Raw genomic sequence first — 125,171 nt, forward strand, 5'->3', positions numbered from 1 at the left:
CAGATTCCAGTGAGCTGGAGTAGAAAGTAAAATCAAAGAGGAAAAGTATCCCCCCCCAAATATAACCTGCATGTGCTCTAACTCAACCCAGTGAGGAGAAAACGGCTAAAGGTGCTTGATAGTCATCGTTGGAAAGCTAAAATACCAAACAGAGCTCAGCAAACCTCGTGTCAGCACAAAAGAGAGCGATTACTCGCTTGGGGACAGAAACAACAAGGAAGGTTTGGCATCGCCGACATCTGAGAGAATCTCAACATGGAGACTCATATCTGCAAAGCTCAGGGCCTCGCAGAGAGGAAATGAAACAGAGCTGGAGTCTCCCGCTAACACAGAAGCAATATGTCCGAGGATGAATACCCTTTTCAGAGTCAATATCAAACTCGGTTGTTGTTGTCTCAGCACTTAAGCCTTTCACTGTCGCTGGATAGAAAACACCTGATATCAACGGCCACGGGCCCAGACGTTAGTACAGCAGCTCATACATGAAGGACGTCTTCAAAGGAGAGAAGCACATTTTAAAAAGTCGCTACTTTAGAGTTATGAAGTCCAATTGCAACTACCAATTCTCTCATGCGTTCTTGCATTTTTTTGTAAATCCTACATTACCAAGTCTCTTTAAAGCTTCCTAATATTCCACTCCTTTAACTATTCTGACACTTTAGTTTCTCTCTATCTGAGCAACCGAGTCTGTGGCTGACTGCCAGGTTGATTTCCTGTTACATGGAATACTTTATTAAAATGCATTGCAGTCGATCGGCGAGGCTGGAAAGCTAATGGCTAACAGCTACACCTCAGACAGTGACCTGTATCCGAGTTCATCCACCTTCAGTAATCTCGCCGCCTTTTTTTAGAAGATTCTTATTGATGACAAAACTATTTCTCGTGTGACAGCCTGCTGTGAGCTATTATGCAAGAAGATTAATTTGGGATTCAGTACGCTCTTGCTGATCTAGTCATGCCTGGAAATGAAGACGGCGAAGGCCAAAAGAGGCCTTCGGGGCAACTTCATCACCTCATTGTGTAATATCGGAACAGCGCGTATGAGTATTCAATGAAGAGCGGCTGCACTTTTAGATTTTGTTTTGCGTCCCCAAAGGGGAGGGAAGTGTTTCTTCCCCGGGATTTTAACACAGAGCTTTGGTGAGTCCTTCATTGTGGCGGAAGGTTTAGTTGTTTCTCCACCCTCGCCTGTCATCTCCTGAGGCGAAAGGAAATCCCTGCCACTAGGTGCTGCTTGTCTGCCTGATCAAGCTGACAGTTCCCTCACTGGAAGGAGTGACTGATGAGTGAATGAGCCCTTGGTCCGTCAGTACCAGTCCAGCCGATTATTTTGCCATAAACACAAGAGTCGAGCTCCCGATTGAAAAGAGTTTGAACCTTCTGACTTTCCATATCTCGCCAGTCTCCAGTGGCCTGCAGCGTCAAACTTGATAGGTAATAACAGAGCGCATCAGAAGACAGAAAGGCCAGTCAAGCTTTCCATAAACTCCCAGACAATCCTCCTGTTATATTGCCTCTTGTTTGTGTGGAGCTAAATGAATTCATCGCCCACGCCGTCCTCCAGCGTCAGGCCCTCAACAAGCCCCAGCGCCAGCATGAGTGATGAAGCCTTACGTCACTTGTTAAGTCTACTGGAGCGTTTATGTTGATTCTGATCACTGGCATCATCCCCACGTTCATTTTCAAGCCTCCCGAGTGACGATCCACTCCATCCCTGCGAGCCAAAGATGATATTGCTAGGCAGGAATTGGAGTATGGAGTCAGAAGCAAAGATTCCACTCTGGTGTGAGCTGAATATGATGGAGAGGTTTAGTGTGGATTAGCTGGAAAGTTTCCACAGTGGGTGCGGATTTGCCTTGAGATGGACCTGCTACTCCCTTTCTATGAGTCATGTAACTCTAGGAACGATTAAGGGTCATCCATGCTGCATCGCCGTAACGTCTGGCACCATCCATCCTTGGACTTTCTGCTGAGGCTGTGTTGCAGGGGCAGCAAAGCGGTCCAGACTTTACATTCTCTCACTATTCAAGGGAATTACAAGGTGTCAAATGATCTCCTGAAAATCCCCTTACCAACCCCTCACTTGGGAAGTGTCAAGATAATATCTCGACAAGATACTCGAGCCACCTGAGCCGGTGTCTCTTGAGCAGCTGTGCTACTTGGAGATTCTCCTGGACGTCCGTGCTTCTCTCTCTAGCTCTGAACAGGTTTTGTTGATAACTGGAATCAGCTGCGATCTTGTTCTATCGGTCGGTCTCACTACCCAAGGCTCGTGACCACTGGTGAAAGCAAGAATGGGTAAATGGATGACTTTCCCTTTTGGCTGAACTCATTCATGATGAAGTCCTCATGACTGATGACTGAAGAGCAGCTAGTTGAATCTTACATTTGTTATGTGTAGGCTCCTCAACATCAGATCCAAAGATCTGTCAGCACCACTGGCCTTCACTGCAGTGAACCTGGTCATCTGCATGCTTCTCCACCATAGTGGCACCACATCGTGGTCATTCTTTTGTTTGTTGCCCCTGAGCCACCACATGAGAAAGGCATGATGGACCCAGCAGTGAAGAACTTCAAACATAGGACTAAACAAGGGGAGGACGTACAGGACATATGGTTGTGTTCCAATGAGCCGAATTAGGTCAGATCTTACCAACATCAGACCACGGTTTGAGGGAAGGTAGCAGCTAAAATTCTCCCATCCAGGTTCCATGCGTTGCTACCTCTTTAGCACTGAAAATTCCCGCACTCAAGTCAACAATTCCGCCTCAAGTCTATTAAGCCACAGAGACAAGCGAGTGTCCAGTGGTTCATGTCATGGATGAGCTACTTTGGTTTATCTGATGGAGGCAGTTGGTCCACTTGCAGTGGCCAACATCGAAGCCTGAAGCTGCCTTCATTATGTCTTTGTGGATGAGAAGGGTGTGAGGGGAAGCGCTGTCGACAGGTCAGTGACAGGCGGTCAGCGTCTGTCAATAATTCCGCCCACAGGAGCTTCTGTAGTTCAGATGAGCTGTTGAGAGAAAAGTTTGTGAAGAACCTGCGGAGATATTAGCGATGTGTCCGGGCAGGTTCAGCTGGTACTAAGTGTTTGCTCCCTTCACCAGGTGTGTCGGCAGGAGGTTCAGTTTCTGCAGCCCCAGTTCTTTGTTAAGACCTTTCAAAGCTTGACTCTGAATGAATTAAGTGAGTTCATCTGAGGGAATCATCTCTGTCCACAGCTGCTTCATAACAACGTCACCTGTGATGTGCACTGCGATGACATCGTAACTCTGGTTCACGCTCTTCTCTTCCATTTGGCGTCCGTCCGTTCCTCCATACATTAAGGACAGCGTGAATATGGGGTCAACCTCCATTAAAAGCTGACAGGATTCATGTGGAGCTTGTGATCCAATCTGCTGAGAATGCTCCCATTTTTTTTCAGGCAATGAACTCATCAGCTGCATCTGTTTTTTGCCAAGCAGACAAATTAAAGGGTAAAGGAAACTGGCAGCAGCCCCAAAATAAAAGGTCAAACTTTGACAGCTTGAGATAAAGACGTTGTGCATCATCTGCTTTTAACTTCAGCAGACTGCTGGTGTACACTGGCCAACTTTCTCCCTGTAAATGTTTGGACCTTTTGCCTATACAATCGTGAATCTTCACATTTGCACTCGGTTTTAATGCCACAGTTTATGTGCTTGAATGCAGGACCAAAAAAACCTGTACAGAATCCATCCCTTGCCTGGGTTTACATCCCAGGTGCAGTTCAAAGACAAAATCTGCTGATGAAACCTGTTTTAAAGATGGTCCTGCTCTGTGTCCTCCTGTTATTACGCAACATAAAAGGACAGAAGATCAGCAAGGACTACAAAGAGTCTCATCCGAGCATATGCCTGAGTGAGGAATTGTTTGGCGGAGGGTTGTCCCAGTTTGGGGAGCTGACATTCTTTAATCCTTTAATCTTTCATCCATTAACATCTGTTAGCCAAGGTTAGTCAGTAGCTGAAGTAGAGCTCCAGACTTCAATGGGTCTGCCCCATGGCCTCCCCCTAGCTGTCCGGCAGACAGGCAGAATAAGTTATAACTGGACCCTGTAAAAGCCTCAGTGAGGATCCTATTAAAGACCCCCTCTGCTCCTCAGTTACCATAGTTGGTGAGTGAAATCCTGCCTTCCTTCAGCTAATCCATCACTGCATAACATACAATTGACCTTTGAAATGTCTATGCGTCTTCCTGGTTGAGCTTTGGAGGGATTTGAGGAGGAATTCCAGCCCAGAGCATTTCTCTGTTACGTTAAGCTGCTACCTGTAGATTTATAGCTCTTATGTAAAAAGGAGAAATCGATCTCCTTCATGGTTCCTAACAGTCAAACCTTCACATTGTGCTGGACTTCAATCATAAACTTGACCTTCACCTCATGCAACACTCAAGTAAAACTATTGTTTGATGATGCCAGTAAGAATACAAAGATGGCATTGGCAAGTTCTTACTCATTTTGCAGCAGCCGTGTCGTCGTCTGAGTTTGTAAAGAAGACAAGGAAGCAAAAGTTCAGTTTCAAATCTTACATAGATCTTTAATGTTCTTTTGATATCATACAGTTTGTGGCAGCAGCAGCTCTTCTCTTTTACATTTCTCTTCCTTTCCACCCACTTTTATTTCATTACCACATACAGAAACCTTTTTTCTTCTTCTCTCCATCCCCTACATACAACATCCATCGTTTCACAGTCTCATGATGTTAACCATCATCCATCTTTTAATACCTGGCATCTCTCAGCCAAAACCAACGTTTCCAAAACCCTTTTTCATCCATCGTTCCTCTTCAAAATCCAAAACAACTTTTTTGTTTTCTCTTCTTAAATAAACCCGGCGGACCGCTGCCTCTACACAACTGAAGCTCCATGCAAGATGCTACACTGAAAACTGACGTTTCGTTCTGAAGACTTGTCAGAAACCAACATGGCTCAGGTGAAAATTTGGATTCAAAACAGAATTCCACATTACTTCTGATTTGTTTTCCTCTCTTTTGATCACTCGCTCCAAAGTGACAGTCTTTTTCTCTGAGAAATCTTACTGATTTAAGTTAATGCCTCTTCAAAAAATAAAATAGTATCTGAGTCATTTGTTGTTCAAGGAATGTACAAAAATAAGACAGCTGATCTGATTACTTTAAAAAAAAAAAGAAAGTAACTGTGTAGATCTTTGAGGGGAATTCCTGTCTACAGATATTAAATAATTCCACCTAAAAGCTAAAACAGTGCTGCTTTATGAAACTAAAACGCCTACGACAAGATTATAAAAATGTAAAACTTTCATTACTCCCCTCAAGTGTCTACAAATAAAAGGCTTAAATATTAAATCAATAGTAAACAGGATTTGGATGCGACGCCTCGAGCTTTTTTGCTCTCTGCTACACGTCTTTAGAGCGGGTGAAGCAGTGCACGCCTCTCCAAAACACTGTGCCTGTCTGACGCACTTTACGAGGAGAGGTGAGGTAAACAGCTGCCAAGAAGGACAGTAACACAGAACACTGTTGTAATGAAACACACACACATAAATAGACTCCATCCTGCGATGGTTTTTATGCACAAAACGTCCGCTCAAGAGTCCGTTCTCTGTACGTCGCGCTGTCACACCATGGTCTCTTTTCTCTTCCCCAAAGACTTCTTATCGCCTTTTTTACTTCGGAGTGGTGCAGGCGAAGGCAGCGAGGCCGCGGATGACACCGAGGAACAGGACGGCGACGATGAGGGACTGGGTGTGGAGTTGCACGGTGAGTTGGGGGCGGACTGGGAAGTCGGCTGCGGGCAGTTCTCGTCTGACTCCTCCATGTGAACAATGGCCGAGATGGACGAAGGGCGGCGCTTGGAGCGCACGTCGAACGTGGGTTGGAGTGGCGTGACGGTCTCCCCGTGGGGCCGGTGGACAGAGATGGCGCTGCGCAGACAATTGAGCCACTGCTGCTTGTGGAAGATGTCGTTGACCTGCAGCGTGTGTGACTGCGCTTGGCTCGGGTCTTGGGAACGTACGCGGAAAATGTTCTTGGCTGCAGAGGGAAGAAACAGGAGTGATGAGAGTCCATTCTTCCTTCCTCTTTATCTAGCTCAGTCTCCTTTTATCTGCAAGCCGCTTATCTTTGTTTCTCTTTCACGCTTTGTGTTTATCCTCATTTCTATTTCAAACCATGTGTTTACGAACTTTCCCTCACACTTCTATTCTTCCTCGCTCCTAACTTCCACATGAGGCACACTTTCAACAGCGAGAACTCACCTTTGTCTGCGTTGCTGAATGCTCCCCTGAAGGATCCGCCCATCCTGACGTCGCCGTCCTGCAGGTCCTCCAACACCAGGTCCTGCACAGGAATTGGCTGACGATACACCTGGTAGCACTGGCGTTCGTTGCGCGTGACTGAGCGGGTCAGAACCAGGATTTCGGTGAACAGGAACACGTGCAGCTTCTGAAACACGGAACACAAACCAGTCAGTTTTGTCATCCCACTTTCCATCCATCCACTTGAATCAAAGCTTTTGTAGCAGCAAGGAAAAGACAGTGATCTGTTTTCGTACCGTCCCGCTCTTGCTGCGAAGCTCGCCATGACACAGCAGGCTCTTGCACTGTTCGATACGAGGGTCCTTCTGCCTGTCGTCCAGATACTCCAGCTTGTGGATGTAGTACTGACATTCGGACTCGCCCTTCTTCACATCGATATCTGCAAGGACTCCCTGGATGATGGTGATCTGTAGGACAGATGTTTGTTGAGTAATGAGGACCAGAAAAAGACTGGAATACTGCTGAGGTGTGAGTGTTTGTTTACCGCTTTCTCCAGGTTGGCGGTGTCTGGGTGCTCGGCTGGAGTGTGTCTCAGAATCTCTTTGAGCAACAGCGGGTATTTGACCAGACGGGAGCGAGGGATGTCCAAGAAGCTCCAAAGATCCAGCTTCCTGCTGAATGGAGACTCCAAACATCGCTGCAGGAAGTCCTGCACGCGCCTGTCTTGTTTCTTCTGGTCCAGCAGAGCTTTCGCAGCGAGCTGGTTGCTACAGTACTCATTGTAAGCGTTCAGGCGGGGAAGCTACAATGAAAAGGCGTTGGTCAATTACTGCTGTGTGCTTGTGCCAGAATCTTCATTTTCATCTGGACACTTACCCAGCTAACAACGATCTGACCGATCTGACCCACAGTCCCGTCTGGTCCTGTGGCTTTGGAGAGCTGTGCCAGCAAGTCTTCGTGCAGCGGGATGTAGGCGTCCAGGTTCCCAAAGATGTGAGAGAGCTCCTCCTCAGACATGATGGAGAGCTTCAGCATCGGGTCATGGTACGCCTGTGGAGGGGAACACATCCAAGAATTGTTCAACAACATCCTCGTAAATCAAGGTGGTTAAAAATAGACGTTCCAGAGTAAGATATCTCTCCTCTTTTTATAGGCACTGGCTGGATGCTGAGGAAAGACTGCCAGATTTTATCTATTTGCTTTAGAAGTACAAACCTTGCGTGCAAGCTGGAGGTCTTCAATCAGGTCCTGTTCCCCACGAGACAGCTCGAATATGGCCTGAAGGGAGAGCAGAGGGAGATCCTTTTTAAGAAAAACACATGAATCAAGAGTGAGATTACACTATCGTAGCCTTGCACCCCTTAAAAGTAAGTCTACAGCTCAACCCGTGCCAAGTGGTTTAAGGTCTCTCTGGCTACCGCCCGTCCTCCTTTCACAGAGTTTATGGTATCTGACAGTTGGCTCAGAAGTCTGACATAAGAGAGGAGCTCTTGTTTGCTGGCTTATCAGGTATATGTGAGCTTACACACAGTGAGACACGAGACGGCTTTCTTCCCTCATTTAGACGATCTGACACAGATACTGCAGGGATATGTGAAACCAGTCTGGAATATCTAGTCTCATTCTCACCTCTTGCCGTTTGATCTCTTTGGTGGAAAAGGTTCCCTTCTGGTGAACGTCTATCGTTTCTGACCACAAGGTGCTGTTCCTCCTTTTCGGCGGTGTTGGGGCCGTGGCCTTGTTGCAAGGCTTCTGGGGCACGCCCGGCGACTTGCCATCGCTCCGGAAGGAGGCCTGCAGGAGACAGAGGAAGCCCAAGGCGTCAGACAGGGTTCTGTTCAGAGCAGCCTTGGGCCGACTTCTCCCAGGCAAGATCTGCTGTGGGGTGCAGACGTGCTTCTTACCTGGATGGTTTGGCCGAAGCGCCGGACGGCCCCATTCCTCACGGGAGAAATGAGGTTAGCTAGCGACGTCACCCTGCCGAGAGGACGGACACGCTTGTTGCTGGGTTCCTGGAAGAGAAAAGAAGAAAAAGGAGTCAGTTATTTCACCAAAACACATGTCAAGGACCTAGAGCGAAGAAAATGGATTGGAAACACCAACTGTGTAACCTTTGCATCAAGCCCAGGTCAACCCTTGTGACTTCCATGTGATAAAGTGCATCAAGTAGTAAATTCCTGTTTTTGACCGCACTCCAGGCTATAAGGTCTGGTAGCAGGCAGGCAGACAGACAGACTGGCGGTACTGTCAGAAGTACTGCGGCGGCTCGACTGTATGTGGAGGAGAAAGCAGCTACAGCAGCTGTTCCCTCCATCAAGTGTCTTGCTTTTGGCCGGCCCACTGAAGCACAAAGACCCTCTCTGACTGCTGGTCTGGAGGGGAAAAGGGCCTGGAGGAATGCCAGGAATCCACGAGACCCAGCACTCAGCTGTTCAACACCCCTCCCTGGAACACGCTCTGCTACTATCTGGCCTGACAACAGCCACTACTTTAGAGTGTCCAATCACCAAAGCAGCGAGAGATAAACGCTTCCTGCTGGCTAACGTTGCGCAGACAGTCACAGTGATCCAGGACACTGTGCCAGTAGGACAGCTCAGTTCAAACCTGCTCAGGAGGCACCCCACTCAGAGTTGTAAGGGGTACAGGGTCCTGGCGGCGAGTTGACACAGGTTCCTTAATAAGCCTTGCGTGAGAGCAACAACACACCTGGGCTAAAGGCAACCCCCCCCCCCTTTACCTGTGGGGAGCAGGAGGAGGGGGGGTCAGTTGCATGGCCTCGCGCCAACAACAACAATGTACGGCTGTGATCAAAGAAATAACAAGGGACTGAACAAAGAAATGATTTCAGCTTTGAAAAACACCGCAGGGAATCGGTGGCTGTAATTAACACGACAGAGGCTTGTGCCTTTAGCAAGACACGTGAGGAAGTCTTCCAGGCTGGAAGCGGCTGGTCTCTTCCCCTGACTCAGGCCAAATTCTGACTTGGCTCAGCGGATCTGGGAAAACAGAGCTGCCATTGAGGCTCAGACACAGCTGTGGAACAGATCCACTCAGTCTGGCTTTTAAGCACTAGGGTCTCAAATGTTGGACCAGAAAAATCCTGGTGGTCATAAAAACCATAGCAAGCCCTCTAGTGGCTGAGCGGCGCCATCTGATTTAAAGTGCAGACTTGACGGACCACAATCTGGGACCTGCTGCTGCCAGTAAACAATGGGAATAAAGTGAGACAACAAGGGGGAGGGCTGGGTGATTTGCAAAGTCAATATTGGACAAGTGAACCCTTCCCGTCTTATAGAGATGAACAATGACAAAAAAGCCTGTTCTTCATGTATCCCTTGTGAAGTCAGACGATGCAAACAAGGGATATTCATGGCGACCCGGGTTCTTTACACAGCCTCAAATTATCTGAGGGGTGAGTGTGTGGTCAGACTCCAGATGTGTCCCCGGTGTTTACAGCTGAGCTGATGCAAGCAAAGGGTCTGGAAAACCAGACCACAAATGAAAGCCTTCAGGTCACAGCAAAGTCAGCAAAAACCTACTACCTTTAGAGTCATCCATGAACTTCCCTTTTCACTCATCAAGGAAACCACATCTTCCCATGAAACATCTACCAAACTGCTTGAAATGGGGAAGAAAAACTGTTTAACTATAGCTTCATTGTGGAAGTTTGAGTTCCGTTTCTAAAAATGCAGAAGTGCGAAGAGATCCAGAGGATGTAGATTTGTTGAATGAGAGCGACCCCCTGCCAACGCATTGTCAGTGGGACTTTTAATGTACTTTCCATATCCTAGCAGGTCTGAGCTGCCTGCTGAGATGCAGATGGCAGCAGACGGCGAATACACAAATGAAAGACTGATAAGTACATAGGTGAAGCAAAGAGAAATCCAATCATTAACCAGTTCAGGTTAGGCTGCATTGTTTTCATTGACCAGGCAACAGTTCAAAGTACAGCAGTGGAGCCCACACACAATGTCCTGATAAAGATGTGGACTCATCCCTTCACATGACTTTATTTAATTAGTAAAATAACTGTAGAATAATGTGTGGCTTCTCTTACCTCTGATTCCTTGTTAGCTTGGTTCTGGTAGTCTATCACTTGCAGAGTCCGTTTGATAGGCACCAAGCTACCCAGTTCATCGTAAGCCACCATAGCTTTCAGTCAAAAACAAAATATCCTTTTTTTGTCTTTAATCCTTGCGAGTCAGCTCCAATTAATCCACGTCAGAGAGAAAAACCCATGAGAGGTGTAACAGTAAAAACTTAAATAAATAAACCCCTTCCCCTTTCAGTTGCCTTCTCCTACTCCCCTAATGGCACAGAGCTCTCTACTTTCACATACTCTGTCTAAACTTTGGTCTGAGGTGCACCAGGGTGGGAGGGCTTTATAGCCTGTGCAGGATGAGGGGTGGAGCGTGAGGCTCGGGACGGGGCGGGACCAGACTTACTTGGAAGCCCGCAGGCTGTGTTGATGCATCAAGAGTGAAAACACTGGGGAGAAATTGCCTTTCTACCCCGAAAGGTTTTGAATAAACAGCTTGCCAAAACACGTGCAACACAGACTTTTGAAGGAGAATGGTGATATTCTTTAGAACTAGAATGATCAATGTTGATTTTAGTAAGGTGACTGCTAATCCATATTCACCCTCCCAGTATTCACTATACTCCTGTTCATGAGGGAATTTAAAGTTTTTCTACAACATGGACAAAACCTTCAAAAACACTAATGTGCAGTGAAAGAAAGCAAAACAAAGCCCCAAACTGCACAGCGTTAACCAGGGTGATCGCATCTGGCACATTTGTAAAGGCCAAAATGCACCAAATGGTGTTCTGCAACACAAAATGCACACACAAATGACTGTGCAGCAGAAGGGAGTGACATGATAACATGCCTATTTTTAAAACAACCCCATCAAACGAACAATTATAGCAGCTTTTAGCAGGTTCATTTAAGGCAACAATTTAAACTCTAACAAAGAGAATTGCAGTAAAAACAAACATATGTAAGACACTAGATGTTATTGGACGTAACTGACAATTGAAAATAATAATTAAATAGAATTTGATCTACACATTATCTACATATTACACAATAGATGTAATAAATCGTAATGACATCTGTTTTAATGCTTTGTGATCAGTGTAGACATTTAATGCTCAGTATCATAAGGAAAAAAGGACATTGGTATCGCTCCTTCACACATTTACAGAAGTATAACTAACTGAAATGCTGTCAAAAGGACTTTATCGTATCATTTACACTTGTCAGCAGTACTGTACAGGAGCCTACAATTAACCTGTTGTTTGCTGATTGTCTGCAAAACTACAGTTGTCATGTCTTTCTCATCATTAGTTTGTACATTTATTTTACATTGGTTTACCAGTTATTCACACAATCAAAAAACGTTTTGCAGTTGATTTATTAGATTCACCGTCAATCGCGATTGTTATTGGATTGTGAAAACAAATTCAAACATAATACTAGAGCTATTATTACATAATTTAGTAAGCAACACCTATAAAACAATGTTTAGTATAGCACGAAAATAGAAAAGACTGAGTTACATATCAGTAACTCCTTCATCAATTTATTTTTTTATTAGGTAACAGAGGTTTAGCAGCTGTAAATGATGGCATGGTTTCTTTTTTTAATCATGAAAGCACCAAAACCATCAAATAAATGTATGTAATGAAGTGCCTCTTGAAGTTAAGCTGTTCAATCGTAACTTCAAATGAGCGTTTGACATCAAACAGGACAAAAACGTCAGTCATGAAAACACCACCAGCTAAGTTAGCGACTAGCTCATGGCAAACTAATCAAAGTTCAGGCTTCGTCCTTCCCTCTGAACAGAGCTGTTATCAGCCTCATCAGTTCACACGGGGGATGTGATCAATTACAATATCAATGGGGAGGGGGGCATATTGAGGTATTCAGCCAGAAGTTACAACTGAAACCTGTGTATTAGAAACTAGTGGGGGCTTCTGTTACTGGTGATTTGTCTACGCTGGTAAAAGGGTTTGACAGTTTCAGTGTAGAATTATGCTTATTGAGATTTAAACTATCGGGGCAAATGTCACCTGTGGGACAAGCTGGTAACATTTTCTCACTGTCAGAGAAAAAAACAAAAAACATAGTCAATAAAGATATTGAGCGATAGGCAAGACTGACTACAAAACCGTCTTTTCCCTCCAAATCTGAATGAAGAACAGCACTAATGTTGAGAATGACTTGGAAGGAGGTTGGAGCTTCTTGAGGTATCAGTCGTTGATGGAAACTGGCATTTAACTGATTTAAATGTTATCAGTCTCCACTGTTGTTAGATCAAAATTCAGATTTCTAGTGATGTGGGAAGAACTTTCAACAATGTTGCTAATCAAGGTAGAAGTGAAGGACTGGTGATGATCACTGAGGTTTTGTTAATTTATTCAAAACAACACTGCTGTAAAACTGTAACAGAAATGAACTGATATGAAGTGTCTTGCAATTCAGAAAGATTAAGACCGTACTTTTATCTTAGACATGTATGTGAATGGACAAAACATCAGAAATGTTTCCAAAAAAATCTAACTAACAATCCAATAGAATACAAAATACAATACAGAATTACAATTCAATGCAGTATGTTTGTTCTTGTCTAACAGCCATTACTTGGCCACACGGCGGCCTAGCAGTCAGCACTCTTGCCTTGCAAGGTTCTGCACAGCGTTTGCATGTTCTATGTATGCGTTGTAGAGCTCGGCAACAAAAGTGTAAACTGTAGACCAACAACAGCAGCATAAGAGGCCAGTTCCTGAACCATCTGTGGAAGGTGGTAATACCAAATTTGGTGCAACAAACCCATTTCTAGCCAAATATCTCATAAGCAATAGTCCCTGGAAAAGTACCATTAACCGGTGTGTATCCCTTTAAAAATACCATCTCATCCAACGCTGATCAAGCGTGAATAGCGGCCACACCTGATGCCACACACCCATTTAACTGCCGCACAAATGCACAGCAGAGGACACGAGGTGTTAAAAATCTGATGGAGTGCTTAAGTGTAGGCGCCACAGATGAGGGTGTCACGCTCGCAGCATGTTCTGGACAAATGGATGCGGGTGTTGTGTCCTCATCCCCTTGGGTCAACGTGAAGGTGTGAACCCAACCCGGGACGTCATGCTGCTGTCTGTGTCCAAACACAAATGCAGAACAGCGGGGGGAAGCGGCAGTTGTCACTTTTTGGCCAGTAGGGTTTGTCTCGGGCAGACAACCTGGTTGATTTTGGGTTTGTGAGCTAATTGAAGGTGGGAGAAGATGTGAGAGTGAAGACAGCGCAGGAGACAACTATGTCTGAATGAGTAGTTCTAATAAAGTAGCAGACTGTCTCTGTGTAGTCTTTGCGTGCTTACACAGAGAACACTCTGGCGTTACTCACTGCATGGGCAGACTTGGGCTGAATCAGCACTGCGTCTAGCCCTGCAAACGCAAAATCCAAACACGGACGTGGCCCAGCCTGCCTGGCCTCCTCGCCTCCAGTCACACTTAGGCTGCAGCTGGAGTACATCCCTGATTTACTCTTCACATCACACACACACACACACACACAGCAGTTTGTGTGTTGCGATGAGTCATGCAAAGAGTGGCGGAGTTTCACCGCGGTCTAACCCATGCCGTGCCAGACACGGACCCAGTCCAAGGCCCGGGGGGCTGAGCTCAACTTAACCTCAGCGGCACAGGACACATAATTACAGCTGTGGGGACGGAATCAAATAGGCAGCTTGGGGCAAAGCAAAACTGGAGACGTTTCTTTGGGCCGCACATTGTGCCTCACTGCTGCCCCCTTGTGTGTAGAAAATGAACACAGGATAAATAAAAAGGAATATCTCTTAATATTGTGGTCTGTGGTATATTCTTGATTGTCCTGGGAGTCAAGAAGAATGTGACATCATCTGTGAGCGTGTTGCGTGACAGGAAAAGCCGTCATTGAGGGAGAGCAGGTGAGCTATGACTAAAGGAGGAGGGTTCCCTGTTCTATCATGATGACATCATCGAATGAGTTAGTATGTTTACATTACTACAGCTTTGATCACTGGTAAAAATAAAATAGCTTGACATATTATTAAGTATAAATATAAGAATCTGGCAACAGCTTTAAAATACATTTTGTTTGACCATTTCTTGTTATATGTTTCTTGTTTATATAAAAATATTACCCAGCTAAGACGGATACGGAAAAGATTTCTCTTTCAGATGTCAGATAAAAGTAGGCTTGCACCTATATAGCACTATAACTGAGGCAATTATTCACCCATTTCCGATTTTTTTCCCACCATTCACCTTTGCCCACATGATTCACAAGGGAGCAATGTGTCAGGCGGATCTTCATAAATGGACAGTAGTGGCATCCCAGGAAGTGCAAATAAGGAATCGCAAAAACAATAATAACAAACTAGATAGAGTTGATTGGTTTGACTCATTTTTCAGCTCTTCAATCTTGTTTTTGTACACCAGGCCAGAGCAGAACAGAAGAAGGAACCCACTAGAAAAACAGCATAGCACCTTTCGAAATGAAGGCGCTGCCCATTGTTACCAACTTGCCAAACGCAAACTTATGAGTCACAATGGTAGATTTTACACATGGACACATCCTAATACCCCATTCTTCTGGCCATATTTATTCATCCTGTGCATATATCCCTCTTGATAAGGAAAGGAGTACTCAATGTCAACAAAAAAATCTGACATTTTAATCTTCCGCAGATTTGACTTGCTTGCTAGCATCAGGGAAATAGCTGTACTCAACACAAAAAAAAACAAATCCTAGAAAAGTTTCACTCTGTAAAGATCCGTAAATTGACTAATTTGTCGACTGCAACTTCATCAACTACACAACCTATTGAGAAAAGGTAAGATGCATAGGGGACACGTTGGAACAACATCCTATGACATACCTTGCCTCACTTGTAAATTAGCAGCTTCATATTAGCATCGTAAAAGTAATGCGACCTAAACACCACACACCCTCTACATTTGTTTTGCCTTTCAGCAATTTTGTTAAAATTCACACCAAGCATGTCCGTCTCCACCGCCATAGGGAAAAGATTGTTACTTAAACAGCAGTATGCCGCATTTGTGCACACAGTGTACCCAATTCCCTAAAAGACTGCAAATGTTCACGACATTAACACTTATTAATAAATAAATACAGGCTGGTGTAACAACATAACTACCCATGAAGTCATGTCAGCTAGAGGCGTATCGAGACAGACTTGGTGTTTCTGCCGAGGATGAATAGTTTTGGCTATGAAAAGAACTCCCTTAAGGAGAGATAAGCAGTTCCAAATCTCAGTCTCCAATAGGGGCGTTTTATAGGGACAACTCCACCCTCAAGTCAGGAACTATAAATAACTCCACTCCTCATTTTTATCTGCAGATACTTAGTAGACAGTGACGTAATCCCAAAGCAGCCTGTAGAAACAATGACAACTTTAACTCTCTGAAGAGAGCAGCATCTTTGAGTTGCTCAATCATGTCGCTTGTTTGGATTCGTCATGCGTTCACGCCCACTACACAACCTGGTTGCTAGCAAACACCTAGTATCTAGGGGTCAGTGAAACTGAGGTGGATGAGGGGCAGACAATTCTTGTGATGTTTTTCCACCAAATTTCAACATTGTGTTTGGGTATGGGCCATGTTTGGGTATGTCAACGTATGTTTTCTTTAATTTTACAAGCTAATCACATTGTCTGATTTTTTGTGTCTAAATTACTGTAATTTATTTTAATTACTTGACCATATTCCAGGATAGAAGTTCATTGACACACCACTAAGTGGGCTGAATTCTTGTTTTTTGTTTCGTTGCTTGGAAAGGAAATTCTGTTGAAATTCACTTCTATCTTGATAGCACTGACTCACTGCTGCTACACTGTCGTTAATGATGCCGTTTACACTTATTTTTAGAGTGTGTCACTCATTTAGAAGCTGTGAAAAGTTACATGTTAGATAATCTCTTCTTAAAAACAAATATTCTCTTCTATTTGATGCTTAAATTTAATATATTATACTTATTTCTGGGCTGTCAAAAGTTCCATTTCAAGTAATATCAATTTAAGTTATGTTATTTATGTTAATTTTACAGCCTCCTGGATACATCTCATTCCTAGATATGCTCTTAATTCAAGAAATGTGAAATTATCTAGCTGCATGGAGAGATAATTCCACTTGTTTCAAGGACATATTTATTCAGAATGAGTGTTTTTAATCATGATTTCAGATGTCCCTTTTTGGAGTGCACAAAAAGCAGACAACGCAAAGTGGTGAAGAATGAATCTGAGTTCTCACTATTATATATTTTTAATATACAGTTGTAGTTACTGAGAATCAGATTGAGAGCTGCTTTTATTATATGGCTCCATGCATCAGCCCGGGTGAGCGCGTGAAGCGATCACCATGTTAAGACACACATTACACCAATAACATCAGCATATTGTCAACATGTAACAAACCTTTGAATAGCAAACGGACTTGCACAACGGCTGCACTTTTCAGTGGAACATAGCGTGTTGGGATCTGACTGCACACAATTAGAAAAGTAAATAAAGCCCGCGTGACAGAACAGAGGGTTGCTCTGATTTCAATCTAGGAGTGGCCCCCAAGACTCTGTATAACACTTTCTCTGCTTTGTTTAACTAAATCGCAGCAACTGATCTGACTGAGTTCGAGCCGTGCGTCTCTGCTAATCCGGCACATGTGGGTACAAGAAAAACAGAGCCCACATGGAAACATAAATGCACATAAATGGGGAGCAGCTGCTCGCTCGGATGAATGACCAAATGTTCTAGCAAACTTAAAGTGACAGAGGCAGTTGCTGAAGAAGGTGGCAAGGACGTTTCTTCCTCCTGCACACCATAATTGGAAAACTTCCTGTCGACTTCAACGGTAAAGTAGTAAAACATGCCCGCAGCTAAAGGGTGTTTCCTTCTTCCAAGCTCATCTGCCCACGCTGCAACAACTACTCTGTGCTCATGGAGGTTTGCTCATCGAACACCCACGCAGAGAAATGGCTCGAGCGTAACCTTGGCCGCCAAATCTTCCAAATCAGTGAACCTGCATCTTCAGGACGAGCACTTTATCTTACAAACACGCCGTTTATCCAAAATCAACTTCACATGCTCATTTTGGATAAATTAAAAACAAAGGTGAATTAAGAGCTCAGAAAATGATCGAAAAACAGCAAATAGCAAAACAAAAGGGACACACTGATTTACATGATACTAGCTTATGGGCTTCTTCTGAACAACTTTCGCAGGACTAATCCAACCACTTTGATCGTATTTCACTTTGGTTCACGCCACAACTGACATGTCGATTCAAATTTCATGCCGACACCTGCATACAATTATTTTTTTCCAAAGGTTTACTTTTCTGTTATAGTCAGTTTTTATGCTGTGTTTCATTTGGTACGTTTTTTTTATCTGCAGCCAACTAGGTTTTTTTTTTTTTTCAAATGATGTGAAGACGTGGATTTGATCCTGGCCTTTCTTGGCAGAAGCACAGCGGGGGTGTGATAGTTTGCCCAAGGCAACTCTGTGATACTGGAAATGATGTGATCACGTAGGCTGAAATATAAAAAAAACATGACAAAACCTACTGTAACGCTATAAGCCACATGAAGGATAATTGGGTTCAATAGAACAGCAGTGTGAGAGAAACATGCAAACCTACCCACAATCTCCAGAGATTGACAAAAAATTGAGGTGCGTTGTTAAGATTGTCTGTTTTGAAAGAATCACGTGCATGTTCATTGTATACTTTTCTGTCACGTGCAGCACAACCACAAAAAGCAGCACTTTAGTGCACTTGTAAAAAAGTTAAGCAGGGTTTTCCATTTAGGTTTTGTATTTCATTTGAATTTAATGATGTATTCAGTGACAGAGAAATGACCAGTGAAGCTGTCTGGACCTCGAGGGTTTCCCGCACAATCTTTTGTTTTGTCTTGTCCCCTTCAGCCAAACTTGAGTTGTATACATTATGGAATGCATTTAGGTTTCTGAACCACATGGTGAAGCGCTTGGCCTGAAGCCACAGCATATTTAAGTCAACATGATAAACTCTTGCAAATATTCAAAGCCACATCTGGCATATGAATGTCAGATGCATCACAGAGGTTGTAAAGACTGCATAACGTGAAAGTTAGTGGAAGATCCAGAGTGATACTAGATAAAGAGAATTAATATGAAATACTATGTTAGTTAATTGGAAGTACTGTGTATACTGCAGCGCTTTATTTTGACAAATAGAATTCTATTTCCATGATTAATATTATTATACAAAGACAATTTAGCAATCTACTCTAGTGCCAAAGCTAGAGTTATGTAGTTACAGCGCTGACAAAAATTAAATCTACGCAAGTGCTTTCACCTTGCACTGCAGATTTTATTAATTAATATAAGTAAATGTTTATCTTTTTACAAATAAAGGTTTCATTACACGTCATCTGTTTGAGAAACAGAATCTTTTCTAGTCATGATTGATGCTTTACTTTACCTTAAAGTCAAAGCTGCAAAGGCTCACGGCATCACTTTCATCCTTCTCTCTGCGCTTTCGTTTCTGTGGAGAGGAACAGACAGGGTGTGATCCAGACCAGGTACGAGAAATGCAGAAACATATCATTAAACACCGATGATGCAGATGGCTTGTCTGGTTTCAGCATGCAGGAAGTAAAACCTCACACACGCTGATTCAGTTTCTTCTTCTGAAACTGGAGTAGTGTTGCCATGTTTCCAGCTGACGACAGTACTGCGTTCCATGCCGAATGCAAGCGTAAAAGACAAATAAATACAGATCAACAAATCAGATAGCATGAGAAGTCTAAGCAGAGCTAGAAAATTAAAAGAAAGTCAGTGAAAGGCTGACGTACAGCATTCAGGCATGACTATTTGCTATATGTCCGAAGACATCTTGCTAAAGTTAGAAATTAAAATATAAAATATAAATTTAAATAGATGACCAGCTACCAAAAAAAGAGTAATGTTCTCTGGCAGCAAAAAAGCCAAACATAAAAACACCTTTTTAATTTCCTCTGCCAGACAAATATAAATAAATATGAATTAGAATAGCAAATGTGGTCTTCGTGATGCTAATGGAGCAGGACAGGATTCCTCCAATGAATCTATGGATTCACAACTACAACATTAAGCAGGTATTGATGGAACTATGCATCTACAGGCAGAAGGAGGGCAAGTGGCTGGACAGTAAGTCTGAAACTTAAAATCATAAAAAAGCAAAACAAAACAAGCAAGTCTCAAAAAAAAAAAAAAAAAAAAATCCAACTATTGGCAATGTTTGAATGTCAGTCTGAATTACGAACCGTCACATAAACCGAAGTAGTTCAAATCCCTCTACATCCCAGTATTAAATAGATTCCCACCAGGACGGGAGACAACATTACAGAAAATTGAAATACACATTCCTGTCTGGGGCAATTGCATGACTGACATACTGAGAAATTTACAACCACTCCATCTTGTGCTTAACCCCGTGTCCCATTATGCTCATTGTCCCTGTAGCCCTATTGTAAAAGCCACAATTGACACTGCTGGAGGTCCTCCAGCTAACAGGAAGGGGTTAATTAAGCAGCGTGATGCTTTAACACCTGCATGCGGACTGTGACGGAGAGCCAGTTAGCAGGTGAGATTTGTGGTTTAGCCAGTCCAGACTACTGGATCGTAAAAGCCCTGTAGGGGCCGTCCAGGACCCCTGGGGCTCTGTCATTGTGGTCCATTAACCGCTGCGATCGGACTGCTTCTGGGTGGACACACAGGATGTCCAGACTTGACTAAGCAGCGAGGTGAGGAGGCCAAAATGGTGAGACCACATGTGACTCGACTGTTGAAAAACAAACACGATTCGTCCCTTGTTTGTTTTCCCCCATAAAGATATTGCAATATTCTTCCCCGAAAAAGCGAGACATGATGTTTTTGTCCATCTCTTTAAAAGGTAGCTGCATCAGTTCAGGAGATTAACAAATGGCTATGTCAGTCTGCTCATCTCACCTGCGTGCTGGGCCACAGCTGAGGCGTTTCACTGCCTCGTAAAAGTAATGCCTTTCCTGTCCTGGTTCTATTTATATGGAGGTTTTCTCAGACAGATCACAAAATTTAGTCTCGTAAGTTGAAAATAGAATAAGTACTGACATAATGAGGAGAGTAATGATTGGTGGGCAAAAAGGACAGTGGGATAAAGGGGACGTTATTATTGCAACACTTAATGCGAGATTTTTAAGTGTGTGCAAGTCATAAAAGACAAAAACATTCACACGGGTGAACCACCACACAGGTATAGCCGGGAGGTTAGCAGGCAAGTCTTGGATAGTGTTAAAAACAAAGGGAGTTAAGTTGTATCTAGATTATATTTTTCAATCCAATTAGACTTTTCAAACACAGCTAGCAAAATTATGGGACACAAAGATTGCATAAGAGACACATACACTGGCAGGTCAGTTTGAGTCAGCATCCCTTTGTCAGGGTGTGTATGCTTTGACTGCTTCCAAGTCTTAATCTAGGGTCTTACACTCTAGATAAAAATGACATAAGCCTTTGGTGTAAAAACACACTGTGAGCAAAATGAGCAGTCTTTCTCCTGCCACGTTTGGAAATCCCACTGTCAGCAGCTCTGCACTAGAACAACACACTCCAAGCAGCGACTTGTTCAGGAGTGGGCTGGGTTGTTATGACTCAACAAACAGAGCCCCTTCCCTCCTCCCCACTTGCTCTCTGATCATTTCGGCTATAGAAACTACAGTGACCTGGGTCTGATTCCTTTTGTTACTCACCCAGGAGATGACGGATCTGTACGGGACCAAAAAAGACGGTGAAGATATTCGCCAGCAATTGAGAGGGTGAATAAAACAAGACATGATGGAGTGCAGCCAAGGCCATACACAAGTTTCAACACTTACAAATGCAGAGAACAAAGCTTTGACGTCTTTAGATTCAAACTTGCCGATGGATATTCGTGCGGGTCCAAACAACATCGGGGTTTTATTTTACCATGACATCATAGTTTGACAGCTCGGAGGAAAGCGCTCCCATTGAATGTTCGACCAACTTGTTCTAACCACAGCCTGAATTCACTGCTTTGAGAAAGTCCAGACACGTTCCTCTGGTGCAGCTTTGGTGTCGGGTGAGGAGAAAGAGGATAAACACTGGTGTGCAGAGAGGATGAGACCGAGAGAGAATTACAAAGGCTAATTTATGTGGCACCAGTGTTGATTTCAGGGTGCTGAAAAATGTTGGCCAGAGAACAACAACCATGTTCTTCTAGTGAGGAGAGACTTCATTAGTCAAAAGTTAGACTTTCAACATTTGACAAAAAATTCACTATTGTTTTGAAAATTATTTTGCTCCCAACAAGGTCAAATGTCTTTTAAAGTAATATTGGACCCCTATTGAACACAGCAGTATTTTGTGTTTGCACAAAACTGAGAGTAAATCGAAACATTCTCATTAGAAAATGTGAATAAACCTCGAAAATGTTTCGTTTAGCTGGAGCTATACTGCCGTTTCCCTCGCCACACCCACTACGATGTCATTGGTCATGAGGAAAACCTTAGGCCCGCCTCTGCCCATACTGACTCTGCGTGCGCCATTGTTTAGTTAGCACAGAACATATGCAGAGCTCATGCAGTGTTGTTCATGTGCACACACAGTACGTGTTAATGTGAAAAGCTGAGCTAACTTGGGCCATGCAATACATCTCTGATCTGTTCCAACAGAGACACTCCAATCCTCCATGGCTCGGTCTAATAAGTTGGTGGGTCGGTTCAAAGCTGCGCTAGAGGCAAACGCAAAGTGATGTTATATTACGCTTGATTCTCGTAATATACCGCTCACCCAGATCTCAGACATTGAAGAACCTTAAGAAGCAAAAAAAACGTCCTAAGACAGTATCATTATGACGAAAGACTTACTGCATCATGGAGAGGAAGACTTCTGAAATATATGCATAAGTCAGGAAAGTAAGTTATGGAAGCCATGTGCTCTTTAAGGTGTTGATATCAACCAGCAATCATCAAAAGTAGATTATATCTGATGACCACTTGACCACCAGCTGTGAATGTTTCATCGCTGTTGAGTTTAAAGGCTACTGCTACATTCCCATTACAAGCTTTAACAGACTTAGTGGTTGAGCTGCAACAGACCAGACAGAGTCAAAGAGCAATTTAAAAAGTGCATATTGTAGAATCATGTCTTGAAGAGTGGGTTAACAGACGCATGCGAAGCATGGATTAGCAGATATAATAAAGCATTGAAAATCCAGACAAGTCAAAGATCTTGATGAACTTGATCTGCTGAATCAACAACGTTTCATATTCTAACAGCAGTGGATTTAAATTTGGGTCATATGTACATTTGTGAGACCTCATTGAAACACATGCTCAACAGCTGGAATGAAACAACATGTCTCACTTTTTAAGTTTATGTAAATGTAACGAATGGAAAAGGACTGTCATTTTGGTTGTTATCAAGTAGAAATATGATGATGATGATGATGATGCATTTTGCACATGCTGGGATGGCAGTTATGAGTCCATAAATATTATCTACATTAAATGTGAGCTGCAGGGCAGAAGATCTATCCCAGAAAGATCTTGTGCATCTGGGAATCCATTTGGTTTGCTTTTTAAAAGCACAAGAGCCCCGTGTATTTACTGTGAAATATACCTTCATGTCACACTGCACTATAAATTGGCCATTAACCAATAGCATTACAGGTATCCGTATCATTCTGTTGTCACTTGAGATGTTGGTATGTAAGAAAATTTGCTTCGATGTGTCCAAAAAGAAGAAGACGTACAATTGATTGGGAGGAATACAATCCACATCCAGTAACTCAGTCTTGGTTCTATCACAGCTAAGTCACATGAAAATGAGCTAATCTGCTAACACACACCCGATGTCACCATCACAGGCCTGAGGGTGCAAAGTGCAACCTTAGATGGTGCGAAAATAAGAATTTCCTTTCATACTGAGGAATTTGGCACTGCCTCCTGGTCCATAAAAAACACATGGCTTGTGAATATAACATGAAATAGTCACGTTCAAGTCATACTATTATGTGAGTCGGGATGTAAATTCACGTTATGGTTGTAGTTAGCAAAAAGATCATGGTTATCATGAATATGGCGTTAGTACTGCAGTTTGCTCAAATGCTCAAAAAAAGTACTTGAATGCACTGAAATCAACAGTCTAACAGTGTTCTCTTTTGTAAAAAAAAAAAAGATATGCAGATCTCTCGAACAACACAAATGAAAACAGATATCACAGATATATGGAACGTCAAGTAAGGGTCATTATTGCTACAGCAGTGATATCTATTGATCACGCTAATCTGAATCATATATTTATAAATATTTATTTTTTAAGTCAGTCATCTCTGCACTAATAATGAGTATCATGGTATGTGGTGATCTCACCACATCGCAGAAAAGGCAGAAATTTGCGCACTGTTAACGCACACACGTTTGGTATCACAAGCCTCCAGATTTATGTCAAGTCTGAGGTTACTTTATTGCAAACAATGCGATCTTGGACTGCAAACAAACTGATTTCCACACATTACGTGTTGGTGCAAAACTTTGCATTTCAAAACGTGCATATTATGCGATGTTAAAAACTGAGTGGACAACATGACTGACAGCAGCATTACAGCATTCATCTACTATTCCCTCAGAAAAGCCTGCAAAAGATCAGAGTGGGCTTTTAAAATCACCAACTAAATTACATTTTAGTGGACATGTGTTATCAGGTATTTCACGAGGCCCGAGTCCAGGTAAGAACAGCTGCAGCATCAAAGCACTGGGTATTTGCAGAGTAATGAGGCAGCTGGCTGTGGACTTGGCATTGATGGAGTTCGACATGCTGGGTTCAGACCAGAACCAACGTAGCGCTTTAACAAGGCGTCTACAAATTTAATTTGTCATAGAGTCTGATTTCAAGTTAGATCTACTCAAGTAGAACAAAAGGAACATTTTTTTTATGGTCAAGCACTGCGGCTGCCTTATATGGTCGTTCCATTTATAGTTCTCAAACACTTCACCGCATCTTTATTTTATGGAGACATCACAATCAATGGTCATGATAAATACTTCCAAGATGAGGATTGTCGAAAACCAAAGTGTGACCATTAACCATAGTCACGTTGCAAAAAGCAAGCTATCAATGTGACTCTGAAAAGGTAATAAACTATTTGCTGATCTGTTTGTTGGAATAGGATTAAACAATAGCGATAACTGGCAAGACTGTAGACAAAAGTCCACAAATGAGATCAAGATGTCATACACACTCTCAGGTCTCATCTAAATGTGTCAACTGGTAGGTATTTTGGCATCTGCCTGTCTTGGTTTAACTTGCTTTATTTTCATGTGACTATGATGCTGATATGTGATTTCACCACTTTAATATCACCATGAAAACGTAGCCCTGATCAGCACGAGATCAGATCTGAAAAGACAAGCACATGTTAAGGTAAGTCAATGATTATTTCCATGAGAATTACCAACAACTTCCCTCAAATGAAGGTTTTTTCGCTTGCTCACAATTATCAAAAATGTTGGCATTGAGGTTTCTCTGCAGCTGAAGTCTATAATTCGATTCAATGTAGATGTTTATCAGATATACCAGCTTATTTCACAATCTTGGAAAATGCGTTTGCATTCCACCAGGTTTAGTTTGATGTGCTTCACCTTGGCATTGGAGTTGAAAGCTGATGCAAAACCTCACCATATCTAAAGACCGCTCAAGGCGTCATGCCTGATGTAGACTGAGAGAACGCACCAAGCACCTGGGGAATGCGGGCCTCGCCTGATTCCAAGGTTCCCCTCGGAGCCAGCTGGCCCCCACCTTTCGATGGCAATAACCCAGTCAGGTGAAACACAATCCTCTCATCCACATCAAAGCAAAAAAGGCCAGGCTAAACATTTTTCTAAGCCTTTCAGAAAACCTTCCCCCTAAGTGGCAGGGGTAGAGATAAGAGAGGCGAAGACACTTGCACGATTCTTTTATCACCGGCCGTTTATATAAAAGAAAGATAAAAGTAAACTGAAATGGTGAGCTAATGAAATCCATGTGTTCATTTAGATGAGCTAATCGTAGCAAACCTTCAAATCAAAGGCAGCACCCTGGCACATGATAAAGAGTTGTTTGACTTCTTTCTCTGTAAAAGTGCTTTTACTTCCTCTCGTCAACCCTTCACATGAGCGGCGGGTTGCGTTCTAGCCAGGCGGCTGTAAACTCAGGAATGCCTGGGCCAACAACAGCCAATAGTCTCTTTTTTTCTGCATCTAATCAGCGCCTCTCATTGAAGGCTGACTGTATACGTCCAGCTAGCCAAACAAAGCCAGTGGTGGATTGTGAACCATTACTGTACTTACTCAAGACCATTTATCCAGAGTTTGGCTCTGTGAACTGGCCTTGACTCAGGCTCGAGTGAACTACTTAGTCACAGACCTTAAGAGAAATTAGAAATACACACCAGTGGTCGGAAGATATAGTTTCATAAACCAGCATGCCAAGAACCTGACACATCTATTCAATATACAATTTGATTTAACCAGTTCCAAAACTAACACGAGTAAGTGTGAAGAATCTAGGCCAGTTCTTTATCACAAGTTGCTTTTGGAGTATGGCAAAACATATTTCAGAGAGCTTGAATCTGAATCACTCTCATACAGGAACACAGGCTATAAAAACTGTGAGGAGGAGGAGGATAAGTCGTTGCGCATGCGAGCCAAAAAAAAAGTGTGTCAGTAAATAAGATAATAAGAGGATTATTTATGAAGCCCTGGAATTGTTTTTTATATTATCCTGCTGACCATTGTTCAGAACACCTTCGATCATTGACTTTTTGTAATTTGCATTATTGTGTTTGGAACTTTTTTTCCCCCATTTGTATGAAACATTTGTTGAGCCATTATCTTCGAACATTGTGACATCCACCAGTTGCATCTCAGGACCTATATGAGCCAACCTTTAACTAGAGTTACCTCCAATGCGGCTTTTCAGCAGTATCACCTGCTTCAGTGGCTCATACTTCATAGACTCTTTGTAGCCATTGTACGGCATATTGAAAATATTTAGTTACACATGCATCAAACTACACACCACCATTAACACATAGCCATTTCAAATTCTTTATTCTGCAATCATTCATGTTATAACGTCCATTAAATATAGTCTACAAAAACGTTATTGACGTATGTTTTCGTGCCAGCATCTCAAATCACCAATGTTTTTGTTTTGTTTCTCATGTCGCCATTGATTGTTAGCATGAACACTCATCATAACCAAAGTACCACATTGGCAAATCCCATTTGCTGAGTCTTTCAAGTGTCCCGGAACATTCCGGAGATGACAACGAAAACAGAACAATTACAGTCACTGAGGTATGTGTGTCATCCAACAAGAATAGTGCATGTAACAATGTGGCTGAAATGTTAGCATATAATTGCAGGAAGGACTGTTTGTGGGCATGTCTCAGGCTTAATGTTTTGGAAAAATGTTTCAAAAGGTTATTAAAAAAAAAAAAAAAAAAGAGTTGTTTTAAAATTACAATAAGAGATTCTTGAGTAGGACTAATACGACTTCTCTGTTCCTCTTTGTGGTGAAGAAGCCAGACTAAATTTAAGAACACAGAAAAAAATTCAGAGGCATTAAGGCATATCCTGATGAAAGACTACTCGGGGACTTGGACATATCACCTTGGCACACAGAGATGCCTATTAAATGAAGGCTTCGACACAAGGCTGCATTTCTGGTCCGTGGTTAACAATACTAACATTGTCCTTCTGTACTCTGGAGTTATTTTGTTGCTCAGCCAAAAAGACAAAAAAAAAGTACCATCCGAAGGACATTAGTTTTTCAGTTGCATTGTGTTTCTGGAAATAAGTCCCAAAAGCCTTTTACATTTGACTGTTTGGTAATCATATCTCTAGAACACTGGAGTACAATAAAGATTTCAACATCTTCTATTTGTCTCTGGGACAAAATTGTGATGCATGGTTAACGGGTTCCGCAGTAACAGGCCAACACAAACGTTCTTCCGTGAAGGCAGTTCTTTTTCTGTTTCCGGATTTGGTAAACTTTGCTTTTCTTTTGTCTTATGACACCTGGAAAACGAGCCACACATCGTATCATCAGTGGTATGTTTCTATCTCCAGATAAAGGTTTTGTAACACTGAGATTTACATTAACTTAGGTCCTGTCCATGCAAAAACGGAGTTGGTCATGTCTGCACGTTCTGTGTCGGAAGTATGCCTTTCGTCCATGCAACATTTTCAGTCAATGGTTCCACCACTTTTGAAACCGGGTCGCAGACGGTGATACAATAATTCGGCGTCACCTGTCTGTAGAGCAAAGCCACAACTTTTTGAATGTTGACGTCCCACATTTAAGACAAAGACAAGAGAGACATTTCTTTCGGCAACAGCTGCAATGCTTAATGGAAATAATGACACAAAATCTTGGGCTGCCTTTTGACTCCAAAGAGCAGCTAGCGGTCCTTGCGAACACAGATTGCTACAACATCCAGCAATTTACAATTCAGGTAGTTGTCTTGACAACAACTCTTCCCCTTGACGGTCCAATTTTGTGCGGTATACTCTAGCATCCTTTTAGGATGTCTTCAATGCTGTCGCCTGGACGCTCATAATGGCTCTATTTTCACGTCAAACCTTTTTGTTAACACCTGCAGAATGATCAGTAACGCAAGAGAAAATGTCTTGGTAGCCTATGTTGCCCACACAGGGCAATTTGTTGTACAGGTAGCAGAAAAAAGAACTTTGCACCACAACATTATGCATTGCCACTAAAGTCCACATTTTCATGATCATTGCTGCTTGTTTAACTATTGGCTTCATGGTCAAACGAGTGTGGTCTTTTTGTGCACACTCGCCTGACTTTGATTTTACAGCAAAACTGTCTCATGTTGTGTTTTCATTGCCTAGTCATATTATAAGCACGCAATAAACAACATTAAACAGACAGTCCCATGGCAAAAACAACAAACCTTTGTGGTGAAATATGTATCAACGCATGTCCTCACAAATAGCAATGCAAAAGCAAAACAGTGTTTTCCCTGCAGCCTGGAAGGTTGTCAGCGGTCGCAGTGGACCTGAGCCAGCCAGGAGCTGCCTTCCACTGTCGTGACAATGAGCAGGACTACTGTTTCCGAGACTTTGTTGTAAACTCTCGAGGCGCAGTTTAAAGCCAAAACATATTGTCGTGACGGGAAGCGGCGCTGGAGTGTGCTTTGAGTCTGCACGACAGGCCGGCAGCCAGCAACAAACCCACCAGGGAGAGAGAGAAGCACTAATCAAAGAAATTATTCACTGTGCTAGTGCTTAAGATGAATTGAATTACTTGTAGTGGATGTCAGGTATGCAAGTGACGTAAATGTAAACTATTCCCTTCCCAACAATTTCGCCAAATAGTCAGACCCAAACTATAAGTGAGTCATACTTTATTGATGCTCGTACTGCACAAATAAAATACCAAACAGTGTTTAGTTGAAGTTCTTGATTTATGACTTGACACGGTTTGGATATTGGCTATACACACCATTTTAAATATCCAGACAACTCCAGAATCTCTTCTTTCGGGTGCTGCCACAGTAAGCCAATCTGTAGTGGCATTGTCTTTGGAACTCAAATCTCACATACTAATATGATAGCTTCACATTTGTTAGTCGCACAAGCACGTATTCACTTGAGGGACAACAAATACAGTGAAAATGGGCGCATAGATTCGGATGGACAGGAAAAAGCTCCATGGTTGAGCATGAAAGTTTTTCTGCAAATCCTCTAATGCAGCTGGTCCTGTCCGCAGTGAAATGCTTGCAGCAATGAATTGCAAATACACATTCAGATCCGGATAAGCAGACAACTAAAACACATATGGATAATTATTAAAACTTCCCGTCCAGCATGTCTGCATGTAGACTGTTGAGACCAGTGTTGGTCAGGAGGGGGCGATGGATGCAATGCACTATAAAAGCCTCTGACAAATCTGAAATTTTGATCGATGGAAAGAAAAACGGTCAAATTAGGATGACAGATAACAAGTGAACCCAAATGGCAGAAGATTCCTCACACTGCATAAACTCTGAATGAATCTTTTCGGAGGAGATGTGGACTCCAGAGCCTTTGTCAGTGAACAGTTCAGAAGTGTTTACTTTTTTTTTTTTTTATTGGACAGTAGATTTACATTTCAGCAGACACAGAGATCAATATACCACATTATCCTCAGACAATTTTCAACACACTCAAAAGCCTTCACAGAAGGTTGAAATTCAATAGTTTCATTGGAAACACAGCGAATGCTTTTTAGTTTGTGTTATGGTGGTGTGAAAAACGTGAGCTGATCTTCAGATTGAAAAACCACACGCTTGAACTCACCAGACTGAAGTCCCATTGTGCTGCTGGGGTGAGGAAGGAGAAGGAGCTTCCTCTCCGCAGTGACCTGTGCAATCAAACAAAAGGAGCATTTAACAACTCATGCTGCATGATGGATACTGATAACTTCACCACGTGGACTCAACAAGCAAAATGGGCTTTTCAACAGGTCACAGTCAGAAAACCTGCTCTGACCTCCGTAAGGCTGTGAGCAAGTCAAGTCCTGAGACTTAATGGCTTCAAAGAGTGATAAGAAGAGAAACTGTGACTCAGTGTGTCCAGAGAAAACATCCACTCCTCTCCAGTTACCTACCACAGCCTCAACATGGTGGAGCTCCCCTCTGCTCTCCCACCCACGGAGACTGATAAGAAAGATCACCCCTGTTCTACTTCCCAAGAAGACTGTTGTCTGAGACCTTATGACCTTAGAAGGAGGAGTTTGACATTGTCCAGAATTATGCAAGTGGGAAGCAAATAAGTGAGACAAAGTTAAAATTTTTCATGTGTGTTTCATGGCAATTTCAGAAGACATTTACACATTTGCTTTACATTTTAAAACTTGGTCATCAGTGGTGTGGTGCCATATGAAACTTAATCAGCCAAACCACCATGATAATAAAACGTTATAACAAGATTACATGAATGACAATGATGAACCAAACATTCAACAAATGAAGACATCAGACACAGTTGTAACTCTCATTTAATTTACTTACTGCTTTAATAATGTCAATGACTAGTGTGGTTGAGGGGAAGCGTTGAAAATTATACATTTAGAAGCCAATTATTGCAAACGTTATTTTTACTTGTCTATAAGGTTTTAGCCTTCTTGGCTTAAACTATTAAATATCAGAGAAACTGGTCCATCAGACCAAATAAAGTATTACGATGCCCAGCATTCTGCTTTCTGAATTAGCGAGATACCATAAGTCAAAATGCCCATGTTGGAGACAGGGATAATGACAAATGGGTTACACCCTCCATAGTCAAAATGCTGAGGCGCTGCTTTACATTACACTACTAAACATACTCAAAATAATCCTTTGGAGACAAGCCCAGGTTCATACAAGTTCAAGCGGAGCTAAAGTTGGAAGACGTTGAAAAGTGTTGCCTATATTCAGAAAACGCTGAATGATTTGTTCCCATCCAACTATCAAGCATGCCACGATTGATAAAGAGGAGACACAGAAGAGGATTACATCAAAGGCATCTGGTAGGTAACAAGACACACACAGCGAAAGTCATGTCAAGTCATGCTTGCACCAAGTTTTTGGGGTAACGGCCATCGACCAACGTTTCAGGTTTAAACCAGTTTTTATTTTCTGATCATACTGGCCAGCTTAAAATGACCATCCAGGAACAGGAACCCACACAAAGTCATGCCTGTGTGAAAAGCCTCCGACAGAGCTAGGGAACACCAATGATGGCAAGGATGTTGTCAGGTGCAGCCTTGTTTCCTTGTTTTCTTCATCAATCAAGCTGATGTAGTAAGACAAAATACTCATCGGAACCGCTGAAAAAAAAAGGGACTTCGAAATGTCGTACTTCACAGATCCATTCAATACAGTAAAATAGCTACATTCAAAGAGACAATCCATAACTAACAGAGAAATGAATGACAGATTACTGTACGTAGCATTTTGACATATTTTTTGATGATATATGCCAACACAACCGCTGGATCACCTGAGGGGGTCACATTTCTAGATTTTCAATTGCTGACATTTCAGAGTTCACTATGACTACAAAAAACACAGATTTTTTTCAGGCTTTTCCATGAAGTCAGATCCTTCAGTCATCAACATTAATAGGACATTGAATAAACCTTAAATGAGACACTGATGTGCAGAGCAATGTGTGATTTATATATTCACCCCATTTTCTAAAAATGATTATTATTTACGACCTCTGTTTCCACCATCAACACAGGCTTACAAAAGCAGCACATCAAACAGTCAGATGTGTTTTCAGCACTCCTAAGCATCCTCTTTGTCCCACTATAGTGGACAAACTCGTAAAGACAAAAGGGAGACGAGATGTTAAGATACAGTTAAGTAGTTGCTCACATTTATGGTAACACCTTTAATCATAACCTACATTTGCTTACACACCATCATAAACGCTGTCCTGACGCTGGGGTACATGGAAGATGGATGTCCTGGGACTTGTGAGGCCTAAAAAGGAATCAGCATCCAGAGAATGCTGAGGGACTAAGAAACACTTGTTCAGCGTGTGTTGGACAAGTGCTGATCATAAGCCTGAGCCATTCCAGGCATTACTGTTCTACTTCTGTTGCTGCAGGTGGCGACTGTCCCCCTGCCTGCCATTCAGTCTAACGGGCAGCTGTGCCACTCTCTGACCCCCGTCTCTGACTGGACGTGACATCATGAACAGTCAAGAAGGGATTTTTGGAACTGATGACTAATAATAATTGCGGTATTCTTGTTGTTGGGGAGGAGTGTCTTTGTGCTAGTGCTCAAGTAGACAAGACAATTGTTAAGTATCACCTCAAGACATAAGAAGAATGAAAAAACAATAAATAATAACAATACTGAATTTATTGTGCTATTGTCAAACTGATGCAAAATAAACAATAATATATATAAACACATTATATATACACACACACACTCTCTCTCTCTCTCTCTCTCTCTCTATATATATATATATGTGTGTGTCTGTGTGTGTGAAATGTGATTCAACTATATATAGTTATATATAGTTATATAGTTGAATCACATAAGGTTGATATTATGTGGACAAGTGGGTCAAATACTGTCCTCATTTGCAGAAGACAGTATTTGACCCACCTGTCCACATAATATCAGACATATCATCTCAATGACCGCTCCAAGAAATGTTCCACTCAACTACGCCACAGTAGAAACTGCGCCACTTATAGCTTGTGACCATGGGTGATGGTAAGAAAGCATGGCATCACCTAGGCCAGACAGTCATGATGACATTGGAGATCTCACTTTCCACATCACACACCACGTATAATGACTGAGGATGCTTCATCAGCAATTACGCTGAGTCAAGATTTTCTATTCCGGCTGGTCAAACTGACCTTTGCGTTCAGCTCTCCTAATTTTGACTGGAACAAGAGAATAGAGATGGAGACATCTCAACTGTCGTTTCAGATAAGACGCTTCAGGGAGGATTCTGGGTGACGCAATATGAGAGATTACAGCTACCAGACACCCTCCTCAGTGGAGATACAGAACAGCAGTAAATCTTGTTTAATACAGGGCCTATTTAACGCAGAACTAACCACTTCACAATCCTGCTCTACAACAGAGGAATAGAGGATTTCAGCTAAATAAAACGACACATGAAACAAACCGTCTCAATTGGCTCAGCTGAGAGCATCAGCCACACTGGCACTCTACGAGCAAATCAACAACACTGTAACTTTCACAGATGCTTGTAAAACAGATGCACCAGACACATGAGAGAAACTAAGATGTTTCAGGTGGAAAATAAAAGCAGACAGGTCCACCAGTGCTCGGCGGGTTAAACTGGCACCAGCTCTCTCTAATTAACTCCCAAGTTCTCGAGCTCTGGCCCAGACCACCCATGCTGACGGTACACGCTGCACTTGTACTGTAATTTGTTCTGAATAAACAGCTCCTGACTGCTACATGTGTTGTGGGACAACAAAGGCCACAGAAAAAGGGCCTTCTTGGGAGTCCAGGGAGGCAAGTTGTGGGTCGAAGGTCATCACATGTGGGGTTGAGATGTGAACTGTCACAGGGACTCAGATTGGTTGGTGAGTTGTTTCCAAATGAAAAAAATTGAGGGAATAATTCCCCTTTTTTTCTTGCACCAGTTTTTGATTATCTCGGATCTATTTATTCGAACTAAAGTAAATGAAGGTACAGATGTGTTTATTCTTATTTGTGGTGCCATTCATTCCTTTTGGTTCTTATTGTTTTATTAACATCAAGCTGTTTGCGATTTTTGATGTTGTTTTTTGTCTCGAGCCTATTTTTTTCCTCCACTGTTGTTGAGTTTTCCCCGTGATTGGCCGTTTTATGTTTGTTTGATAAAAAAAGGAACACTTTTTGAGATTATTATTTTTCTATGATCTTTTCCAAGTCATTTGCCAAGGTCATTGCAAATATCGTCTCTTCCCATCACATCTTTATCTCGCCGCCCCAATAACATTTCAAACATTACACACAAACACTGATGATTGTAAAGAGCGTTTCATATTTAGAATGTAATTACAACAGCCATTAATCCACTGTCAGACTCCTGAGATGCCTCCCGCACATAAGTGTGACAAATTTACCCTTCAACCCCGGTGATGTAACTGTTAGCAGCCAGCTCTAGTGGTCAAGCAACACAATGTCTGTCATTTCTCAGAGAAATTCCACAAGTGCTTGCTGGAAGTTCTAAAGGTTTATCTGAAGCTGCTGGCAAACATGAAGCATCCAACCGACTAAGACATTAGTGAGACATCTTTAGCAACTCAGTCATTTGCTGTATTATATAATGTCTGGTAAGTATGGCTCCAGGGGCTTAAGTGATCAGTAGTTGGAGACATCTTTGGGATGCTGGTATTAATAACAATCATAAACAATTTCACAACTATTAAACAATCAGAGAACACCTTCCCAAACCAACTGACGGAAAACACACATTTTAATCTCTGGAGTCCAAGAGCTTACAAATCCCTGCTATAGGCTAATAAGATAAGTGGTCAGAATTAAAATAGGTATGTTCTATTTCTAGCCCAACCTTGGTAGTCTTTCGAGCAGCACACCAACCATGGAGATCAATTTCTGTTACACAGTAGGTTCCTGACATTACAGAGCACAATTGGAAACATGATTAACAACACTATGGTCAATATTTGCCACCGTCTCCTGTGCAGAGACAAACGTCCTTTCAGTTACTGAAACTGAGCCTGTATTTCTGGAGAAGTTTGGCCAATGAGTCAGTGGATAGCTATCACAGGAAGCCCCACCTTTGTTTGCTGGAGGCAGGTAAGGACTGCAGCAACAACCCAGCCAGCACATGTTCGCATACGTTTTACACAGAATCAAACATTTCAATCAAATTGAATTACTGGGGGCAAATAATGTTCAAATGCCAATGTTTATAAACAAAACATAATGTAAGAAACACAGATGTTTGAAAAGACCTGCAGCAGCAAAGCAGAACTATAAAAGTATTTTCAGTATGATTTAACATATTCCTCCTGCACACTCTTGACTCCACAACCACAAGAGTCCAACTGCAGTATCATCTCTTTAACGTCATTCATTACCTTCTTTGCATCAGGTCTGGTTGAGTGGCTTTGAAAAGCCAGAACCCATTATGCAAGACTGTATCAACTCTAAAGTTTCCGCAGTTCAATCATAGTGAAGCCTATTACCAGTAACACCAGGATTGTTTTACAAAGAAGGTAGGAAATAAGCGAGGACTATATACTCTGCCTCAGGGATGCCCACACTTTCCTGGCTTACAAATCATTTTGAGGGGACAAAGATGCCGTTGTATTTTTGAAACATAATGTTTCAACCGTGCATCATGCATGCAACGCTCTATATAAGTTTTAGTGGTGCAGGGATTCCATTTAAATAACATGCCAGTGTCTATCGGAGGAAGGTCTGAGATCATAGCTGGCCTGTATGCAGTATTGCCAACGGCGGCAAAATGAGATGTTAAAATGGGGACTTTTGAACTTGTGCAATCTATTCCCATCTCCTTTGCTGGCAACAAGTCTGTTTAGCAGGCACGCCTGCTCTAACTTAAAATGTGGAAGTCTTTCAAGCATTTCTCAGCTCTGGTAACACCTCAACCAATAACACTATATGGTAGCGGTGTAACGGTACGAAAAAACCCTTCAGCTAGTTTCAGCTCGCCGTTGTAAAGCTTCAGTTCAGTACGCTTTATATGCAGCAAGGGACACAAATGCAATCCCTTTTATTGTACTTCGAAGCTTAATTGTTACTTTCCTCTAAAGTGCAGCATTAAGATGCTTGGGCCCTTCTTAACGGTCAGCCTTAAACGGTGGTGAGCGTAGGGTGTAAGCTAAAGCACTGGGGAGAACACTGCCGTTACACCCTCTACTATTTGGGTGAGATGAGACATGGTATTTGACAAGAGGGAGTATTACAATAGCGATGTCAATGTGTTTTCAGTGTTATTCAGAATCATTTGTTTTTGAAGGTATGTGATGAAAACAGGGAGACAGAAATATTTGGGGCAAATCACTCCCGAGAACAAGAAGGTGAAGAAGAGAGTGCAGGCAAGACGGACTGTGTGGAGACAACTGACATGGGGGATTTGTGACATCAGAGTATAAGCAAAAGTGAAAAATAGTTTCGTTCATTGGACAATAGTGAGCAGTAGTGACAGTAGTCAATTGCTATTTTCTGGCCTGCATTTAAAAAGTCTTGGATACGCTCAGTGTTTGAATTTTCCTATGGACATAAGTGGTGGTTTGACTTTTGCATTCAGGTTAATAATTACATTTTCTAAGGAAGTTTCATTTGAGTCCTTCAATTTATCTTGCAGGAATGTGGAAAATAAAACAAACGTTAATATAAAAGAGCTGACAGAGCTTTCTTCGCTTCAAAAGAGGGAACATGTTTTTTTGTCTTCAGAGGCCCAGCTGCAGGCCGCACTACTGAAACTGCTGACAGGAATTCAATATTGCAAACAGGTGATTCTAAATTTATTAAGTACGAAAGTTGTTTGTCTAGTTATATTATGTGTTTTATTAAAATGGGATTCCAACCTTTAACCAAGCACGAAACATTCGTACAACACAGACCTCTTCGATAGAAAATACAATTAAAACCAGTTTGGGTAGCAAAATTCCAAAGATGAGTTCACAGTCTTTTAACTTTCCCCGTTTATTTCCTTTGGTTGGGTTCTGCACGTGCAGGGCAGCCGACACACGCAAACCCAGAGATTCCACTGCTGGGCATGTAGCAAATACCAATGTCACATGGGAAATCAAGAATTTTTTTCCCTCTCGTGGCGTTTGATGTTTTTTTTCCATAAACCATGTTGTGGAGGTCACATATTGGGTGATGTTTTTCCATGTTTGTCGGCTCCGTCCGCCGGGCCGTGGGCAGGGCCAGGGCACAGAAGTGGCATGTGATGTGGAAAAGACTTTTCAAATAAATCCAATGTAAACACTCTGTGATTGTCATTTTGTGTGCTGCCAACCTCCAAAATTAAATTATAATGTCATCTTTTTATAAGTTAGTCCTGGGACCCTGACTGATCTCACAAAATTAAGAGGACTTCAGAGCATGAGATGAAGATTGGAGTTTGGTTTGCCTAGTTTCAGAATAATTAAACCCAAACACACAGTTCCACAAAAGACATGATAAACTAGGCCAAGGACAACAACAAGCTTTTGGAATTTAAACTGATGGCATGAAGATAACAAGGAGTTCAGATGAGCACATTGTTAGCAGTAGTGTGTGAGTGAGTTCACACAAACCACAGAAAAACACAGTATGTATAAGTAGATACAGATATGACAGAATATTATACTCTCTTCGGATGCTTTCAAAGATCCTACTCATTCACTAATATAGCTTCATTTATTAATATACAATATGATGCGTAAATCCAAACAGAAAAAAACAAACGTAAATCTAAACAGAAAACCAGAAAAAAATCTGTGCATCTCAAACGAAGTTTCACAGCCACTGGTAAGTCAGGTCCTTGATGAAACATTCTTTTGTGACAAAGAGAGAGTGAAAACACATTAAATCAAGAAAGGTGTGGAAGGGGTTTCAGGGATGAACGGGTGGAAGATGACTGTGATGCATTGGAGTATCAGCCAAAGTGGGAAAGGCAACCGTTGTTAGACAGTGGCAGCTGCCAGGTTTCGAGTCTGGCATCCACCTCTTTTAAGACATACTCCATCGACCCCATGAGCACTGAGTGAACTGCTACTACGACTTTGATGCACACTTCACAAATAAATAATCATTTGAATGGTTTACCTGTAGGAATATGTTATAGTGAATGACAAAGAAATGTATTATGTTCTTGGTTCGTCACACTTTTCACTGATTTAACAACACTTGAAAAACAACAACAAAGCATGACACGCCATACTTTTAGAAGTGGCCTGGCGGCAACTCTCTTGGTCCACCACGTTGGTGGAGACCGGTGGTAACAAAAAGACACAATGGGACTGAGATTCAGATGTGGCGGAAGAAACAGCACAAAAAGCAGGGCAGTACTGACAGGGAATTAATAAAACTTCGACTTTGCTGGCATCTAGTGGACATAATTGTAAACAGTAAAACTTTAATTCCGATCGAACACATACAAACAGTTAGAGTAATATTAAAAGTCATTTTCAAAGACATCATCATCATTTAACGAAAATCATTCGTTAAATAATATCAAAACGGGCAAAGGAACAAATGTTAAAATAAGATAATGGTGGTGACTATGTGTGAGTTTTCATAACACCTATGAACGCCTACGATCTCTCTCTCTCTCTCTCTCTCTATATATATATATATATATATATATAGATATATAGATAGATAGATGATGATAGATAGATAGATAGATAGATAGATCGAGAGACATGTATTTTTCGCGCATGCGCATTGGTAGCTATTCGACATGACAGACAACAAACATGAAGTATATTCATGAGCATGAAGTCTCCCCCGCTGTGTTACTTTATTGTGAGATCATACTATGGTACAGTTGGAGAAGCTGACAAAATACATAACACTGAACTCACCGTCTGAAAGTGCTGTTTTCCACATGAGGGTATTCTTCAGAGGAAACTTTCCTCTTCACGTCCCCGAGGCTCGGTCGTCTTCTGTCGGTCAACGTCTTTGGGGAATCGTCACCACAGCCTCCCATCGGAACAAGGGATTATTTTAGTGGCCACTTGCTTTTAGACGGGCAAAGAGACGTTGTAAATAAATCAAATGTTAGCATACAATAGCTAAGGGACCATGACTGCTTTTTGAAAATGGCGGAGGTGAACAACTGACCAACCAGAGGACAGACGGATCTGACGTCACACAGGAGTCATGCAAGAAGGCGGTGCCAGTATGACGTCTTCGTCAGGTTAGCGAACGCAAACACGCAATTTACATCGCTATCATAGATCAAAATCGATTTCTTTGTGATGAATAAGATGACATTTTTGTGAAATCAAAACACTTTCAACGAACAGTTTATTAATGCCACATAAAATAACGGACACTAGCAGTTTGTAAACTACATTCCCTTATTTAAACTGGAATAATTGACACCAATAAATATCAAAACATGTTGCACCTTTTAATGTTTTAATGCATCTTAAAATCAATTTTGAATCAATTTTTTTAAAATCTGTGCACATATCAGAACACATTTTCATTCACTTTAAAGGTCTGTGTAACTTCACAGTCAGTGGAGGAGACATAATGCATTCAACACAGATGAAATAATGCCAAAAGGCTTATTGACAAAACAATTGCACAAACATATGAGATGTCGTAATGAAACGCAAACAGACGGTGATTTCGAAATGAGCAAAGGGAATTTCTAAAGTAAACTCAGCAGGTCAAGCACAGTCAGAGGGAGACACCAGTTCTGAAAGAAATCAGAAAACAATTAAAAAAAACAACATAGTATGTCCACGAGACCAAGACGGAGACCATAATAGTATCTCACTTCTTGATTTATTTTGAAAAAAAACTGTGTGTTTCAGTATTTGGCGTTCAGCTTGGTCTCAGTCTTGGTCTTGGGCTCAACACCCATCATTAGTCTCAGGCCCTCAAAATCTTGGTCTTGACCTTGGTCTCTGCATGTTCGGTCCCGGATCAATCTGGAGTTAGGTGGACTGGACTCCAACACTACTCAGCGCAGCAGGCAGTTGAAGTAGCGATGTTAGCTGCAGTTGCATCCTGCTTCAGTAGCACACATGAATGCGCAGGACTCATTTGTTTCTTAAGAATTTATTTAGTAGTCATGTCATGTGGAGTAAAAGACATATATGCGTGAAGCATTTTCATTATTACACATAAGCAAGTGTCTCCTTCCATCTTTTCTTAAGGCTCAAACACATAAAACCTTGATGCTAAGATATGTATTTCCTAATTGTCAACATGTTTCCATTGATACAAAACAAAAATTCACTTGTACTTTCAACACAAAAAAGAAATGTTCTCCAGGACGCATTGTTCCACGGTTCTATAACCGATTTCAAATGGTGCTAGAAGGCAGCAGTGGACTCTACGCACCAGAGGAAATCAGTTATCTTGTAGTGGAGGAAAATGAGGAGAAGGAAAGATATGATTTCAGTCGTCTTGATGAGTACGAAGACAGTCCGTCCCCAAGAACACTGATTTCATATGGTGCTAGACAACAAGGAAACAAATCTAAACCACCACAGGAAACCAGCTTCTGGAGGAAGGGGTCGCTTTTTCAGAAATGTCTTTTCATGAGCAGATTTATTTATGTATTCATTCTTAATGCGTATAATCAGAGAGTTTTTGGTCATAAAATACATAATAAATTCACAAGATTGAAAAAAAGTCTTCCTATGGAGTCTTGTATCGAAAGTGAACTTGACCCACTCCATCCAGGACACGCTGACACTGAGCAGCACCAGCAGTCGCAGGCTGATCCACCCTTGCTGCACGAAGGAGCAATTTTGTTGTTCTTCCGTCAGGTAGCACTCGTTGTTAAACTTGTGGTTCAATGTTTATTTTTTACGGCATTAGTTTATGTTTATTTCGTAGCTCAGCTTTGTGTATTATGCAGTACACTGTATATTATACAGTATACTGTTGCTTTGTGTGCATCTTTGATGTTTAAAATGTGTCATTTCTGCCTTTAATGTTTTTACCTTTGCCCCACTGCAGGACTAATAAAGGGCATCTACCCTGTAATCGAACTCATTTCGGTTCATTAATTTGTTGAATTATGCAATATGCAGCTGTGTATGCTGTTACTTTATGTAATCTTTAATGTCCAGTGTTTGCCTTTAATTTTTTTGCAGCTAATCTACTCTAAATGATCTATTTTTTTCTTGTGTTCTTGTTCAATATTTTGATTGCATATTTGATTAATTCATCATTTTATTTATCCATCTTTTTATAGTTATTCATTTCTATTATGTACAGTATGTACCTTTTAACAAACGTTCTCAAAGTTCTCACTGACTCTTTCGTTAACCTAATCATATTGACCTTGTTGTTTTGAAGTTTTCATCCTCAAATTGAGGCTTAAACTTGTGGGGGCCGGCAAAAGGGCCTCACAAACGCCTTTGCTTTAATACACACACACACACACACACACACACACACACACACACACACACACACACACACACACACACACACACACACACACACACACACACACACACAAACTGACCTCTCTCTGGGAAAAAGACTTCCTTGAGGGGGTGAGACAGCGCAGGGTGCTGACTGACACACTGGCTTTCTGTTTCATTCTCTACCAGGATGTGACACACACACACGGCCTTGGCTTCCACTGCTGATGTTGGTCTTTCTGTTTGGTTGGTGTTTCACTGCAAGAGTAAAAATAAAAAGGTGACGATTTTGAGGTTATTTCACATTTTCACGAGTTATCGTTGGCGTAATGGAATCACTCATCACAGAGTCGAGTGAGGGTCTTCAGTGAATCACAGGGTTGCCATGGAAATGTAATGACAAAGAGTTGCTGAAGGAGACAGAAGAGATCGTTGACTGGATGTTTGGGTCATTTACCAGAGATATTAGTCACACAGACATCGGATTACGGTAGTTAGGTCCAGATTGCAAGAGTAAAAAAGAACATTATCAACAGTCATGAAAAGATCACTATATTAAAAACTATAATAAACACGGGAAATGTGAATCACAAATTTCCCCACAGAGGCAAGAAAGTACTGCCACAACCAAACCGGGACAATAGCTAAAGCGGTGTCCTCATTTTTATGGCCCACTAGATGGCACTGTTTGCTACATAAGCTTAGGCTTTGAATAACTAGTTTCATACAACCTCTCATTTTCAAGCAGAGAAGACCTACTGAGCTCTGACACAGTGACAGTGCGTCATGAAGCCTCATCAGCCCTGAAACCTTAAGGGTTTCAATGCAAATCTCTTTTCCCACGATCCACCAAGGACTGGCTTTTATGACGCTTCAGCAGTTGCAGAGTTGGTGGTATTAAATGACACTGAGCATCACTGAGCAATGAGGGCTTGTCAGATATTCCCCACCCCAGGCTCGAAGCTGATACCCCAAACTGATACTTCCTCTTGTCCCATCGTGTCTTAGTTTTATAATACGCAAAACTGACAAGCTTGGTGACTCATCGCACAAGTACCGTAGCACACGAGAGTGATTGTTTCTGGACCAGATGAGTCATTGTTGACATTTAAAGAATGAAAACAACATCATCATCATGAATAGATCATTAATGTAGTCAAGTAATGTGTGGTATGACAGTGTAGTATAGTACAATATAATAGGGAATCACAGTGTAAAGTGTTGTGGAATATACCGTGTCAAATAGAATATGAACTATAGAATAGGACAGTACTGTACAGTATAGTAGTATAAAGAAGTCAACCATTTCCCTTGACAACACTGGTGTCACTGCTCTTTCAGTCACAAATCAGTCCATTGCCCGCAGTAAGGGAAGGAAGGAACCTGATCCCAAAAGGAAAGCTTTGACTTTTAGCTGTTTAACCATCACTACAGTTGGGAAAACCCAAATCCAGCGTCAGGAGTTTCAAACCCAAATCACTGCAGACAGGTGAATGCACTGACTGGACTCACCCACTAGATAAATGAATGTGATGAAAAGGAAATAGTGACGTTACTGCAGTGATTGTGTCCCATAGCCGAGGGTGAATGTCGGCGTTGTCAAGTGAGCGTCTCCCGGTGCTCACACATGCGTCAGTAGCGCAGTTCATGGCAAGGTCGTGCAGACGCTCATACAACAGAGAAAAACACGGCCGAGGCTGCCAGCAGAGGGCGTCGCTCTTTCAGCTGGATTTATTTATTTAAATTACCATCGTTTTTGTAAAAAATGTCTACTTTTTCTAGGGTTCATTTTATTCAAAGGTTATATTCAGTTCCAATTATTTATTTATGTATTTTGACAATATATATTTTACAATAGACAGCGTTTTTTACTGTTTGATTTTTCCTTTCACTTGTCAATTCGGTTTCTGTTTTGTTGGTTCTATTGTGTGGATCAAGCTTATTATTTGTGGCTGTCTGTAGAATACTTTTTATCACTACCTTTTGTTTTCCTTTTTTGGCTGCTATCAAGAAGGTTCAATTCCAACCTGAGGACTATTCTAGGTCAGGGTGACCTCCCTAGAGACACCAGCAAGTCCGTGACTGGGAGTAAGCTGGAGCAAAGGAAATGAAAAAAAAAAAAAAAAAAAAAAAGTAAATAAAAAACATTGATGACTGATGAAGTTGACTCCTCTTGTGTGAGCAGTTGCCTCAGTTTTTCCTTATCACCATGATTAAGAAAAAGACTGCGATGGCCGGGAATCGAACCCGGGTCAACTGCTTGGAAGGCAGCTATGCTCACCACTATACCACCATCGCTGTGCTGACTTGCTCTGCAGAGTAGAGCTTTTCTCCTAGAGCAAACAGAAGCCTTCACTTTTAAACTCCGCCTCCTCATCCAAGAGTAAGCCTGCTCACAAGAACAATTCTCTTCTCCACAGAGAAAAAGGCAAAATTCAATCAAAGAATTTCAAACATCTGGCTCTGCTTATGTGGAGTTCCTGGAATGGGACAACTCAGTGGCAGTGGGACGTCCAGGCAGGGACTTCTTCCAACCCGGGCGCAGATTTTAACAGGGCGATTAGAGCCGAGATAAAAATAGAAGTCTGTTGATCCTCCTGGATCTGAAATTGACTGAAAAACAGGCCTTGAGAGGGAAGTGGTGGGAGGAGGGGGGTCCTCACCTATTACTCAACTGGAAAGCACGCTGCCTGTAAAAAGAAGAAGGTGTGTATGTGTGAACGCACAGAGAGAGAGAGAGAGAGAGAGAGAGAGAGAGAAAGTGAGAAAGAGAGGGAGAGAGAAAGAGATGGAGATCAAACCATGACATAATCTTGACATTCTGACCTTTTACGGTAAAACATATTTAGTCATGTAAGTACCAATAATAAGAGTAGATACGCATCAACTTCCTCCTGCCTTCCTGGCCACGGGCCAGCTGAGTTTCCCAAAAATGACCCAGACACAACTGTAATTGCAGGATAATTCCTGGAATTTTCTGTTTTTTAACAATACACTACGATGACTCAACAACGTCCTCTCATGTGGAGCCAAACTCTTTCCCAATAGTCGAGCAGGAACACTCAGTTCCAGAGCCGCTGATGGATCCACATCAGGCTACAACATCTTATGTGTGAAAACAAACCAGTGGGAGGAGGCTCATTCATAAATAATGCTCAGCTGGGTTACATTTCAAGGCTCAGATGATCCAATATTCCAACTGGACCAAAGTTGTAAACACATTTTTGAATGTTTGTCACATCCAGAGACGGACTGTGAGTTAGCCAATGAGGTAAACACTGTGGAGTAGGTCTTCCGTCCACAGGAGAAACAACACCAGCTAAAACATTTTAGAAGTATGAGCTACGCATTTGTAGTGCTGAGACTGTTGACATGAAATAATAACACTGTTCATGAATTGCTGCAAATGATGTCTGCAAGTCGGTGTCGACAAAAGGGCCGCCACAACCCGTTTTTAGTGGTGACAATTGGAACAAGTTCAACCCACAAGTGGTGACGTCAATGGATGTCACATCATATTGTCCGTCACTTAACGATCAATGCCGTGACACTCTTGACAGCACGCCTTGACACTGCTAAAGATAGCACTGAGGTAGAGAGAACACTTCTTAAGAGCCACGATCTACTCAAGAGTCCTGAGCTTAAGGTGACCTTGAGGTAGAACAATATACTCTACATTCTATTTCAATGGAACTCGACAGGAGAGATGGATTGTCATGAAAAGATGTATGTGAACGCTATAATATCAGCAAACACAACGTCAGTGCCACACAGAACAAGAGCTCATAGACAGCAGCTCAGACTTGTGACCTCATCAAAGTGTTCAAATCAATTGTCCTGGATCACTGACCACTTAACTCCCCGATGAACAGATGTACTGTAGTCGCAGCCAAAAAGAGCACAGCGGTGACACAGCTTCCTCTGGTTTAGCCCAAAAGTGAGTGAATTTGGGAGAGCAGGATGTTATCTTAAAAGCAGTGAGCAGAACAAAAAAGACATCCCCTGCTCTCTCATTACACACAACCAGGAAAAATGTGTTCATCTGAAACCAAAGTGTTTTGAAAATTTTTGCTAGCAGGTAAAAGACAAATATCATTAAAGGGATTTTACAATGAGTTACATAAATGACAAAATGTTTTATAATATTAAAATAATGTTATTACTATTATTATGAGTGTGAAAAATAATACAGACACACACACACACATATATATATATATATATATATATATATATATATATACTGAGATGGAAGCAATGGCGCTTAACCGACCCTGACAACAGTGACTTTATCGGTGACTCGACTTTCTGATAATCCATAAGAAACCACAACAACTGACTCACTTACAGGAAATTGGCAGTAGTGATGGGATGTTCCTGTACAGGCATCTATCATTCCCATCAGATGAGCTGGGAACACTGAGAGAGACATCTGACCATCAGTGGACCTGCAGAGCCACAAGGAAACATGTCCAGATCTGTTTGATATCCTCTAACATCCAATACACATCTTCTGGATTTTCCACGGGAGTTTTACCTCTTTCATTTGATATCCAGATTCTGAAGAACATAGAGGTAGAAAGGGAGATGTGGATTTTTTTTATCTGCTATTCAAAGCAAGGACTTTCATATCATGAGGAACAATGATGGAGTGAGGTGAATAAATACTGAAAACATGTCCGGTAAGGTTTAAGAAGTACCTAGAAATGAAGAAGACTGAGTTGAGTTTTTTTCTAGCACAATCCTCTTGAAAGCAGACGTCAAACTCTAACAAAACAAACACATGAGCAGATCCCCGCTGCAACCTAAATCTGGTTATACACTTTCAGCATCAGGTGCTACTTGACTGTGGACCAACAGGACAGCTCAGTTAACCCACTTTGTCAAGAGATATGTACTTTAGCATTAAGCTGCACAGCATGAATGATGACATTCAAGAATTGTGTATTTATAGGAGATGACTGACAGGTCTATGACAGGAGAATATCAGTGAAGTGCCATGTACGAGTTTGGTACAGAGAGTCTATCAGTCACCTATCAGTCCTCTGCTACAGAGATATTTCCCCTTCAATGTTTTTTTCTGAAGATGAAACTGCAGGAACTGTGCAGCATTCAATGGTGACAGCCTCTCTTGGCAACTTCCTGAAATCCGGCGTGTTTGACATAGCTATTTAACAATGTAGAAGACCTTGAATCTGCTGGAATCCACCTATCAAATCTAGGCCAATGTCAGACATATAAGTGAATGTATGTACTATAAATTTCCTCTGTAAGGTAGTAAATGTATCATGCTTCATATTTGCAGCTTAGCTTGTTTAAATGCCACAATGTTGGCAGCTGCAATAAACCTATAGGGTTAAACCTCTAGGGTTAAATGATGTTATTTAATTACACATATCCACATGTATTGGTGAAGTGGTGACTATCTTGGGAACAGAGCTCTGGATGAAAACAAATAAATTGATCTTTATTTCTTTATTTTGAGGGCTGAAATACAAAGCATCACTTGTTAGAAGGATGGAATTCAGAATGAAAAAAGAAAGACAGAAGATAAGAAACGTCTAAAACAAAACGACTAATGAGTTTTATTGAGGGTTTTTACTTAAGCTCAAATTTCACGAGCGCTGCATGACAAGGGCGGCATGTGGTCCAGCCGAGCAGCACTTGACCCACCTCTGATCTTTTTTTTGCAACGAGTTAGCTTCTAGTCAACGTTAATCCTTCTCAGTAATAGATTGAAACAACAGTATTCTTAACAAAGATACAACGCAATATTCCTCCGAGAAATTGACGCTTGGAAAAGAAAATAAAAGGAAAAAAGGTACGCTTTGAATGAAGCAAGACCCCCAAACTTGTCCTGTCACACCTACATAAGATTGCTGGCAGATCCACTTCTTAAAGTAGTTCAGCTTTTTAGTTCACAAGACTGAAGGCTGTGACGCTGAAGCCACACAAGAATTCTACTCATAGTTTTGTTCTGAAGACCCAAGATGAGTGATGATGATAATAAATCGCAATCAGTGGGGGAACATTTGAGGGTGTGCGTTCCCACAGTCACACACAGTCAGCATGAAACTCGCACGACTAGTCATGCGATCATGTTGGAGGAAGTACGTGCAAATACTTTAACATCTTGGTTAGTCTCATTTTTACAAATCGATGACAGTGCAAATATAAACCCAAGCTATTTTCGGTACAAGGAAACAGGAAGTATGGATTTATTCATCCACATCACTCGGACGGATGACAATGGTTGTGATGACAGAGCGAACGCCTCGGAGAGCAAATGTTTCAGTTACAGACAAGCTTCTCTCTCAGTCAACAGTGTCGCTGAGAAACTGAACAAAGCTTCATTTTCAATGGTACAGAAGTGAACAAGAAAATAGAGACAAGCTTCTTTGTCTTCACCGGTCCTTCAAACCAGCCTTGCGTTTATTTGGAGCTCATTGTGAAGCAGTTTCGGAAGCAGAAAACACATGGTTAAAGCGATCCAAAACACATTTCAACCTTTTATTCAGGGTAATAGTCTCACTTGAGGTCAGATTATATTATGTAGACAAACACTGGTTTCTTCATCATCCAGTTATACTGGCCTTTTCATGATTCCAGCTAAAGATGCAGGAACCACAAACTGGATTAATTATGGACACACCTTCTCTGGCTCTTTCTTCGACCAGATCGCCTATAGCTGACAAACTCATGAGTTTTCAATCGAGCCATACAAACGTATCTCAGTGCACCAGTCAACTCCTCTGACACAGTTATCACAAATCACAACTCTGGTAGAGAGAGAGAATTTGCAGAACTAGCCAGGATTGGTGAAAACTTGTCCTCACTGCGGGCATGTTGGCAGGACAGGTGAGGAATGAGGGTTGGGCGAGTGGACAAAAACACAGAACTGGATACAGTTCCATTGGAAATTCCCTGGATGGTTGGTCAAAGAAACAGAAAGATAAGACTAAAACAAAAGCCCTTTATGAAGGTCAATAGGGGGCTACTGCTCGTAAATAATAATGGTTGTCTTCCCAGTAATATCCAACATAGTTCATAAATAGTATTGTAAATAATTGTGTGAATCAGTATTATTCTCGCAGTGCAGATTGGCAATGAGATTTAATTCTTGCATTGCAGATGGGCAGTGGCTCAAATTTGAGCCTCTCCTTATCTATAAAGACAGCACAGCTTCCTGGTGATTTCTTTTCTTTAGGTCCATACTGGAGACATGACCTTTCTCTTTTGGTTCAGGTCCCTCTTAGTCAGATATCAAGGTTCTTAGTGAGAAAATGGTGAAATGTTTAGGTTGGAGATGAGCTGACAAGGCTTACAGTAACTCTCTTAAAATACTGAAGTGGCCTATGAGCCTCCAAAAAACAGGCTTTAAGAATTAGTCATCCAGAAGAGAACAAGAACCATAAATCAAAAATCATTTAAAGTCACAATAAATCTATATATATTTCGCTTAGAAAAAGAAATTAAATCATTTCTGCTTGGTCAGCATACTCATTATCATAGTGCATTTTAGGTTGGGGCATGTTGACCTGAGAAGAAGGTGTGCCGTGCTTCTATAACAGTCAGTCATTGTGAGCTGATTATCTGCGCTCCGCTGTGTCTCCACCCAGAAGCTGTGTGGCCGAGAGAACATTGGTATCTACTTGACTGTGAACAGACAAGTCTGATTTGCAAGTCGCTCTTGTGGCTGATGTCAATTATGACACTATGCTGAGTCATGCTTTTTTTTAAATCGTGAGTTAAAACCACAAAATATACACAACTACGTTTGTAAATGAAAATGATCATAAAATGAGAGGCGTGCGGCTCATCCCCTAAGGTGCACTATTTCGACCAGTGGGGAGCGAGCTCAATGTCTCCTCTTTATTTTATGATCAACAAAACAGAGACCTATGTGATCAACGCAAACAGTTACCGCTTACCATTGTAATTACACACCAAACATTGCTGTGAATGAATTAAATCCAATAATAGCCTTAAAACAAAACCTGCGTTTAACTTATTTATTTATTTAGCACAAATGTTCTTCGAAACAAGGCGTTCTAACTTAACTTACCGGTAAGCGTCTTTGCATTGTGCAACATAGTGTCATTGTAGCAAGGCAAATAATAATAATAAAAAAACCAAACATCAAGAACAGCTGTACTCATTTAATTTCAAGAATTTAAAAAACTAAGACCAGGATAAAGAGTGGCCACACAAGCAAAATACTGCAACACCATATATAGTCAAAATCTGAAGTAAAGTATGTGCTTGAATCATTTATAGTACATAGCAGTGAATAGAAACCTGCCCAGTTTAGAACGTAATGGCCATGATCTGGATGGCAACTTGGGTAGGCAAATACTGTGGAAGCGTTAAATGTCATGTTGATTGAAATGGGTGTAATGAGGGCACACAAAGCAACTGCTGAGCATTGGCATCTATGTAAAAACATTGGGAGCACTAGACTCTCCTTATGTAGTTTTACCACTTCAATTGCAACTGTTTAGCTATCCCAAACAGTGGTAGTGGCCACTGCAAATTTGTAGCCGCCTAAGTTTCAACAAGAGAGAGAATTGCGCAGCATAAGACAGGTTGTAATCACTAGACCGGTTGTTTTACCCTGCAAACACCACCTGACAACGTCGATTAAGCTGTGGATTCTAGGATGATGAATGAATCTCACAGTGTTCCCGTCCTTCCCTCTAACTTCACCTCCGTAATGGTATTTGGCAGCTCTCAGGACTTTAAGCTTCACCTCTTCTCAACCTCCACGTCCAAACACGAACCTTCACCTACCTCTAGCTCCCTCTCTCTCCCCAACTATCAATGTGTGCGCCTATTTTTAGATCACAGCCCGGCGGATCCTTTTACCTACCACCGGTTCAAGTTCACGAGGGGAAGCATGCGCGGCAGGTAAACACTTCCACCCAGGGACACACACTAGCAACTGTGGATTACACAAATGTGTTTATTTACTCACCTTCATGGATGTGTTGACTGAAGAACAATCCCAATAATCTACCTCCTCCTCCATCTATTTTCCCAACAGTAACAGATCTTCTTACTCCTCTCGTCTTCTCTCACTCGCTCCCGTGTCCTACAAAACAAGGTGGGTGTGTCTGTTAGAAACAAGCCAAAAAATGTGAGTAAAGAGGAGGAAGCACACGCCCACGTCTTGGCCGACTGCAGTCCTGCCCTGTTCCACGTGTAGGTGTGACTCAAAAAAAGGGGACAGTTTGACCGTAAAGCCCAAACATGGTTTAAGAAGTTAAGTTATGACAACTTCAGGGAAACCATGTGTCATTCTGAGAGTGTGTGTGTGAGGTGTTTTTCCCGCCTCAACAGCATGACTAAAACACAAATTCTGCACCTAGAGGCAAATTAATTTGTCTCGAAGTTAAGAGTGCCAATTTTTCAGGCAGTGGGAAAAGATCCAGGAACGTCTGTTAGGTTTTGTTCAGACCACTCCAGCAATCCCTGATCACGTTTGGACCAAGATAGTTCTGATCTCGACTTTTGAAGATTAACATCGCTTGTTTATCTCATTTATTTAAAAATTTCTGCAAAGGGTGTCAAACATGATGCTGAATTTGGCCCACTTTAACTTCTGATATCTCTCCAATCTGTCATCTACACCACCCTCTGATAATGAGAATGAAAGCAAATAAATGAGTGAGCAAAATCATTTTTATCTTGATCACATAGCTCATAACCCACTTCCACCAGAGCTCCTCCTGCGTACTCATCTGACATCATTCTGAAAATAGATTTCTCAGCTACTGTCCATGCTTTAAGTGCCTCAGATTAGTGCCTATTGACAGCAATGTCTGGCATGTGGTCATGATGTTGTGACTCCCATCATCCAATCTCCCTTTCAAATGCTCTTCTTTTAATCTCCAGCGACCGGAAACTACACAATGACGTAGGTGGTCATAATGTAATGGTCAGTATGGAACTGCAATCTTGGTTTTGTCTTCACCTGTTCATACAGAAAAACAAACAGCTAACTCACCAGTCTTTATTCATATTTACAGCTTCCACATGCATTCCATGACATAGAATCATCCATCATAATGAAGGTTTATAATCCAAATTTAAACCTTCACAACCCAACCACAGTCACTTGGTCAAGCTCCAGCTTTAAAACCAAAACCCTGCCATCACCAAGACGCACCTTCTATTCTTCAGTACTGAACTTTTGGATTCAATGTTTAGCTTCCCTGGCTTGCTAATTTATTTTTTTTAGGGTTTTTGTATCTAAACCTTCACATTGATGGTTCCACTCCACCAAGGAAGAACTAAGACTGTAGTGGATACATTCATGTGACTCAGTCAGAGTCAACAATTCCACAGATGTCATTCCATGGGGCATTTACTCTAGGGATACAACGACTAGTCTATATAGTTGACTGTAATTGACCAATCGCAGCTGGGACTATCAGGACAACAAACTATTCAAACTCCATCATCACTGCGTATAAGAATGAACAATGAACTGTGTGAACTGTGTGTATGTGTGTGTGTAGAAATGAGAATACTTATTCGAACATTGGAAAAAAAAATAACAATGCAGAATATGTTTTTATTTCTCTCAATGACAAAGAAAGCAATAACTTGTCAGGTCATTGTATGCAAGTCAAATTCAAATCTCAAATCATGAATAGCAAGTCAAAGTCAAGTCGAGTCATTTACCACTGTTTGTCAAGCAAGTCACAAGTCCTGGCGACTTAAGTCAGACTCAAGTGCTCCATCTCTGGTATGAACTATCTGTGTACTTGTTTCCTGAGCTTGTCGGAAGCTGTACAAGTATTAATTCTGCCTTTATTTTCTCTGTCTACTTCTGTTTTCTATCTATCTCTCCATGGGTTTCACCACTGGCACACAGCTGGAACCTTTCTGCAATGCATCCCTGCGGCTATATGAACCGCCAGATTCCAGACCTGTGTGGCAGACTGTCCGTGTTTCCAGGCTTGGTCATTTCGATAATCGAGCTTGTATATCCCACATGCCTACTATTGCCGCGTACATTGTTCATTTAGATTTTTGAATTTCAACTCAGTTCTTGAGTGTTTTTGGGATCATGGTGCGAGTTAATACCTTGTTCTGCTTTTGTTTTCACATCTTCCAGCCCCCTTGGTTGTTCTCATTTATTTATGGTTGTTGCTTACTGTTTGGAACATGACTGTTCTCCATTTACTCTCGCATGTCATTTGACTATAATCACCTGGACTTGGGTTCCGCCCAGCCCGGCACCATGACATTCACAGCTGGCTTGACTGCTGCACTGATTTGCTGGAGGAGTTTGTATGAGTCTTGAGCTTCGAGCATGCCGTGCCTGAACTCCATTGTCTTCCACATATAGTACCAGCCTAAGCTCAGGCAGGTTTTCAGATGTTCCATTTTCAACATTTTGTGATATTCAAATTTGTTTTTTTGATTTGGCTTTCAGACCACTATTTTTGGAATTAAAATGTTTAGTTGCTTGTGTGACTGGTCCCCCACAAAATCATCATCACGTTCCTCCGTTCAAAATTCCAGTCACCTTCCAGACAACACTAACTGTGAAGTGGTTAGATCACATAGTGTAAGCAATGTCGATGGTGTATCTGGCACTCAAATTATTAATCGCAGTGAATACATGAATTGAGAATCGCTCAAGAATGCGCAGATTACTGCCAAGTTAGGAGACAGGTGGTCTTTGTTATAAGACCGCTATCTCAAAAATGCAGTTTTTATGCTCAATATCAATATTTCCTGAAAATGTCATTGAAATCCATTGAGAACTTTCCCAGTCATTTGGCTAGCAGGCAAATGGGACTCAGCTGATCACATGACCTCCAGGCAGAGGTGGTTATGCAAAAGCTCAGGAACGTGGCTGGACAGGAAACTCTTGATGAAACCTGGGAAACGATTCAAGTAATTATTGCATTTAAAATAAATAAAAGATATTAGACAAAAGATGAAATAAAGATATTTGTTATAGATTACATATTTGAAAAAAAAACACGTTGGTCTAAATCCTCAAAAATAGTTTGAATTTACAGAAACATTATTGGGATTTTGATGCCTTTGAGCACAACATTAAAAACCGAAAAATAGGGCCAAAAGACATACAAATATAGGAGAGTGCAAAGGTTTCAGAGAATCTCCCATCTGTCTCCAGTAAGTGAACTAACTGGGTCGCTGCACTAAACACAAAACCAGCTGCTTCAGAGAAGCCTCCAATTAGATCTTACAATCTATGGCCACAAAACACAAACACACACAGCGAAGCAAAGTGTGTCATAGTAGGAGAAAAAACAGAGTTCTCCCAAATGAAGCCGCTGGCTGACACACCTACTTACGTCAGGTGAACTTCAGTGATGCTACCTGCAGTTGAGGGTGTGAATCGGTGTGTTTGTATTGTGCGTGGGATCACTTTTTTTTTTTTTTTTTTTTTTTTAAGAAATGTAGCGTTGCAACACAAAGGTTGTGACACACCCTCATCATTGCATCCCGGTAAAGCGACAATGCTCCCAAGCTACATACTTTAGATGGATGTGTTGGGGCATAGTCAGTAAATGCCATTTGAAGCGTGTGCTTAATAATCAAAACATAATCATCATGAGGCTTTTCAAAAATTGATTCTGACAGAGAAACTTCAACATGACTGGAGAAGAGAATTCAAAATTCAACTAACTGTAACACAACTGACTGACAGTGAGACAGAGCTTACATACAACCACTGTTGGGAATAAGGACCAGAAATTATGAAAAACCGATGTTCACTTTGCTCCTTGGCAATCTCTGCAATGTGAGGAAATGTCGACTGAACTGTATGTATTGTAACAATTATGAAGCTATGTTATTTCATTGTTCAGTTTGTCATGTAAGGTATTTACAATGTGTTAGAGGAAATTGAAAGGTTCATCGTTGCAGTGGTGAATATGAGTACAAGACAGAATTGAATGAGAAAAGTAGGTCTCATGACACCATGGGGAGGTGTGCTCACGTTGTCTATTAATTCATGAATCGCTTGTGTCTCATTGAAAATGCCAAACAAGAGGCACTAACATTACTGGACCCACACACACATGCCTTGGGCACATCTTGGTCTATAATTTTTGCAAAAACTTTTGCATGCTTTTGGTACTCTGGATTCTTCTCACAGGAGCAGGGTTGACAGATGACTGTAAACTGACCAGTGACAGTGTGTGAGTGAGTGGTCCTCTGTCTATATGTGGCTTGTGACGGCCAAGAATCCTGGGAGTCCGCTGCCTCTTGCTCTACGTGAATGAAATTTCGGTTGGTTAAGCTTATCACTTTTAGTGCTGTCTGGACTTAAAGTGACTTATTTTATCGCTACACCCTGATTCATTCACTTTATTCATGCACAGACTGAATCAGACGATCAAATTAATGACAGTCAGACGTCCAGTTGGCGAGGAGATCTGTCCAAATTCTGATGTTTCCAAGTAACACAACTCGAGACAAATCGAGACGCGAACGACTGACTGGAAACTGAAAGAGCTTCTGAGATGAAGTGTTCGGTGGAGGTTTAAAGAAACAGACAGGAAGAGGGAGCGGGAGCAGATCCACTTCACTCTTGTACCAAAACCACAGAATTGGTCATAAACAACAAAGCATGCCTTCCAGTTACTGTCACACACTGTGGCTTCTGTGTGCCTGTGTTTGCGTGTGTGTGAGTGAGAGTGTTTGACAGGTGCGGTGTACAACAGGAAGTGAGTGCGTGATAAGGAATTCCAAACGCCTTCAGTTATGATGGAGGGAAACCACAGAAGACAGTTTATATCAGTACCCCCCCCCTCCCACACACACACACACACACATTCATATTTCTATCCTTGTTAGGACTTTTGGAGGTTTCTCATTGCCATAATGCTTTCCCCAGCCTCTCACCCTCAACTAAACCATCCAAAACAAATGGCTAAACTTAACCAGGACTCAGGAACAAACTTAACCCAATGACCAATGACCTGGTTATTTTGAACTTTTGAACTCTCAAATTTAGGCTTAACCTTGTTGGGACCGGCCAAATGGCCCTAACCCCCCCAAATGTCCTCACAAGAAGGTCATTTTCCCAGAATTGCACCCCCCGCACCCCACACACACACATACAGAAAACACATCAGCATGAATCACAACCAGCTCTCCCTGTGTGTGTGCGTCCCTCTGCTCATCATGAACCTTCACCTAATTCCGTATTGTTGCCTTCTCATCCTGGGCCACCTGATACTCGTGTGGTTTGGACTTCTTACCCACAATGCAGAGCGTTACATTTCACGTTTAGAACTGGGAAACGTCTCTTCTTGCTGAAACTTCAAGGCCTGGAAATAATGATGTATATACTGCGGGAGGTTCTCAGCAACTGTAAATCAAATCAGCATAGGATAGTCGTCTTCCCACTACACCACTGTGCCACAACCACTTTAGCTAATACGAAACAGAATTTATGCAGTGGCATTTCACATCCGCTTTTGCTAGCAAAGCACATGTCCAAGCAGATTTAATACAGCTAGAATTCAACATGGACACAGAAATCTGAGGAAAATTCCTAGGCTTTTCCTTGGACCACGATATTTAATCATTAAGAAATTATAGCAAATTCGTATTCGTAAAATAACGGAAGATGACAGCATCACTAACCACAGTTTCACTGCTTAAGACCAAAGCTCCTGGCCGAGCATACATCGCATATCTCCATATGGTATATCTGATTAGCCTTCAGTGTCAATTATATCCTGCCATATAAACTCCATGCATTTAGAATAATAATAATACATGGACTTTATAAACCCACACCTGGCTTTATAAACCATGTTACAAAACAGTGAAACACAGTGTGACATAAATATGATGAATTGATACGACTGGAATTAATGTGAGTGAATACAGTACAGATGTAAGGAAGAAAAAAAATCCTATCACACTTATGCTTTACTCATATGAGTGAGAGGAAAGACATGTCCAAATACTTAAATAATTGAGGAAAATACATGTACATGCAAAATGAAGGAAAACGTAAAATTAAAATGATAAGTTTGCATATTAGGAGGCAATGAAACCCCAAATGTAATAAACACACACACACACACACACACACACACACACACACACACACACACACACACACACACATATATATATATATATATAAATTATCATTAATATAATGTGATATAGTGAATAATTAAATGAGACCTCCAAAATGACAAGAAAATGTATTCTAAAAATCTATACATATCCTAGCATTTTTTTGTATTTTTAAAATTTCAATTTCATTTATAAGCACTTTATTCGTTTACTTTTACCTTTTACATTTTACATAATATATTGTCATATTTCTTCCACTTTTGCGTATCTTTACACCAAGTAGTTTTGTGTAATGCCAACAAATGAAAATAGTCATTATGGGATGTATAGAGTTGGCACGCTGACGATGAACACTAAGGCCTTCCAATGACACTTTGGGTAGGACTTCATTTTAAAAAAGTTGGTTTTCACATTGATTGATCTTATTTAAATATTCAACACCAGAATGATCAAATCTAAGTTGAATCTGTACACGTAAGTTTAACCATCAGGGTAGAAGTGCCAGAGTGGACAGCGACTCTTTGCATGAAGTGCTCGGAGCAATGTTTTCGGTGCTTCGATCCTCAAGTCTCTGTCCATCAACACTATGTCTTTTACCCTCCTTCATAATGGATATCTTGGTTTCTAACATCATGTGGTGCACATGGAATTGGTGCATGCACTGCAATGTTCCCATTGAAGAAAATACTAATCTGTGTTGTTTGGAGTGATTTTTTTTTGTCTGTAATGAATTCATCACAATGGACCTAGTCCCAGCCCAAGATGACACACAATCTGACAATCACAGCTAATGTCATACAGATGCAATAATTATTTCCTGCATCAATGAGGTTGAACAGAAAAACAAAATTTATAACACATATGTGACAGAAAAAACATCTCCACCGCAATTTTGTTCATCACGGCCCTTCTTAAAAATGAGTGAAGATTATTTATTCATTAGATCAATACTTTTTTCTCGTTTTTACCTTTTGCAAGTGGTCACGCTCCAGCAACTCTGACAACAATCCGGTCTCGGGAAAACAACACACACGTCCACACACACCTACGTGGTGTTGTCGTGGTGGCAGAGGCAAAGTTCACCATGAGAAGGAGTGGCCAGAGAACACACACACACACACACAAACACTCAGGTAGGATCATGTTATTCGCCCACACACACATATCTCCTGCCATTCCACCACTCTGAAAGATGAGAGACAACATGAAACACTTACCAGCTGGTGTGCAGTCCAGTTGTGGGTCATTTTGGTTTGCTAATTCGAGCATCTGCAATATATATTGACCTCAAGTGAAGCCTGAAATAGAAGGAGAGAGAGGGAGCCGTGTTATATAAGAAGGGCAGCATCTCTTAACGGCCTGCCATTTATTATCAACGACGAGGCCTCCACTCAACATCCCAGAGGGGGAGAACAGGCGGTTACATAAACGGCGCTCATCATAAACAGACATTTGAAGTCATAAAAAGATTAGCATCTGTCCATCGCCGATTGAGGTTGTGTGAAATATATGTTCCAGTAGTGCGAGTAAAGTACTGGGAAATTGTTCGCTTGTTTCTTGATGGAAATGTTTCTGGTGATGGAAATGAATTATTTCCATCACCAAAGGTGACTCCTTGTATAATGAGTCTATATGAGTGTATTTCAAATAAAATTATCCTGGCATTTCATCAAACCAATAATTAATTATTAATATTATTAAATAATAAATGCATCTTGCTATAATAAATGCACCGTTAACCATGCAAACTCCACCCAGAAAGGATCCAGAACTGGATTTATTATTATTAATAATAATAATCAGAGGTATATATATTGTAGCAAGCAGTGGTCAGAGATGACACAATGGGTTGTCTTTCTGCATCCGCAGGAACTCACAGATGCTCTTTATTGAAAGCAACCGAACTGCAGAAAACAGTGAACACAGCGAAGGCATAAAACGCAACAGCCACTTGAATTATGGTGCCCCAACATCTGAAAACTACCAATTGCATCATGGGTAGTCCACATCACTTCTGAATACAGCAGTCCACCTCTCAGTTGCTACATAATATATATATATATATATATAATAATATATAAATACAACAACTAAAGAATATATAATTGGTTTTCTAACAAAAATCTTAAATGCTAATTAAGAATATTATGTTGATTTTGTCAGTATACATCACAAGTATGTAGAAACAAACAAGCAGAGGAGTAGATCACTTTTTTGGGGGAATCATCACAATTTTCTGCAAAACAAAAAATTCTATTAGCCATTCATAAACCGACGCATTACACAATCTAAGCAATATTATAATATTGCGTCAAGAAAAATAACTTTTTTCAGATTTTGAAAAGTCTGGAAATTTAGAATACTTCATTTGATCAAGAAAAAATAATAAATATAAAGAAAGATGCATTAGTCACAGTTAAGCTATTGTGTGGTTCGATTGAAACTCGTCGTGATGATGGCTCATATCACAAACTCCACCTGAGTCATTTCTGTTTGGACACACTTGTGTCACTGCGGCAGTAGCAGCTTTGCAGAGCAGCAACGGAAAGTGTCCAAGTCGGCAGTTGAAATGCAGACATGCAGAGTCATGTCTCCTTTGTGACTTCCTGCAGATTGCGCTAACTCAACACCTCTGTATGTTAAATTAGATTTTTCCAGCTTTCTGCTAAAAAGTCAAGATGTTGAGACGGAATCTCAAATAGCAGGAGATTTGTCTCCTTCATTCTTAGTTTCTTAGTAGCTGCAGGTACTGAAATACTGAGGCAGTATGGTGCCCAAATGAGCGCTAGTTGAGAGTAGAAATATTGTAAAAGTCGGAGTAATTTTAGGCATGAATGCAATGATGTCACTGATACTGAGCATAACAGTATAGTGCAAACACTATTAGCATCATGGCTATTCATTAAAAAGTCAAAAAATGTGACCTTCCCGCTGCTGTGTTGGCTAAACACTGCTGACAGAAATTTCAAAAGCATCCAGTGACGTTAGCGCTGCTCTCAAACCTCTTTTTTTTAAATGTTGACATCACTGCTGCTGACATCACGGTGCTCCTCCTGCCACATGGGATCATGAACGAAACAAAGACCATGAATCACTGACCGTGTGAGCTCGACTTCACATTCAGAGAGAAGAGGAACATAAACATGTCAAGTCAGAGAAGCGGAGGAGACAGAGATACAAAAGCAGGTTGAGTCATCCTCAAGTGAATCAGACTAAATTAAATCACTCATTCATTTTTAAGGCTCATCTTCAGTCTGTGGGGGAAATAGTTCTTTCAGAGGTCTGCAGTATTTTTTTTGGTCTTTCTCAAGAAACATGGCACATCACCAGATGTTTTGTCAACTAGGTTGTGACCGCTCACCCCCATGTTGCAAACATGGAACTCATCTGTGCCGCCATCCTTCCATTTAATGGCGTAGTCTGGTCATTTTTGCAAAATAATACTTAGTGTGAAAATTTTTGAAGCATGAAGTCAAGCAGCCAACCAAACAGGTGCCACAAGAAACATGAAATCCAGATAGATCCAAACCACAGAACACAGGAAGTGATTATTCAGAAACAGATTTCTAAGAAACTGAGACTCTGAAACTGAGAAAGTGAGCAAACACAATTTGCCCGCTCTTTAAGAAGCTGCTACTTACTAAGACCAAACATCAGTTTCTGACTCACCCTGAAAGTTCAGAAGAAACCAACGTCAGCTCACCAACCACAACCTGACCACACTGTTGTGTAACTTGTGATTCACTATCTATAGACTCTGAACACAATGTATGCATGTGTAGGTTCGGTATATGCGTAAATGAAACCGAAGACAAGACGTTGAACTGCCCCTGTGCTGTATATGTATATGTGGTGTCCACTAGAGGGCTTCCTCAGGTTCTCTGATAACCACAGTTGTACTGTGATGCAGAAGCCTCTGTGGGGCCAGTCAGAGAGAAAATAAGGAAAACTTTGGGAAAGACATCTTTTGAATAATGTGTCCTGGACCCTCCCTAACTCTCCCACATGAAGTGTACAGACAGGCAGTGTTCAGGCAGATCTGGGATGCCCTGGAGAGATTATGCCTCTCACTCAATCAGGGAATGACTTTGTATTCTGCCCGACGGGCTGGCAGAAGATTTTGAGGGCCACTTTGCTTCAAATGCTGCCCTTGCAACCTCACCACAGAGGAGAAGAGAAATCAAGCTGCTTGCATTGAAAGTTAAGGCAGATGGCATAAACAATTTCAACAGAAGCGAATCTAAGTGTGAAGCCATCAATTTTCCGCTTCTTCTCAAGCGATCCTTGTTTTCTTATCAGAGCTGGATCGAGTTACTCTACTTATTATCAGTTTCCCGTGACCAGGGGAGGAGAATGAAGTGTTTTCATACGTCATTTAAGCTGGGAGTTCAAAGGCAAATATGGCACACACAAAACCACCACTGAACCAATACCATCTTTCTGAAATTATTATATTTAAAGATATTTATTTCAAGATTTTTAAATGATCTTCCACTGAGCAGCTTAAATTTTCTAATCACAAAAAGTAATTGATAACCAGTGCTGTGTGATATCACAAGACTTCAGACGTTATTTGGGAGTAAATGAGCTTGGTGCATTGGGTAAGGGAAAATTAAGTCAGAAATTCTTTTGGGGAGGCAACCGGGTGCATATTGGTGAAGTGGAGTACAACAAGCAGTCGGCCCTCAACTACAGGTCACAGTAACAGCCCATAAGTGCTCAGTATTTATAGACTTTAGCTAGGTCTCTAATACATCCATATGTTTCACCAATATTTTCAAGTGTTCACAGCAAGACTTTGTGACTCAATGATCCTGGCATGTGACTGGCTCTGAATTTGACTCCTGTCACTGGTGGTTGTCTCCAACTGGTACAACTGCAGTTCCTTCAGTCCACACATAAAGCCTAAAACCCCTGCTTTCCAATGCTGTGTTTCCATGGCAACCGGTTGTCAGGAAGTGAGGACAGGTGCTGATGAGACGTGCAAAACAGTTTCCCTTAATAAGCTAATATCTGCTTAAGCGCATATGAACTGTAAACATGGCAAAAGTGAAGAGAAGCACAGTGATTCATCACGAAAGGAAGAGAGACTTCCCATCACATATGCGCCGTTCATTATCTCGGATTTAATGAGCATTCCTCGCTCTCCTCCTGACCCCCGGACATCAACGAGCAGGGGAAGAGATCACGTTTGAAGTTCGTGGACAGCTATGTGGACAATAATGCACCCACCTCTTGCCCTTTGAGGGTGGTGTAGACTCTGACTCCAGGTCTCTGAGCCAATGTTAATGACTGAATCAGACAACTGCTCGTGCTATACAAGTGAGCCATTCCAGAATCGTACCAGAAAATGAAAGATGTGAGGAATTTATACTCTGCACAAAAACGTCAACACAATAAGGTCATGCTAGTCTTTTACAGCACTTCACAAAATGAAACCCCATCAGGATAAAATGGCGCTCATTGTATATGGAGTGGCAGGAGGGCCAAAATCCCAAATCATGTATAAAATTTTAAATTTAATATAAAAGAAAAAATTATGGAAAGAAATGTGGAAATGTTGAGTACCGCTGAGCAGAACTGAAGGCTTTACTCTGAAAGTTAAAAAATATTGTAGGAAAAAATGTTGAATTTGCTGAGAAAAAAAATTATTAGTGAATAATAAATTATATCATCTTTCTCGCACTATAAGCCACAAAAAAAACTTCAAAATATGAGACAAGGTGGTCAACTTGTGAGTAAAAATAGTAATTATGAACAGGTAAACCAGCTGACTGATCTACATTCCTACAGTCACCTGTGTTCATGACCTTTGAGTAGTGAACAAAAGATCAAGCGGTCAAATTGGATTGTAATGCAGGCTGTCTCAACTCTCTCTAAGAGAAAACATAGTCACCCAGAAGGGACTCGAGGTAGGTGGCTAGGGTATCTTGTCATGATGTCTCTCAGATGCCTCATAAATAGGGTGTTATAGAGATTTCCTGATCTTGGTTTTATGGAGGATGATGTAGAGAAGGGTAACGCTGAACTGAGATGTAAAAAATATTACATATTTTGTATGTTGTTATTGTTGTGATAATATTGTTATTCTTAAAAAAATGACATTTAATTTTAAGAGCTAAAGAATGAGATAAAATCCATTTCAACTGTCTGAAAAAAAACAATGACCTTAAAAAACATTTTTCCGATTTTTGAGAGCCAACTAAAACTGATGAGACGCCTTCTTATAGCTTTTAGTTGTGATGGTTATAAGTTCCTTTTTAATCATGTTTTCAAAACCAACAGACCATTGAGCTAATACATAATTGTTGTCAGTCTTAATTATACGATTAACATCTAAGTTATTACTGTGTTGTGCCTGACAGACCCAAGGGTGAGAAGACAAGAGGTGACACTGTCCAGAAGTCACAAGCACTTCCTCAACATCACTGAGTCTTTTTCAGTGGTGAGTCACTGTATTCAGCAGCAGGTCGCCTCCACCTCCAACTCAATGCAGAATAATGAAGGAAAATACACATCCGAGAAACATGGTGTTGTGACAAATGTAAAACATATCTTATCAGATTGCAATTCAGGTCACCTCCTATCTCATCTGAGATTGGATATGTTCTTAGAAACACACGAGCAGATGTGACCACAATACCAGAGCAAAACCCGGCGCTTCCTGATAACACCGGCGTCCAAACACGTGACTTCAGCAGAGGCAGAGGTGTTTGTGTTGTGCAAGCGTTTTCATTAATATCAAATGAGGTCAACAACGCACCCGCTGGTATGGCCTCCTGAGACTCAAACACTTCCTGCCCCCTGGTCACAAAGTCATGCCCAATCCACCACAAGGTGTCACCGAATACTTAAAGAGGCAGTACAGAATTTGTTTGACGCTGTTTCTGGGGTCCTTCTACAGTTGTCAGGGGTCAGCTGTCAGCCTCTTCCACTTGCTCTGACAGTGACAAGAAGCAGTGTTAAAATTGTCTTGAGGATGCTAAGGTTTTTAATTGGGAGCGAGTCAGACGGACAAGATTGCAATGTGACAGAAGTTCAGACTCAGATGGTTAGGACTGGGGAGAATATGGACATGATGGACAAACAATAATAGAAATGAAAAGGAGTGAAAGGAGATTGCTACAACATTTGGCAAAATGTTTGAAGAAGGCAAAAGAGTAAACCCATTTGATTGTAATCTTCAGGTTGAAAATGAAATGGAAAACTTGGGCCTAAATTACAGTTCCAGGTTTATGGGAAAGAAACACTGCAGATATGACGAAACACGCACGCACACAGACGAGCACACCAGGATGTATTTAAGCTCTGTGCTTCAATCAGTGTTAACTCTGTCAATACAGCACTTGCATGAGCCTGAAGGATAATAAGACCTGAAAAGCTGCGTGTTTGATTTCCCAAGCTCAGGGACAGCTTCATGGACGGAGGGACACACACACAGACACACACATGCCTCAAGCACAAATGTTACGCAACCCATAGCCACGTGTTGCCGTGGGAACAGGGAAGGAGCTGAGGTGGTGGGAGGTGGAGAGACAGAGACCAGACAGAGAAAGAAAGAGAATGACTAAGCAGAGATGAAGAGGATCGATACGATATAACAGTTTTAAAGACATTACACGCACTCGACTACATTGCCCGCAGCTTGTACAAATAGAAACACATGTACATATATATATATATATATATATATATATATATATATATATATATATATATATATATATATATATATATATATATATGACTTGGTGGGCATATATATATATATATATATATATATATATATATATATATATATATATATATATATATATATATTAGTCTCCCGTTAGTCTCTTAATCTTACGGGAGACTAAGATACTTTCGTTGTATGTATTTATTTATTTCAGTTATTTTAGTAAAGAGTGGATTAAATCTCTTGATTTCAGTTCCACTCAGCTGTGGTTAGGCTTTCAGGTTGTTGTGTTTCACGTTCAAGTTTTGAGACATTTGACATAATTCCTCCCACTTAATCCCTTGACAGTACATAAAACCCAAGGCTCAGGGCAAGAACCTGCCCACCAAGTCATTTCAATGGCTTGCAAGTTGCTCGAAATGTGTATCATTGGTTCAATCTCAGTGGGTAGCGAAGTATGACATCTTCTAATTTTGGCTCAATGCAGTGCAATGCAATGATCAGAATGCTAAATTTAGCCTAAACAAAGACACAAACCGTTCACTTTTGTTGCATTCTGACAGATATCAATTTTGTTCTATTATTTTGACAATCCCTTGACAGGGTTGCAAGGGAATGAAGCCATCCTGGGTAAGTTACTAGTCCCATCGCAGTATCTATAGATGTTTTATAATTATCAATTAATCTCAACATGTTTCATAAATGTGGGAGGAAAGCAAACTAGGAAACAAGCAGATTCGGACCAGAAACCAAGCTGGTAGGTTGTGGCCATTAACTCAATTTCTATTTATTATGATACTAAATGAAGGATATAATACAGCTGCATACACAGTACAACACATTAGATTTGCGCCACATAAAGTAATGATGTAGAAACGTAACAATTTTAGTTGACATATTTGAAAGGATGTTTACACTTTGGATTGAGAACACATATTAGCTATTAATAATCAAATTACCTGCTTATTAACTGTTAATAATGAGTAATTATGTTGCTGTTTAAAGTGAGCTTTCAGTGACTATTCTAGAGTAAAATATAGTCAGGCTTAACAAGACACTTATCAGTACTTTATATAGAGTAATAGCAGGCTAATATGCTGGTAATAGACATATAAATAAGTGGTTTATTTATGGTGATATATGCTCCCTAATCTAAAGTTTAACCAAAAGGACGAAAGACTGTGCCCCTGTATTTGTTTGTGTTCCACCGGCTGCAGGACGCGCTTATTCTTTTATGCAAAACAAAGGATCACCGATTCCGTACTTCACAACGACATAATGGACACAATTTAACCACAGCATTGTGCTTTAACTGTAATTTAGTTGAAGTCGTTTAATGTTATTGACTTGAATTCAACAAAACAGTTCTGATCTGTTCTGATAGTTGCCTCCTCTCTCGTCGTCTTGTACATTTCACCCCGACCCAAAACTGACAGAGAAACACAGCATGAGTAAAATATGGTACGAAGAACATCGGCGAAAGAAACAGCAGCATGAGTCTTGTGCAGAGTTCCAGTGAAAGTGCTGTGTGACATCAGGAGATAAAGAGGAAATGCTATAAACAGCAAGTGTTCCGGGTTCATTTTCCAGAATCTAGGCCAGCCATGATGACGTAAAAGCATCCGAGCAGAGGGAGGAAGGTGTTGCATTGGCGACGTGTTTGATGAGAGATTAGCAAGTATCAGCGCGTTTGTGTGGGAAATAACTGACAGATCAGAGTCGGACCAGAGCTTCAGTCAGAACTCAGATTCTCTGAGGTTATTTGAAAAAGAGGATCATGAAAACAGAAGCTGCTTCCATTATTTGTTTGCCCACACATGTATGATACTGAGTAATGAAAATGCTATCAAGGCTTGGTGTTTTAAAAGCACAGCAAGGACCTTATAGTGACCACGGTCCTAAAAACTGCAATCCACTCTGCAGGTGCCCCTGAAGGATAGACTGCTTTTAAATATCCAGCAAACCTGCTTCCAGTTAAATATTTGTGTGTTCCATGAGAATAAGTTCAATCGGTCGAGTCTTTGGTCACTCTGGTGACCGGTACCGGTCCAGGACAAACACAGACGACAGTCCAAGAGAAACACTTCAAAAAACAGCTGTATAAACAAACAGGCAAAGTTACCGGATCAAATAGTTTCTGGGAGCAAAAAGACAATTTATTGACTTTCTTGTTTACACGCTTCAACAATTTGCCCTCACATGTTTCCGTTGACCCCTCAAACCTCAATGCATACTTACACAGTCACTGTCACGCCTGAGGGACGAGGTCATTGTCCCTTGTCTCAAGTTCTCTAAAGTGGGTGATCGCTGTGGGAGAGCCAGGTCAGGTGGCTCGCAGATGACACAACATTGCCACACGAGAGAACAGTCTGAACTTCCGCTGATAACAGCGGACCACAATTGGTCTGCTCATCCTGGCACCTTCCCCAGCCTCCGCTGACCTTTGGTTAAAGTGGTCTGCGGGCCAGTGAAACGAGAACTTCCCTCTTTTTTAGAGTTGTGGTTTGGAGCAGAGGCAGCGAGGAAAGATGACGCACACTCCGCACTTTCCCATCTGTGGTCGAATAAGAAGTGAATGTCCAGAGGAGGGACAGTTCATGTGACACGACTCTGGATCTTTGACCTACTTAGCTCCTGTGACAACATTTCTTCTGCCAAAGTCAAAGTTTGTCTTGACTTGAATACCTGAAGAGTTCCTTAACCACTCCTACTATTTAGTCTGCTAAGGCATCAAGAAACACACCTTTTATCAGTCAACGTCCACATGACCGATTATTACAAATAACTTCAACTATCAACCAGAATGACAAGGACTTACTCAGACACCCAATGATACCATGAGACAAACTATCTTCAGTCTCGCGTATGCGTGAGTATTTTTAAGAGTACTTTAAGTTGTTAACTGTTATCAAAGTTGATGGGAAATTAGATTTGTGACTCATGTTCATCTTCATCTCCAAGTTTGATCATCCTCCAGCAAAGTAGACCCAAACAGACGTTACGGCAGCATCAGCCATTTTCAGCTCCTCAGAGTCCACTTCACCGTCTCCTTAGCGCATCCCAATTTCTCCACAGTCGAATAGGAGGAGCGCAGATGTTAAACAGACATTGAAAACCGCACCTGAACCAACATATTTATTTTACTCATTGTACTCGATGACTTGCCCATTTCCTACCACAGAATGCTTTCATGGTTATCATCTGCGAATAAATGCAAAGCAGGCTTTTGTTTGCTAACATTTTAACATCTCTCTCCTCATTTCTCCTCTCGCCCAATTCCTTCTTCACTAATGAAGACAGCTTTCTCCTCCATTACCCTGCTGAGGTTTCATTTTACGTTCCCAGCAGCTATAGCGGGTCGCTGCCAACTTGGACTTTCCCTGCCAAGTCACCCTCCGTCCTGCTCAGCAATTCAATCTCTCACCTCTGACCAGACCTATTCCTTTCACAGCTCCGTCGCTTCAGCTCCACAGCAGCGCGGTGAGAAGTCTGAAAGAATTTGACAAAAATGGTGAACTTCCCTCTGCTTTCAACGTGAGGTCATTCCGCTAATTTTACAGTGCTGTAACTCGAGAGTCATCATGACTTGCTACGGTAAATTCCATGGTTGGACTGCATCCGTTTCCTCATGAAATATTTGTAAATGAAGAACTTGAAATTCTTCCTTGAGAAATTTGTGACATTGTAGTGACTTATTTCTACAATGCATTCAAAATTTAATTCATTATTATTATTATTATTGTTATTATTACTATGACAGTTGTTTTACTCATTTTCTAAAATGAGTTAAATGGCGACAAAGCTACAAATTGAGGGCTTCCTACTTTGACTATTATGTTTATTAGTTTTGTTGTGTTCACTTGCATTTTACTATTCATTGTCCATCCATTTAGCAGTCTTTATCATATATCACCATAAATAAACTACTTATCTTATCGACAGAATTCATTCAATTCAGAGCCATTGTGGGAGGAGCCCATGTCCATGCCATCAGGCTAAAGCAGGTTGGTCATGTTAGAGAGGCCACCAAGTTAAAAAACTGTAGATGCATCAGTTAAATTGGGAGGAAAAAATAGAGTGCTTCAAGGAATCCCACACAAGTGCTGGGACAACATACTAACTCTATGTATGTGGAAAGAACCCAGGCTTAACTTTCAAAGTTTGTCTCAATCTGGACTTGAAGTGGAGGCAATCTCATTGGAAGATCTACTCTACTAACCATGAAATCTGTTTTTTGCAGTTCATGTCGTCATTTTAAGTTATGGTAAGAGTTAGGTAATGTTTCATTGTATGCAGCGTTAATAATTTGTTGTTGAGCTTGGTCAATAATTGTTTATCATTTTTCAGTTGTGCTTAGTAATGAATCTGTATTTCTTTATTCTTGTTGTATAGTCATATTTAATATTTTTTGAACAGCCATAATTTCTGGAATTGTTATTTTGTTTAGAGATTTTTTTTTGCAGTCTTTGTTGAGTTAACTGTTTGCTTTGAGCATTTTCTTTTTGTAGGTTGTTCATTGTTGTGTTCAGTAAAATAATATCCATTAGCTGGAACGCATTTAAAGACTAAGAAATTGGAAGCTCAAATCTGGCTGATGTGTTTCTCCTAAATCTGGGAGACGGTAAAACCAACAATTAGTTTTGTCCACAGAAACAAACTTCCTCAGTGTAATTAAATATTCTCTCACACAGCTCATTGGTTGCTTCATAATCTGCTGCGATGCTTTCAGGCCCACCACCCCATGTCCGCTCTCTGTCGCCTAGGAAGCTCGGCAATTGCTGTAGAAATATTTGACCAGTGTCAATTACCCAACTTGTCATGATCTTTTTGACTGCCGTCTGTGTGTGTGTGTGTGTGTGTGTGTGTGTGTGTGTGTGTGTGTGTGTGTGTGTGTACAGAGTGAGAACGAGATTTTGGCTATGGAGATGATGAGGTCACAGTGAATAGCAACCACGGAGGTTTGGCTCTGAGCTGGAACAAGCAAATCTCTGAACAAACAAAAGCCTGTGTCACTACTTTTACAGCGAGTGCAGGATAAACATGTTTCATAATCAAAGGAGCCCACGCGGACACTGACTCAGCTCTACAGCCGGCTGGTGTATTTGGGGATGTGGCAGGAGAGACCGCAAACGCACCATTCACTGCCGTTTCATCATGCCTCCACTATTAATTATCATTCAAGATGGAGGAGGTTGCCGGCAAGAAAGAGCCATTCCATTTTCCTCACAAATAGTGACGATCGTCACTAAAACAATTTGACTTAGCAGACAATAAGCAGCTATACCCAAAGTGTCATTACCTCACCTCCTATTACATCCGCAAGGTTGCATTTTCTACGAACAAAACCGCAAAAAAAAAAACGTCACAGAATGAACACAAACACCCATCTATGCCTGCAGACAGACCATCGAGTGACCGCACCGGGAGGGGAAAAGCATAAGAGAAAAGTTGGACTCCAACTGAACTGGAAGGCTGGAAGTGTCATCCAAGCCACATCAATCATATCCCTGACACAAACATTGGAAGGATTGTCATGGCAAATAAACCACAAACAATTGCCATTGGCTGGCTTCAGCTGTCAATCGATAGCAAGCAGGAAATGATGTTGGTTGGTTGATGTTTGCTGTACAAAGCATAGCTTTATATGCAAAACAACCGGGGGAAATCGAGGTCCCTAACTTAGTGATATTAACATCTTGAATGTTTATTGCTGATTTTGCCAGATTTTTCCTTTATTTGTCCCACGGTGGGGAAATTCAATGTGTCACAGCAGCAACAGTCAATGATAACAAAGATACAAAGATGCCCAAAACATTTAAGATACACAACAAACATTAAAGATGTCCTCAACATACATAAAAAAAATAATATCTTGAAGCTTTATATCTAGATTAGATGAGATTATATGACCTTTATTAGTGTGATAACAATATATCTTCATCACTACAATCCACAGCCAAAAACATTTGCTGCACCTCTCCACATAGATGAGCACAGCCGTGGAGGATTGTCTTCAAGAAGAAACCCACCACTCACTGTAACTGCGACTCATTTGTTTTCGAAAGTGAGTGGCGCCATCATATAGAACCACAAATCAATGTCAAAGGATGCCAAGATGGTATGAACACTTATTTGAATAAGTGTTAAATCTGTTTTTGGGTTACATGATGGGTTTGCCGATGAGATACTCGCAGCAACTGTGTGAGTTTGCATTTGTTAACTTGTATCTGAGGTCAAATTGTTTTTGTTGTGGGTGTGAATAGATTGAACACCCTCTGGCAGATACACAAAGTGGCACCAACAGAAGGAAAGCAATCGTTCAATTGCTTCTTTGTGGTTTATCTAGCCGTGGTTTTCCTGTCCCCAGCTCATCCGCCTCGCTCTGTCACTCGCACTTTCTTCTTCTTTGACTGCATCACTTCCCTTCATACTTGTGTAAACACAATCGCACACATGTCCATAAACGTGTCTCTCTGCACACGAGCCCTGACATACACACACCCTGTCACATGGTCGCAGCTAATTATGACCGCAGAGGAACTGCAACTTTCACAGCAGGTTTTAGTCCTGCAAGGCTAATTTGGCAAATAAAAGCAGAACATTACCAATATATTCAGGGAAAATAAATAACAGCAGTTATGTGCGGAATACTCTCACCAACCATACGATACTGTAGCAATATGTGACATTATTTTAGTGTGTAAATCATACTACTTCTGCTAGTCTTCATTTTCTATGAGCACAATGAGAATACGTGCAAATGATAAATTTATCCAGGAGATACTTGCATTTATCGCTACGTCAAGACATCAGTAATATGATGAGCTTTACAAAGTTGTGTATACTTAACAACTGAATAAATGATAAGCCAATATGACCACTTTTAGTGTGACTAAAGTGTTTGTTTCGTGACTGCCGATGTTTGCTGGATGAGAACATGGGTTAATCATTATCTTATTTTTTGAGGCATGTGTTATCTATATACAACACAGTCATTACTTCAAATAGTCACAATCACATTTGTAGAGGGTGCAAAGGCATGTATATTATGAGCTACTACAGCCCGTTAATAGGAAATACATGCATGATTTTGAAACAATAATAATAAATATTAAATAGTAATAACTGGAATTGCATCCGTGCCAAACTACATTTTTTGACAGACTACAATTATGTCCTCCACCATGCACTTCACCTTATAGCATATCTGTCTTCACATCTTTTATGAAATGGACTTTCATCAAAGTTTTTTTATTTTTTTGATTCGGAGGTTTCTGGATTTATATCTGATGTTCATGATCTCTGCTTGCAAAAAATAATTTGAAAATGATGTAATGAATTCATTAATCAATTTAAGTCACCAACCCTGCTGGTTATGGAGGGCCTTTTTTAATTTTTATTATTTTTATTTTTAAAATAATATCTTCAGCAGTGGTCTCCAAATAACGGTGTAGAAGTAGCCATAAATGCTGAAGATCTTTGGCAGAGCTTTATTGCCATATTCATCAGACTGAAAAATTTAACTGTCTTGATGTGAGTCTGAAATCAGAGAGAGATTCTATGTTTTAAAAACAAAATATTACAAAATTCAAGATTGGGTATTAATGGTATAAATAAATAAATATTTATAAATAAACATTACAAATGTGGCACACCTAAATATGTTGAAATAACATTATTTAAGATAATTATATATAAGATTGAATTTCAAAAACAAAAAGTCATAATCATGATAAAATACATCACTAAAATGGTAAAAGTATATCATTAGAAGAAGGTGTAAGATAAATAAGATTAGAGGCCAAATTGCGAGAAAAATTGCAGTCAAGAAATAATAATAAATAATGAGTACAGCAATGTTATCTGATAGGGTCAGTTAGTTCCAGATCAAACCCCAACAAAAGGAAAAAGGCTTATTTACCAAAGTGAGTGAAGCCAGACATCAGCCGCTGACGCAGATGGAAAAGTCTTCCCTGACCGCACACATGCAAACACAACAAATGATGGAACCGGACAACACACATGTAAAGGTCATGTTGTCTCACTTGCCAGTTAGTCTAACCATGTCAGTAATGTGACGACAATTCTCGCACGTGGAATTCTGTGCCGGCAGTTCAACTGAGTAATGGTCTCAAGGATCGGAAACAACAGCTTACAGCTCTCCTCAAGAGGGTGATAGATTGTTTCCCTGTTGAAAAAAGCCCAACACTGAAGGATTAACACCGGGTAATGGTTTGTGCTGCTGGATTATTGCATGTTGCCTTTTCAACACCCCTTTTGTCTCATTTGCCAAGATGGAGGTGAAAATTATTTGCTGTCTGAAAACACAATGTTCCGCTGAGAACAGAGCAGAGAGAGAACGGGAGCAAATAAAGAGCATTCCCACAAGATCGGAGGCCGCTTCCACCTTTGTCCTATTTTCCTCTCGCCAGTATATTTTAAAAGTCACTGTCGTCAATTAACCGCCGCTTAGTCCAATAAAACAAATCTCGTTTCTTTTGTTATTTCTTCAAAATAGAGAAAAATTGGACAATCGAGTGAAGTGCTTTCAGAATGTGGTCAGATAATGGTTTTCTCTGTTCTTTGAGTTTTCTTTTTCTTGAATCTCTTTGGACAATGAGGAAACTTGGACATCATCGATTGCTTGTCTCATCTGTCTTGCTGTATTAGCTTGTCATATTTATTAGTCACAAAAGAAATTTGAAGTACATCAGCCAAAGATTTATTTTTTTGCATTCATCAATTAATTATGCAGAGCTAAAATCTTAACAGTTATTAGAAGTGAAATTCCATAAAAGCTCATCTACAGTATATCGAATTAAAAATAGGTTCTATGCCAGTGTGATGTGAGCCGCAATGAAAGGTTAACTTAAAAGCCAACATGAATCAGCAGGATGAGAATAGTGTGTGAGGTCAGACCGGGTGAAATGCTGACGCAGATACATTTCAATAAACAAATATGGCTGATGTTAATGGGTGCAGCTAATGAAATGTTTCAACAATCACAGCAGAATCAGTTGACGCAGAAGCAAACCTACATAATAAGCAATTTAAAGAAGTTAATGTGGGGCTGGCAGATATTAGCAAAAAAAATTGCAATTTTTTTATCGTATCATTTGATCTAAGTTGGTTTTATGATTACTTTTTTGAAGCTTCCTTTGGCAAGCTATTGAAACAACAATTATTTAAACATTTCACAAACAATAAAGCAAAGTAAAATTTAAAATTATGGGAACAATACATGACATTTCATCTCATGGGAACAGTAAAGGTAATCTAAGCACCTAATCTAACCATTGCTAGGAGTAGCAATTGTAGATAAACATAACTGCACTCAAAGCAAACAAGGAATGGAAAAGCATCTCCACTCACCACACTGATCGAGTCATAACGGACATCATGCTGCGTCAGAACTCATTGGGTTGATGGCTCAACGAAAGTTGCCAAAAACACCAACAGTCATTTAATACGTTGAATAAATCATTCTATGACAGGTCACTCCAGCAATGAGAGAATGCACATGCTGTATTTCGGACTGGCATCAGTCAGATTCAGAACAGTTGGCGACCAAGGATCAAGGAAGAGAGTTGCATCCAAGTCACCTGCAAGTCTATGTCTACTTGAGAAACAGGGTGACAGCCAGATCGTCCAGACACTTTCCTCGATTAATTGAGGTCAATTATTCGCCCAGCCCTATTTGTTGTGTGTATGTCAGGTGTGTTCAACTGAAATTTTTATTTTTTTAATGAAGTCACTTAAACTGTTGAAAAAAAAGTTGAAAAAAAAACATCAATATTAGCACAATACATGACGTCTATGTTTGCAGTCAGCGACTAAGCAGTGAACTGAGCAACCGAGTAACTTTTCCATTATAATCTGTGTAGCTTTTCAAATAGAATTGGTAATGTCAATGTCATGAATGACAACAGCGTCAAGGAACATTTCTAAAATTTTAATCTGGTTAAAAAATCCTGAAATTTTCAGGCCTTTTGTGTGATCTTCTTTTAAGGCCTAGTCCGATTTCTAACCCCTCAGATCATCCATTTGGCTTTAAGTGGCCTCCACAGTTAGCTTCCTTGCCGAGGGGAAATATTTCCCTATGAAATGACACCACTAATCACAAATTACCGTTGTGTATGAAGGAAACATTTTGATGTAAATCAGTCCAGCGAACAACTATTTTCATTCAGGAAAAATGCCGGCTAATGACGTTGTGTTGCCTGCTGCGTTTGCTCTGTTTGTTTACCGTCGGCTCAGGAGGTAGAACAGAGAGAGCATAAGGCGTATTCGCTGCTTACTTTTGCCTCGCAGCCCTGTTTCAGCGATGTTGATTTGTTTAAATGTTTTGACATGATGTTCACCTTAGTAGTGGGCGGTCTAGTGTTAGCATTAAAGAAAGTAGAAGTAGTGAAAGCAACCTGTCATTGTGTCTGTCAGTTTCATTTTCCACTTTATTTGAGTCCACATCCAACCTCACTACATTTTTGAGTGTTCATCTTATGGGCAAATTCGTACTCACCCACGCCCCCTTGAGTAATTGGACACACTACCGCTAAATATGAACGCATGAAATCAAGGGTTTGGGAGTTAGATAAATTTGATTTCAGTTTCTTGTAACCTCCTTGAAAAAATGTTTCAGTTCAAAGGTGCCATGCACCTGAGGTCTTTAAAATGGGAAGAATAATGGTAATCTAAACTTCTCTGCAAGCGTACGAATCAGAAACTACCCTCCCGTAGGTGCGTGCCCCGAGGCTCTGTGTTGGAACCAATTGTGCCCCCCCTCCGTTACCCTTGGGGTCGATATTAAATAAATACAATATGTCCTTTCACTAGCAATGGCCTTCAGATTTTTCTGCCCTGAGAACTAGACAAAGAACCTGACCATGTCCTCCTAGAGTGTCTGACATTCGAGAGTAGATGTCAGTCGAGGGGTTAAAATTAAATGACACAAGAATATCTTCGGAAATCACTCTCTTTAGGGCAGTGTCAACAGCGTCGCCTCCAGAATGCAGCTACACGCCTGCAGACAGTCACGAAGCAGCGTGATGGTATCACCCCTGTGTTGGCCTCACTCCACTAGCTTCCTGTCACTTTCAGGACCCAAAGATTTGATTGGTTTTTTTTTATATCTCTTAATGGGCTGCCTCCATCTAACCACTCTGGGATGCTTCAGCCAGACTCACACGGTCTTCTTCACAGCTGCTCCTAAGCTGTCCCAGGACCAGGCTAAAGACCCAGGAGGCCAAACCTTTTTCTTCTGTGGCTGCTCTCTAAACAGCACTTTAAATCCTGGTTATAGATGAAACGTTTTGCACCAGCTTTTTATAATAACTGACCACCAATACATATTACTTTAATTTTTCTTCTATCTATCTATTTATTCTATCATTGTGTGTTTTATATGATTTCAGCAGGCCAGGTTATTGTTTCTAGATGTTAATTCACATTGCTATGTCCACTTTCATCACAATTTTGGAGATTGATTATTTATCATGCCATTCTTGCTCAGTCAACTTTTATGTAATATAAAGCACCTCGGTCAGCAGTCAGTAGAAATTTGCTATGTAAATAAATTTGACCATGACCTCTTGAAAGTATGGTTCTTTTATCACATCTCGCAACCTGAGCTACTGTCGTGATCTACCAACAGAGGGTATCTATACAATGTAAATGTTGGAATTTCAAACAAAAACCAAAGCAATTGTGCTCAGTAGACTCAGAGTAAATGTTCAAAAGGACAATGTTCATATATGTACTCTTGCATATATGTGCCTGATCATAACCTCGTAAACAAACCATAAGATACTTTCAAAAATCACTTAACTAAATGAAAAGGAAGACGAATATTGATCATACTGAGAGGTTAAATCTACAGGCAAAGCTACGGATGCTCTAGAGCGGCCACACAGACAACTCAAATCTATCTGAGTTACAATGAAAAGCTCAAGAAATAAGCTAAGAAGAAGCTAACATGAGTCAGCAAAATTCAAATAAACAAATGTTAAGCTGCACTTCATAAATAAGTATAATACACTAAACTAAATGGGTTCACGAGAGTCCATACGTCCACACACCAGTCGAGAAAGGAAAAGCCATCTGCTTTTACGGAAGCAAACGTTTTGCATAATTGCCATCCAACATCTGTCAACATCTGCACTTGTTGTTGGCAGCTTGCTGCCGAGTTGGCGCTTCTTAAGTGGGCGGGGTGTGTCCCAGAAAGCCTGGGGGACCCCGCCGAGGGTCACAACAGCCCAAAAACAGTGTCCACCGATTCCACCGAGACCTTCCGATTCCCAGTTGTTTACTTCAACTTCTATTTCTATGTGCGCAACAGCACCTGGAATGCGGACACTGGCCACCAAACTGACGCACGCACCGTCTATTCTCACTGTCGGAATCCAGCTTTTCCGGTCCGAAATCCGCTCACATTTGTCAGACTAACCCGTCCGAGGTCCACAACGGAGCGCAAACGCACCTGCAGCAGATCTGCTCCAGCATCAGCTGTTCGAAACTCTGACAGCCTCTTCCTCTGCTCCGGGACATTTTCCTTCATCCGATATACAGATATCTGCGGCAGGTGCAGCCGCGGTTCGGCTCCGTCTACCGCAGACGACTGCGTGTATTTTGTCCGGGTCCAGCGGAGGAGTCAAGATATCACGTCCATGTGACGCGCTCCGGTCGCTGTCAATGGAAACTTAAAGGGACGAGTCACGTGACGCCGCTGCCCTGCGCGCTCACGCTGCCCAGCGCGCGGAAGTGAAGTTTTAAAGGAGAACGAGGCCTGACTGGGACATGTAGCTCGATCTTACAGGAACGATGACGCAGGGGATGAGTGTGTTATTGTCGGCTCGAGTTGTGACGTCATCGCTGCGCTTCACAATTAACTGTCAGTGGTGGACATTTTGGGCTGGTGTTTATCTTCATATTTGATGAAGTTTGCCTTTATTCTTCCATTCTTATTCTTCTTTATTCTGTCGGCTTTTCATTTGGACACACACACGGCCAAATGGGGTCAAAAACAAGTGATGCGCTTGCCTCCATCATGGGAAAAATTCATCTCAACCCAAGCCCCAAACAGAGCTTGTGACATACAACATCGCTCCACCCTGCAAAAACGCACCACAGAAAATAAACTTGCCAGCGACTGCAACAACATACAGCTTCACACATGACACACGTTATACTTATCCACATAAACACACACATATTACATGCCCCACCCACATCAAACCAGTCAGACACAAACAAAACAAAAGCTTCCAGCACTAAAAGTAGTGTCATAACTGCACAGGATTTGGAGAGCAGCAGGTACAGCCGCTTGGATCGGTGGTGTGTGTGTTCCACTGCACTGGCTGTCAGGAGCGTGTGAACTCAGCAAAGGTCCTGCTGCTATGGACGCCGGACCCCCTGCGGTTTGAATTAAAGAGGATTACAACTTTCGCCAACAAAAGCCAAGTCTGCAGTCCAACTTTTTTCCTCCAAGTGCTTCCCTTGACTGGACGATCAAGTGTCTCTGCCTGCTTGCGGTGGCTCCTCCTTCACGCCGCTAGTTTTTGGAGATTCATTCCCAACAAAAGATAAAACAGAAAGGCAGACAACAAGAAACAATTTTAACTGAGGAAATTGACCTTGATTTTACAACAAAGTTGATGAGATGGGCTCAGTTCCAGCAGATGCGACGAAAATTAACTGAAACAAGAGGAAACGTTAAAGATGTTTTGACTAAAGGAGACAAGGATGACATCACTCTCTGCACAGCAGTAATGTATTTTAAGGGACGTCCAGTTAACTGGAATATCATCTCATGTTACTCATCGGATGATTCACGCAGACTGTAAGAGTGTAGTGATGACTGCATCTGAGATCACAGTCACAACACAAGACAAAGGATTTCAACTTTCATTGTAAGTCCTGTATGTCTATCTGTAATGATATATAATTCAATCTCAACAAACAAAGTCTAGTTGCCATGACCATATAAACGGACTTAGGCGACCTTTAGAGTAGTCAATCCTGATCATCCTCCCAAGTCACACCTATCCTCTTCATGGTCTTGCTTACCACAACCATGAATCCATCCTCATCTTTATCTTGACATCGCCCCCAACCATCTGAGCCTCCCTCACTCCTCTCCACACCAGGTCTTACTCTGATATTTTCATTTCTTATCTTTCCAGTCGCTCCCAAAATACAACCTAAGACACATGTAACTTGTTTTCCTCAGTCTCTAATCCATACATTATAGAAGCCCTCACTACTGTTCTATAATGCCACCCTTTCACTTCTTTCACGGATCACCCTGGTCTGTCTCCACCTGTATCACCAAGCCTGCACTCTCTTCTTCTTCACCTGCACCCATCCCTGCTCTAGATGACTGATCCCATAATTTACCCCCCACCAAACAGTGAGAGAGATGAGATCACAAAGAAATACCAGTCTTTTGAATAAAGGCAGTGATTGAATATATGTATATATAGGCATGCGTAAACGAATTACATGCCGTTGCAGAAAAATATTGTCATGAATAATTGATAATAATTAATAATAATTGAAAACGTGAAATTCCAGTGCAACAATGACTCATAATTTTCAGTCAACTCATGCCTGAACACAACCCTCCTGCTTTAAAAACCTCTTTGGTATCTCATAAAAAAAAATCATCATCTAGCATCAGGCAATACAATTCAGAATATTACAGTAAGAAAACAATTTAAATAAACCAAGCGGCGTATTTGTGTGGACTTGTTTATTTCCAGCGTCAACAAAACAACGGTGTACTGTGTCTTTAAGGGCGAGCTCCGCTATCTAACCGCCCTCTGCTTGTTATTTTCAGCTTCAAGATGGCAGTCGTTCCAGAGAGCAGAGTTCTTACTTTCAGCGTTTTTAAATGGAGCTCTTATTCCTCTACATATTTACCTGAGTGAGTACCTATCCCCTCTGCTTGTGCCGCACACATATCCGGTCCCATAGCGCCCGGTGTCCTCTCTGTTGCCGTGATCCAGGCTGGCCTAGCGCATCTGCGAGCTACTTAGCAAGTGTTAGCTTTTTGGTAGGGGACAGGGGACGTTTGATTTATTTATCCTCGCAGCTAGGTAGCGCTAACGTAGACAGTATTTTAGTCCTAAAATGGATTTTCTCATATGTAAATTTGACTTGCATATCTTAATGCACTTTCAGTGCTGCTGTTTTTAGTATACGTTAAAGCACTCTTTAATTGTTGTGAAATTCAACCTAACATTTATATGTAACTGTCAGCTATAAGAAAGTGCACCTTTAGCAATCGTTTTGAAAAAAAAATTGTAAAAAAAAAATGTAATGTTGATTTCTAACATAGCTAATCCAAAACAGTGTGTTGTACATATATGCAATTTCCTGTAGTGTTAATTTTACCGTTTTTAGTTTGGCAGCCGCTGAATGCAGGCACTGGTGGGTGTGCTAAACAAACGTCCACTTTAGCTTAACCTCTGTTAACCGAAAGCTTGTTTTGTTTTCCTGCTAATACTGTTCAGAGGCGTTTTTGAAAACCCAAATAAACGGGCCATTTCTGAACGTTGTTGCATCTGCTATACCATAAAACTCTAATACTCGCAATCTAATCACTTCATATTAGTCGTCATTCAAATCTGTAAACAAAAATCTCTTCAGATTTCAGTTAGTCAAGTGGCTTGACATGTAATGATTGTAATATAATTATGATTGTAATATAATATAATAACATTTAGGTCTGTTTTCTACGCCACAGCTTGGTTTCTGCTCTATTTGTGTCTGTGTAATATTAACCTACATTCGCTCTCTTTCAGAAATATTTTGGTGGACAAACCTAATGATCAGTCTTCTAGGTGGTCTTCAGAGAGCAACTATCCCCCACAGGTAAAGTCATGTTCTCACTGTGTCTGGAATATGATCAGCATTTCATTCACATTGTAAACACCTGCTGGTGTTTTTCTGCTACCATCAGATGTTCAATTTGGATTGAGCTGATCAAATACTAGTCAAAAAGCAGTTGCCGTATAACATTTCACCGTTGACTGGTTTCATTGTAGCAGTCAAAGGGAGGATGTTTTGAAACTATGGCGCCCTCATTGTCTAGCAATAAATGGCCAGAAACGGTTGCCAGGCAACCAGCGCTGAGCTGATGTATACCTCTTTGAAACTAGGAGGTATTTAATGAGAGTTAGCAAACAAATGTAAAAATCCTCCCTTTCATAGAGTAGTTCCAAACAATGTAGGTTTGGATAAAAGTAGAAAATTGTTGGCTTGTGGCTCATCCTTCCACTTATTATCACGCAGCTACTGTTTATTATGGTTTCTTACTCATCCAATAAGGAGGCTCCTATCTTTTGGTGGCCAGTGACTGAGGAACAGACGTAATTCAACTATAAACAAATGAGGACAGACTTGTAAATGTCGGCATGGATCCAAAATGACCGAAAAAAGGACTTTTTTTTTTCAATCAAATGTAAAACAGTACTCAAGTGCAGCCTAAAGCACACTTAAAAAGTTATTTAATAGAATAAAATTAGTCAAGTATTGTAATCACATTTGCACTAGAACTCTACAATCCAAATCAAATTTTTCAGAGTGCGACTGAGATTTTTTTCAACAATTGAGACTGTAGTTCGCCAGATCATGGCTGGTAACAGTGCATTTGTGAGTGAATCAACAAGCTTCCAAATTGAGACATTTGAATAAGTTCAACAAATCCAAAAAGCATGGCATTAAGAGAAACATTTCTTCACATTGCGTTCTTGTTTAACAGTCACATGCAATCATTAGATAGTGGTAAAACGTTGACTCAATTGCATTAAAGCTGATATGTTGAGGCATTTAAAGAAAACACATTAGACACACTAGAACAACTAAAACAAAAAGTTAAGTCTGGAGCCCTACTCTAGGATCAAACCGCTCAAATGGAAGCATCCCCACTCTGACCTAAGATCTAAGATCAGACTTTCAAAATGCATATAAACAGCTTAGTCCAATTATGGGAGAGAAATAACTGAATAACGTGTTTAATACCTCGAACATCACTCACCTTTTACCTGGGACCATGAGAAACATATCTCTGGAAGATCTGTGTTGTAGCAAGAAGTGACTGGATTAATTTTGCTCAACAATATCCTCTAGTCTCTTGCAGCAAGACAATACGAAAACTGAATTAAGGGTTGAATAGATATTTGATGTGTAAATAACAATGTTTATGTCATGTAGCATACTGTTTTGAAAATGTTAAAACACAATTGAATGAATTGCACATCTAAATCCTGAATATAAAGTGCGCTGTGACAGTAGAATCGGTGCGTAGCTGTAGTGTGTCATTCCTGAAAGTCAAACCCATTATGGTATCATTGCTGCACTCTAAATCTTTATCTGAACATTAGTGTCATTTGCATTCTACGGCGTTCTCCTCTGGAGTGACTAAACGTTGCTTTTGAAGCTGTATTAGAGTGACCCTGAGTTGACGTCAGTGAAAATCCTACGCATCAAACATCACTTGGATTGAACAAGTGGATTAAACGACCTGTGGCTTTTCAATCAGGCAAATAACCGAGAGTGCATGCTGTGCTTCTATAATTCTTGTCCTTGAAAAGGTAGTGTCCTACTGGTTATTTCTCAAATCGAAGGCGAGAACATACAGCGCATCACATTGATTGTTCAATGGTAGTTCTAGTAATTGCTTATTGAATAACCGTTGCAGACGGTGGTTTGAACCGGACCACTTAATTGAAGCAGACTTGTTAAAGCATCACTGACGTCTGCTATGTCTCATCTCAGCGAAACATATTCATTGGCGTATTCCTTCCATGTGTTTTGTGGCAGTTTCTCATCCTGAAGCTGGAGCGGCCCACCATCGTTCAGAGCATCACCTTTGGGAAGTATGAGAAAACTCATGTCTGCAACCTAAAGAAGTTCAAAGTGTTTGGAGGCATGAGTGAACAGAACATGACAGAGCTCTTGTCGAGGTGAGAAATTACTCTACACGCTTCTCACACTCTCATTTTTAATATCAGGCTGCTATTCTTTCAGTCTCATTTTGTGTAATTTGCGTAATAGCTTTATTGATGACTTAATGAAAACATGGAGCCATTCTGCTTGAAAAAAGACACTTAAAAACAAGGTAGTTTGACTCAACAAAATAATGTCTAAAGAGAACAATGACTCCCTTCAGTAGCGAAGGGAGTCATTGAAGCTTCAGTATTGTCATTGCAGAGGGTTATGATATATTAATGTAAGTTATCTTAAGATGCATATTAAAGAATCTTGTTTATATTGTGATTTGCTGTTTCTTTAATCGGCACACTCTTAAGGACTTCATGTGTTTGCGGGTGTAAATCACTGAGTCTTCTATACACATGCCTTTGACATCTAACGGAATCTTCCTCAGCGGCCTTAAAAACGACTACAACAAGGAAACATTCACCTTAAAGCACAAGATCGATGAGCAGATGTTTCCCTGCCGGTTTGTCAAGATAGGTGAGTTTGAGCTTTGTGTTAAATAAAGCTTTTCAAAAATGTGAACTCATTTTCCTGTTCTTGTTTGCAGTTCCCCTGATGTCTTGGGGTCCTAGTTTTAACTTTAGCATCTGGTACATTGAGCTCCATGGGGTAGAAGACCCTAGTGTGGTGCAGCCTTGCCTTAACTGGTACAGCAAGGTGAGTTCATGACAACATGGAGCGCCAGTTGTTTCAAATAGATGCAGATACCTCTGCTAATCAAGGTGTGGTGGAGATTGTCTAGGACTGTTGTGTTTGATTGTTTCGCAAGTATGAAAAAACATCAGAACCAACATTTCTATGGAACTTTCAGGATTGGTTCGAAGTGGGCACTTGGCTACTGTGCTACCTCTTTGAAATGCTTCCAGTGTGTGTGTTGTAGGAGCTCTGTAATGCTGCTGTCACCTGTCGCCCAAATTTAGGTCATTGCAGTCAAATGCATATTATGTACATGATATTCACTAAAAAAGGGGCCGGTGTCGTGGCCACACTCTGGTTAAGCAGCCCCATCAAACAGACCTGCTTTCAACAACTCAGGCCAGCTGTGAAGATTGGCTCTTTCCATCCCAAATCTTTAAACTGAAACTGTGTCAAAATGCACAGGACTGCTGACCAAAAGTAACAGGAATCCTGCACGTTGCTCAAAATCCTGGAACGGGCTTCGTTGTTGGTTGCCTCCACTCCGAGGCTCAGGCGCATGGCGGGGCTAATGTTGGAGCTAATCCGTTTTGCTGGCTATATCTGCACTATACTGTGATAAACACAATAAAATGACTTGCGGATACTTCCACGTTTGAAAGCATCTCAAAAGTCTATTCCCCACATTTGATTACACACCTAAGACTCGCGGTAAACACAAAGAATGACTTGACTCTTGACTTGACTGCAAACTCTTGCCTCCCTTCATCAGAATGAACGATCGCTGCTGAGTTACATAGCATAGGTGCCATAAAATGAATTGGTAGTCACATGGCGGGGCTGTGATAATCTCATTCTCAGGACACGCCCCTTGTCGGGAGAGTTCTTATACTGAGAGATAGGGAGACAGACTTGGTGATATCTGTCTGTTCAATATGAAACCTGCCATCACAGAAACTGTGATAATATATTTATGTATAAATGTCACCTCTTTAAGAACTACATCCGTTAGTCAAAATTGCTGCATTGGGGCAAGCTTTCACTTTGGGTGTCAAAGGATTATGTTACCGTCAAACTCTCTCCAGTACTGTCAAGGACTGCAGCGAATGACTTTTGATGTCGACTAGTTGGCGCGTTTGATTGCAGTGTTGCAAATAGCGATCAAAGATGTGCGGTACATTTTGAAATTGTTAAATGGTTGTTTGAACTCACCATGGAAGTACAATTAAGGTTTATTTTTGTAAGAGTGGAATTGGTCCATATTATCATGTATCTTTGGAAAGAGCAATTCAGGCAATCTACGAATCAATTTGTCCAAAATCTCCATCATAAAGTGAGTGTTATGCTTCAATTGTGGTCTCTGAGAGCTTGTAAATCACTAAGAAACATTCCAAATTGAAGCTAACTCATGATTATATTGGTTTGTAAACTGGAATATAGTTGAGATTTTGCCTCAAGTTGGTTGTACAAATGGTTATAGAGACATGCAGAATTGTGTTTGGGGGGGTCAAAATCAATCTGTGTGGTATTGAGTTGGTACTGAGTTGTAAACACGGTGTCTGTGTGTGTTGTTACAGTACAGAGAACAGGAAGCCATCCGCCTTTGCCTCAAGCACTTCCGGCAACACAACTACACCGAAGCCTTCGAGTCGCTGCAGAAGAAGACTCGGATAGCACTTGAACACCCCATGCTCACCCACCTGCACGACTGCCTGGTGCTCCAAGGCGACTTCGACGCCTGCGAGGAACTCATCGACAAAGCAGTGAGAGGTATTTCCCCCGCCTCCGTCCTCCGCCGCGTCTCATCTGTCTATGTAGTTATTGATGCTTCCTTTGTGGCTGCAGACGGTCTGTTCAACCAGTACATCAGCCAGCAGGAGTACAAGCCATGCTGGAGCCAGATCATCCCAAAATGTAACAAAGGTACAAGCGCCCAAGAAATCAACCGAGACGACATGAACAGTGAGACAAACTATTGATGCGGGGCGCCCCGCCTAAATTAGTCAACGACACTGTGTGGCTCTGTTTCTAAAACTGCTCTCCCTCCCTCTCTTATCATCCTCTCCTTCTCCGCCTGCGTCATCGTCCATCTCTCACGCACCATTGTCCCCTTCTTCCTCTCCTCCCGTGCAGGTGACGGTGACGACAACAGGCCAGGCATGAGAGGAGGCCATCAAATGGTTATTGACGTCCAGACGGGTGAGACCGTGTTATGACTTGGCAGTTTAAGCAAGAGCGCTGACTCATATCCTCCCTCGCAGCTCCATTTCTGTTTAAACAAATTAAGCTTCCCGACTGTCCCGCCCGCCTCTGGCCGACTTCTCTGAGCCGGACGCATTTATATTTAAAAGGTGGAAGAGTTATGACTTAACAGCGACCCCACCGCTTGTTTCCATTTCTTTGTCTGTACTTTCCCACCAGTCCCACTATCTGAGACACATACAGTAGGTGGTTGCGTGTGCTGCTTCCAGTTGTCAGTGGTGCAGAGTCTGGCTCAACCCCATGGCTGTCACATATTCAAACATGCTGTTTTCACCAGGATTTAAACACGTTTGTGTACAAGAATTGGACTTGTCTTATTAGCAGCCAGAAGCTAGATGAGTTATCTCAGCGGTGATGAAAGGCTTTGTAAAACTGTGAGATACACTCAAAGCATTTAGCCTCAGGAGGTGTGTTGCGGTCTGAACGTCATGTTTCAGCAAAGTCAAATCAGAATATGGTTTTAAGTTTTCTTTACGTGAATGATGAGTGTCTTTGTTTCCTGCAGAGACTGTGTATGTTTTCGGCGGCTGGGACGGCACCCAGGACCTGGCTGACTTTTGGGCATACAGTGTTCAGGAGAACCAGTGGGCCTGCATCTCTAGAGACACAGAGAAAGAGGTGAGGTCTAATAGCATTGAAGTATTCTAGTGGTATTGCAACCCTTCAATATTTGGTTGGCTGCTTATTAAATACTTGGCCCAAACCTCGCCCCGTCATTCCTCCAGAATGGTCCGAGTCCTCGATCCTGCCACAAAATGTGCATCGACTCACAGCGGCGTCAGATCTATACGCTCGGCCGCTACCTGGACTCCAGCGTCCGGAACAGCAAGACCCTGAAGAGTGACTTCTACCGCTACGACATCGACGCCAACACCTGGACACTGCTCAGCGAGGACACGGCGACAGACGGTGGTCCAAAGCTTGTCTTTGACCATCAGGTATGACTTCTGTAAATGGACCAAATATCTAAACATATGAAGCACGACTGACATCTTCCATGTTCATTGCATTTCACTTTACCAACAAATTGCAGTCTGACATATGTACGTCAATGGAACTGCATGTGTATTCGATAAATCATAATCATGCAAACCATGCAGAAATTGCTGGGATAAGTGCGTCAACCAGGTCACTTTGTGCTGAATGATTGGGTCGTCATGCTGTCTGGCTGCAGATGTAAAAACTGATCCAGTTATCGGACCCCTGCGATGTGAAAGCTCGTCCCTCTCTCACCGGTTAATGTCCCTGACGTCAGTGTTGTTGTCCGCACGTGTCCTGTTGTGATTTTGTCAGACAGATTCACTTTGTTCTGTTTGGTCGACACGCTCATCTCATGTGGCTTGAATCTGTGAATATATACCTGAACTTCTCTTGCGTTCTGAGTCAGCTGGAACCCAAAACATGCGATTAAATGATTTACTGGTTTCATAAAGCATCTTGGACCAGCCAGACATCGGAACGGAAGTTTTTCCTTCTCAAAAGCTAGTGTTGTTGTCATTAAATCGGTCAAGCATGAGTTGTGGAAACCACACAAGCAGCACCTGTGGGGTGTGTAGGCTCCACTGACTGGCATTGAACAAGTCAGTCTAACTTGGTGATTGTGTCCTGTCATTGGGTATTCACCACGCATGCAACGTGATCGGAGCACCAGGAGACTTTCTATTATTTTCTTGTCTTTCCTGTCTCGTACACCGCGGTGCTGAGGAAAGAGTGAGTGAGGGATGATGTGCATCATTTTTATTCAATACCAGCTATCGCTATTTTCTGGAGGAAAGAAGGTATTACTCCTTTACATAGTGTTTCAAATGTGTCTACAGATGTGTATGGACTCAGAGAAGCACATGATCTATACATTCGGCGGTCGTATTCTGACGTGTAACGGCAACGTGGAGGACAGCAGGGCATCAGAGCCCCAGTTCAGCGGCCTGTACGCCTACCACTGCCAAGGTGGCACATGGAGCCTCCTGAGGGAAGACTCATGTAACGCTGGGCCCGAAGACATTCAGTCCCGCATCGGACACTGCATGCTCTTCCACACGGTGAGTCTGGCCGGCCTCATAGTCACCAGGATTAATGCGGTCGCTCACACCTTCATGTTTCCTCCAGAGAAATCGCTGCCTGTATGTGTTTGGGGGTCAGAGGTCGAAAACCTACCTCAATGACTTCTTCAGCTACGATGTGGATGGGGACCACGTGGAGATCATCTCAGACGGCACCAAAAAAGACTCGGGGATGGGTGAGGTCCTCTTCTCACATTTGTGTCTGGTGTTCATCTATCTTAATTCCGAGTCACACCTTCTTCATGTCCTCATTTACCCCATTCATGAACCTCATTGGCTGCTCTTCTTCTACTGTCTCTTCACCTCAGGTGTCCAAACCTTCTGGCCTTCTTAACTTTGTCTACAAACTTTTCTTCATGACTCGCCCCCTACTAATGTGATCCTTTCTAGTCACTCTCAATGACCTATGCTCTGCTTCCTGTCTTAAATCGTACATCATGGCAGCTCTCCCTCTGCCCTATAAAGACCTTTAAGAGTAGAGGAAACTGACTGGTGGTGGATGGTTAGAGTGACTCTTGAGCTGCTCACTGACCAGCCAGCAGCCACAGTGTGTGTCTGTGTCCCTTCACTTTTTCTGCTAAATTAAAATGCTGCTCACACCATCTCAGCTCTTGTTGCCATGGCAGCGTGCTTCTATTTTATAAACTATTATCCTCTGCTATCCTTTGGGTTGCTTTAATATCACTGTTTTTATCACATTGGCAGTCAGTGGAGCGTTTCAGAGCTGCGACCTGAGATGTTATTTATGTCCGGCAGATAGTTAATGCTGCCTGGTTTTGACCGTCTCTGCTGGTTGTTGGCCCACAGTTCCGATGACGGGCTTCACGCAGCGAGCCACCATCGACCCAGAGCTGAACGAGATTCATGTGCTGTCGGGCCTGAGCAGAGACAAAGACAAGCGCGAGGAGAACGTCCGGAACTCCTTTTGGATCTACGACATTGCACGCAACAACTGGTAGGAGAACAAAACGCACATTTCCTCCCCTCTCTGATGTTCCCGCGATTATTGTGACAAATGCACGACAATGGTTGTGAGGCAATGAAAAAGACTCACAAAGTCTTCACACTTCACTTAGTCTGTGTGTGTGTCTGTGTCTGTGTGTGTGTCTGTGTCTGTCATGTTTTTAATCAGTGACTGGAAAAGGACAGGCCGTCCTACTGCTGCCTGCTCTGTTCCAGCACACTGCCGTTCCTGTTCTGAGCCAGACACACACTTGTGATATCGTTTGCTTGTTTTGTTGAGTGCATCTAAGTGTGAGGTCCACGTACGCGCAAGTTAGGCTTTTTTTTTTTTTTCCTTTAATGAACATATTTTGCTATTTCCATCCAGGTCGTGTGTGTACAAGAACGACCAGGCAGTGAAGGAGAACCCCAGCAAGGCTCTGCAGGAGGAGGAGCCGTGCCCGCGCTTCGCACACCAGCTGGTCTACGATGAGATGCACAAGGTAACACACTCTCAAGCTGGTGTGACACTAGTAAACTTAGACACTTGTTTGTTTTGTTTTGTGCTGCTGAAAGGACACGCCTGTGTTGTTCACACTGAGAAGGAATTGATCGACTCCACCGCCATTATATGTCAGATGCAGTGTTTGTTTATATGGTGTTTATATTGGCTCGACAACTTTGGATAATGGGGTCCTGTATGAGAACTTTGTTGTCACTATGTTAACGCTTCACCACCACTTGGCTGTATACCGTGCCTCCCGTGCTGGTGCAGCAATAATCCTCTTGTTTTTTTTTTGTTTTTGTTTTTGTTTTTTTTCGTTAAATAATAATAACCTGATCGACTTGAAATCCCCTGCATAATATTCAAGTTTGAGATGCTTAGATACCAGGTGGTCATCTACACTCATCTACCCTCTCAGGAAGTTCTGTATCTGTAAAACTGAATAATTTTCATCATGTCCTGGGTGAAGATCTGACCATATCTTGCTATGGTTTGCTATGGTTCCCTGGCTGTTGGTGGTTCACTGCAATCTCCAGGAGAAAGTAGTAGTCAGAAGAAAAGCACTGCGACGGCACATGCCGCTGCCAAGCAGCTCATTTGACTGTCTAAAAACACAGCTTCAGTCAAGTTGATTAAATAACTCGACCACTGAGCCACTGTCAGTGAGATTCGCTGTGCTCCATTCTGTTGACTTGTAGGATGAAACACAACACGTTTTATCACCAAGGTCACACAAAGGTTCATATAGTGTGTCCATAGTCATAAGTCTCATTACAGTTTTAAAATTTCCCACGTAGTCAGTTGATTAGATAACTTTGTTCTTGTGTATTCAGTGTTTTTCAAAGCCACATCCTCACAACATAGCTAAATGACCTATAACCAAGACATCAGTTTCAAACAATGCACACCACATTGGGTTTGTCAGTTCCTTTCATCATTCTATCCAGACTGGTGGATATGAAGGAATGGGGCCAGCTCCTGGGTCACCACGTTTACCAGATATCGCTGCATTCGACTTCTTTCACTGGGGTTATGTTAAAGACATCATGTATGGAACAGACATTACTGACTTGAAGCCAAAGAATTTTTGATACTGTTACTGCCATGTTGAGCTTATACTACAGCAAACCTGGCAAGAAATCCAATACCATCTGGATGTGCCACTAGTGGTGCCCACATAGCAGTATATTATGTAAGGTTGAAAAAATATATATATTATCCATTGTTTACAGCTGAACAAATCTGGTAAAATGTTATTTTAACTGGGAAATTTCCACTGACTTTGCAGTTAATTGTTCTCATTGTAAAGAGTCTTACTGGACATAAACTGTATTTTAGTGATTCCATTGTATGGTATGGTATTTTTCATGTCAAGCTTTCTGTTTTTTTTTTCCTGTGAATGACAAACCCTTCGTAAATCTGCTTGGAACCACACAACTCCGCCAAAGTCTAATCACTTTTAAGTTTGCCCATTTTATCTAATGCTGTGAGTATTCAGAAATTTATAAATGCATTCACTGTTTTCTCTTCGTGATGGTGTTTACAAACAAACACCATGGAAAAATGTCCTAACACACCCGGTCAACTGCATGACCGAACCTCCATGACTTTGCTCTAACATAATGGAGGGAGCATGTTCCGGGGTGAGTTGTCAGTAGCGGCCTCAGGGGGGCAGTCAAGAGTGGCTGCTGGGAAACCCCTCGAAATGAAAGAAGGCCACAAACCCACAGGCCGAACTAGAATGGGAAAATGAGTCTTCCAGATTCCAGTTCGTGTGGCTTCTGACCGTCTTCAGGGCGCAGTTCATTTGATGGAACTGAGGCTCGATTGTGTTGTTGCTGCAGGAAGTGAAATAATGAGTCTGTTCAATGAATTATACACATTGAAAACCGTGTCACAGCCGAGACCTTGTGGACAGCTCTGAGGGGTTTAGTGGGAGGGAGGTGTTTGAAACTGCTCCTGTCAATTCAGGTATTACAGTTGGTCGAGTATTGCAGTGTTTTATTCACAAACCACTACAACTCCTGTGTGTGTGTGTTGCCAAGGTGCACTACTTATTCGGTGGAAACCCAGGGAAGTCCTGCTCTCCCAAGATGCGCCTTGACGACTTCTGGTCCCTCAAACTCTGTCGGCCCTCGAAGGAATACCTGCTGCGACACTGCAGATACCTCATCAGGAAGTACAGGTCAGGAGTGCTAGAGTTCCTTGTTGCTCCAATGTCGCCATCGAGTGGTTGAAGCGCGCAGTCGCAGCAGGTTCATTCTGCCTTCCATCTGTGCAGGTTCGAAGAGAAAGCGCTGTCAGAACCACTAAGTGCTCTCAAGTATCTGCAGGACGACCTGTCTCTCACAGTGGATCACACTAACCCCGATGAGACCAAAGAGGTAGGGGACTGTGGCTGACCAAACATGTCAGGGCGACGGCCGACTCACGCTTTGTGTTGCGCTGCAGTTTCAGCTCCTGCCATTGGCTCTGTTCAAGTCCAGCTCCGACTTCATCCCACTTGGTAAGAAGGTCGAGATGTTGGCTCGTGATGGACTGGCAGAGGGCGCTGGTTGACCGTCTCCTTGTGTCTCAGGTTTCTCTGACGTGGACCAGACCTACGCTCAGAGGACGCAGCTCTTCGACACACTGGTCCACTTCTTCCCAGACAGCATGACTCCACCCAAGGGCAACCTGGTAGACCTCATCACCCTCTAGCCCCCTCCCCCACGCTACTGATGGGACACACCGAGGGATGTAAACAAGCGACACCACGTGTGTTTTCTCTTCCCCTCCGACAGTAACCGAGCACATAGTTTTCATCCTGTTGTACCAGCAGGACATGAGTGAGGATCCACTTCATCCCCTCACGGTCGCCCGCTCTCCCCCAGACCTCAGTCAGTCGCTCTAATACGGACGGGGTTTTCACAGACGAAGGATGTGTCAGCATATTTCACTTCCATCTGCTGCCTCTTGATCACTAGTGTTTCTCATCAGCACCAGGGAAGAGTGAAGTGCTGAGTCGACCTTTCGCTCCAAAACACGCCATTACGTGTTCAGGATTCACACGTTTGTACAGACTGTTTGATGCCACCATTCACTGCCAAGACGTCTGATGTTAGCTTCGCAGCTAACCTGCTGTACCGAACTTTCTATTCCAATTAAAGTTGCAGAAATGACTTTTAAAGATTGAGTTGCCACGATCACGGAAGAGACGTGAAAACGCTTGCTGCAGTCTGAGCAAGCTAGCATGCTCAAACGAAGATTCCCACCTGATGTCCGTATTTACAACCAATTTAGCTTCAGCTATCAAAGCATCGATGAGGCAGACTTTGTTTTACTCTTTCTCAAGGTGCTACACTCTTCTTTAGCTGTTCCTCCATCGTAGCGTCTTTGTCAAATGTAACAGGTGACGTGACACTCACTCGTCTCAGGAAACATGCGCGACACCTAATGTCTCTTCACATCCCCAACCTAAACACGCTTTAAAATGGCAAAACTTTCATGCAAACTCATATGCTGTGTTAACCACGGCGCTAATATATTTACCGTGACACCTTCGTCTCTCGTCTAAAACATCCGTCATTCGTTGTCTATGTCGATGGCTAGCGTTGTGGCTGGAAACGACACACGCTAATGGTTGGCATTGCAAATCGAAAACATTATCCAAATGACTGTTATATAACAGAAATGTGTCGTCAAAGTTAGCTGAACAGAGAAACAACAAAGCACTGAGAGTCTGGATCGCGTGCGAGAGTCGAAAAGGAGTTTCATGTATATGCGCTTACAATACATTAATGCTGACTCATGCCAAGCAAAAACTTGAACTGGTGTTAATAATGGTTGTGCTCACTCATGCTAGCTATGCAGCGATCACACAGCTTAAACGTAGCACGATGCCGCTATGATCGTCAATACACGTCCGATCCTGCATGCTGGCTTGCTGAATTCTTTTAAATATTATTATATATAATTATAACATTTTCCTTGTTTGTTCATGCAGAAAAATGTTCTGAGGGCCATTTGAAGTACCTCGCCAGGTGACTAAGTGGAATTAATAAGGAGTTAAATTAAAAAAAAAAATGCACTAAACTGTTTTTGCCGACTCATGCTTATTAGCTTTCAACATGCTAAAGTGTTAAATATGAAACAGAAGCAAACTGTTAAGTAGTCGATAGATCCACGTATGTGAAATCAGAGTGCTGACTTATGCTAAGCCATGGCTACTTTTGGTACCAAATCAAAACAGCGCAAGACGTCGAATGACAGCAAGCAGACAAACTCAAGTGCTACAATGACTCATGCCAAGCTGTTGGACTCTGTTTTTGCTTGGTAATGCTACTGCAGACGGCAGAACACCAACCGAATTATCTAAGTGAATATTGAGGCTGAGCCAGCTACGTTTGGTTTGGCTCTGGGTGCCACTTTCATTTTGTTAAGTGTAAAAGACCTTCTCTGCTTTCTGTCTTTGGGTGAAGACAAATGTGCTGACTCATGTTTTGTGTGTGAAGCCGAGAGAAAAAAAAAAAGCCAAATGAATTTGTCATTGATATTGTCACTTCCGAGTAATGACAGATTAGATTTCTTTAACTTGGTGGTCAGCCCGGGTGGAGCTAAGGAGCGGGAAGGAGCTGGTACTGTCCGTGAATGTGTAGAAAACAAACGTTGCCATGTGTGTAATAATGTACATAAGAAATAAAGATTGTATTTTGTTCAACAGCGGTTCTGTGACTTTGATTTGAAAGTCTTTATTAGCAAAATATGGATTGACAATAAACAGTTCCAGTGTTTCAGACCCCTGTTGTCCGCACGCTCACACGAGCAGACCATAAATACACAACAAACATGGCTAACACACTTTGGTGAAGATAACAACCGTCGGATGGTTCACACGTGGATATACAGTGGATACATGAGTATATTAACTGGGAGACGGTTCAAATCCCTCCTTGTGTCTGCTGTTATTAATGTTGTCGGGGTCTTTGTCCACATCAGCATCTCCTTGATCTTTTAGTCTTACATCATTTGCAGTTCTATTGCAACATATTTTCAGTGTTTCTCTGATGGTTTCCATTATGGTTATAAGATCTTCCTTTTTTTCCTGCTATACACGTGGTTCAGATATTTTCCTTGCTGATAAAATTGTGATTTGTTTTTTTTTTAAATCAATTTTTCAAATATAATTTTTCTGTTTTTTTCCAATTGCTTCAATTTTTGAATATCACCTAGTTGATTCTCTTTTATTATATATGTACTTTTTGTTGCTGGAGAAATTGAATATATTGCTATTATTTCATTTTTCTACACTTTTTAAGTAAGAAATTCTCATAATTTTAAGAACAATTTTAATTTTACTTTGTCCTATAGTTTGTATTTATAAATTCTACTTAATTATTCTCTGAGGGTAACATTTCTGAACACGTAATTCTTCTTTTGCTCACTGCTGCAGAAGTTGTTCCAAATCTATAAATTCAGTCAGACTTTCGTTCAGCATTTTCCACCCAAGGCTACATTCTCTAAACCTGGATAAATATCATCCAGACGTCAGATGGTGGACAAAGACCCAGATTCTCCCAAAGTGTTGACAAAAACAGCCCAGACTGAAAAAAAAACAAAAACACACAATCTACGCTTCACAACTTCGTGGCATCATTTATCTACAAAAAACCCGAGTCATGACTCGAATGTCTGTCGCAGTCCACAGAGCTGAGTCGTGTCAACACGCCATCGCCTGGACTCTCAGACTTCTCCGTTTCTACGTCAGTTAATCCAGCAGATTATTCGACTCCTCCACATCTGAGCTATAACATGATCAGTGACCTCAGCTCTGAATTCAATCATCTACAGAAGTGCCGCACTTTCACCTGAGGGCGGCGCTGTTTTGATTCATTTCCAATTCCTGTGTCAGGAGAAGCTCCTCCAGATGATCCGCCCAGTGGTGTCGCCTCATCCAAACGCAACAATCTTGCAGAATCAAACATTTTTCAATTGTTTGAGGCAAAAAAAAAGTCAAATAAATTATTTTACAAACTCTAATAAAGGTGATTCAATAAAAAATATGTTTTATTAATGTCTTCTTTGATGATAACATTAGCAGTTTAAGATCAAAGTCCAGTGGTGAAAGTGAGACACTTCTGTAGTTGTCATTATTATTATCATCATTTCAAAATGACGTCATACATTTCATTCACAGGAGGATATAAAGTGTGCTAAATAAGCTCAGGTCGTCCTCAGTTCCAGTGAGACTCAACTCTCCAAAAGTCTTGGAAAAAGTAGCGGGTGGGAGGGGTGGAGCGTCGCCATGGCAGCAGGAGTGTGAGTGTCCTACAGGTGTGTGTCCTCCTCGTCGGGCAGGTCCTCCTTCAACAGGTTGTCGATGGGGACGATCCAATTGTCGTTGAACTCGCCGTTGAGCGCCAGCTTCTTCTCCTGCATCTCCGGCTGCACCTCCATCACCTCCAGCGTGGGGTTGTCATGGTAACCGTTCTCCACCACGTGCAGCTCCTCCGTCAGGTGTTGCTGTGAACGGCGGCGAGAGTTGCGTGACTCCAGAGGCGGCGCTCTCTGACGTGGCGCCACGCACACCCCGACTCACCTGCGTCTCACTGTAGGGTTTACGATGGTGCGAGGCACACACCGCCAGGATGACGATCATGATGAGCAGAGCGCCGCAGGACGCCAGGATGGCGATCAGAGTCCTGTTGTCGTTCGGCTTCTGTGAGAGCAAAAGAGGAGTCAGCACGCTCCTGGCGTTCAGAAAAGTGGCACGTGACCTCTCACCCTGGTGACGTCCTCGTAGTGCTCAGATGCCACAGATGTCTTCACTGCAACACAGTCACACAGTTTAATACATATATTGTATATATATAGTCAGTTAAAAAGTCAGACATCATGCAGGCTTGGTACCGTTCCCATTTACGGAGACGCTGTCAAACACCACTTTGTCTTGGTGGCGGCTCAACCTCAGGGTGCACGTCCCCTTCTCAAAGTTCTCCATCAGCCTCCTACAGACCTTCACCAACTCCTTCTCCTTCTCTGTCTCCTGCACACACACGGCATTCAGCATGGAAGATCAACGGCATGTGAGGAAGGGGAGCGATCAGGGTGGAAGTCTTCCTCCAGCCCAAGTCTCACCTCTTGGCCGCTGTGGAGCTCGTACTATGGAGCAGAGGAACAGAGTTAGACTTCACTCTTGCCCTGGCGATCGCTCTCCAGCTCGCTGACTTACTTTGAACGTCACAGGCTTTGCCGCTGCTGTGCTTAGGGGAGGGGTCTGAGTGTCTGCGGTGCTCTGTGGGGGACTGGAGGTCTGCGGTCCTGCAGGCCTGGTCTCGGTCCGTGTCACGGGCTTGTTGGTGGACGCAGTGCTCACAGCCGGTGTTGGCGTCACTTGACTGACTTGTGTTCTTAGAGTGGTTTTGTGTAAGGTACCGGATCCAGTCGTGGAGGCGACCAGTGCCGTTGCCGTTGCTATGACAACAAAGAGACTTGAGTCAAAAATCTATTGCGTATTCTGATTTACTCTGGCATTAAGCCTTCTATATGTAATGATGCTGGTGTCCAGCAGAGGGAAGCCTAGAGCAGACCACAGAAAACAGCATAACAGCGTGGACAGGTTTTTAAGTCATGACTTGCTCCTACCTCCCTTCTTGGCGGCCGGCGGCGTGATGGGCTCTGTAGTCGGACCTAGCTTCAGCGGATCAGTAGAGACTGTAGTCGGCTTGGTAGTTCCTGCCATCGGAGCGTAGATGGATGTTGCTGCCTTAACAGACGCTGGAGGAGGCGGCGCTACTGTGGTCTGACTGGGCGTCACCGCGACATTGATCGTGCTGGCCCTTGATGGCGGCGCAGCCGGCGTCACCCTCGGAGCGTCAGTGACGGACGTCACCACTGTCACAGGTTTTGTCGCTGAGGCAGCAGGGGTTTTGACAGAAGCGTCGATCTTTGCAGGGGTGACGGCATCAGCCTTGATAGGAGGCTTGGAAGTAGCATCAACTTTCACATCAGATCCAGCTGATGAATTCGCAGCTATGGGCATCACAGTTGTGGGTTCAGTTTTCCGAGCCGTTGTGGCTGCTGCAGCTACCAGTGTCGTCGCTGTCGTCGGTTCGTCCATGACCTTGGCCCCCGTCGTCACTGCAGTCGGGACACTGTCGCTCTTAGCTGTCGGATGGTCCTTCGTCACAGTGGCGCCTGTTGGATCGGCGTCATCTGACCAGACGTGGTGACATAAGACACCTGTCGACACAGATAGACAAGAGCATTCATTCACTTGAAAACTACAAGGCAGCATAGGGAATCAACCCCACAACCTTCAGTCCTGAGTAGTAGAAGAAATACAAAAATGGAACTCGTCTGTCCTCAAAAACTGGTGATGAAAAAGAGAGAATGAAAGCAAAATAATATCTTTTCCAACCAATAGTCGACCTTGTTGACCCCTTGAATCTTGAGTCTTATGAGACTCTAAAAGACGTTCCAGGTTCAGTTGGACCACAGTTGACCCAAAACAATCTTGCTTAGCTCTCGGCAGCAGCAGGTTTTTAACTTATTTTACCTGACACTCATTCTCCAAATACTGTCAAGACCTTGAAGACTGTGACCTCGTGACCCTGGCTGTCACTCCGGGGTCTGTTTCTTTGCAGAAGACAGAAACACTGATCCTCCTGCTATCAGAGCTCCTCTCACCTCACTCACACACACATTCCACACATCCAAACTGTGTGCAACAAAAAAGCCCTTTGTTGAGCCAACCATGTCTTCAATACATCTTCAGTTTTGATCCAACTCCTCCTCCTCAAGGTGACCTCCCATCTGACCTGTCTTTCCATCCATGCTCACAATCCCCATCCATCCATCCATCCATCCATTTATCCATCCATCCATCCATCCATCCATCCATTCATCCATCCATTCATCCATCCATCCATTCATCCATCCATCCATCCACGCATCCATCCATCCATCCATCCATCCATCCATCCATCCATCCATTCATCCATCCATCCATCCATTCATCCATCCATCCATCCATCCATCCATCCATTCATCCATCCATCCATCCATCCCAGTTGTCACATATGTATTATGTATACATTTTATTTGAAGGATGAGAAAAGAACCGACTAGAAGTCATGAGGAACACTTGAACCGAGCATGACCACTGTCTTCCCTGGACCCAGTCATGCTGGTGTCACCGTGTCCGGACCAGTGTGAGAACCGGAATGCAGCTTGTTCCCTGGATCTTCTTCCCGGGCTGGGCTCTCTTTAGTCACAGGAAACAGCTTTGTTGACCTGAACTCCAGTGTCTCAAGTGCCACGCTCTGGAGTGAATAAGTCTTATAAGAGAAGTGACATTTGATCATTTATCCAACACTGAATGCTGATGCACATACTTCCACTCTGGACACAACCATTCACGTCGCATGTTACAACGCTGAGCAGAACCGCAGTAATTCTCACGCTGGTTGTACCATTTCTGGGTCTACATTTTCTTTTGATTATTAGGCGCTATGTTTAGAGAACCACCACTTGGGGACCATGTGAGTGTGAATGTGTTTCAACAGTTAGTGTTACACTAAAAGTAGCAAAATCTGAACTAGCAAGGCAGTACACAATTCTAGAGTAGAAGGATTTACACGACTTCCAAGCATTCTTCTTCTACCTGAAGCTATTTTGAGCTTCCTCCAACACCCTTCTGCCCTGGTACCTCCATGTCTAACACGCTTTGTCCAACCTGTCAACTGTCTCTCCTCTCCACCAGTTGAAACCACAGGGCCTCCTAAATGCTGCCTCTACACTTCTCCACACAAGCTGTTCCTATGATGTATTCATTTCTGATATTGTTCTTTATTGTGTTTATGTTTCAACTACCTCAACTTCCTGCATGTTCAGCCATGCCTCAGGCACATTCACACACATCCTGCCTTTCTTCTGGTTTGCTCATCTCTCCAGTTTGTTCCTCCACTCTTCTTTAGTCCCAATAAAAAAATAAGTGCAGCATCAGCCGAACAGTTCCTCCATCGGTTTATCAATTTAACACCTAAAATGATGACACATGCATAAGCAGTAAATCAAAGTAATGGACGCTAAACAGAATCCTCAGAGTAAACTATAAGCTGAGGTCTGCAACAGGAGCCTGGTCAGCGTCCACATCATCCCTGTTCCACTCAAAAGCAGCTTTGACTCCATTAACTAACCCTGCAGGGTCTGAAAGTGTTTGCTCTCTAGAGGTCAGAAGAGGTCACAGAGTGCACAGCCTCCCCGCCTCCCTCCCTGCTGGGGGTCCCCTCTGTTGGCTTCCAGAGGGCGTCCCTGGTTCCTCTCGAGTGTGAGAACCCGGGTCCAGACCCATTAAAGCCGAGTGACAGCGGGCGGAGACCTGTTTGATTGTTCGTCCTCGAATGTCGTGTTGTTCTTGAGAGACGCCCCCAATAAACAGGCCCCACACAGACAGGAACAAGGGGATGAGTGGGCTAACTGATCGCAGGAGACGATTGCAGAAGAGTTTCTTCAATTCGATGAGCTCACGTGGGTTCACTTTAGCATAGCAACTAGTTAGCAATGCATCTTCCATCCGCTCACTCTTCTAACCTTAAATGTATCCACTGATCCATCCATTCATCGACACTTTTGTCTCCGTGTCCTTTCATCCACATATCAAAGGAGCCTCTACACAGTCTCCCACATGCATCTTAATGCTGATTTGAACGTTTCATTTGATCAACCAACGTTAACCGTTTAATCCATTCAACAAACTAGACAGCAAACTCATCCATCCATCTTTCCGTACACAAGCAATGTTTGAGTTTTCAGCTACCTGACCATTGGTTTAACATAGATAACTTCCACCCTGCCTTGGCAGTTTCAACCATCCTTTTGTCCATCATCAGTCAATTGCTTCTCTTTATTGATCCATTCATCTTGGAACTTTGGAAGCCTTTACATCTTATAAATCCCAATCCCTCCATTACTAAGAGAGTCATCCCTTCCACTGACCAACAACTTGTACAAATGTTAGATTTTCCAATCATTTTTCCACTTATCACTAGATGGTGCTATAGAATTACCGCTAAACTAAAACAGTGCCATCTATTTGACTCTTTCCCATCACTTCTTTTCTCGAGTCAGCTGCACTCCCTGCCTAAGTCCCCCATCAGAATAAGGACGAGGATGGGGCACCGCTACAGTTTGCCCCGGTGCTGATGTCCAGACTCTCCTTCTCCCTCACATGCACCGTGAGCCAACTGAGAGATTAAACAAACAAGAGCTGCCTTCAGTCGGCGGTGCCAGTGGGACCAGCATCCCCTTAAGTTGGTGACAGCTCAAACAAAAGACCCTCCGTTTCCTCGTGTGGCCAAGCGACAGAGGGTCTTCCCCTTTATTGCAACGCTCTGATACAGAGTTCCAGCAGCTTCAAACTCCCTGAGCCAATTTTGGGGGGACGACCTGGGTTAGGGGAGGTGAGAAGAGCGGGGCGGGGCCTTCACTTAACTATGTGGAGGGTGGTGAATGTAAAAAACCCACAGGGATAAAGGGTGGACAAGTGAGAAGGAGGAGCACAGGCGAGAGGAACGACGGTCCGGGACATCGTAAATCTAACAGGCCAATGTAAATGGCTGACCACACACACACACTGGCTCGGATTCACTCACACACCCCACACAAACACACTCCCGTCCTTGGAAACCAGACTGGTATGTGTGTTTACACCAGCTGAAGAGGAGGATCCTGATAAAAGTTCAATGTTGGACTGCACCAACACTCACACACACGCTGAGGTCAATGAAGCAACACGGCAGACGTCAGACACTCCTGCGCTAATGGGATGGAAACATCACCATCATGATAACCAGCTGCGGAATATACCTGAACAACAGCAATAAAACGTTATTCATCATAATAGATAGAAATATTAGATTTAAACAATTTCATTTTAGATATTCAACTATTTAAAAAACATTTTTAAATTTTTTTTAAAAAGATCACAATTCAGAACATGTAACAGAATATTTTGAGCATCAATTGCACGAAAAAAACAAGGACATTTAAATAAAACCTCTTATGGACGTGCTACATTCCCCAATTGATTAGATTTTCTCTGCCGATTATTTTTGTGGCAGCATAAAGCATCATCATTTTCATTCAGTTCTGCGGGTGAAATGAAGGACTCTCTTTTGAATGGATCCCAGATCGGCTTGTTTTGGCTCATTTGTTCATTAATTTGGGAACTATGCGCACGTCGTCGCCTCCTCCACTGCCACAACAAGAGCTGCTCTGTTTTCCTAGTATGTGATGAAGCTGGTGAAGGAAAAAAGCTGAGGCTGTCAGAAGGAGGAAAAACAGAGCGGGGAGGTGATGTGATGTGAGGAATGAGGAGGTGCTGGTTCTGGAGCTCAGGTCCATGACAGTACCAGCCACAGAGCTGATTTACGGACACCTGCAAGTGCGGCGTGGCATGTGGGAGTGCGAGGTGAGGGCTAAATCTAAATCAACAAGAGTGGACAGTGATGAAGCGCTGAGCTTAGGCTGCCAGAGCTGCTTGCAATACGCAAGTCCACAGGCCAGATCCAGACCCATAGAGACCAATACTTTGCTAATAACACACTTGTAGCAAAGCAATGTGGATAAACAGTGTAACTATACTTCACTGCCACTTCAGTGATGTACTTATGTACATCCCTTTTATAGCCAGACAATGTTCACGATTTGTGGAGCCATTTTCATAACCGTTTCAGGAAGGGTCAGCGCAATGCCTCAAACTGACTCCCGTCCCATCAATTTTTGGCATGAAGCGATGATAAAACTAATATGACGTTGAGAAATAATCATTGTGCAAGTTCCCTTTAATAATCCAGCGTACTTCTTTCACAAGACCAATGTGATTCTGGCCTGCTTGGGTGTTTACAGGTAGGAAAACATATCCTGGCAAAACAACTTTACTTTTGATGTTGGGGGTCATTCAAGCTAACAGCCACTCATTTAGCTAAACAGCTGCTCATTTCATCATCCATCACGTATGGATGATACTTTGCATTGTTATTATAGAGCAGGAACAAGTCAAAAACTAAACGCTTCCAGAAGATCAAACACTTAGTTGATGGAGTTTCACATGTAACCCAGCAGGGTTGTATTTATCCTACTGACTCTTCCTGCATATCCGCGTATATCTAGCGGCTATGCTGAAGTATTGAATTAGAAAAGAAAAAAAAAAAACGGCTACAGTTAGCTTAGCTTCGAGCTATGTTACGGTCATGTCATTTGTGCAGTAGCAGGCCAACTACATAAAAATGAAAAGCATTGTTTAACACCAACCTCAACATGTTTCCTCCCCAGCAGAGGTGGTGGCTCAAAGCCATCTCCTGCCGCCACACCCTCCTTGGGAACCGGGATGTTGATAAAGTCCCCTCCAACATCTATTGTTCTCACTTCTCTCTCATGCTAGCTGAACAGCGGTGCAAAGCCAGACAGCCTTGCCAAGCAGGCAGTGACCCTCCGCCCTCATACTCTGACCAGTGGCGTCCGGACAGACCAGGGACGACGAGTGACCGCTATCTTGTAGGAAGCGAGGAGTCAGGAACCCAGGAAACCCTGGATCTGAGATGAGGAAGTCTTGGAGACAACTGATAAATCATGACACAACCTCTTCCTGTTTCCAGGCCTTCGATGTGTTTTGGAATTATTTATAGTGTTGGGTAAAATTCAGGACATGGGGCAACCTCAGAGTTTAGCCAGGCGGACAGGGAAAAACATCCTTACCACAGAGCCAAGTTATGAAATACAGCAAAAGAAATGATCTTGCTAACACCTGCTAAACACATTGCCTTCAATTCCTTTACACAGATCGACTCACTACTCTGTACCACAAATTACAGTGATATTGTATTACGATATTGTAGTGATACTATTTACACAACACACAAGATCATGCTATTATTGTCGACGGCTAGTTTAGCAATGTAGCCCCATGAGCCAGGTCCGACAGGTGCCTCGCTTCTTGACATCTTCCAAAGATCACAACACACATTTAAAAATTCCAAACAAGTGAACAAATTTCAACCACACCGTCGCCTTCAGGAAGTTGAACAAACTCTTTGCTTTTGCTTTCCACCTTTGAAAAGTGCGAGCCAGCGCAGATGATGAAGCTTATTAATTGAACATCTCACTGGTTACACAACCACAAGATACCATTAGCTTGCAAAGTTGTGTAGTATTTCAACCCCCACACATTGTTACATTTCACCAAATATAACTGAATACACAAAGAGTTCACCACTAAGCCAGTGCCTGCAAGAAACACTGGCTATTTAATGTGCTGGATCAGCAGAAATAAATAGAGAGCAAATGTGACAATCTTGGGAAGAAAGGAGTTTTCACTGAAGCAGCACAACAAGGCTTTCGTCTCCATAGAGACTTTGTCAAACACTTTTTGACTAAATAAGCAGCTTAAATGTACGTGCGCGAACTCTCCAACCAGTCCGACTCACTTTTCCACCACAAGAAATTCTTGAAAAAAGCGAGACGTTGCACGTGTCGAAGGTTTCATGTGATAACAGCCGTCCGGACACACGCACAGATGCACTTTTGCACCCTCAACAGGCGCTATTTTTAGGTGAGCACAGCGATGGAAGTGTGTCACACTTTTAATGGTTCCCACGGCAATGGTAAATAATCCTCCCGTGAGAGGTGTCTCAGCGTCGCAGGCCAGGGAGCGACAGGTGTGTAATTAAAGGAAAACACTTCATTATTCTGTCTGCTGACTGAGCGAGGGGCTTCAGGGGGAGGAGGAGAGGGAGGGCGGGGGCAGGTGGTTCAGTTGTACTCTGCTACTGGACATGAATATACACTGATTAATCACCAGAGGGACAAAAGTGGAAGAAATGTGGGCTTCCAGAGTGAAAAGACGGGGAGAAAAGGGGCTGTTAAAGAAAGAAGTGTGAGGAATTAAACAGCGAAATGAAGAAAAACAGACTTGGGGTTTGTGTTTTTACAAGTACAGCTCTTCTTTTTCAGGGAATTTATCGTCTTTTAAAACCCATAATGCTCCTCTTCATCCTACAGTTAAATTACTACTCTTTTCCCAGGAGCTTCATATTTGTTCAAGAGACAAGTTTTAAACTTGCAAATGCAAACCCCAGTGAAATACTGCAGGGAAGCATTGTGACTCCACAACTACATGAAATGAGACGCACCACATTATTAATGTTACACAGTCAAAGCCATGTGACAGCTTGTCTCCATATTAACTGGGGAAATACGCGTTTGACTGATGAATTTTTAAGATCATTATTTGTCAAACGGAACACAAACCTAAGTGCCTCAGCCACACCCCTGGTCATCTTTAAAGTCATGCACCTCATGCAACCTCTTGGCCACTGTGATGGTTGAACATTGCTGAATTACTATTACATGTATTCAAACAAATTGAAGATTGTGAGGTTGTCAGTGGGAGTGAGTGGATCAGTAGAAGAGCTCATGTGGAGGAGATTGGAGTTTGAGAGGAAAAAGATGCAGAATGTTGGAGATGGGACGACTAAGGGAAATGGCAAAGAATGACAAGCAATGAGGTTCATGGATGTGGTCCATGAGGACACAAAGAAGATAGAATGATCAGGATGGGTTGAGGGGGTCTCCATTCCATAGCAGGCCACACACACAAGCACACACATGTTAAACAAGCCCAAGTGCACATGCACACATACACACATACTTGCCATGTTTTTATGTTTTTTTTATGTTTTGTGGGGACATTGACTGTCGTGCTTTCCCTCCAACCCTAAACCGAACCATCTAAAACAAATGGCTAACCTTAAGAAGGACCTACACCAAACTTAAATTCAATAATAATGAGCCAGGTATTTTAATGTTTTAATCCTCAAATAGAGGCTTAGACTTGTGGGGACCGGAAAAAGGTCCCCACAAGTAGCAAAAGGTCCCCACCAGGAGGTGCGTTTCCAAGAATTGGTCCCCACAGGTATAGCTATGTAAGTACGCAATTACATGCACATTCAGAAAGACACATTTATATTTCATCATCTTATGTACTGGTCTGCTCCAAAACGTGGAGCCATGATGCAACCCAAGAAAACCCAGGTGAGCGGACGACAACTTCCTGACTCATAAGACAGAGATGAAGGGTTTGGACGCTGTGACGCATTCATAAATTCACGTTCCATTGTCAGTGCTGCTTTCGTACCACAGAACAGGAAAATCCTCGACGCTCACTGAACTGCTCAAAAACAAAAAATGTGTTTCCTTAATATTGACATTCACATGCAGGAATATTTTTTATAAATCTTGGTAAGAGGCAGTAAGAAACTGTCAAACTGTCCCAAAAATCAACAAGAAAGTTTTCTACATGTAGATTTACTAAATATTTTTTAACCAAACAAAATGATTTATCATATTAATATAGTAATTGTTAGAAGACTCAATATTCATAAACGTGAACTAGAACCACAATACCTCATTTAAAGGACTTGGACTTGGCATTTTATCCAATTCACTTTTGATTATCACCCGCTCCCCTCTGTGTGAATCTGAAACAGTTGAGTTCAGTCACAGTCAGTGAAAGTCTCCTGTGTAAACATATCTGTAAGCACCTGTTGCTGCATCTCTGTTGTTCTGTTTCCCACACAGGGACAAGCTGCAAATCCATGCTGTTTCCCAGATGGATGAAAACGTGTAAAAAGAAAAGACGCCTCCTGTTCAGGAAACTTACTGAGTGAAAGGAGCAGCCATGTGATCCTGATTGTCGCTCTCATCCTGTCGTCTTCCAGATGTATCGGTCATTCACTTTGCCACTTTAGTGATGTCGGGATGGATGAAGTTCTGCGTCCTGTCACGGCGTCGCCTCAAATCTGTCTCTAGAGAAAATGATCTGGCCGATCTTTTGTACCTTTTTTCCCTTAAACTGAAAGCCAAGAATGCTTTTGTTTGTGCCTGCTGCTGCTGCTTCTTTCTCTAGGGGCAGAGTTGGAGGATTTGGGGGAAGAGTTTTTCTGGTCTCCTTGGCTGCAGTTGTGGCCCCCCTCTTGCTCCCTCTCTCCCTCCTTGGCTGGTATTGTGCTCTCTAGTCCAGCAAAGTGTTTGCTGTTAGCAGCCAGTGGAGCTCTCACTGCCCATCCCTCCCCAAAAACTGTCCCAGCCTCCCTTATCATGAGAACGCAGCCAGGTCCAATCCCAGAGCTGGGACTCGTGGCTGCCGGGACATTTTGAATAACAAAGGAAGCGGTGAGACAATGTGTTCCCCCGGTTTTTGATCCACTCCAAAAATGGACTCAAGGACGGCGGGTGAGGTCAGTGTCTTTGATGGTGGAAAGACTGCTGAGAGTCTCCATCGTCAGCATCACGAACATCTGTCACTCTCTCAGGAAGGACCCCTCACAGAGCCCAAGACCCATCTGAGCTACTATGATTCTAGTTACAAGACTGCAAGAATGAATTTAAAACATCACACCAATATTGAAACTGTTCACAAAATTGAGGCCCAAGACTGTCAAAGCAACGGAATGTTTCATCCAACAAATCCTGTTACTGTAGCTTATTCACACACAGGACATACAAGGACAGTATCAATGGATTTTGTTTGCAGGAGAGATGGATGTTTCAGGACGTGTTCACTGATGTGTCAGCATGTTTTAGGCGTGCCATTCTTAGATCGTGCCATGCACATGACTGCCAAACAGCAATGCATGATTATTCTCCTCTTATGTCATATGTAATGATGAAACTTTTTTTTTTCTGTCCCGTTTTTTATCAAAGATTTTTGTAAATTGTATTTGATAATATTTTGCAGGAATGATAATCTATGGCACAGAAAATGATCGTGTCTTTTTTTCCTATTTTTACATGTCCATAGAAATATTCTCATACATTTTTAGCCCTTTTTCATTTTTGAAATAAATTTTCTGATTCCAATCATACACATTTATCCCGGAACAACAAAAGCATTTTGCACTTACGAGTATAAACTTGTAATATTACGACATTAATGTTGTAGTAGCAGTACGTGAGAAAAGTTGTAATAATATGAGCTTAAACTCATAGTATTACTACTTTAATCACATTTTTTTTCATGTGTGACCCTAATCCTCTGTTGTATGTTCCATTAACATTTCATGTGTTTATAATTTCTTCCATTTTCAAATGACATCTTTCTTGAAATATTATTTTTTATGATATACAATTATGCTTCTTTTGTTTCGTCAGCAACAGCAATACAAGTGAGAACTGCTCACACCATCCAAAACATTTCAGTACACCAACACGCAATGTGCTAAAAACCACAAGAAGAGAAGAATTAAGTTTTCACACCGGAAATGATTCACCAAAGATGAGCTGATCTTGTCGACATTCTGTAGCTAGACCATTATTTCTTTGAATGGAGCAATCTTGGGTCTGAATTCAGGCCATGGATCTATTTTTAAGGCTGTGTTTGTAATATTTCACCTGCGCTGGAGCCACCTCCCAGACAGAAATGCTAGGAACGTTTCAGTTGGGAGGCAGAATCCAGAGCCACCTCACCTCGCTCACCTCTCCGTGATGAGACGCAGGTTCTACTTGGAGCGACCCAATCCATGGAACTAAATCAACTTGTACAGCACCATAGATTGAAAGTTGAAAGCCTATGTGCTTAGCTTGCTTCACCTTGACAGAACGTACTGTTGGGATTTCAAAAGACTCAGGATTTCATTTAGTTTGGATGGCGCAGCAAGCAAAACAGATACAAGGCGAGCTTCAGTAGCCCACCTGACTTAACAGCAGGCTCAATGAAAGGTGTTCATTCGACTGCTGGAGTGGTTGCACCCTGCCGCGGCACAATTATTCACACACTCCCATGGACCATTTAGAGTCACCTCTGTGTGTTTTTGTGTGGACTGCGAGAGGAAACCAGAGTCCCTAGAGAAAACCTATGCAAGCAAAAGGAGAACATACTAACTGTACAAACTCCGCACAGGCTCACTCCAACCTATGAGTCGCCTCAAGTTGTAGTCGAGCCAATGAAATGCTGCCAGGCTGCAGCACAAACCTCTCCACCACCGTGCTGCCTTCAACCAAAAGTAAGTTCTAAACATGATAAAAAGATAAGAGATGCATCCAGATATGAAATCCGCTGAGATGAGAGTAGTACTGTCCAATTACGAGTATGGTACCGTACAAGAATCTCAGGGTGGCAAAACTTAATTTCTCCATCCTTCCTGAACCCTTGGAACTTGTGTTTATCAAAAGTGATCATTTTTCCGAGGGTTGAAGTGGAACGAGCGATAAATCTGCGATGAACTTTAGGAAAAATGCACAAAAGCTCGGGGAGGGTTTGGAGCTTATCTCCCAGAGATTGGTACCATCTCAAGAGCTCCGTGAGTGGGACGGGACGAGATGTGGAGGAGTGGCGGTCTTGGAAGTTCAGAGGGGGTGTTGGAGTGGACTCAAAAGGTGCTGGTGGGGAGTTTGAAGGGTACGTAGAAGAATGCACCCTCACATTCCACGCATGCCCGCGTCATTGTGGCAGGGTAATGAGGCAGGGGAGGGGGCGAGTGCTGCCCTCCACCCAGCTAGAGGACGAAAACTACCGGAGTCCAGGTCCACATGGAGCGGCTGAGCTCACGATGGAGGAATTCCCCACTCCGGACATGAGAGGAGTTTTCTAGCAACACGCACGTCCACGCTGCAGTGGGTGTCACTCAAGTACGAGACACACAGCAGCTGGCAACTGATCAAACATTGGCAAAAAGGTTCAAAGCAGCCCCTGTTTGAGCTCTTCTAGCCTTCAAATGAGTCAGCAGGAGGTCCATCGTGAGATCAACCGCTCTTGACTCACAAATAAAAAGTGCAGAAACTAAAATAAATAGAAAGTCGAGGGCGTCGTTTTCTGCACTGGATGTACTCAGTCAGTAGTCTAGCATAGCAAGAACGTCATTGATAAAGTTTGAACCAGACCTCACACTGAGCAGTTGGGATCCAGAACTTTTTTAAAAAGCTATTTTTTAAATCTAAGGTAATAATGAAATTGGTTTTTTTTTCATCATAGATTTTAGCAAATTGTATTTTATAATTTTTGCAGTATGGGTGATGACCTATGTATTTATTTCCCTATTTTTACACCATAGAAATATACTCATATATTTTTTTAAATTTAAAATCAATTTGCTGATTCCGATCATACACATTCATCCCAATACAAAAAATGCATTTTGCACTTTCCATGTAATATGCCATTAACAATTCATGTGTTTATAATTTCGTCCACTTTCAAATGACGTCTTTCTTGAAATATTTTTTTTCAATTTTCTTCAATTATTTTTTATTATATACAATTTCGCTTCTTTTGTTTCGTCAAGTAGTGTAAAAAAAAGTGTCTTACTGGTTCATTCTCCATAAATATTTTTTCCTCTGATATAAGTTAAACATTATGTTTATGTTTTGCTATTTCTCATGGCACAATTAAAAATACGCTATACCAGGTTTTGTATTATACATCAAGACAATAAGCACTTTAAACAGAAACCTTTAGAGCTTCTGATCGGGCAAGAGACTTGTGAATCACAATGATAGAATGCATATTGTAAATTAATATTTAGAATTTGTGACTGAATAGAACTCTGAGGAGTAGAAAACCTCACAGTAAATGTTTAAGTTGAGTCAAGAACACCCCAGGAATGTCGCGCATCTGTCTTCCATCACAGAAAATGAAGACGGCCAAACCAAATAAGGCCTTCGAAAAATATTTGCCTCAAACCAGATCATAAAAAAAAAATGCGATCAAATGAATTAGCTGTCTGAATCAATCTATCTAGGCCAAGAGTTGACTTTCCTGAAAACCCCACCGAGAGCTAAAGCTGACTTAAAAGAAAGCACATCCTTCCTGCGTGGTTGACATGCAGACTTCATCACGACAGTGTGCCACATACTTCCACAGCTTCTTCCTTCCATCTGTCGCCTTTTCTTTTTTGACTGGCACCGCCGGTGTGCTGATTCTAAAATTCACCATCACGCAAGAGAACCGGCAACACTCTGTCTGTGAGTTGCGGATGAGTGCATGTTATCGGACCGCAGCCAGGTCTTCACCAAGTCACTGACTCTCACACTCTGGTGACATGGACTCAAGTGGCATGAACACAAGCACGACAAAGCTCTACTGATACACGGAGGCGCACTTTGTCAAGAGGTTAGAACTAAATAGCTTAGGGATTCACAGTCGTGTTCTTGTCCCAAATATCTTCATGCACCAACCTACACAAATGTGAGTTCTTCTCCAGTTTGCTGTTTAGCTTGGCACTGTGATTTGGAAAACTTTTAAACATCAGCACTTCTGCAAATTCCAGGATTCCCCTTCCTCCAGCTTCCTCGGTTCGGACAAATGGATCGCCAAAACACTCAGAGACACTGGAGATATCACACTTGAAATGCAACTGTCACCTCAGAATATAACCAAGCAAGTGAGGTGATTCATTTCTGAACATGCGACAAAACCCGCTGCGCCAACATATCTCTGCATGAATGGTTGATGAACAGACTCAGATGAAGGCACAAATGGCGCACAAGACATTCACAGCAGTTGCAGAATACATGAAACCTAATCTGAAACCTCTGAGTTGCCATTTTTTCCACATCAAAAAGACTTTGACATTTCCAAGTTGAATGGTGCCTCATTTGCCCTGGAAGTCAGAGAGGAAGAGATTGTCCAAGGGCTTTACCAGTGTGTGACACATGTCATGGATCCAAAGGCAGGAATCCTCTCTGAATCTAAAATATGAATCTACGGGCGTGTCATTAAAAGGAAATTCCATTCCAGCCCACGAACACGAGCATTACATCATTAACAATTCACCTATTCTGATGCAGGCAGACAACAGACGGCAAACATCTACTGTTGACTGCAGGATGTCGAAGTGTGTGTGTGTGAGTTAGGTTTGCTGTTCAACCCGCTGGTGTGGGAGATGTATGACATGAGTGCAGTGATACGGAGCAGAACCCTCTACACCTTCTTATCAGCTGCCGGTACCAAGCGGAGCCACATCTGGAGCTGTAAGTGCCCTTTTCTGGCAGAGAAGCAAAACCGGAGCAATGCCGTGGGCGATCTAGGGGAATGGGTTCCACATCTGGGTGTTCCGATCCAAGTCGTTGCTCCAGCACTTTGATATGCAGGAGATGTGTCTTTCGTTCCCTTTCACAGAGAGAACGGGGGGTCAGAGGTCACAAGGAGGTGATGTAAGATAACCCCAAGGAAGGAGTGGAAGGATGGGGTGTTGAGGGAGGGAGGGGGGACATTCCCCAGATACAGGGAGAGGAAGCTATCGGACCAAGAAGCCTCAGAGGAATCTGTGACCAGCTGATACTTGTATCTGACACAGATAGGACACACACACGTTTCTCTTAAAGTGAAACGTTAAAAGGTTTAACAGCAGAATCATCAAAAGAGAGAACAAGGTTGAAAAACAAAGGTTTCAGTCTCATAGAGAAAGTCAACATAGGGGATAGCATAAAAGGAAATAAAAGTAATTCATTATTTGGTAAGAAAGAGTAGATAAAATAATCTGATGAATTGAAAAGTCATTAGTAAACAAAAATGGGGAAAAGAGTTAACAATAAACAATATAAGAAACTTGAAAATTTTAAAAATATATGTAAATACTAACCTCCTAGGATAAAAAATATATAATATTAACAAAACTAAACACATTTAAAACACACCAGAGAAAATTACAAATAATAAAAAGTTTATAGCAAGTAATTTATTAAGTGGCAAAAATATAAAATTGTTATGATAATAAATAAAGTTTAAAAACTGGTCATCAAAAACATTCAAGAAAGAAAAAATGTCAATATTTATTATAACTATTACGATAACTATTACCATTATTATTATAGGTTTTCCTCTCCATGAAAACAGGTGTTATTTATGACCCGTCGTATCACAAAGTTCAAATCTGACAGTATTGCAGACACGGACAGCATATGATTGTGAACTAACAATGGTGCTGGGTGGAGCAGGGAGCAACACTTGAGAGGGTGATACTTCAATGTCACATGTTACGCAAGTGCAGCGCGGTGCTGCACACATGCATGTGTAAAGCAGGTCACCAGACTGAATGTGGCAGACGTAAGGACTCGGACCTTACATGAGATGAAATGACTGAATAAGGAAACGAGAGTGACTGAAGTCAAGTTTGATTTGTTCAATTGAATAAAATAATAAAACACCAGTCAGTCATTGTATGCGTTGTGTCCTAAATGCTGTCTGACTTGTGTATGACTTGTCATCTGGTGGAATGATGTAGCAACACAAACTATTGGCAGTGTCACACGTCAATGACTTTTTTTTTAACTTTCATGAATATAAAACACTGACTATACAGAGGGCAGTTAAGTAGGTTATATGAAATAAACACACGATAAAAGGGAGACAAGAGGAAGACACTAGCAAGGGGAGTGGAGGAAAATGTCACCTGGAGAAATGGACATAGGTGGATGAGGGAGGAGACGGTTTAGACACAGCGGAACTGTTGGATGGAGAATGAGAAGAGGAAGACAACAATGAGGTACACGGCTGTGGTAACTGAGGAGCGGTGTGACTAGGGAGGATGGTCAAGATAGGATTATGTGGGGGCGGCTGACGTGCTGATCCGGAAAAGACACACACATCATGCCATCCCTGAGCAGCACTGGCTACTGAAGGTTATATCAACATGCAGCCTGAGATCGCAGTAAATATGATAACTTCAAATGTTTTGCCACCTACTGAGAAGATACCGAGTCAGTCAAGGGAAGACACGTTCAAACACATCAGAAGTCAAGTCATAACTGTTGTTAATGTAGTGGCAATTCTGTGTCTAAGACAAATGAAAGCAGTCACCCAAAATAAATTGTAAATAAGGCGATGTGTAAGTTTTAACCTGAGGAACATCATGCTCAGTAAATGATGTCAACGTAAACTTGGACTTGAGCACTCATCCTGCTGCTGTTCCTAATATAGAACCCAAGTGAACAAAGGGATGCGAGGAGGGGAGGATGACCACATGGGACATGGCTAGATCCACAGAAAAGGAGGAAAGGGAAAAGGGAGGGGTGGTCGTTGGAATCAGCTACTTGGACTGGAGATGGACGTTGGAGCAGTTTAATGTATTTGCCTGCCCATCAGAAGTTTGTGTGTATTCATAGTGTGGGCGCAGCGCAGGAAGTGTCCAGCAGGGGCTTCCTGGAAGTGAAAAGAGTCTTGGGCGAAGTGCGCAGTTCTATAGGAGGAAATGAGCCAGGTGGGCGTGGACCAAAGGGGGGCCCCTGAATGAAGTTGGGTGTGGGGGGGCTTGGGTGTGTTAGTCTTCAGAAAATATGACATTTACATTCGGCGAACAAGAGTGATGTCACACCTGTACAATGTGAGATCGGGAATAACGGAAGTAGACAAAAATCACATTCCTGCCAGTCTACAGTTTATGACTTCAACCATTGTCAGTCAGAAAAACTCCAGACTTTTCTGAGACACTCAACTCACATATTCGACATACATTCCACTTCCTTACAGCTGCCTTTCTTTGCGATGGTTCGCTTGCCTCAACCTTCAGCTCCAATTCACGGTAGCATTGTTTCAACAACTGTATGCAAAACCACAATATTTATTTATGTATGATCTTTCATCAAGATTGACAATGAAGCTAAATCATCTTGAGCACTTTCTAAAGATTTGTAACGGGGTTATGGGCTGATGAAATAAAACTCAGCCTCCAGCCTCGGTGGATCAGATCCCCCGATTTGAGTTTAAATAAGTAAGACAGCATCCCGAACAAGTGAAGGACCCGACACACACACTCCCCGAATCGCTGTACTGTGCTGTGTTTTTGGTGCGACCGTCCCACAAAATCACACTTGCCGGCAGCTGAGCACAGAGAAAGTTGTTGATTAACCGCGGATCGAAACTGGTCCAGGATAAATCCACCCAGCTGGCAGCTGAGTAAATACACCAATGCTACACTTCGGCCTCTTTCATTGTACTTGGCCTAGAGAACCAAGCACAAGAACCTCAGCCTCAACAAGACAATGAAGACACAGCAGGTGACGAAGCAAAACTAACATGAATACCACGACAACTTTGATAACAATTCATAAATGAATGTAAACGTTAAAACAGCTAGACAGAAAAGGTGTGTGTAATTTAGTGAAAAGCATAGAAGCAAATGTAACTGAACAAACCTGGACATGACTATGGCCAGACTCACAGGCAGGTGCTCACCAGTTTGGATCAAGCCTCCCACTGTGGTGAGGGGAACTTGCCTCCTCTCTCCTCACATGCAGTGGGCCTCCTGTATGTTTACAAGCATACATGGATATTTTAAATAAAAACTGAAGTAAATTCAACACACGCATGATAAATGAGTTTACAATTGTTTCTTTTTCTTGGTCACTCACATTTATGGAGACGGCATGACTTTTCAATGTCATTGTGCTATAAAAAAAAACGTTCTTGTGAAGTAATTCTACGGTGTAATGTCAGCTAAAAGTCGATAAAAGTACTAAACTATACTTCAGTTTTCTTTAGCCGTTGAGTGTTGAAGAGGAAGTAATTCTTCTCGCATCCGGTCACTTCAAAATAAAAGCCCGGCAATCTCAAACGTAGAATTCCGAAAAAGCGTTGGTTGTTCTCGAATTGCCCTTAAATTGAACTATAGATACATTTCAAATGTATTTAAAAATGAAGCGTTAACAGTAGGGGTTCTGATTATTTGTATAGCAATCACAGAATATTAACTGGCTCCCAAATGAACTCTTCCTCTCCTATTTGCACGCAAGCAGAACATTACCCATAAAAAACATTACTACTGACAGCAAACTGCTGACAAAACAACCACCACTAGCAACTCTCTCACTCACTTATTCTCCTCTGGAGTCACCTGACTGTCTAAAGCAAGTCTTAACAAGTCAGGAATATTATTTCATATTTGTCAATCATTATTGAGCCCGTCTACAGCAAGTTAAATTTAGTTGTAAATGATAGATACACTTCAGAACAGTTTTGTCTTCTATTTTAAGCCACACTGCAACATAATAAATAATAAAACAGATTTTAAAAAACGATTTACTATACATAAGAGTCAAAGAAAGACAACATCAACTTCCCATTTGAATTTTTATTCAAAGGACATACATCACTTTTATCATACATTATGTGAAATTACAAAAAAAGAGCTGCAGGACCTGGTAGCATCATTTCTCTTGTCCGCGCACTCCTACAATTCCAGGGTCCTCTTCACACAGTTGGCCCTAGATCGCCACCACCCTCCTTGCAGACCCTGGCCCTCTTTATTAACAAAATTTAAAAATAAAATCACTAACACTCACAAAAACGGTTCCTCTCCAAACTTCACACATCTAGAAACGACACGTTCTACTGGACAGCGAGTGAGTTTGTTCTGTACATGAGGGTTCAACCTTTCCCCTCCTCAACCTGTTTCCTTCTTCCTACTTGCCAAAAGAACCTGTGGGCGGAGTCGAAGGTTGCGGCGCAGGTCAATGATCAAGTGTTCTGCAACAGGCTCGTCATGAAAAGTGGATCTGCTGTACACCGGGAATCTGGAACAGTTCACAGAGAGTTTTCTCAATTCAATATGACACAGAAACAGTAAAAATATGCAACACATTCATAACAGGGCAGAAAAATTTGAGAACTCTAGCAATTTTTTTTAATTCTTGTTTTTATTTCACACTCAACAGAGTTACTACATCAGTTCCCTCCCTGGCACAAAACATTTCAGTCTCATAAAACTGTGCATCAACTAAACCCTAATCTGCTCATTATTTACATTTTGGATGAGTGAATGCATCGTGTTTACAATTTCACACAACCAGCATGGTGAGCCAACTAAAGAACTTGCTCCCTCCCAGATGTGTTTCCATGTTAACGGTCCACAGTAGAAGTTGATCCCTTCATAACTTAATACCACTTTAATCAGATTTGAACACTTGAAAGGAGTTTAATAACGCAGTGTTATTGCCATGACGACCACAGTCTGCAGCTGTTACCTGTTGATATGAGGTTGTGTAGACCATCACGTTGGACTGCTGACCGTCCGCTGTGATGATCCCGGCTGGAAGCTGAGTTGCTGATGCAGGAGGAGAAATGAGTAATTAGTAAGGACAAATGTAATTGGCAAAAACACTGAATAAGAGACGGCACTCACTGAAGCTGTCGTCTGTTAGCTCCTCGCCCAAACTGCCTTCCACCGTCACTCCAGTCATGCCCTTCTCTCCCTTCATCGCCTGCCAACGTAAGATTTGGATTTAAGGGCTGCTCCAGTCACATTCACAGCCACTCCTCAGAACAATGAGGCTAAACAAGAAACAAGCCCACCTCTCGGAACTTCTGCAGGTAGAGCTTCAGCGGCTCCACGTACATATCGAAGCCCAGCGTGGACATGGCGAAGAGGATGTCTTCACCGTTGATGGTCTTCCTCTTCTCCTGGTGGCAGCGCTCGCTGGCCTCTGATGTGATGAAACTGATGAACTCGCTCACACACTCCTGCACGCACTCCTTGGCGTCTTTGGCAATCTGGGTTCCAGAAACAAAGTGGGGTTAGTTTCCCCAGAACCAATTCTTCAGAAAATTGCAGCTCAATCCTGTATGAAGTGGTGGTTAGCATAATACTAGCTATGTTTGACACAAAAAAGGCATATTCCTCTAAAACTCATTTTCACCCTTGGTCCAAAAACAACATCACATCCATCACAGTCGGTTCTTACCAAACTAAACGTGATGTGTTGCCATGTAATGCTATCATCCTGACAGACGACTTGAAACTGAGCTTGTCTTGGGGTTGGCGCCCCCTAGTGCTCATGTAGACACACATCAGCCATCAGTGAACACACTTGCAGTATTGCATTCTCATTGATTGGAAGCCAGAGGTTTTCAGGTAAACACAGGTCTCCACTAAGCAGACAGATGCTATATTACATCACATTTAGTCCTTAGCAGCCACCCAGTTGAGGGTTTTTCTCCACCAAAAATGTCCAGTCTCAGTTGCTGATACCTGGAGAGCACAACTGTCCCCAGCCAAGACATCCATATGAAGATAGAAACTAGGGATGAGCGGTATGGACAAGAAAAATCATGACAAATGATGCCATTTCAGCGATAATGACAATTATCTCGATCGATAAATACATTTTCATTCTATACCATATGTTATACACACAAATGTTTCTCTTGAAACTGTTTTATGATGACAATTATCACTCCAACATCCTCATTTGTTTATGTTTAGGTATAATAGTTTAGCATAACAGTGTTGAGATGAGAAACTCAATGTTTCATGTCTCTGGTAGAACCCACGCGTGTCTGACAGACTGCTCTGCCAGCTTTATTTAGGGTTAAATTGAGCTACATTGAGTCTTCTGCTGTAAACTGTGGGCCCATCTGGACACATTTCCTAGATGCTATTGAAGAGATATTAGAAAAAATGTGAATAGATGATCATTTAGTCATTTTCTATTCTTGAAATCATTATACAAACTGCAGTCATTTATCCAGCATGATGAAAAATCTTATCAGAATCGCATGATGAAAAATCTTATCACAATCCATTCTCCTAAAACAATTTTTCTTTTTCAATGGCAAAAATAAATAAATAAATAAAAAAACAACTCAACAACGGTGCAGAATATCCAACCAGTTTAACCACGGTGTTTCGCCGATGAGCCACAGCAGTGGAAAACTTGCATGTGATGATATGTACCAAGGCACACAACCACATCAGAAAACCTACCAGGACCACTCCATATAATAAAACAAGCACCAATCCAGATACTCAGAGTCGACCAATGCCATTATCAAAAGTTTCCTGTCTGTAAAATAAGTTTAAATCTATGGATCAAAGTCCACCACCAATGTCAAACACCGCAGAGCTGGAGAGCACGGCACGCCACCATGGTCTCCTTGTATTCATGTATGCAAGTCCAATGCAGCGATTGTGCCGTGTGTTCATCTCTCAAAATTCTCATTGCGGGTAATGCTTTAGGTGGTATATTGTGTACGATAAGTTATTGCCCATTTCTAGTAGAAACCATCTTTGAATGGCCACATACCAGAGAGTCTTCTCGAAGGTAGCACCCCTACTTTCAAGGAAAAAGGTCCTTCTTCACTCAAGACTCAAATGCTGTGGTCGTAATCTAGAGGACAGCGACCATCCTCTCTGAGAAAGCTGTTATAGACATCCAGAGCAGGGACTACCACTGTCAAGGGCTGAGCCCAGTAACCTACGCCATGTTCAGCAACACTTAACTTTATTTGCCAAACCTGATATCGTGAGCTCCAATTTTTGAAGTCTGATTTTTGGAAACATTTATGTTCAACCAAAGTTCAACCATAACAATCTGAGCTGTGGGATTGCGTGAAGTCTGGCAAGATTAAAAAAAAAACAACAACATATGAACCAATTTCAATGGCTTGCATCATTTTGCTAGCTCTTCATGGTAGTATTCCAGTCTTGAAACGGTAGAGAACCTTTGCATTGCTCGCACACTGGTTCTTTTATTGGGATTCAACCTAAACACACTAAGTTGTCACCAACAGAGCTCAGAAAGCACATGACCAACATAGCCCAGCTCACACACCTTTCCTGTCTGTGGGACAGCGTTCTTCATGATACGAGCCACATTGGCGATGGGAAGGTAGATGTCCTGTTCTCTGTAGTTCTCCTTCACGCCGCTGTCATCATGATCGTTCAGACTGTCTTCAGCGTCATCTGCGGTCAGAAGCGATGAAGAGGAAATTAACCAATGAGAAGTGAAACGCAGAAGGCGGCTGGTTTTTAGTTTGCCTCACCGTCTTGAGACTGGAGGACGTAGTGGCTGGAAGCCATGTACTCTCCAGTGATACCGAGCTGTGAGGCATCGGTGGTTGAGCTGTCTCCATCCATCTGAAGGTGAAATAAAATAAATGATTTGATAAGGTGCACAAGATTCGGGAGGTGAAACAAGGTCCCACTAAAGTTCTGTTTTGGAAGACACATGGCCCTTTATGTGATCATATCAGAACACAGAAGGTCAACATGAACCAGAAAATCTCAAATGTACACGTATTTCAGGGTCACTTAATCAAATGAAGGTACGGAGGGATGTGAAGAGAGTGTAGGCCAGGTGGAACAGTGAGTGGCACCTGGTGCGCACTCGGGTTAGCTCGGGTTTAGAGACAAATACACTTTCAAGGGTCAGAAATGCAACTGAGGTTGCCATCTTGAAGATTTGCATGAGCCTGAACTAGAATATTGTGTAAACATATAAAGACTGATATCAGAGATGGAGAAAATTATGAAAAAAAATTGTGTGTTCAGAGTACAATGTAGCTAGAATTGGACTAGAAATGTCATTAAAAGAACGAAGAGCTGAGTAAATATTAAAGTCCTTTTTTGTGTGTCAATATGTTCCCTTGGTTAATGATCACTTAATTCAGGTCCAATTTCAGGTCATTCGGTGTGTATGCAGGTTAAATTTAAAAGGTTAAATTTCAATCCTTGTGAGTGGTTCAATCATGATTTGAGAAAGATGTGGTCTGGCATTTAAGGGCAGCTGAAACAACAGGTGCATATCAATGGCATGCAGACACACTGACACTATAAAAAGAAGCTTTTCGAGGTTCTGTCTCTGGAGGTGCAAAAGGATTGCCCGACTATTTAGAAAAGCCCTATCAAGGGTCCTCCTGCCACACAAACAAATGAGCTGCGATAGCTCAAGTGGCTCAAACCCCTTGTGCGTCTATTTGGGGAATAAGCAGACAAAAGATGCGGAAATTTGTAAGCATACCAGCGGGTGATATTTTCCAACACGGGACAGGATGACCCGGATGGGACGCCAGTGTCTCGGTTCCTACCGACGGTCTTGGACCAGCTGCCAGTCAGCCAGTTTTAAGAGCGAGTCGACGGGTTGCGTTGTGAGCTAACGGAGCTATTTCCATCAACAACCGAAGTCAGAAAATGTTTAATTCTGTTGTGTTTATTTACTGGAAATGACACAACAGTTTTTTCTTTTATTCTAGATTCGGAGGCATTGTCTGGTGAATTACAACTGTGATGTGGTCCCGCTCTTAAACTGTCTTTGTGACTGTGATCAGACATGTTCATTTTAAGGGTAAAGTGTGATTATTCTATCCTTACCAAATGCTGAGAACTGTTGTATACATTGTTTCAAATACACTTGATACAACTGCATTTGTAAAATTGTCAGTGTGCTTTGTATTAAAACGAAATGTGTTTAATGTACTTACAATGATCTTTAATTGCTCTTACTTGAGTTCTATGTATACTTCATGTGTCATGTTTTGTTTTTGCTGCTGTTCAATACTTCTTTTCATAATAAACTTGCATCTTGGAATTGTTTATTTGTATAGTTGAGAAACAATGGTTGACGGGGGTGTACTCTCATATAACAGGCATAATGTCCAGGTGGGTGACGGTAATGCACCAGGAAGGTTACAACAGGGTTGTTTAGCCCAGGTCTGACTGGGTGATAGACCTCCTAGCTGAATCTTTCTAGAAAAAGTAAATCATTGTTAAGTCAGACACCAGTGGGTTGAGAATTAAACATAAGAACTTGACACTCAAAATATAGTGGAGTCACAATTTAAGTCATGATTGCAGCGAATGAAAATAGTAAAATTGCACTTACTATATTTGCAGTAAAATATTTGGTAGCTAATCCTGAATGCATTCCTAACTAGTAACACCACATGGCGACAGAACTTCACACACTCATTTCTGTAACTCCACTTCAACTGTCTCACCTGAGCCCCCCTCTACTTCTCCCGCTTTGCATATTGGCCCTGTTTAAATGGAAAACCAAAAAGGGGCCTGGCCAGGCCGAGATCTAGAACCTGTAATGGGAAAAGGCCATTATTATCGATATATGATCGTCCTAGCTTACTTTATGCTTGTATTACTTGAGGCAATAACCAGCTAATGCACTGTAAACGAACAGCACTTCAAACTTGGAGATCAAAATGTCTCCAACAAACCACTTTCATTGCTTATCCAAGATAGGGTCACTGAGTAAAGAGGCTCTGACTCTCTCTTTCCAGGAACCTCTTCTCAGGTCAACTGCGAGACATGATCTCTTCAGTGTGTCACGGGTTTACCCCAGGGAATCTGACTAGGAGGCATCCAGACAATGATGCTTGAGTCACCACAACTGGCTTGTCTTCAGCGCAGGGTAGGGATTCCACTAGAGTCACTCCCAGATGGTCGAGCTCATCTCCATGGGAACGACTAACCGAGTTTCTCACCGTATCTCCCATGGATTTCAGCCAGAATGAGGAGAATGTGGATTTAGTCTGCTTGCATCTTGTACCCAGTCACTGCAAAAGTGGGTGACCATCGGTCAACCGGAAAGTCCGGAGCCGCCAGTTGAGCTCTTTCTTCCTCACGAAAGACGATAAAGTGTGCACCAAAACGTGGACGAACATTACAAGACCCAACCTACGCTACATATTTTTCAACTCCGCACAATTAAGAACGATAGTTTTCAAACGCACGCGAGCAACTATTAAGGCGCGCATTTAACGCTTTCACTGCTTTCCAGTCACGACTTGTGCGCTCAGCAGGACAAAAATAGGTCACATTAGCAGAAAAAGAGCGACATCAAGCAACAATTCTATATCAGTTTTGCACGTCTGTCCAGCTCGAGAGGCGCCGATGACGACGTAATTCACCAGTGTGTTGCAAAACAAAGCGGCTTCATTAAAACTAGCAGCAACAAAGAGCAACAGCGCGGGTCGAGCCGATCCAGCATCTTGAAGGAATGAAATAGATTTTTGACCTCGTTTAGAGAACACTAGCGCTCACTTAACAAATGTATTTCACACGATTGTTTCGTTTCGCGGTGCTTAATTGGCACTTGGGACCCTAAACTAGCAAAACAGCGAGAGCCGCGGAGGTTGACAAAAGCACCGGCGGCACGCTGCTACTTCGGCCTGTCCTTTGTGCTTCTCAACCGGGGTGGACGCGTGGATGAGCAGCCGCCGATTCACTCCGTCAACAAATAAAATCAAGACAGGGACGGACATTTCCATTCGAGCTAACGAGAAATCGGTTAGCAATCATTGGCCGGAGCCAAACACAGACCTGCGGTGAAGCCCTGGTTGGTTCCCTTCCTCAGACGGCTGTGTGGTTGGACAGAAAATGGCTGCGAAAGAACCAGTCCCAGCGCGGGGCCGGAGCAGACACGGTGCCGAGACGCATTCACGTACCGTTTGTGAGCTCCGACATTACGGGCTAGTCCTATAGCGCTTCATCCATTTTATTCAGTTCTAAAAAAGATAAAATGCTGCTTACTTTACCGTTAAAACATATACTGTATCCCCCTTTCTGTAATTACGACCCATAAATACTGACTATTATTTGATAATATACATTTAATTTACTTTTAATTGGAATTGAAGTAGCCTGATATATATGATTCCTACCCTGAGAAAGGTACTTGAACGCATCGCACTGAAACTTAAAATGTTCAACTTAAAATGTCAACTGTGAAAAAAAATCTATTGGTAAATCTTCACAGAAAAACTTTCTAAAATAATTGTCATATAATTAATTTATATAATTTATATAATTTTATGCAATACTTCTGATCCATTTTGTGACCCAGTCCTTCGTGACAAAAGTAGCGCCTCTCTGTGGCTGCAATACGTTACTGTACAAGGGGAAGAACAAATGACAACGGTGTTGAAATACCTTCAAGAAGCTAAATAGAAATGACAATACACTACACACTTTTAAATGTGTTAGTTTAAGCAAATATCGCCGACTGATGCCGAATATTTAGTATAACTGAAAACAACGCTATTAAAATGACGATAAATATTTTGACGATTTTAAGTGGACTGTTCTTGAATTTTCAGTCATGATATTAGTACAACAAGTTAGTGTTGGAGTGATTAAGGCAGATAGAAAACAAATTCAAAAATGTATCTTTATTCATACTATTAAGACAGCAATTATTATTTTGTTATTTTTGAATTATGTCAATTATGCCAATGCCATGCTGACTACATACTTTCCAGTACTTCAAAAATAATTGTTATCATTTTGTGATCTTGGTTTGGATAATGTATTCTCTATTACAGTGGTCATCAGTGGTAATATGTTATATATATATATATATATATATATATATATATATATATATATATATATATATATATATATATATATATATATATATATATATATATATATATATATATATATATTACAATGTCAATAAAAGTGACACATGTATAAGCGTCTACCATCTTTCTTGTAGTCTACTACAGTCCAATGAAGGCAGAAATTCAATAGCATGTTTAACAGTCCTGTTCCATATCTTCGTCTTGACGTGGTTAGCGACGACTCAGCCTTTCTCACTGCTAATCTGCTCTCTAGAACCTCCCGGACTGAACAGCAGCTCTCCTAATTATCATTTTAATGGAGCTTATGTTAATGGAATGATCAGAGTGCAGCTCTGTGTTAAAGATGACGGACCGTGAAGAACAGATGCCTCACTTGTAGAAATATTTAATTGAACTTCTCCATCCACTTTGCTTCCAGTTCGCTTGTTTTCATTCCTTTTTTACAGGCAAAGCAGTGGTCAACACAACACAGCAACACTACAGACCCAGGCATCAAGGAACAGTGGTTATGTGAAAATTATCCTTCATGATGTACTGCAGCCCCTTTAAAATCAATAGAAAATATGGAATGCAAAAGTCAATGAATTGTCCTTGAGAAATGAAGACAGGTCAAGCGTACAAGAGCACAGAAGAGTTGTGTCATCTCATAGCATGGGGAAATGCATCTTCATTTGAACATCCAGGAAGAAACAGATTCAGGTTTCTTCCTTTTTTAATATTGAACTCTTAATGTCGAACATTTCCTGGTCAACTGAGCCAAATGTAGCCCTTTCATTTCCTTGTCCTGCACTAGATAATTCAAACTGGGATATGGCGCTGGACATTGGATTCATACTGTTTTACGTTTCTATTTCATACTCAACAAAACAAGAAAAATAAACGAGTGAAGCCATGCCGATGAGGACTCAACTGCGCATCATGTTGCAGTGCCTCAACTCTTCCTCTTCAAGGCCCACTTTTTCAGGTAATACCTCAGCATGTCCTTGAAAACGAAATTTCTACCGCAGATTAAGGGTCAGAGCCCAGGACGAGGATTTAAATGAGTTTCCGACAACACCGGCTTGGTGAATTATTCATGGATTATATTTGACTCTTGCTACATTACTGGGTTAACACTTTGACATTCTCCAAATGTAATTAATACGACTTTCAATTGGATTTTAAACGGAGGTCAGCGGAGTCGTCCAGGAAGGAATTTGTGCACGGATGGCGAGTCTACAGTGAAGAAGATTGATTGCTCCGAGGGAGGCAGGGACTCTTATTATGCAGGCTGTTTGTGAAATGACAGTCAGAGGTCGGATATTTAAATTTAACACTTGCGCAAAAGGTTGTCACTCGCATCCATATACATAACACATAAATTAGCTGAGATAGCACAGAATGAAACTGACTTCTGGTAAACAAAGTTTTTTTTTCTTTCTTAAACTTGATAAACATGATACACTACAATACAAAAAAAATTCTCATGTCGTCTCCACTCCTTCCACTCAGCCTGCAATCTCTTCTTTGACTCCCTTGAGCTCTGCCCATGTATGTACTAGATAGGTTTGTGAGTAACATTTTCTTTAGAATATCCATTAAATCCTCCTTTTTACTTCCCATTATTTAATATTGTTCTCAATTTACCTTTGACTTCGTGAATTTGACTATCAATCACAGAAAATGACCTCATTCTCTGAGACTATTTTGTCATGACTCTGCTCTTATTTTGTCACGTTAGTCCTGTTTTTGTTTTCTCCCTCCGTTTCTTCCTGTTCCTGTGGGACACGACTGGAGCCAATCAATCCCTGATAACCCATGTACAAGAACACCTGGACTCCAGCAACGTGGGCCAGCTCAACTTCTATTGCTCCCTGTGATCGGCTCCTCTAGTTCCTGTGTTCGACTCCATTGTTTCCTGTGTTTTAAGTCCGTTTGATTCTCCCGGTTCGGTGGTCCTTTGTTCCTTGTGGTAACTCCTGGTTCTTGTGGCTCTCCTTGTTCGTTCTCTTGTTCTGTGCGCTAGCTAGCTTATTTTGGATTACTCCGTGTTAAAACCTGATGCCTGAGTTAGTGTTTTGTGCCTTCCTGTTTCCGTGTGCTTCCTGGTTTCTTTAGTCACTATCTCTGTTCATTGTGCTTTTGTCTACCTGTTTCCAGATTTGAGTTTGTTTGTTTCTCCCGGTTCGGTGACGCTTTCTGTTGGACTCTTTTTCATGTTTATTGGACTTCTGTTAGTTTGGTTACTCTGTTTGTCCATTCAGAGTTTGCTTTGTTTCTCCCGGTTCGGGGACGCTTTCTGTTGTGCTTCTGTTTTAATTATTAAAATATTATTTTTAACTCTCTCCTGCCTCCTGTGACTTTCACCACTGCGCTTGGGTCCCGCTCCATGTCCTTGACCCGTGACATATTTAAACTTTTACACAAGTGTTATTTCCCCCCTCCTACTTAAACATGCAATCCTTTTTCAATTTCTGTGAGATAACTGATTTTTAAATCGTTTTTACTTTCACCTAAATGCTTGGTAAACGTTTAAAAAAAAATCTCCCTTATTATTCCATATCATGACATATTCATTCCATTCTTATGTCTTTTTTCCTGTAGACATCGTCCAGGTGGAACCTTCTCTCCTTCTCAGATTGGAATCTAAGTCAGAATCTCTTCCAGCTACTGACTATGGCTCGTGACTGTATCGTGAGGTGTTTTCGATGGACGCAGGCGCGCGATCCAAGAGGAGAACACGTGTCACCTGATCACATTTTCCCGCGTCCTAGTGACCGTCCAACATGTTCGTCCAACCGGGACTGCTCCGTTTTATTCCCCACGTGCCCACATTTTCTCTTACATTGCATGTATACGTCGGTACCCGGGTTGCGGCATCAAACGGTGAATAGGTTCCAGCTCTATCCTCGGGACCATCCTCCCTCCTGACAGATGGGCCCTCG

General features: G+C 41.9%; 4 protein-coding genes and 1 non-coding gene across 15 annotated transcripts; 1 reads left to right on the forward strand and 4 right to left on the reverse strand.

The window, feature by feature from the left end:
- Nucleotides 1–4,542: 4,542 nt before the first annotated feature.
- On the reverse strand, nt 4,543–76,404 carry net1 (neuroepithelial cell transforming 1). 4 transcript variants are annotated; one of them, XM_053861289.1, is made up of 15 exons: nt 76,195–76,404; nt 57,259–57,339; nt 49,929–50,045; nt 45,303–45,402; nt 38,423–41,212; nt 29,683–29,746; nt 18,777–18,839; nt 8,158–8,265; nt 7,883–8,047; nt 7,469–7,531; nt 7,130–7,303; nt 6,798–7,055; nt 6,550–6,720; nt 6,254–6,440; nt 4,543–6,029 (listed from the first exon to the last, which is right to left on the reverse strand). In XM_053861289.1, the coding sequence occupies exons 5-15, from the start codon at nt 38,545–38,547 to the stop codon at nt 5,614–5,616; spliced, it is 1,794 nt and encodes a 597-aa protein (XP_053717264.1). In that variant the 5' UTR covers nt 38,548–41,212; nt 45,303–45,402; nt 49,929–50,045; nt 57,259–57,339; nt 76,195–76,404; the 3' UTR covers nt 4,543–5,613. The 4 variants fall into 4 exon arrangements, with proteins under 4 accessions (XP_053717264.1, XP_053717263.1, XP_053717265.1 ...); XM_053861288.1 differs by lacking the exon at nt 45,303–45,402; XM_053861290.1 differs by lacking the exons at nt 29,683–29,746; nt 38,423–41,212; nt 45,303–45,402; ... (1 more) ...; nt 57,259–57,339; nt 76,195–76,404 and adding an exon at nt 18,910–18,957.
- Nucleotides 43,181–43,252, reverse strand: trnag-ucc (transfer RNA glycine (anticodon UCC)). The gene has a single exon. It is a non-coding gene; the product is annotated as a tRNA-Gly (tRNA).
- Nucleotides 76,405–77,389: 985 nt separating the features above from the next.
- mkln1 (muskelin 1, intracellular mediator containing kelch motifs) lies at nt 77,390–92,825 on the forward strand. Of its 5 annotated transcripts, none has more exons than XM_053862714.1 (19): nt 77,390–77,623; nt 78,553–78,639; nt 79,520–79,589; nt 81,540–81,682; nt 82,105–82,193; nt 82,264–82,373; nt 83,930–84,122; nt 84,198–84,275; nt 84,486–84,551; nt 85,120–85,232; nt 85,340–85,552; nt 86,432–86,653; nt 86,721–86,850; nt 87,482–87,629; nt 88,005–88,119; nt 90,167–90,306; nt 90,403–90,505; nt 90,573–90,627; nt 90,700–92,825. In XM_053862714.1, exons 1-19 carry the CDS (start codon nt 77,538–77,540, stop codon nt 90,819–90,821), a joined length of 2,283 nt encoding a protein of 760 aa, XP_053718689.1. In that variant the 5' UTR covers nt 77,390–77,537; the 3' UTR covers nt 90,822–92,825. The 5 variants fall into 5 exon arrangements, with proteins under 5 accessions (XP_053718689.1, XP_053718688.1, XP_053718693.1 ...); XM_053862713.1 differs by having other exon boundaries at nt 77,401–77,623; nt 84,198–84,314; XM_053862718.1 differs by lacking the exon at nt 77,390–77,623 and adding an exon at nt 77,755–77,860 and having other exon boundaries at nt 84,198–84,314.
- A 10-nt stretch (nt 92,826–92,835) lies between these two features.
- Nucleotides 92,836–113,647, reverse strand: podxl (podocalyxin-like). Of its 3 annotated transcripts, XM_053862720.1 has the most exons (9): nt 113,505–113,647; nt 113,289–113,398; nt 95,745–96,341; nt 95,332–95,573; nt 95,238–95,261; nt 95,010–95,145; nt 94,884–94,927; nt 94,699–94,818; nt 92,836–94,622 (listed from the first exon to the last, which is right to left on the reverse strand). In XM_053862720.1, the coding sequence occupies exons 3-9, from the start codon at nt 96,217–96,219 to the stop codon at nt 94,428–94,430; spliced, it is 1,236 nt and encodes a 411-aa protein (XP_053718695.1). In that variant the 5' UTR covers nt 96,220–96,341; nt 113,289–113,398; nt 113,505–113,647; the 3' UTR covers nt 92,836–94,427. The 3 variants fall into 3 exon arrangements, with proteins under 3 accessions (XP_053718695.1, XP_053718694.1, XP_053718696.1); XM_053862719.1 differs by lacking the exons at nt 113,289–113,398; nt 113,505–113,647 and adding an exon at nt 104,821–105,199; XM_053862721.1 differs by lacking the exons at nt 113,289–113,398; nt 113,505–113,647 and adding an exon at nt 101,415–101,579.
- Nucleotides 113,648–114,215: 568 nt separating this feature from the next.
- On the reverse strand, nt 114,216–121,314 carry LOC128757156 (nuclear transcription factor Y subunit beta-like). 2 transcript variants are annotated; one of them, XM_053862241.1, is made up of 8 exons: nt 121,202–121,261; nt 119,866–119,955; nt 117,913–118,006; nt 117,702–117,832; nt 115,444–115,641; nt 115,274–115,352; nt 115,116–115,195; nt 114,216–114,665 (listed from the first exon to the last, which is right to left on the reverse strand). In XM_053862241.1, exons 3-8 carry the CDS (start codon nt 118,004–118,006, stop codon nt 114,633–114,635), a joined length of 615 nt encoding a protein of 204 aa, XP_053718216.1. In that variant the 5' UTR covers nt 119,866–119,955; nt 121,202–121,261; the 3' UTR covers nt 114,216–114,632. The 2 variants fall into 2 exon arrangements, with proteins under 2 accessions (XP_053718216.1, XP_053718215.1); XM_053862240.1 differs by lacking the exon at nt 119,866–119,955 and having other exon boundaries at nt 121,202–121,314.
- Nucleotides 121,315–125,171: the final 3,857 nt, after the last annotated feature.

This window comes from Synchiropus splendidus, chromosome 4 (assembly GCF_027744825.2).
Source record: "Synchiropus splendidus isolate RoL2022-P1 chromosome 4, RoL_Sspl_1.0, whole genome shotgun sequence".
NCBI classification, from domain to species: Eukaryota; Metazoa; Chordata; class Actinopteri; order Syngnathiformes; family Callionymidae; genus Synchiropus; species Synchiropus splendidus.

Coding starts and splice junctions, on each gene's coding strand:
- LOC128757156 (XM_053862240.1), bottom strand. CDS start 118,006: ATGGATGGAGACAGCTCAACCACCGATGCCTCACAGCTCGGTATCACT. Junction 115,642..117,701: donor CTGTCCCACAGACAGGAAAG/GTGTGTGAGCTG, acceptor TCTGGAACCCAG/ATTGCCAAAGACGCCAAGGA. Junction 114,666..115,115: donor ACACAACCTCATATCAACAG/GTAACAGCTGCA, acceptor GAACTGTTCCAG/ATTCCCGGTGTACAGCAGAT.
- podxl (XM_053862719.1), bottom strand. CDS start 104,863: ATGAGAGCGACAATCAGGATCACATGGCTGCTCCTTTCACTCA. Junction 95,574..95,744: donor GCCGGCCGCCAAGAAGGGAG/GTAGGAGCAAGT, acceptor TTGTTGTCATAG/CAACGGCAACGGCACTGGTC. Junction 94,623..94,698: donor AACCCTACAGTGAGACGCAG/GTGAGTCGGGGT, acceptor CGCCGTTCACAG/CAACACCTGACGGAGGAGCT.
- net1 (XM_053861288.1), bottom strand. CDS start 38,547: ATGGGAGGCTGTGGTGACGATTCCCCAAAGACGTTGACCGACAGAAGA. Junction 29,747..38,422: donor GAAAACAGCACTTTCAGACG/GTGAGTTCAGTG, acceptor TTGATTGCACAG/GTCACTGCGGAGAGGAAGCT. Junction 7,056..7,129: donor GTCAGATCGTTGTTAGCTGG/GTAAGTGTCCAG, acceptor TTTTCATTGTAG/CTTCCCCGCCTGAACGCTTA.
- mkln1 (XM_053862713.1), top strand. CDS start 77,538: ATGATTCACGCAGACTGTAAGAGTGTAGTGATGACTGCATCTGAGATC. Junction 84,552..85,119: donor GGTTATTGACGTCCAGACGG/GTGAGACCGTGT, acceptor TGTTTCCTGCAG/AGACTGTGTATGTTTTCGGC. Junction 87,630..88,004: donor GACATTGCACGCAACAACTG/GTAGGAGAACAA, acceptor ATTTCCATCCAG/GTCGTGTGTGTACAAGAACG.